At 38.7% G+C, this 121,896-nt stretch overlaps 2 protein-coding genes and 2 pseudogenes across 5 annotated transcripts; 2 read left to right on the top strand and 2 right to left on the bottom strand.

Moving 5' to 3' along the window:
* Positions 1 to 5,125: 5,125 nt before the first annotated feature.
* LOC113911084 lies at positions 5,126 to 10,881 on the top strand (annotated as a pseudogene).
* A 3,787-nt stretch (positions 10,882 to 14,668) lies between these two features.
* Positions 14,669 to 37,587, bottom strand: NUP42 (nucleoporin 42). 4 transcript variants are annotated; one of them, XM_035723226.1, is made up of 7 exons: positions 37,300 to 37,587; positions 33,912 to 34,140; positions 31,914 to 32,008; positions 26,888 to 26,964; positions 26,045 to 26,131; positions 22,963 to 23,047; positions 14,669 to 15,278 (listed from the first exon to the last, which is right to left on the bottom strand). In XM_035723226.1, the coding sequence occupies exons 3-7, from the start codon at positions 31,987 to 31,989 to the stop codon at positions 14,701 to 14,703; spliced, it is 903 nt and encodes a 300-aa protein (XP_035579119.1). In that variant the 5' UTR covers positions 31,990 to 32,008; positions 33,912 to 34,140; positions 37,300 to 37,587; the 3' UTR covers positions 14,669 to 14,700. The 4 variants fall into 4 exon arrangements, with proteins under 4 accessions (XP_035579119.1, XP_027430744.2, XP_035579118.1 ...); XM_027574943.2 differs by lacking the exon at positions 37,300 to 37,587 and adding an exon at positions 36,552 to 36,784; XM_035723225.1 differs by lacking the exon at positions 37,300 to 37,587 and adding an exon at positions 36,248 to 36,378.
* A 5,758-nt stretch (positions 37,588 to 43,345) lies between these two features.
* Positions 43,346 to 108,119, bottom strand: KLHL7 (kelch like family member 7). The gene is given in 11 exon segments (XM_035723228.1): positions 43,346 to 44,784; positions 46,493 to 46,590; positions 52,271 to 52,472; positions 55,050 to 55,290; positions 69,788 to 69,929; positions 79,405 to 79,583; positions 82,259 to 82,434; positions 87,242 to 87,366; positions 87,640 to 87,733; positions 88,634 to 88,736; positions 107,749 to 108,119. Coding segments are annotated over 11 exon segments (1,764 nt in total). The 5' UTR covers positions 107,869 to 108,119; the 3' UTR covers positions 43,346 to 44,500.
* Positions 108,120 to 117,759: 9,640 nt separating this feature from the next.
* Positions 117,760 to 118,146, top strand: LOC113911666 (annotated as a pseudogene).
* The last annotated feature ends 3,750 nt before the right edge of the window (positions 118,147 to 121,896 follow it).

The raw sequence follows: 121,896 nt of genomic DNA, 5'->3' as shown, positions 1-121,896 counted from the left end.
ATGACCACTGTCCTGTCTGAGGCTTCTAATTTCTCAGTGAAGGATGCAGAGGGTCATTTTTTGAGAGAGAAGGCGGATTAGATGGTATAGAAAAGCTTAGGTGGGGGTGCCTGGCTGGCTCAGTCAGTGGACCATGCAACTCTTGATCTCAGGGTGGTGAGTTGGAGCCTTACGTTGAGTGTAGAGATGAAGGAAGGAAGGAAGGAAGGGAGAGAGGGAGGAAGGAAGGAGGGAGGGAGGAAAGGAAAGGAAAGGAAAGGAAAGGAAAGGAAAGGAAAGAGGGAGGGAGGGAGGAAGGAGGAAGGGAGGAAAGCTTAGGTGGGAGTAGTTGCTGAGCCCCCCCGGAGGAACTACATGGCGGTGTTACTGAGATATTTGAGGTCCTGATGTCACGGCATAGCTTTCGGTAGCAGCTCCACTGCTCTGCGGATGTGCTGGTCACAGAAGACAACCTCCCAGGGTCTCAGGTTGGCAGGAAAGTGCCTGGAGGAAGGGATGCGGAGGAGTTGCAGTTATGTACCTTCGAGAGTGATCGGACTGATGCGCTGTGGAGTCTAAGCTAGAAGAAGAAACAGGTGAGGCTAGGAGGTGCCTCAGTCACTTGGGGATAGCCACCCCCCCCCATAGAGTTTCATTTTCCTTTCCCCCTTGCCCATTTCGGTCTCATATTTGGCTTGTTAGAATCTGCTTCCACCTTTAAAAACAGTGAAGTAAACCTATACATGCTGATTTGGAACGTTCTTCAAAACATTTTTTAGGTGACAAGATGAAACACAGTATGATGGCACTGATAATGGTAATAACTATTAGAATGTGTACAAAGTACGAAAATGAGAGAAACATGCACAATTATATTAAAGACAATGTGATTGGGAGGATGGAGAATAATTTTCATTTTATGAGTTTCTATGTGGTTTGAATTCTCTATCATGATCAAGCATTATTTTTGCTCACAAATGGAAGTATTGAGCATAATTTCCCTGCTAAGGATGTTACATTCATTACTGATCCACGCAGTCACTTGGTGGTGGATATTACCTATTCTACAGATAAAAGGACTGGAAAAGTTAACCTACCCAAGTTCACCCAGTTAGTAAGGATTCTTTATCTAGAGAGATAAAGAAGCTTTTCACAAACCCTATATAATAAAGTTAATGTAATCTTCCTGGACTCAGCTTATTTCTATTTAGAAGCTCACTTCTGACTGCTTTGATTATTTCTCCTTCCCATTAGGATTTCACTTCCATCTCAAAACTATTAAAATTCATTTCCTCTGGGAAATCACCACAGGCTGATGATGGCTCCTTATGATTCCCTTAACTCTACTCTAGCGTTTTGATGTCCTCATTGCAGTGCCTTGGTATACATGTTACCTCTTTTTTTTAAAGATTTTATTTATTCATTTGACAGAGAGAGACACCGCGAGAGAGGAAACACAAGCAGGGGAAGTGGGAGAGGGAGAAGCAGGCTTCTCGCTAAGCGGGGAGCCTGATGCGGGTCTCGATCCCAGATATTTGAGGTCCTGACGTCACGGCATAGCTTTTGGTAGCAGCTCCACTGCTCTGCGGATGTGCTGGTCACGGAAGACAGCCTCCCAGGGTCTCAGGTTGGCAGGAAAGTGCCTGGAGGAAGGGATGCGGAGGAGTTGCAGTTATGTACCTTCGAGAGTGATCGGACTGATGCGCTGTGGAGTCTAAGCTAGAAGAAGAAACAGGTGAGGCCAGGAGGTGCCTTGGTCACTTGGGGATAGCCACCTCCCCCCATAGAGTTTCATTTTCCTTTCCCCTTTGCCCATTTCGGTCTCATATTTGGCTTGTTAGAAGCTGCTTCTACCTTTAAAAACAGTGAAGTGACCTGAGCCGAAGGCAGATGCTTAACGACTGAGCCACCCAGGCGCCCTACATGTTACCATTTGAATTTGCACAGATGACTCCATTCTTGTTCATCTTCATCTTGATGATGAGCTCCTTGAGAGACTTGACACTTTGTTTGGAACTTTCCATAATCCTTCAGGGACATTTCCAAACCTGCTCAGTAGGTCTTAGGACTGAATCCTTAGTGTAGCATTTGCATTTGGTGGGTCCTTAATAACAGAGAGCAACAATTCCAATAAATCAGGCGATCTTTTTCTTATACAAGACTGTGTTTTCTCTAGTGAATTATGTAAATGTCCCTGAGTTGAGTAGCCTCTGGATTAATAAATAATTCCAGTAATGTCTTCTCTTGACTTTTGTTTTTTTCCTGGTGGAAAGGAGATGTGAGTCATGCAGTCCCTAGAAGTTTTCCAAGCGGAAAAAGTTGGACAACCACTATGTCGAAAGAAACATGAATGGCAGAGAACACTCTATTCCTCTGCTTCACCGAGGATTGAATACTGTTTACATTATAAATGACAAGGAAACAAGATGAGACTTCCAGCTGGTTGATGACATGAGGTTGACAAAAGAGCTTCAAGGTAACTGGTTAACATATAGAGTCTAGATTATCTTCCTTGTGTGGTTTAAGTAGAGAGACAAACTAGTGAATCAGGTATAATTTTCATTTTACTCCACAAATATTTGACTGTGTACCCTTAACATTTCATCAGCATGGCAGCAAAAATTATATTGTCTACATCCATGGTCAGTTCCCTAGTTTTCCTCTCTGTGCTTCAGTATTTGAAGACAAGCTTCACCAGAGTGGCATATTTAATCCAAAAGACTTGGATACAATTTGACAAACCAGTTGATTCATAGTATCACTTCAGAAATCTAAAAGCTACTTGATAATACACAATTTAGGGTGGGAAAGAAGGCATTTCTTTTTTTTCTAAATTAAATCTTTACAAATGTGTAAACTTATTTCAAGTATATGGAAAAATGTAGAAAATAACATAATGAATAAATATGTACTCATCATCCACTCTATTAAATGTTGCCATTGTATTCAGTTTAGATTAAATGTCACAAAGATAAAGCACCCTGTATATGCCTCCAAAGTCTCATTCCTTTTATTCCCTCCCTAAGCAAACTCTATTCTGAATTTGGTGCTTATCATTCTCATGCTGTCATTCCCTTACTATGTTTATATATTCACAAATAATATATAATATTATTTTGCATTTTGTACTTTAAATGGTATACCATATGTATCATTTTGCACCTGTACTTTTTTGGTTGTTTATACATGTAACTCAAATTGTTGTAGAGATATATCCTGTTTTACCAAATATCTGTTATCCTGTGGATGGACTTCTGGTTGTTTTCAAAGTTTTCCTACTACAAACAATACTATGTATAGATTTGCACATCTTTTCCCACATATAATTGTTTCTCATATATTCAGGTGCATTCAATCATCTGGTAAATCTTGTTAACAGGCAAACTGATTCAGTAGGTTTGGGATAGGGCCTGAGATTCTGCATTTGTCTTAAGTTCCCAGGTGGTATCGATGCTGCTGGTCCTAGGACCACACTTTGAGAAGCAATGGTCTTATGGAGGAGTGGAACTGCTAGGTTGTAAGGGATGTGCATCTTCAGCATTACTAGATATTGCCAAATTGCTCTTTCTCAAGTGCGTGCACCAATTCACACTCGTATTAACAGCTCACAGAGTCTCCATGATATTACATCTCCAACACCTGTTTTTATCAGACTTTAATTTCTGCCAAGTTGGTAGGCATGAAGTGGTATCTTGTGTATTGTCTTTCATGAATATTTTTGAAGTTGGACCACTTGAGTTTCTTTTTCTGTAATAATTCTCAACATAAACTAATATTTGGGGCAAAGAAAATGTCTTCATTCACCTGTTTCATACTTTAAAAGTATCCTTCTTACATATTCCCTCACATTTTTAAAGCCTTCAATTTTTCTTTTTTTTTTAAGTACTGGAAACAGAAGTGGAAAAGGCAGAACTGAAAGAACGGGGCTGGAAGGGGGTAAGGAGAAGCACCTACCATCACTCTGCTGGAAGAAGGTCTTAGGCTTTTTCCTACACTCTTCCTTGGTTGATTGGTAAGAGAAACAGAACTGGAGGCTTATGGAGGGAGGAAGGAGAAAGAAGTCTGTACCTTCTGAGTACTTCATTAATCTTGAATTTTAGGGGAATGAATTTAACTGAAGTAACTAATCCTGCTAAAATTAAGCCTTTGCTGTCTAAAAATGTTAAGCTCCATCCTACAAATTACATGCCCATAAGAAAAATGGGAGAGGGCGCCTGGGTGGCTCAGTCGTTAAGCGTCTGCCTTCGGCTCAGGTCATGATCCCGGGGTCCTGGGATCGAGCCCCGCATTGGGCTCCCCGCTCTGAGGGAAGCCTGCTTCTCCCTCTCCTACTCCCCCTGCTTGTGTTCCCTCTCTCGCTGTGTCTCTCTCTGTCAAATAAATGAATAAAATCTTTAAAAAAAAAATGGGAGATACATGTATTGCAAAAGTAATGCACGTGTCTTGTAGAAAAAAAGCAAGAAGAAAAAAAAAACAACAACCCATAATCTAATATCTAGTATAGCATGGTAGTTAAAGGCATGCACTTCTAAGTCCTGCGTTTGAATTCCAATTTAACCATTTGCTAGTTCGAAAATGAGGATCATGATAATAGCACCTAGATCATAGGGTTGTGAGGATTAAATTATCTAACAGATGTAAAGTACTTAAGACATTGTCTGAAACATTGCAAAAGGTCATAAAAACTAGAGCTATCAGAAGGGACATTAACAAGATGGTAGAATAGGAAGCCCTCCACCCTCCTTTCCCCCATGGAGACACAGATTTAACAGCAATGCATGGACTAATTGTCTGAAAAATCTAGAACCCAGTCAAGAGGTTCCTGCACTCCAGGTGAGCACAAAGCCAACCACATTAAAGCCTGGTAGGAAAGTTCATGGTGCTTTCTCTTGCCGGAGCCCCTCCCTCTGACCCAGGGCAGTGCTACTGGGAGGAAACACCTAACCTAACTCCCATCTTCTCCCTGGGGATGAAAGGAACAGAATGTATGTCTAACATTCTTTTAGGTAGACTGTTGAAGGGACTGGTTTACATCTTGTCTGACAACCAGGAGCCAGGTTGGGAGCTTGGCTTCTGAGAACAAAGTGACCGACATGCACCAGAGTCTGCAGTCCCGCAGATAGACACTAGGCGGCACTCCAGTACCATGGCGTACTACAGCACCAGCGAGGCCACAGTAGCGCAGGCAGATAGCGATGGGGAGTACTGAGTAGAAATAGGCAAACCTCTTCAGTTAGGTTACACACAAGCCCAAAAAGGACACACCCCCAGAAAAGGCTTGAGAAGTCTCCAGAATCTCTAGCAGCGCTGAGTTGAGAATGTCATTCCTGTACAAAGCCAGACTGCGATGTTGGGGAGGGATGGCTGATTTTTCAAATGCCAAAATCCCTACAGTAGATAACAAGACATACAAGGAAACAAGGAAATGTGGCCCTTTTAAAGGAAAAATTAAATTTCCTGAAACTGACCCTAAATAAATGGAGACTTATGAGTTACTCATCATAAATGCTCAATAAATTAAAAGAGAGCAGATAGACAACCAAACAAAATCAGGAAAATAATGCATGAATAACATGAGAATATCAATGATGAGACGGAACTGTGATGAAGAACAAAACAGAAATTCTGAAAACGAAAACAATAGTAACTGCACTGAAAAATTCACTATTCAACATCAGACTTGACGAGACGCAGAAGAAAGGATCAGTGAACTCAGAGACAGGACTTTCAAAATTACTGAGGCAGAGGAGCAAACAGAAAAAAGACTGAAGAAAGATGAAGAGAGCCTAAGCGACTGTGGGACAACATAAAGCAGAGCAACACATACATTATGGACGTCTCAGAAGAAGAAGAAAGAGAGAAAGGAGCTCAGAGCCTAATTGAGTAATAATTAATGGCCTCCAATTCCCTAAACCTGAGACTAGAAATGGACATACAAATTCATGAGATTAAAAAAACTCCAACTAAGATAAATCTAAAGAGAATTATACCAAGGCATATCATAATCAAACTGTCAAAAGTCACAAAGGGAATATTGAAAGCAGAAAGAGAAAAGTGACTTGTTATGTACAAGGGAGCTCCTACTAGATTATCAAAATTTATCAGCAGAAACACTGTGGACTAGGAGTAGGATGATATATTAAAAATACTGGAAGAAACAAGTGCCAACCAAGAATACCATATCCAGCAAAACTATCCTTCAAAAACTAAAGGAGAAATCTAGATTTTTCCAGATAAACAAAAGCTGAGAGAGTGTCTCATCACTAGACCTGCCCTATAAGAAATGCGGATGGGCTCTTTCCCTTGGAGCAGGTGGCAGACGTGGTGGCTTGTGCAGCCAAGGCCAATACTAAGTCTCAAGACCTTCAAGGTAAGGAGAAGGAACTGTTGAAAGAGCTGGAAAACTGGAAGATGAAGTTATCCCAGCTGCATGTCTCCAATGTGACAGGCAGAGTGGCATCCAAGCTGGCCAAGATCCAAGTTGTTCACAAATCCATCACCTGTGTTTTCACCACATTAACTAGATGCAGAAAGAGAATCTTGGAAAATTCTACAAGGGCAAGCAGTCCAAGAAAATGTGTGCCACATGCTGCTGGCTCAGCAAACCTGAGGAGAACCTGAAGACTAAGAAGCAGCAAAACTGTTGTGCCCACTGTAGGTGTACCTGGTCGAAGCCTGAGCACTGCAGTGTCCATCAACTGGCTGGAAATAAAAAGAAATGCTGAAGGGAGTCTTTCAAGTTGAAGTGAAAGGATAATAAACAGCAACCAAAGCCATATAAAAATATAAAACTCCTGCGGTAAAGGTAAATATATAAATGTATAATTATGTAGTGTTACAATGTAGGTGCATATATCACTTTCTAGTATAGAATTTTAAAAGCAAAAGCACAAAAAGTGGTTATATATAAATATATGCTAAGAGATGTGATATAAAGAGAGGTAATTTGCACCTCAGTAACAAAGTGGGGGGTACAGAGTTTATGTAAAGGGGCAGAGTTTTTATATGTGATTGAAGTTAAGCCGTTAACAGCTTAAGATGTATTGTTACAACTTTAACATGTTTTATGTAATTGCAATGATAACCACAAATAAACTATAGAATATATGCAAAGGGAAAATGAGAAAGGAATAAAAATATGTCACTACAAAAAGTTAAAAAATTAATGAAACATAAGATAAGGTAGTAGGAAGAAAAGAGGGACAAAAGAGCTATAAGATACACAGAAAACAATGAATGAAGTGGCAATAGTAAATCCTTACCTGTCAGCAAGTACTTCATAAGTAAATGGATTTTAAATGTACCAACTGAAAGACACAGATTGGCTGAATGGATAAAAAACAAGATCCAACTAATATACTGTCTAAAGAGATTCATTTTAGATCTAAAGACACACATAGGCTAGAAGTGAAAGCATGGAAAAAGATATTTTATGCAAACAGGAACCTGAAAAGAGGAGGGGAGGCCATATTTAGACAAAATAGACTTTAAGACAAAAACTGTCATATGAGACAAAGAAGGACATTATACAATGATAACAGGGTCAATTCACCAGGAAGATATAACAATTATAATATATATGCACCTAATATTAGGGCTCCTAAATATATGAAGCAAACATTGAGAGAAGTGAAGGGAGAAATAGACAGCAAGACAATAATCATAGGAGACTTCAATATCCTGATTTCATTTATGGCTAGAATAACCAGACAGAAGAAAATAGAGGAATTGAACAACACTATATATAGACCAATTAAACTTAACAGATATATACAGAACACTTAACCCAACAGTAGAATACATATTCTTCTGAAGTGCACATGGACATTCTCTAAGGTAGACCACAGGTTAGGTCACAGAATAAGTCTTAACAAATTTAAGAAGATTGAAATTACACAAAGTATCTTCTCTGACCACAGTGGAATAAAACTAGAAATCAGTAAAAGGAAAATCCACAAATACATGGAAATTAAACAACATGCTCTTAACCACTGGGTTAAAGAAGAAATCACAAAGGAACTTAGAAAATACCTGGAGACAAATGAAAACAAACACAATATACCAAAGCCTATGTGATGCAGCAAAAGCAATACTAAGAGGGAATTTTATAGTGGTAAGTGCTTATATTAAAGAAGATCTCGGGGTGCCTGGGTGGCTCAGTCATTAAGCGTCTGACTTCGGTTCAGGTCATGATCTCAGGATCCTGGGATTGAGCCTTGCATCGGGCTCTCTGCTCAGCGGGAAGCCTGCTTCTCCCTCTCCCACTCCCCCCCTGCTTGTGTTCCCTCTCTGTGTCTCTGTCAAATAAATAAATAAAATCTTAAAAAAAAAAAAAGAATCTCAAATCCATAATCTAACTCTACACATTGAGGAGACAAAAAAGGAACAAACTAAACCCAAATTTTAAAGGAAAGAAATAATGAAGATTAGAGCAGAGGTAAATGAATTAGAGAATAGAAAAACAATAAAAAAATCAACAAAATCAAGAGTTGGTGTTATGGACTGAATGTTTGTGTCTCCCCCTAAATTCATATATTAAAGCCCTAATCCACAATGTGATAGTATTTGGAGGTGGGGTCTTTGAGGGATAATTAGGTTTAGATGAGGTCTTGAGGGTCAGAACCTCATGTTGGGATTAATGCCCATATAACAAGAGGGAGAGAGAGAGAAATATCTGTCTTCAAGCACATGTACCAAGAGAAGGCCATGTGAGCACACAGCAAGAAGGCAGCTATCTGCAAGCCAGGCAGCGGGTTCTCACCAGCACCTGACCATGCTGGCACCCTGATCTCGGACTTTCAGCCTCCAGAACTGTGAGAAATAAATATCTGTTTTTTAAGCCACCCAGTCTATGATATTTTATGGTAGCTTGAGCAGACTAACACACTGTTTTTCAAAAAGATTGACAAAATTGACAATGCCCTAGTTAGACTAAGAAAAAGAGGCAGAAGACTCAAATAACTAAAACTAGAATCGAATCAGTGCATATCACAACTAATATCACAGAAATTAAAAGGATTATAAGAGACTACTATGAACAATTCTATAATAACAAATTGGATAACCTAGAAGAATTGGATAAATTCCCAGAAATATACAACCTAATCAAGACTGAATCATAAAGAAATAAAAAATCTGAACAGATTTATAACTGGTAAGGAGATTGAAGCAGTAATCAAACACCTTCCAACTAGGACCAGATGACTCACTGAAGGATTCCACCCAACATTTAAAGAATTAACACCAATCCTCCTCACAGTCTTCCAAAGAATTGAAGAAGGAAGACTTCCAAACTCATTCTGTGAAGCCAGCATTATCCTGATACTAAAACTAGATAAAGACACAAGAAAATAAAACCATAGAAAAATATTCCTAATGAGTAACAATGTAAAAATCCTCAACAAAATACTAGTAAACTGAATGAAACAGCACACTAAAAGGATTATACACCATGATCAAATGGGATTTACACTTAGAATGCAAGGATGGTTCAATAATTAAAAAAATCAGTAGAACACTCCACATTAACAAATATAGGAAAAAATCCACATGATTATCTCAGTTGATGCAGAAAAACACTTGACAAAATATAACACTCTTTCATGATAAAAGCACCTAACAAACTAGAAATAGAAGGAAACTACCTTAACATTAAATACATACATACATATATATATATATATATATATATATATGAAAACCCCACAGCTGACATTATACTCAACTATGAAAGACTGAAAGTTTTTATTCTAAGATCAGAAACAAGGTGAGGATGCCTTCTTTTATCACTACCATTCAACAGAGTACTAGAATTCCTAGCCAGAGCAATTAGACAAGAGAAAGAAATTAAAAAGCACCGAAATTGGAAAGGAAGCAAAATTATCTCTGATCACAGATTATATGATCTTATATGTACAAAACCTTAAAGACTCAACACACACACACACAAACACACGGTTACAATTAATAATTTTAGCAAAGTAGCAGGATACAAAGTCAACACACAAAAATCAGTTACATTTATATACACTACCAACAATTAATCCAAAAAAGAAATTAAGAAAATAATCCCATTTACTATAGCATCAAAATGGATAAAATATTTAGGAATAAACATAACCAAGGAGGTGAAAGACTTGTACATTGAAAACTCTAAAGCATTGCTAAAAGAAAAGAAAGAGGATACAAATGAATGGAGATATCCTCTGCTTATGGATTGGGAGACTTAATATTGTTAAATACGTACACTTTTCAAAACGATGTAAAGATTCAGTGCAATCCATATTAAATCCCAGTGGCATTTTTTTTCTACAGAAGTAGGAAAAAAGTCCTAAAATTTATATGGAATCTTAAAATATTCCAAGTATCCAAAACAATCTTGAAAAAGAACAAAATTGGCAGCTTCACAATTCCTGATTTCAAAACATAATACAATGAAACACTAATTAAGACAGTGTGGTACTGGTATAAAGGCAGATGTATAGACCAACAAAACAGAATAGAGCCCAGAAACAAACCCGTGCATATATACCCTAATAATTTTTGACCAAGTTGCCAAGACTAGAAAATGGGGAAAGGACAGTTTCTTCAACAAATAGTATTGGGATACCTGGATATCCAAATGCAAAAAAAAAAAAAAAAAAAAAGGAGTTGGACTATTGCCTTACACCAAATACATAAATTAAAATGGATTAAAGACCTAAATGTAAGACCTAAAGCTATACACTTCCTAGAAGAAAACAGCAAAAAAGCAAGACATTGGAGTTGGCAATGATTTCTTGAATATGATACCAAAATTACAGTGAACAGAAACAAAAATAGCCTACACCAAACCTAAAAACTTCTGTATGTCAAAGGAAACAGAGTAAAGAGGCAGTCTATGAAATAAGAGAAAATATTTGCAAATCATATATCTGATAAAGAATTAATATCCAGACTATACAGAGATTTTCTACAACTCAACAAGAAAACAAATAACTGGATTAAAAAGTAGACAAAGGGGGTGCCTGGGTGTCTCAGTCGGTTAAGTAGTTGACACTTGGTTTTGGCTCAGGTCATGATCGCAAGGTCCTGGGATAGAGCCCCGCTCTGATACAGTGCGTCAGGCTCCATGCTCAGTGGGGAGTCTGCTTGTGGATTCTCTTTCTCCCTTTGCCTCTCCCCTGGCTCGTGCTCTCTCTCTCAAATAAAAATAAATAAAAATATCTTAAAAAAAATAAATAAAAGGGGCGCCTGGGTGGCTCAGCTGTTAAGCGACTGCCTTCTGCTCAGGTCATGATCCCAGGGTCCTGGGATCGAGCCCTGCATCGGGCTCCTTGCTCCACGGGAAGCCTGCTGCTCCCTCTCCCACTCCCCCTGCTTGTGTTCCTTCTCTGTGTCTCTCTCTGTCAAATAAATAAATAAATCTTTTTAAAAAAATAAAATTTATTTATTTATTTATTTGAGAGAGACCGAGTGAGAGAGAACACAAGCCAGGGGAGAGGCAGAGGGACGGGGGCAAGCAGAGCCCCCGCTGAGCAGGGAGCCCGAAGTGGGGCTTGATCCCAGGGCCTGGGATCATGACCTGAGCCAAAGGCAGATGCTTAACTGACTGAGCCACCAAGTGCCCCTAAATAAATCTTTAAAAAAAAAAATTAAAAATAGGCAAAGGACTTTAATAGACTGTTCTCCAAGGAAAATATACAAATGGTCAACAAGCAATTGAAAAGATACTTAACATCACTGATTGTAAGAGAAATGCAAATCAAATCAATGAGATATCACCTCACACCTATTAGGATGGCTACTATCAAAACAAGGAAATGAGTGCTGGGTAAGACCCGGAGAAATTGGGAACCATGTTGATAGCAATGTAAAATGGTGCAGCTGCTATGAAAAGTAGCAGATAGGTTCAACACACTAAATGTAAGAGTTGCCACTGACTCAGCAATCCCACTTCTAGGAATATATCAAAAAGAATTCAAAGCAGGATCTCAATGAGATATTTGCACACCCATGTTCACTGCAGCATTATTTACAGTAGCTGAGAGGTGCAAACAACCCAAATTCCACCAACAGATGAACGGATAAAGAAAATGTGGTTCATACAGACAACAGAATAGTTTCAGTATAGCAAGATGAAGTAGTTCTACAGATCTGTTACACAACAATGTGAATGTTGTACACACTACTTAACACTACTAAACTATAGACTTAAAAATAATTAAGATGGTAAATTTAATGTTATGTGGGGTATTTTTTACAGTAAAAAAATTTGAGCTATTATTACCTTTTAGGCTTTCCTTTCCCTATGAATATACACTTTCCCCCCAAATTGGACCAAATTGTATGTACAATTTTATAACACGCTTTTGCCCAATGACTACAGAATAAAAGCCTTTCCAAGTTATTCCCTATTCTTTTCAGTCATTTAGAGAGGTTGTCTAGTATTCCAATATATGAATCTACCACAATTAAAGGATTTCCTGTTGCTGGACACTAGATTGAATTTTTTTTATCCCTGTGAAAAATATTGTGTAGCCAACTCATGTTATGCCTTTTAAATAGTGTTAATACCAGCTGTTTTCTCTCTCTTCTAATCAGCTCTCAGCTATTACACTCCTTCCCTTCTAATCTCTGATTAGATAACCAAGCTAGCTAAATCAGTTTACTTGTAATAAAACCTTGTTTGCAGTTCTGTCACTTGCTCCCATACTAGGTAAACAGCTGTTGCAGCAGATGCTAAAGGAGGCGGTTTTTGCTTATTTGGGGTAGACTTTCCAGTTAGACCCGCTCTCCCAGAATTGGTTCTTGCCTCACTGAATAAATCCAGATGGTGGCACACACTCTTGTGGTTGCTTTTCCCCCCTTCCACTCAGGCTACCTGGCCACCACCTCATCGGTACCTGTTTCTGATTTTCTGAAGCCCTGCTGCCCCTTAGCTAGGTCTAGGAGTTCAGGCCTTCTTGGACTCCTGATACCGGTATGCGTAAATACTGCTGGTTTCTACTTTGTGAACTCCTTTGCTTTAGTTTCTCACACTTTTAGGTAACCCATAGCACTTACTTGTGCTTTTTGACAATAGCACTACTTCACCACCTTGGATCTAAGTTCACCACGTGTGTGTGTGTGTGTGTGCACACACGTGTGCACACACACACACACATAAAATAGGCTTCAATAATTACAACAAAACTCCCAAATCGCATATTACTAAGTAGCCTAAATGCAGCTAGATAGGCTCCTGTTTCCCAACTTGCTTATAGAATCTCATGAAACACTTGGTAAAAAACACATCCCCAGGCCTAGCCTAGTGGATATATTATTCTGGATATGTAATTTAACAAACACCCCATGAAATGCTCATCATCAGGCAAATTTAGAAATCCTACATCCTTAATTTGCATCCTCAGAGCCTCTGGGACACTGGGAAGTTCAACTGGGATCCACAGGTAAGCCTGGTAGCATAGGGTTTATTCCATCATGTAGGAAAATCCTAGGAGTGAACCATAAGTTGGAATAAACACTGGAAAGTCTTTAGAGCTTGAGACCAAAGCAGGAACTTAGGATCTTTTTACTCTTTCTACACCAAGGATGGTTTCAAACATACACCCCTGGGCTACAGATTCCATCCCAAATTTGGGGTTTCCATAAATGTTAGCTGGGAGTCATATAGTTCTTTGAAAGAAGTAACATAGAATCTGGATCTTCTGAGGACTGAATTCTTTGCATAAACACTAAAATCATTTGGGGTGCATATCTTTTATTAGGTAAGGTTCTATTTTCACATTAAAAAGCTCAATCCCAGATCTATGTCAGGTAACTGTTCTGTAGTGTGAGCTATGTCATTATAGAAGCTTGAGAGAGAACAGAACTCTGACACATAAGCCTCAACTCATGACAAGTCTTTGGCTTCTTGGATCAACTATATGTAAGATATACAAGATATTACTCTATCTGAGGGCACAGGGAGATCGAAACATGTCTGAGAATTCTAACAGAAGCTCACCAGAGCTGGTGAATCCTGACCCCACCACATACAGTATTTATTCACATGAGACCACAATTTCCATTCCTCTTAAAATCTGCCAACTTGATGGGATAATATGAGGAATAAATAGAATTATACAAAAGTTAGGCCCTGATAAAAATCAGTCTAAAATTGTTGAAGGAAACTCAAATGGTGGTCCATGAGAGAGTCAAAATTGGAGGGGTCACAAAATTACGGGGGTAAAATGCCTTTTGTAGGTCTGAAAAATAAAAAGAAGAAGTTTAAGAACTGTTATTTCTCTAAGAGAATTTTCTTTAACATGAAGGATAGTCACGCTACTGATGTTTATTTGGTAAGTAAGTGAAATACTTAAGCATTTTTTTCCCCTAATGGCTTTAGAAATATTCTTCCTAAAAAAAAAAAATGTTTAAAGGTAAACCTCTAAAGGGTAAGACGGTAAAGTTATATAGATGAGAAAAGCACTTTATTCAGTGCACACTGACAGTTTTTTTCAATTCCATTCATAATTAAAGTAAAAAAAAAATCTTGTGGAGTATTTTTTATGCTTTACTTAGAAAAAAATATTGATTTTCAAGACCCCTAAAGTTATTAATGAAAGCTTATATTCCTTTTAAGTATATATGTACATATATACATACATACGTATATATTTGAACTACTCAAAGCAATTTTAGACAAATCACTCAAAACAATTTTAAGAGCTGTTCTTTTCTGTATTTAAAATTGTCCTTTCAAATATTTACAAGTTCCGCAGGTGGTGGCTTTAAAGGAATTTTTCCCAGAGTAAATTTCTTGGATTGAAATTGTTCTAGCTCTTCTGCTGTTAATTGATCCCTGGGTGTGAATAATTCATTATCTGTTGTGGTGCTGCCATTTGAGACTGGGAGAGAGGTGGATATGCTACTACTTCCAAAGGTGTCACTAGATGACTTGGAAAAAGCAGTGTGAGAATGTGAGCCTAGACTACCAAAACCAGCCATAGAAGTGCCACTTCCAAAGGCTGGGGCCCCTGGAGCTCCAAAAGAGCCTGCTGCCATGGAAGCTGGAAATCCTGAAAATCCAGGTGATCCAAAACCAGAAGCTGCAGGACTTTTAAAAGAAAATGAAGCAGCAGATGTGACTGCAGGTTTCCCAAATCCAAACGTTGGAACAGAAGTAGTGATGGCAGAACTGGCAGAGGATGCAGCTCCAAATGCTGGAGTATTCCCGAACACAGGAGGACTTCCAGAAGGGGCAGAGGCAAATCCAGAGCGTGGTTTAAAACTAAAATTCTGAGCATTAGCACTGCTGCTGTTATTCACTGGAAAACCTAAAAAAACCAGAAAAAGGAAAAAATAACCTATTATAGTCAGAAAATGTAGCCATATTAACCACTCCTCCTTTTTTTTTCTTATTTCTGCCACATCTGAATGTTGAGAAGCTTATTGGATGGAAGGAAAAGTGAAAATAAGAAGCTAGAACAAACCCACAAAACCCTGTTGTCCTATCTTTCTGCTGTACTGATCTCATTTACCATCCTCACTCATGGAGACAGCTTTGAGAAACCTCTGGGATTAGCAGATGGACTTTCACTTTCTGCCTCAACTCCAAATAAATCAGCTACATCCATTAACAAAGAAGTAACACTTTCCTTAGCTATATTCGTTTAAGCAAATGTAGAGGGGTCACTTAATTTCAGTTTCCTCTTGTATAAATGGAGTGATTCTCAAGCTCCTTCCAGCTCTCAACTAAGATGAATCTGATGAAATCCTACTCTAATAATTGACATCTCAAGTTTTTGGCTAAAATTTTTCCTGAGTTGCCATTTTTATTTTTATAATACTTTTTATGATAGCTCAAACTCCTCAGTCCTAATTTGCCTTTTTGTCTCTGAGAACCACTGGGTTACCTGTGTATCCTAACTTAAAACAATTTTTCTTTTAAACAAAAAAAAACCCCCAAAAAAAGCCAAAAAAAAAAAAAACCCAAAGCGATGCAGTATTGTCACTTGAGAATACTATACTGTTATACACAGTCAAAAGAAGGTCCTCAAGGTGCTGCTACCATAGCTATTATGTATTCCTATAAAACTTTTGAAAAACCATTCCTAAAATATACTTTGAAAGCCGGAGCCATAGGGTCTTTCAAAAAAACGTGCCCAGTCTGACCCCTATTTTACAAATGACTGATGAGCCAAATTCTTTGAACCTCCATTATAGAGGGTAGGAGAATCTGCAAGGATGATTTAAAAATCACTTAAACAGAGGGAGGAAGATGGTGGAGGAGTAGGAGACCTTAGTTTTCTCTGGTCTCTGGAATTCAGCTAGATAGCTATAAAATCATTCTGAACACCTGTGAACTCAACTGGAGATCTAAGAAAAAAATTGCTGCAATTCTACAAATAGAAAAGCGACCACTTTCTGCAAGGTAGGAGATGCAGAGAGGTGAATCCAGGCGATGTATCCAAAGATAAACCACGGCGGGGAGGGAGCCTCTGCAAGCTAGCTATAGGAAAGTGATACAGCAGTGGAGCGCAAAATGGGAACTTGTAGAAGTCTGCTCAGGTGAAGGACATCCCTGCCCGAAAGGCGCTCAGATGGTGAACTGGGCGGAATCCTAGGTGGGACAGTGTGATCTCAGGATCCCAGGGGGCAAAGGAAGACCAGGGGGGCCTGAGTGTGGCAGAGTTCCCAAGCATCAGAGCCACGAAGCTGGCTGCAAACAGTGAGCTCAGGAGTGGGCTTTCTGCTTAGTGTTCCCACAAAATGTGAACCGTGGCGTGGTCAGGCAACCATTCTCTGAGCAGGGGCCCAGCAAGTGGGAGAACTGTGGCGAGACTCCCCTTTTTCCCAAGGGAGGAGGGGTGCAGGTGCGAGCTGCAGGAGTCTGCAGGGTTTGGAGACTGAAACAGAGTTGCGTGCCTGAAATACAAACACTTGGTCACAGGCTGGGTGAGCACAGAGTGCTGACAGAGACCAGGGAGACAGCTTTTCCCTGAGGGTGCACTGAGAAGCAGGGGGTGTGAGCCTTCAGCTCCAGGGTTAGACTGGGAGACTGCCATTTTCATTCTCATCCTCTAACGCAGCATGGAAAGCCGTCAGGGAACTAAAGCCACAGAGAGCAATCTGGAGCACTTACACTTAGTACGGCCCCCTGGCAAGGGCAGTGCAATTCCATCCAGGACAAAGACACCTGAGAATCAGCACAACAGGCCCCTCCCCCAGAAGATCACCAAGAACATCTGGCTACAACCAAGTTTACTGATCACAGAGAACTGCAAAACTTCAGCGCTAGGGGAAAATAGTATATAGTATTCGTGGTATTTTATCATGATTCTTCAGTCTTTCAGTTAAAAAAAAAAATACTTTATTTGACAGAAAGAGAGAGAGAGAGGTGCACAAGCAGGGGGAGGGTCAGGCAGAGGGAGGGGCAGGCTTCCTGCAGAGCAGGGAGCCTGATGTGGGGCTTGAGCCCAGGATGCTGGGGTCATGACCTGAGCCAAAGACAGACGCTTAACTGAGCCAAACGGGGGCCCTACAGTCTTTCAATTTAACTTTTTTTCCCTTTTCCTTTTCAACCAATTTCTTATTTTATCAACTCTTCTAAGTCTTTTTTAATTTTCATTTTTACAGTTACATTCTATCCTTTCACTGCATTTAATTTTATTTTTGTACATACATAAGTTTTTCTTTCTTTACAACTTTAGGATCTAGTTTTCTAACAAACAGACCAAAATACACCCAGGAACTCTTGTACTACTCTGTTCTGTTCATTTGTCTAATTATATTCTCTCTCTCTCTTTTTAATTTTCTTTTCAGTTTCTGGCCTCTTCTGATTTGTTCACTGTATATTTCTCTGGGGCTGTTGTTGCTATTTTAGTATTTTGTTCTCTCATTCATCTATTCTTCTATGGACAGAATGACAAGACAGAAAAACTCACCTCAAAAAAGAGAACAAGAGGCAGTACTGACTGCCAGGGACCTAATCAGTATGAATATAAGTAAAATGTCGGAACTAGAGTTCAGAATAACAATTACAAAGGCACTAGTTGGGGTTGAAAAAAAGCAGATGACACTAGAAAGTTCCTTTCTGGAGAAATAAAAGAGCTAAAATCCAATCAAGTTGAAATCAAAAAGGCTATTAATGAGATGCATTAAAAAATGGAGGCTCTAACTAATAGGATAAATGAGTCAGAAGAGATAATTAGTGATACAGAAGACAAAATGACAGAGACTAAAGAAGCTGAGAAAAAGAGAGATAAACAACTACTGGATCACGAGAGGAGAAGTCGAGAGGTAAGTGATACCATAAAGCGAAACAATATTAGAATAATTGGGATCCCAGAAGAGGAAAGAGAGAGAGGGGGGCAGAAGGTATACTGGAGCAAATTATAGCGGAGAACTTCCCTAATCTGGGGAAAAAAACAGGCATTCAAGTCCAGGAGAACCCCCCTCAATATCAATAAAAATAGGTCAACACTTTGACATGTAATGGTGAAGCCTGCAAACTTCAGAGACAAACAGAAAATCCTGGAAGCAACTCAGGACAAGAAGTCCTTAACCTAAGAGGGTAGAAACATTTGAGTGGCAGCAGACCTATCCACAGAGACCTGGCAGGCCAGAAAGGAATGGCATGATATATTCAGGGTGCTAAATGAGAAAAATACACAGCCAAGAATACTTTATCCAGTAAGGCTGTCATTCAGAATAGAAGGAGAGATAAAGAGCTTCCAGGACAAACAGAAACTAAAAGAATTTGTGATCACTAAACCAGCCCTGCAAGAAATATTGAAGGGGATTCTTTAGGCGGAGAGAGCCCAAAAGTAACAAAGACCAGAAAGGAACAGAGACAATATACAGAAACAGTGACTTTATAGGTAATACAATGGCACTAAATTCATATTTTTCAATAGGTACTCTGAATGTAAATGGACTAAATGCCTCAATCAAAGGACACAGGGTATCAGATTGGTTAAAAAAGCAAGACCCATCCATATGCTGTCTGCAAGAGATTCATCTTAGACCCAAAGACACCTCCTGATTGAAAGTGAGGGGGTGGAAAACCATTTATCATGCTAATAGACATCAAAAGAAAGCTGGGGTGTCAATCCTTATATCAGATAAATTAGATTTTAAACCAAAGACTGAAATAAGAGATAAGGAAGGACACTGTATCATAATTAAAGGGACCATCCAACAAGAAGACCTAACAATTGTAACTATTTATGCCCCTAACATGGGAGCAGCTGTTTATACATAAACCAATTAATAACAAAATTAAAGAAACACATCAACAATAATACAGTAATAGTAGGGGACTTTAACACCACACTCACTGTAATACAGATCATCTGAGCAGATCAACAAGGAAATAAGTGCTTTAAGTGACACACTGGACCAGATGGACTTCACAGATATAGTCAGAACATTCCATCCCAAAGCAACAGAATACACATTCTTCTCTAGTGCACATGGAACATTCTCCAGAAAAGATCACATCCTGGCTCACAAATCAGGTCTTAACCGGTACCAAAAGATTGGGGTCATTCCCTGCATATTTTCGGATGACAATGCTTTGAAACTAGAACTCAACCACAAGAGGAAAGTCAGAAAGAACTCAAATACATAGAGGCTAAAGAGCATCCTACTAAAGAATGAATGGGTCAACTAGGAAACCAAAGAAGAATTTTAAAAAACTCATGGAAACAAATGAAAAGGAAAACACAACTGTTCAAAACCTTTGGGATGCAGCAAAGGCAGTCCTAACATGAAAGTATATAGCAATACAGGCCTTTCTCAAGAAACAAGAAAGGTCCCAAATAGAAAACTTAACCTTACATCTAAAGGAGCTGGAGAAAAAACAGCAAATAAAGCCTAAACCTAGCAGGAGAAGAGAATTAATAAAGATTAGAGCAGAAATCAATGAAATAGAAACCAAAAGAACAGATCAATGAAACTATGAGCTGGTTCTTTGAAAGAATTAATAAGATCGATAAACTCCTGGCCAGACTTACCAAAAAGAAAAGAGAAAGGACCCAAATAAATAAAATCATGAATGAAAGAGGAGAGATTACAACCAACACCAAAGAAATACAAACAATTATAAGAACATATTATGAGCAACTATATGCCAACAAATTAGGCAATCTGGAAGAAATGGATGAATTCCTAGAGACACATAAACTACCAAAACTGAAACAGGAAGAAATAGAAAACCTAAACAGATCCATAACCAGCAAGGAAATTGAAGCAGTCACCAAAAATCTCCCAACAAACAAGTCCAGGGCCAGAGGGCTTCCCAGGGGAATTCTACCAAACATTTATTTATTATTATTATTATTTTCTACCAAACATTTAAAGAAGAATGAATACCTATTTTCCGAAGCTGTTTCAAAAAACAGAAATGGAAGGAAAACTTTCAAATGCTTTCTATGAGGCCAGTAATACCCTGACCCCACCAAAAAGGAGAATTACAGACCAATATCCCCAAAGAACATGGATGTAAAAATTCTCACCAAGATACTAGCCAATAGGATCCAACAGTACATTAAAAGGATTATTTACCATGACTGAGTGGGATTTTTTCCTGGGCTGCCAGGGTGGTTCAACATCCACAAATCAATCCATGTGATACACTACATTAATAAAAGAAAGGACAAGAACCATAAGATCCTCTTAATAGATGCAGAAAAAGCATCTGACAAAGTACAGCATCCTTTCTTGATTATAACTCTTCACAGTGTAGGGATAGATGGAACATACCTCAATATCATAAAAGCCATCTATGAAAAACCCACAGTGAATAACATTCTCAAAGGGGAAAAACTGAGAGCTTTTCCCCTAAGGTCGGGAACATGACAGGGCTGTCCGCTATCACCACTATTATTCAACATAGAAGTCCTAGCTCCAGCAATCAGATAACAAAAAGAAATAAAAGGCATCCGAATAAGCAAAAAAGAAGTTAAACTCTCACTCTTTGCAGATGACGTGATACTATGTGGAAAACCCAGAAGACTCCCCCTCAAAACTTCTAGAACTCATACAGGAATTCAGCAAAGTGGCAGGATATAAAATCAGTGCACAGAAATCAGTTGTATTTTTACACACCAACAATGAGACACAAGAAAGAGAAATTAAGGAGTCAATCCCACTTACAATTGCACCAAAAACCATGAGATACCTAGGAGTAAAACTAACCAAAGAGGCAAAGGATCTGTACTCAGAAAACTATAGAATATTCATGAAAGAAATTGAGGAAGACACACAGAAACGGAAAAACGTTCCATGAGCATGAATTGGAAGAACAAATACTGTTAAAATGTCTATGCTACCTAGAGTAATCTATATATTTAATGCAATCCTTATCAAAAGACCATCAACTTTTTTCACAGCATTGGAACAAATTACTCTAAAAATTGTATGGAACCAGAAAAGACCCTGAATAGCCAAAGGAACAAAACAGACACAGATCAATGGAACAGAATAGAAAACCCAGAAATGGGCCCTCAGATCTATGGTCAACTAATCTTTGACAAAGTAGGAAAGAATATCCAATGGAAAAAAGACAGTCTCTTCAACAAATGATCTTGGAAAATTGGACAGCCACATGCAGAAGAATGAAACTGGACCATTTCCTTACACCATACACAAAAATAGACTGAAAGTGGATGAAAGACCTAAATGTGACACAGGAATCCATCAAAATCCTAGAGGAAAACACAGGCAGCAACCCCTGTGACCTTGGCCACAGAAACTTCTTGCTAGACAAGTCTCCAAAGGCAAAAGAATCAAAGGCAAAAATGAACTATTGGGACTCCATCAAGATAAAAAGATTTGCACAGCAAAGCAAACAGTCAACAAAACCAAAAGACAACTGACAGAATGGGAGAAGATACTTGCAAATGTCTTTTCAGAAAAAAGGCTAGTAGTTAAAATCTATAAAGAACTTATCAAACTCAACACCCAAAGAACAAATAATCCAATCAAGAAATGGGCAGAAGACATGAACAGACATTTCTGCAAAGAGGACATATAAATGGCTAACAGACATATGAATAAATGCTCCACATCACTTGCCATGAGGGAAATACAGATCAAAACCACATTGAGATACCACCTTACACCAGTTAGAATGGCTAAAATTAACAAGACAGAAAATGACAAACGTTGGCAAGGATGTGGAGAAAGGGGAACCCTCTTACACTGTTGGTGGGAATGCAAACTGATGCAGCCACTCTGGACAACAGTATGGAGGTTCCTCAAAAGTTAAAAAGAGAGCTATCTTATGACCCAGCAACTACACAACTAGGTATTTATCCAAAGGATACAAACACAGGGATTCGAAGGGGCACATGCGCTCCAATGTTTATAGCAGCAATGTCCACAATGGCCAAACTATGAACGAGCCCAGATGTCCACTGACAGACGAATGGATAAAGAAGATGTGGTATGTGTGTGTATATTATTACTCAGCCGTCAAAAAAAAAAAAAAAAGAAATCTTGCCATTTGCAACGACATGGATGGAATTAGAAGGTATTATGCTAAGTGAACTAAGTCAATCAAAAGAAAGTCAATCAGAGAAAGACAATTATCATATGATGTCACTCATATGTGGAATTTAAGAAACAAAACAGAGGAGCATAGTGGAAGGGAGGGAAAAATAAAACAATGACATCAGAGGGAGACAAACCATAAGAGAATCTTAATCACAGGAAACAAACTGAGGGTTGCTGGAGGGGAGGGGGTGGAGGGGATGGGGTAACTGGGTGATGGGCACTAAGGAGGGCATGTGATATAATGAGCACTGGGTGTTGTATGCAACTGATGAATCACTGAACTCTACCTCTGAAACTAATAATACACTATATGTTAAATAAATGAATCTAAATTTTAAAAAATAAAAATATTAAAAAAAATAAAATGCCACTTAACACACCTTCAAACTTTATGATCTAAAACCTCTAAAATCCTATGTTTCTAAAATTGACGAAGTCTTGCATTACTTTATCATTTACCTGGTGATCCAAATGTTACTGCTTGTGTACTGCCAAATCCAAATGCAGGTGCTGCTTGATTTACTCCATCCTTTACATCTGAGAGCTTTAAAAAAAAAAAAGTAGGCAAATAATAATTGATGAATAATTCTCAATTACCTTTTCTATACATTTTATAGCCAAATTCAATTTTAAAAACGTACACTTAGGGGCGCCTGGGTGGCTCAGTCAGTTAAGCGGCTGCCTTCGGCTCAGGTCATGATCCCAGAGTCCTGACTGAGCCCCACATCAGGCTCCCTGCTCAGTGGGGAGCATGTTTCTCCCTCTGCTGCTCCCCTAGTTGTGCTCTCTCTCTTTCTGACAAATAAATAAATAAAATCTTAAAAACCAAAAAAACCAAAAAAACCCCCGCACACTTAAAAATATGTTTAACATAGAAAAATGCCCATAATATGAATATGCACAGAAAAAGATGGACCAATCTCAACGAGGTAAGAGCAACTGGCTGATGAATTATGGGTGATTTTAATTTTATTTATGCTTCTAAAATAGTTTCTAAATTTCTTCAATGAATATATATTAAAATGAAAAAAAATTTTAATAATACATTTCAGCGTCTCTAGGTTGATTATCAAGAAACCTAGATTTCGGGGCGCCTGGGTGGCTCAGTTGTTAAGCGTCTGCCTTTAGCTCAGGTCATGATCCCAGGGTCCTGGGATCGAGCCCCGCATCAGGCTTCCTGCTCTGTGGGAAGCCTGTTTCTCCTTCTCCCACTCCCCCTGCTCGTGTTCCTGCTCTCGCTCTCTCTCTGTCAAAAACAACAACAACAACAACCAAACTAAAAAAACCCCCTAGATTTCATGTAAAAGCCTTTAGAGGCTACCCAATCTGCTTACTTTAATACTTGAACTGAAGTTGATTCACAATCACATTAAAAGCTTACTATTAAAATCTAGTATTTCCTATTCCCTGAGAATACTTTCTGTTCTTGCTATGTTCTACTCTAGAAATGTCTTTCATCTCTGCATAGTGAAATCTTAATCTCCTTTTCTTTTTTTTTTAAGCTTTTATTTATTTATTTGAGAGAGAAAGCATGAGCAGGGGGTGAGGGGCAGAGGGAGATGCAGACACCCCGCTGAGCAGGTAGCCCGATGTGGGGCTCAATCCCAGGACCCTGAGATCATGACCTGAGCCAAAGGCAGACGCCCAACTGACTGAGCCACCCAGGTGCCCCTTTAATCTCCCTTTTGAGGAACCTTCCCTTACTCCATACCTCCAAGAACCTTTTCCTAATCAACTCAAACAGATATGATTTCTCTCATTTGGAAGCCTCAATAGCATTTTTCAAAAATCAGTTTCATTGCGGTATAGTTTGTATGCAATAAAATGCATCCATCATACATACATATGGATTTCAATGAGTTTTGATAAACTTAATAGCCACCACCACAATCAAGATTTAAAACATTTCCATCACCCCTAAAAGATCCTTTGTGTTCCTTCTCAGTCAAGCCTCTCCCAAACCCAAGGTACAGTGAGCCACTCATCTCCTTCCTATCACTATAGATGAGGTTTATTTTTTTTCCAATGATTTTTATTTTTTATTTTGTTTTTTTTTTTTGAAGATTTTTTATTTATTTATTTGACAGAGAGAGACACAGCGAGAGAGGAAACACAAGCAGGGGGAGTGGGAGAGGGAGAAGCAGGCTTCCCGTGGAGCAGGGAGTCCAATGCAGGGCTCAATCCCAGGACCTTGGGATCATGACTCGAGCCAAAGGCAGACCCCAACGACTGAGCCACCCAGGCACCCCCAAAGATTTTTAAAAATTTATTTATTTGAGAGAGAGAGTGAGTGAGCAGGAGGGAGAGGGAGAGAGAATATGAAGCAGACTGCACTGAGCACAGAGCACAATGCAGGGCTCAACCTCCACCCTGAGATCATGACCTGAGCTGAAATCAAGAGTCAGACGCCTAACTGACTGAGCCACCGAGGCACCCTGATGAAGTTTGTTTTCTTCAGTTTTTATATAAATGAAATCACATAATATGTACTTTTTTTTTTGATGTTGCTCTAGCTTCTCTCCCTCAGTGTAATATTCATTAACAGGTAAATAGATAAACATATACATATGCTGGATTAAAAGAACAAAGAATGAACTACTTGGCATAAAGAATGAACTACTGATACACGCTAAGCCCCTTGTGGGTGGAGTGTCCAAGACCCTCACCTATGGAGGGGCCCCTAGGCGGCTAGCAAAGAGCAAGGAAGTTCTAACTCCAAGGGAAGTTCTGCAGTTCTTTGGACTCAGTTATCCCTTCTGCATTAGCAGTGGTGATGGTGGGCCACCTCTCACACAGGAAGAATACTTCCAAGAAGTCCTACTAAAATTAAATGGCATCATAACAACTAAACAGTGAAGAAATGAGCTTACCCAAGAGTCTAACTGTTTAGGAGGTACATATTTAAGAAAGGGGTGGGGTGCTGGAATGGTCACATAGTCATTTACTAAGTTAGGCAATCACAACTCTTACATCCTTTTCAGGAAGTAGAAACATCACCTGAGAAACTATAAATATCTTATTTCAAAATAAGGTTCTTAAGTTTTTATGGGAATAAAACATCATAACTTTATTGACAGAGATAATGAATATGCTACAGTCAGGACCATGTATCTGTGGAGACAAATGGGTATATATCTACTAAACGCATTTCTGTATAAGTCAGGGGACATATGGTGAGTGTTTTTCAGTCACAAAAGTATACGTTAGTCTAAATGTATATTCAGATCATTTTTCAGAGCAATTTCTTTGTAAATGCTGATAACCTTATATATTTGAATTTATGTAATATTTTCAAAACTAGACCACTGAAGTAAAAAACTTTACCCTAAAAACAGTTTTAGGAAAGCAAAGTTATCTGTGCTTTTCTGACTAAGCAACAGAGAGAAAGCAATTCCAGGACTTTAAAAGATGATACAGTCTTGAGAATGTGTGTATCATAGTTCCTGACAGGATTTTAGCTTTGCTTTCCAAATCCAAAGTGAAATTCTCTGCAAATAAGCAACAGATAAGATACTTCCACAGAAAACTCTCCAATACTCACCAAGGCTATGTTAGTTGATGTATTTAGACTCTTCAGTTCATTTATTCTGTTTCTCCATTGATTTATTAACTGTTGAAGGGAATTTAGCTGAAAAGAGAAGACAGAAAAAAGTGAGTCAACTTTGAGGGTTTAAGTTTGTTTCTCCAACAACTTCATGTGGTTTATTTGCCAAAATCACAAAAAGTTGATAAGACATTTTTATGGCCCATAACTTGTACAATTTGCCCAAGATGTTCCAGCTGTAGCTCCCTCCCTGTTCTCCAACTCCTGGTGTCAGCTGGTTCAGAATCTCAAGTATGTGGCAGCAGAGAGAGAGTTATATCGGGATGGGAGGCAAACAGGTGTACTGGTTGAAATGTCTGATCATGACTGTAGACAACACAAAAATACAGTTTATGTCATTTCCTTTAGGCACCAAACTTAATGAAGCCCAGCTTTTTTATTTTTTGACATCTGATACGTGAGAATGTTAATATGTATAAACAGACTGTGTCTTTTTTCACTTTGTTTTTCTAGTATTCATCATGGTGTTTGCACCTAAGAGACGTTCCGTAAATGTCAAATGATGAAAGGGTCTGAATTTTTCGGACTGATCGCTGGATAATTTGTAATAAAAATAGTGACACTCTTAGTTACATAGTGAAAATATATTATTACCATTTTAGAAAACCAACCAATTTCAAAGAAAGTAATTTAGAAAATAAAAATAACAATAGCCTTGTCTTGAGAAAAATTATAGACCTCATCCACTTTGCCAACATACAAGCAAGCCACTACAAACAGAGAAGACAGTAATTAACAGCTAAGCTGGTATCAAGGTAGATGAATAGGAAACAAACTTACATAACTCTGTAAGTTATTGCTGGTTAAGAAGTTATGGTATTCAAGCCTCAACTCCTCTGGTGAAATGTCTGTAAAACCTGAAGTGAGGAATCAATTGGAATCTTTAAAATAAATACCAATACTTTTAATAGTATAGTAAAGCTAGAAGTGCTAGACAAGAAAATATGCTGATGTTGATAAGAAAATTTTCATAATCATAAGGAAAAATTTCAAAGCCTATAATCTAATGTTGAACAAAGTATAAAGTTAGAATAAAGTATAATTGGATATGTGATTTTCAAAGGGGGAAATTTTCTAAAGATGAATGGAAGGGATAACAAAGAAAAGAAAGGGTTGACCACATATACATTCAAATTTCTGTCTAAAAAATATTCAGTATGCCAGAAACTATAATAGGCAAAATTAAAAGGCAAACAGTAAACTGAGAAAACCATGACTGCAACATATATGATAGGAGAAGAGCTAATATCAATGTATAAATGGTACTTACAAATCATTAAGAAAAATAAGCTAATATGGGCAAAGATAATAAACACCCAATGCTTTACTTAATGGCAAAAATTAAAAATGGACGTTATTTATTGTTATTAAGGGTGTGGTAAAATGGATATTCTCCTAAATTGCCTTTAACGGAATTAAAAAGGTATTTTTCTGGGAGGAAAACTGTCAATAAGCATTAAATGCCTTAAATATGTTCACACCTTCTGTCCTTAATAGAATTTCTAGGATTTAACCTCAGGCATTAATTAGACATATAAAAAAAGAGTTTTATGTATGAAGATGATCATTCTAGTATTTTTAGTAGAGACAAACTGAAAACAACAAAGTAGAATATAAAACTAGATTATGATTCTAATTTCATATATTTATATGAATGCAGGAAATATGGTTGTGTGTGTGTATTTGGAAAGACCCTAAAATGTTATAGTTGTTATCTCTATGAGATCAGGTGATCTTTATTTTATTTACATATTTCCATGTTTTTCAAGTTTTCTATGGCAACAGCCATAAATTTATAATTAGGAAAACTTTATAAGAAAGTTCAGAATGTTCAGGATATTTTCTACAGAGAATTACTTGTAACCCAGATATCATTAACTCCATGGACCCCTACACCCCAGAATAAATAAAAGACTAAATATTCAAATTAGAACCTTGGATTCTTCTAACAACTTATCTTTATACCATCTTTATTAACTGTTCAGGTCAAAAAACCTAGGAATCCCTTTGCCTTTCTCTTTCCTCACATCTAATTAATCAGCATCCTGCCAGTTCTAACTCCAAACAGATTTAACCAATTCTGTCTCCACTGCTAGTAACTATAACCCAGTCAGTCACGAGCATTTGTCCCCTAACTCGTCTCCTTGCCTCTATTTTGCTTCCCACCCCCTACCATTCCCTACACACCATTTCTTTTCATACAACAGTCCAAGTGAGTTTTTTCTAATCAGATCATGTCCTTCTCCTGCTTAAAGCTCCACATGGTTACCTAGTACAATTAGGCCCAACATGACCTGGCTCCTGGCTGACTCCATGGCCTTATGTCCTGTGACTCTTTCCCTTGTTCACTCTCCTCCAGTGGTTCAGGCCTCACTAGTCCTCAAACTTGCCAACCTTGTTCCTATAAGGGCCTATGCACTAGTTACTCCTATTGCCAGGACTGTTTTCCCCAAATATTCCCACAAGTGACACCTTCTTTTCACTTAGGACTCAGCTTCAATACTGTCTCCTAAGAATGGATAACCACTCTAGCTAAAGGAAACTGTCCCTCTAGTTACTTTCTCCTCCTTCCAGCTGTTCCTCCTCTGAACCACAGGACATGGAAAATTATGTGAGTGACTATTTTCTTAATTCTCTCAGGGGTGGTACAAAAGTAGTATCATTTTAGATATATAGGAAAAGTTAATTCATTATAATTGATGTCTAAGGACAGCAGTTGGGTGCCTGGGCACCTCAGGAGGTTAAGTGTCTGCCTTCGGCTCAGGTCATGATCCCAGGCTCCTGGGATCGAGTCCCACATCGGGCTCCCTGCTGCTTCTCCTTCTACCTCTCCCTGCTGCTCTTGATCTGTCTCTCCCTCTCACACTCTCTCTCAAATAAATAAAAAAAATATATATAAAGACAGCAGTTCTCCAACTTTTTAGTCTCAAGACCCAAATATGTTCTTAAAAATCATTAAACAATCCCAAAAAGCTTTTGCTTACATAGGTTATATTTATCAATATTTACCATATTTAAAATGAAAAATAAGAAATATAGACCATTATTTGTTAATTCACATAAAAATAAGAAACCAGGGGTGCCTTGGTGGTACAGTCGGTTTTGAGCGTCCAACTCTTCATTTCGGCTCAGGTTGTGATCTCAGGGCTGTGGGATCGAGCCGTGTCAGGCTCCATGCTTAGCTTGGAGTCTACTTGAGATTCTCTCTCTCTCTCCCTCTTCCTCTGCCCCTCCCCCTGCATGCACTCTCTAATAAATAAATAAATCTTAAAAAAAAGGAACCAATTACATATCAACATAAATGAAGACTATTTTTCAAAGCAAAAAGTAAAAATTTAGTGAGATGAGCAGCATTGTCTTATGTTTGTAAATTTTTTTTATATACCTTAATTTAAAAATATTTTATTGCTAAAAAATGTTAACCCTCTTCTGAACTTTCAGTGAGTCATCAGTTTTTTGCTGATGGAGGGTCTGTTTGTAAGTTTTTTTAATGTTTGACTTTAATAAAAGACTGCAGGATTATTATATCTGCTTCTACATTCAATCTGTTGCAATATATTGCCTGAAGTATATGAAGAAAGTCTGTTCTAACACAGATAAGTATTTGGAAATGGAGGACTTAAATAGCTTTTTCACGTAATTGTGGATTTTCTTCTTTGACCCTACATCAAAACTTGATAGGTTGTAGTTTCTTAAAGGTTAGCTATAATGCAAACTCAAACCATATTAATTAACCTTTTGTACTATTATATTAAATCCAGTGGTTTATCTTGCACTTAGGATGGATTTTTCAGCCATGCATAATTTTTACTTGAAAGCTTGAATTTTGTCACTGGCAATAAACAGTCAGTTGTTTTCTTTGAAGTGACAGGCTCACTTCATTAGTTTTTTTAGGAAATGTTGCCAAATACCTAAGTCTAGATAACCACAGTGATCAGTCATTCTTTCAAGTAAAAATTGTCTGTGAGAAAAGTGGATAGTTCAGTTTACAACTCAAATGATAACCAGTGCCTTTCCTCCAGATAACCATCAGATGTGAGTATGTGGCAGAAGCACTTTATGTGCACTTCCCATTTTGTCACACAGATCAAAAAGGTGTGCCCTCAAGGGTCAAGATTAATAAAATCAGTATTTTTACCTCTTTATCAAAAATTTTAAGTGAAAAATGGCATTAAAAAAATTTTTTTTATTGGGGTGCCTGGCTGGCTCGGTCAGAAGAGGATGTGACTCTTGATTCCGGGTTGTGAATTTGAGCCCCACACTGGTTATAGAGATTACTTAAATAAATAAAACGTAAAAAAAAATTTTTTTTGTATTGACTACTATAGTCTGCTAGTACAGTAGGTTGCCTCTGCCTTGACTCATACTAAGATACAAGGAGTTTTACTCATCAATGTTTTTGCAACAACACTGCAAATGTCAACAGAGTGAAAATGGCAATTAATGTCTTAGTACTATTATGAAAATTGAGTTTTGAGCCTTTGAAAGGGTCTCAGGAATAGGACTGCCAGATTTAGCAAATTAATAATACACGATGCCCAGTTAAATTTGAATTTCAGATATATAACACTTTAGTATAAGTATGTCCGAAATATTACATGGAATATTCAGATACTAAAAATATTATTTCTAAGGGGAGCCTGAGTGGTTCAGTTGGTTAAGCGTCTGACTCTTGGTTTCAGCTCAGGTTTTGATCTCACGGGTTGTGGGATAGAGCCTTGTGTTCGGCTCCCCGCTCAGCAGGGAGTCTGCTCCCCCCTCTTTCTCTCCCTCTGCCCCTCCCCTGGCTTGTGCACTCTGTATCTCTCTCCCTCTGGAATAAATAAAAAAAATCTTAATTAAAAAAAACCCCACTAGTGAAATTATCTTATTTATTTGTATTACTTACTGTCTCCCTCAAGAACATAAGCTCTGTTAAGGGAGGGACCTTGTCTGTCTTGCTCATCACTATATCCTTAGAGCTTAGAATAGGGCCTGGCACAAAAGAAATTCTGTAAGTATTTTCTTGAATGATTGAGTGAATAAATAACTAAGGACTGGTGTGACACCAATGCTCACAGGGAATGAGCAGGTAGAGCTGAGACAGAGCAGGGATCCCAGAGTTCTGAGGGATTGCAAGGGTTCTCATCTGCTAGGTACTTGCTGTTTACTCAATAGGGCAGAGGCCCAGGACCATCCAAAGTGGGATTAGAAAATGTGGTGCTCTAGGTTTCAGCTCAGAAAGGGCTTAGGGACTATGGACCAAAGAAAACAGAAGGGAAAAGGGTGTTCTAAAAAAATGCTATCCCTGTAGCCCAGCTAAAGCTCTTTACCTTCACACATTATCTCCAGGATAGGTCTCAACATGCTTTATGAAAAATAACTATCTTTAGAAGAAAATACAGGGAAGAAAGGGAGAATAGAATCAGGCAGCCAAGGCCTTAATTGCAAGTAGGATGTGTGAATCTTCTATTCACTGCAGGCAGCTAAGAGGTTCTGAAGTTGTACCTGTAGGCAACCAAGAAAGCAGAGACTCTTTGAGGGCTTACAGAATTGGAATTGTGGTGGGTGCTGATTTCAGTATTTTCTCATGAGAACTACGTATCTTAAAAGAACTGTATCTTCTAAAAAAAAAAAAAAAAAGAACTGTATCTTCTCATCTTTATCTCTGAATTACGAAGTTCTGCCAGAATACTGGGATACTTCAAACAATGTCCAAACTTTCCTAGCTGTAGCTAAGTATGTGGTTAGTTTACTTGGCATGATCTTGGTTTTAGAAAATAAGAGTTGTAAAACATATTTTAAAAACATACAATTTCTCAATTACCTGAAATATTAGGTTTCTTTTTCATTGGCGAATAAACAGAAAACATCCACTGCCCTGATGATTCCCAAATTTCCATATCTTTTATAATTCCTTCCCTGGGGGGAAAAAAAGAGCAAAGGATCTTTTTCAATTGCTTATTAAAATTTATTGTTTATAATTTTCAATGATTGAAATTTTAAATTGTAGTAAATATGTAATTTTAGATTTTTTTTTAAAGGTTTTATTTAGTTTAGAGAGCGAGTACACGTGCCAAGGGGGATGCAGAGGGAGAGGGAGAGGGAGAAGCAGACTCCTTGCTGAGGGTGGAGCCCGACCTGGGGCTCAATCTCAGGACCCTGAGATCACGACCTGAACTGAAATCAAGAGTTGGATGCTTAACGGACTGAGCCACAGGCGCCCCTAGATTTTTTCCATTGTATTTTCTGAAGACTATTCTTTTTTTTTTTAAGACTTTATTTATTTGACAGAGAGATAAAGAGAGAGCACAAGTAGGCAGAGAGGCAGGCAGAGGGAGAGGGAGAAGCAGGTTCTCTGCTGAGCAGGGAGCCCGATGCGGGGCTTGATCCCAGGATCCCGGGATCATGACCGGAGCCGAAGGCAGCCACTTAACCAACTGAGCCACCCAGGCGCCCCTGAAGACTATTCTTTAAAGCAGAATTCATGAACTAAGAACTATATTTCATGATTTTAACTATTATAGTATCAAAGAAGTTCATAGTTTTGGTTTTCCAGTAAACTGAACCATTAGTCAACAGATTTGGTAAGTGAAACTATTAAACTATACATATATTTTTTTAAAGGTTTTATTATTTATTTGAGAGAGAGAGATAGAGTGAGAAACAGCATGAGAGGGTCAGAGGGAGAAGTGGCTCGAGCCTGATGTGGGACTCGATCCCAGGACTCTGGGATCATGACCTGAGCCAAAGGCAATCGCTTAACCAACTGAGCCACCCAGGCGCCCTATACATATTTTAAAGAACTAAAATAAAATATACAATACTAACTTTAATCTTTCTTTGTTCATTATCATAAACATCAATGATCATTTAACTGGAAAAAGACAGAAAGCACCATGTAATATAGAACCATAAAATTTTTAAAGTGGGTAGGACTTTAGAGATCATTTTGTCTAATTCTCATGTTTGCAAAAGGGGACAACAGACCCATGCCCATATAGTTAATTTACTGGCAAAGCGGTGGATAGATTCGACTCTAAATTCAATGTTTCCCTCCCCCATCCAGAATGCTACGATTAATAAAATGATAGCTACCACAGAGACACTGTATTAAATTCAGGATTTTTACAACATCAAATATAGGAACGAGGGCTTTATTTGCTCCTTTACCTTTAAAAAAAAAAAAACTGTATATGATACATGGCTCAAAATGTTTTCCACTCATTCTAATTTATTATGGGAAATAAAAGACTAACGACTATATTTAAGTTCTGTCCTGGGACCTGAGGCAACAGTTACAGAAAGCCAGGGACTATTTTGGCACCAGTCACACATTCTACCATGATCAGAAAATAATAAGGAATCTTCTCCACAGTAGTAAAGGACATCAAATGAAACCAGTTTCAATGGAGTAGCTGAAGTAAAAGTTTTAGGAAGAAATATACCAGCTGCTGTAAGTGACCACCAAGAGTACAAACAGCTTTAAATTACCTCATACTTTGTAAAGAACTAATATTATACAACAAACTTAAGCAGAACTACCTTAGAAAGATAGTCACAATATAGTGTTATCAATAGAAAAATGGAAAAAGCATAATTAGCCCTGAGAAGTTACTGTGCTGGTATGGAAAGGTGAAATAAAGTATACTCTGACATATGCAAAACAGTGGTTATCTCTGAGTGATAGGATCATGGGTGCATTTTCTTTTTGCTTATTCTGATTTTTTAATAATGTATCACTTCTTTTTTAAAGAAAATATTGTAGGTACTTTTGAAAAAAATGAGCAAATGGGTAGTAATTTCTCTGAAGGCTTCCACTTACAGAAGCTTCTTATCATCTTTCTGCGCATCAGAGCTGGGTGAAGCAAATGGATTCTGGGACAATCCAAACCCTCTGTTCCTGCTAGTTGAAGCTCCAGAATCGAAGGAACTGAAAGAAGGCTTTTCTTGATCTCTGCTGCCCCCCCATGGTGTTGATTTGGAGAAGCTGGATGGCTGGATAACGCTGGAATATCTTTGGCTGGTGGTATTCCATCCACGTCTGTTACTACCTGAAAATAAACAATAAAACAATTTTATTGGCAATTCCTCTTTTAAATCTCTAAAAATTTCATTATATTATCTTACTATGTGCAGACATTATGTAAAGATTCAACAAGCACCACATTTCCACTCATTTTAAATCATAAAACTCTTCGTTTTTCACTTATTTTTAGTTACTTGTAACCAACAAATCATGTAATGGTCTAATGGCATTTTTTGTTTAACAAGATTGAGAGGACTGCAAATCCATAGAAAAATAATGATATATTAGTAAGTTCAGCTGATATAACCTTATTAAGTAAACAGTCCCTTGACAGATTTAGGATGTATCCTAAATCATAAGCTCCTTCAGGATAAAAAGCTGCCTTTATCATTCTTTGCTCTCCTACTGGGCCCTATATAGCAGTAATGTCTGAAGAATGGACAATGTATTAAAAAGTTTGTTGAATATAAAATATTAGATTCTACCCTCTGTCCTTGAATAGATGCCTAAATCTATTTGACTCAGTCTTACCTCTGGGAAAACAAGACCTACCCACCTATCTTTCACAGGGAGGTTATAATTTACATTTGAATAAAATGTATTCAGTTCTATTATCAGCAGATTCTAATATTTCATAATTATCACAATAAGCCAACAGGACTCTCTTCCCTGTATCTGTATTTTAAAAAAATCTTGGGGTGCCTGGGTGGCTCAGTTGGTTAAGCGTCTGCCTTTGGCTCAGGTCATGACCCCAGGGTCCTGGGATCAAGCCCTGCATCAAGCCCGCATCAGGTTCCCTGCTAAGCAGGGAGGCTGCTTCTCCCTCTTCCTCTGCCTGCTGCTCCCCCTGCTTGTGCTGTCAAATAAATAAATAAGTAAAATCTTAAGTAAAAAAATAAATAAAAAATCTTATCACTTAAACTACCTCATTTACTCATCACTTCCTAGTTGGGGCCAAGATAATTTGCCTTGTTTCTGACTGAATTAAGAGATATGCCATGAAATATATTAAAAACTGGAATGATGGGAGATCTACTCCTTCATGAAAATTCATCTCCCAACTCTAAAACTACTTAATAAAACCAAAGAGGAAAGGGAACAGATTGCTGGGCCAGATCCCTCATTTAAGGGTTAGTGGTCTTTTATTTTTCTGAAGTTCCAAATCCTTTGGGGGATGACACAACCGAAGAAGTTCATTCTTTCTTTTCTATATAGCTTTTGGCCTTCACTTATTAATTATAGAAGCATTTGTTTCTGGGAGATAAATACTGTTTACTTGCTGAGTTTTATTTATGTTTTCTTCATCCATAGACCCATTCAATATTTATTTTCTAATTACTACGTCTATAGTGAGTCTCCACAGAATGTCAAATATTAAGTAACTTCTTCCAGGAAATACACTCACAAATATCAGACCCCGAATCCTAATTTTTGGTTTGGAATATTTCACAGGACTAATTCTGGGTGATGCAAAAGGACTGTCTTCAAGAAGAGGGATCAGACGTGAAACCACTATGCATCACAGACTAAGGGTCAGATGAACAGTCCTAAAAGAGGGAAGGGAAGGGAAAAAAAGGAAAGGGAGGGGGTCAGCATCTTGTGATACTTTTAAGGACTAAGTTTCAATCCTAATAAAGACCTAACTATTCATCTGACCTTAAAAACCTTGTGTTGGGTTTCATTTCTGATCCCGCCTCTCCTTGAACACAGTCCTTTCACATCATCTGCAATTGGCTTAAATATTCCAAAAACTTTGACAATGACTTAGACCCAGGAAGTAGGTCAACGCGGTCCTCCACACCCCCTTCCCTCACAGCTTAGAGTTCTTTACTGGGCAACCAACCCTTCCAGTTTTACCACCAATGTTATGAGCATGTACATTCGCCTAAGGTAGAGCTTTGCAGCTATTAGATTTTCCAAAGGCGTTTGCTACTTCCCCAACGTTAAGCATCCAGGCTTTGATCCCAGCTGCTAGCCCTTCTCTCGAAAGAAGTTTAGTAACAATTATATTTAGGGTAGCAAGGGAAAAAAACAGTACGCTTAAGGGTAGTAAAGCAAGGAGGCGTCTGGGTCGAGCTACACCAATTCTCCGGACCATTACCACCCACAGACAAGGTAGTTTTGACACGTACTTCCGACCTAAAAACTCATTGTTTCGCACTAGTACCAAAGGCCAAGTCCCTGCCTTCATCCCCTTAACCACAATCAGCCGAATGCCTACACAGCGGATAGCAGCATTGTAGAGAACCTGTGCCGGGCCCGGTGGGCGGGGCCGAAAAAAAGGACGACGCGAGCACGTCAGCGTCACCTGACTGGTGCGCCGCCGCGCTGCGCCGAGCGGCAGGCCCCAGGCCGGACGCCCGTTCTCAGCCCGACGGCCCTAGCGCGAGGCCTTCCCCTGCTCTACCAGCGGCGGAGGATGGAGGAGAACGTCACCTGAGGGCTGTTGCTGCCGTCCTCCGCCCGCACCCCCGGCGCCGGGATGTTCGTTCCAGCACCGGTCTCCAAAGCGGCACCGGCCTTGAAGGAAGAACTGACAAATGGTCATTGCGACGCCGTCGCCCACGGAACGGTCTTCAGTCAGCACCCTCAGCGGACGGAGAGCCCAAAGCAACCGAAGGTCCCTCCCTGCTACCGTGACGTCATCTTCTCGCGCCCCTCCCCCCCGTGTCCAGCCCTGGGATGAGAGGCGTAGATTTTACCCAATAGGATTTGAGAAGAGCGGGGCGGGCCCCCCCCCCCCCCACTGAGTTGGGCTTGGGAAAGCGGAATGCTCGAATGGTAAACGTGGAGGAAGAGGTGCGTTTGCGCGTTGGGCAGGGCCTCGGACTTCAAGGAAAGCTTGAGGGTCCGGAATGAGAGGAAAGCAGGTTAAGGAAATTTAGATTTTCAGCAAGGCCCTGGAGGGGAGGAATAGTTGTGGTTTGAGAGACCGAGTTGTATTATTCATTTGTACTGTTGAGAAAGTAAAAATCCGCGCAGCCATTCATCAGGTGGATAACAGATAAAGCCAGTTATAAGGTAAACAGGAAACAGTGTTTCCTTCAGGGACAGCCTGCAACTGAAAAGTATCATAACCCCATCTTTGGATAAACACTACATTCTTACACTCTGAGAAAGCTAGTTCTTTAAAGTCCCCGTACACGCCGCTGTTTGAAATTGTATCAATAAGAATGAAACATACCACTCTTGCCTGGAGGAACTAAGACACTTTGACACAGAGAAGCAGTATCGATTTCTTCCCAGGTACAGAGCTTTCGATAAGACGTTCCTGAAAAAAAACATTCCGTATCTTTCTTAATTTTGTAGTTTCCAAGGAAACACGATCCTACATCCACTTCTCAGTCCAGAGCCGATGTTGGTGCCCTTACACACAGCTCTGCTTTGCTTTGAGCTTATAAAATTTTACCTAAAATCTACTTAGCTCACAAATCTTACAGTTGTCTTTTCCTTTGGTGAGGCACCCTACTGTTCCTCTGGTTCGCGGTCTCCTTGGTTGCCAGGAGGCAGTAAGTATGACTGGGATTACAGGTTTGTCCCTGGTGGCTGAAGATGATTGGCCATTGTTCTTGCTCACATCTTTGGATTTTGAGTACAGTGGAATCTACAGGAGCACTGGGAATAACTGCTACAACGTAGTTTAAAGTTTTTATTTTAAGTAATCTCTACCCCCAAGTTTATTTAAACCTAGTTTATATATATAAATACTAAGTGGGGCCCCTGGCTGGCTCTCGCAGTAGATCCTGCAACGCTTGATCTCGGGGTCATGAGTTCAAGTCCCACGTTGGGTGTAGAGCTTACTTTAAAAAAAAAATCAATTTACTTATTTAGAAACGTATTGAAGATTTACAAATTCAGAATAAGAGACTGTATTGCAGACCTGATACCCCATCACCCAAATACTTTATTTCCTACAAATAAAGACATTCTCCTACATAACCACAGTACAGTCACCAAAATCAGGACGTTTATCTAATCCTTAGATTCTGTTCATGTTTTGCCAAATGTCCCAGTGTCTTTAAAAGAAAAAGATCCAGTTTAGAGTTATTGTTGCCTTATTCATATTTCTTTTTTTCTTTATTTAGCCTTACTCTTACTTCTTTAGTCTCCTTCATCCTGGAACATTTCCTCAGTCTTTCCTTGACTTTCAAGACATTAACATTATTAAAGAGCACAGCTATTTTGTAGAAACGCCTCAGTGCAGATTTATCTGATGTTTTCTTGTGATTGGATTCAGATTAAGCATCTTTGGCAGGATTATCGCGGAAGTGATGCCATGGTTTTCACATTGCACCTCTCAGGTTGTGTACAATTTCAACTTGTCCCATTACCTGAGGTGTTCACTTTGATCACCTGGTTAAGGTGGTGTCTGCTGAGCTACTACAATGACTCTTTTCGCCTTTGTTATTAATAAGAATATTGCGAGGAGATACTTTGAAAGTATAAAAATGCCATTCCTCCCCAAGTTTTTTGGTTCTTTCATTTATTTATTCCTATCAGTATGGCCTCCCAATTTTCCATTTTTATTCAGTGGGTTATAATCTATTACTGTCATTATTTTGAGGTTCAAATCATCCTCAATTTGACCAGTGAGAGACCTGTGATTGCCTTTGTTTTTTAACATATCCCATTAATTCTTTGAACACTTCTTTACTCCTTGGCCCAAAAGATGCTCCAGGCTCAATCTTATACTTTCCCTGATCTAGTCCTAGAATCAACCATTTCTTCCAGGAGTCCTGGGTCTTTAATGGTACTTAGAGGCCAAGATCTGAGCTTTGAATTTTCTCATTGTGTTGTTAGGTCTTTGCTCCCAAGCCCTTTCATGAGCATTGCTAGGAAATATATACTATAGACATACATTTACATCAATACATATTTCTGTATATGTATTAGAAACTATGAGTTTACACTGATAACCTCCAGTTCGATCCCAAGACCACAGAATTTATTTTCCTCTTGTATTTCTAACTTCCTCCTTTGATAGTGAGAAGCTGGGTTCCCAGTATTCATACTTATTTTGAGCAATTCCCTTGTATTAGCCAGTTTCTCATTGTGGCCACTGACTTCTCGTCTATGCAAAGACCAACATGTGTAAGGACTCTGCTGGGATCAAAGATCTAAAATAATGCCAGTGGTGGCTGAAGCTTAAATAAGAGTGGGCATGGTGCTGTGTGAAAGTGGAGAGGTAGGCAAGGCCAGATCCCCCAGTTGAGATCATCTAGGTGGAGTGCTCATGAGACAATGGGAGACTAGGGCTGAGGAATGCAGAATTCAGTAGTGATCAGTTAGGGCAGGGGTAGGTGGAAATCAGGAGTGGGGTCACAGGAAGGAAACTTCTAATTTCAAAATGGCACAGTAAAAATAGTTCTGCCCCCCTTTCCTCTTGAAAATCATCTTAAAGAGAAAACAAGTAAAAACATCATCTTCGATTATACTAGGAGATAACCATAATCTCAAACCACAATTTGTGAGGACTGAATGCACATGGAGGAATAGTAAATTACTTAGAAGAGAGGAGGAAGGTCCCATTCCTGAAAGGTGCACCCTGATGTCCCTAGAGAAGTCTGAGAAAGCCTCAGAAATTAAGAGCCACCAGTTACCATAGAAGGGTAGACTGAAAATCTCTATGTGGTTCAGTTAGAATCTAGCTCCATAAATCCACCCAGTTAGGCAGCTATCCCCACCTGATGGGAGATAGGTTTTTTTCCTTGGAAAAAAAAAGGGTGGGGTGGGGTGGGGACAAGAGAGGCTTCGAGTCCAGGACATCAAGTACAGAGGGGAAGTTATGGTACTGACAATGCAAGCTACGTTTATTGAATGGTGAAGTACTGTCCTCTTTGCCTAAAGTCTAGAAATTCTGCAGCCAGCCTTAGAGTCCCCTTTTTTCCAACTTGCCCTATGCACCCAAGGTGTAGGGGTTTGGAAGATTAGTTTTTTGAGAATCAAACATCCCTGAAAAGTATCTATAGATCTGATGGATTCCCAACAAAAATAGGTGGCCATTCACTCATCATATGATGAAGCTCACTGATAATTAGGCCCACCTTTGGACACACAAATTATCAACTTATACAGTGTCTCATTTTAAATATAAATGTGCAATAAAAACTTAAATATATATTGATAAAAAAATAAATGTAAATGTGCAGCCAGGGACCAGAAAAGAGCAAACAGAAAAAATAAACAGACACACACTAAGTGTATAGAAAATGTTAAAGAAACTAAAGTATCTCCAGAGAGGATAACATGAAACAATAACAATGCTATATGAAATAATTATTTTTAAAAAAAATTCTTAGAAATTAAACATGGGTAGTGGAAACAAATTCAATGGATGGTTGGAAGATAAAATCAGAGAATCCCCTGCAAGAATTGAACAAACCAGATCCTGAACCCGTATTATAGCTGTTATTAAGGGTCAGATGAACAGTCCTAAAGAGGGAAGGGAAGGAAAGGAAACGGAGGGGGTCAGCATCTTGTGATACTTTTAAGGACTAAGTTTCAATCCTAATAAAGACCAGAGGCTTAAAGCTCTGGAAAGGAAAATCTTTCTAGTTAGTAACATTTCAGTTTCCCAGCACAAACTTTTAAATTTTTATTTCTCCCAAAGTAGTTTGAATAGCCTTGCGAAGGAGGAAGTTAGGAAGATGAAAGTAAATTCAAGCTTTTAGAAGTCTTTTGAGGCAAATATAAGAGGAATATTTAAAGGATTTAGCACACGTTGAAGGATGCAACCTGAAAACGTCTCTTCATATTACCAACTTTTTGGGACTTAGTTTGGTGCCATGTCGGAGTGGATTGAATTTTCTGCCATTGTTGGGGTATATTATTTTTTTTTAAAGATTTTATTTATTTATTCATGAGAGACAGAGAGAGGGAGAGAGAAGCAGAGGGAGAAGCAGGCTCCCCGCTGAGCAGGGAGCCTGATGCCGGACTCGATCCCAGGCCTGGGATCATGACCTGAGCCAAAGGCAGACGCTTAACCATCTGAGCCACCCAGGTGCCCCTGTTGGGGTATGTTAAAGGTGTCACCCTTAAAAAGCAAAATTTCTGGGGCACCTGGGTGGCTCATTCGGTTAAGTGTCCAACTCTTGATTTTGGCTCAGGTCATCATCTCAGGTTGTGGGATCGAGCCCCAAGTTGGGTTCTGAGCTGGGCATGGAGACTGCTTAAGATTCTCTCCCCCTCTCTCTGCCCCTCCCCTTCTCTCCCTTTTTTTTTTTAAAAGGCAGCATTTCCTTCAAATACTCCTTTATCCTGGTCTAGGCAGCAAATCTCAATTTTTAGCTGTTAATAGTCTATAAGGCAAAAGGAATATAGACTGCTTGGTTAATAATTGTTTATTACATGGTTCATTTTTGTGATTCAAAATTTCCTATAAGATTGTATGTCAGGTTTTTGAAACCTCGGTCACAATTTTAATTAAGTACTGTTTTTTATAGCAACATTTTTTTTCCAAGCCATTAAACTTTCAGGTTCAAGTTGTGATTTTTAAAGTATAAACACTGCTGTGTCATCAAAATAGTGTCAATGCAAAGGATGGAACATTAACATATCCCATGTTAGAAGAAAACAGAGCCCTTTATATGAAGGACAGGAATTTTGTGGGGGAAAAAAAGGAATAGAAAAAATACTTTCCGGGGTGTCCGACTTTTGGTTTTGGCTTGGGTCAGGATCTCGGAGTCTGGGGATAGAGCCCTGCCTCTAGCTCCATGCTTGACAGAGGGTCTGCTCGAGGAGTCTCTCCTTCTGCCCCTCCCCCTGTCAAGTAAATAAATCTTAAAAAAAATACTTGCCAATATATTGTGCCATTATCCTGGCATTGACAATTTCATAGAATATTTCCAAGGCAGAAAATAGGTACTAATGAGTAATTACTGAGATTACTAACACCATCTCCCCTAAAAAAACCCCAAACCCAGGTTTAATCTACATCAAACCTGTCTACATACTTATAACAGTGTGTTTTATCTAGTCAGTTGATACAGCCTAAAGAAAAGGCTAATCCATTTAAAATATTTCAAATAGTGCTGCACATTCCATATGGGAAAGTATTAATATAAGTAAATTGTAATATGACAAATGGATGTTCTTTTCTCCAAAAAAACTGGACATTTTTTTTCCAGTGGAGTACAGAATTGAAAACTCAACATAAAAATGTTCAAGACAGGCAAATCTAGAGACAGAAAGATTTAATGGTCGTCTAGGTCTAGGGTATCTGGGGGATGTAATTGGGTTGGATAATGTCCCCCCAAAATTCATGTCCACTTGGAATTTCAGTATGTGCCCTTATCTGGAAACAGGTTCTTTGCAGATGTCCTTAGTTAAGATAAGGTCATGCTAGATTGGGAGGAGGGTTGGCCAAATCCAATGACTGCTGTCCTTGTCACACCATATGAAGACACAAGGGACGCACAGGAAAGAACATGTGAAGCCAGAGGCAGAGAGTGAAGTGGCACAGTTATGAGTCAATGAAGGCCAAGGACTGCCAGCAGCCACCGGAAGCTAGGGGGGAGGTGGGCAATTTTTGCCTTAGAACTCCAGAAGAAGGCAGCCCTGCCAACACCCTGATTTAGGACTTCTGGCTTCCTGAGCTGTGAAAGAGTAAGTTTCTGTTGTTTTAAGTCACCAACTTTGTGGTAATTCATTACAGGAGCCAAAGGAAACTAATGTGGGGGAAAATGGGGGAGTGACGGCTAATGAACATGGGCTTTTTCTGTGGTAATAGGAATGTTCCAAAATTGTGATGATGATTGCACAACTCTGTGAATATGTTAAAGACCACTGAATGATACACTTTAAATGGGTGAATTGTGTAATGTGACTTATATTTCAGTAAAGCTGTTACATGCATAAAAAGTCCTAAAAAAAATATATTTTTTAAAAAGATTTATTTTCTAGAGAGCACACGTGCACGAGCACAGGGGAAAGGGGCAGAGGGAAAAGGAAAGAGTCTTAAGCAGCAGAGGAGCCCCACACGGGGCTTATCTCATAACCCTGAGATCACGACCTGAGCCGAAACCAAGAGTCGGATGCTTAACCTGATTGCGCAATGCAGGCGCCCCTATCATTATGCTTTTTATAATCTCTTTCATTTAAACATTTTTAGGATTTAAGATCATAACCCCCATATAAATAAAGCAATGAAAATTAGAAACACAGCTTCACAAATTTTAAAAACCACTGTCTAATACATTTAAAATGAAGGATGAATAAAACTTAGCAGTCTATTTTAAGTTAAAAAATATTTAATATTATTGGATAAAAACACCGATGGTGACAGCTTTACATGGCTCATTCCATACATTCCATAATGTAAAAGGGCAAAACATTACTAGGAAAGAAATGAGTAGTTGGGTTTGTAGAAGATTTATTGACCAGATAAAAGCAATTAATACGAGATGACAACATTTAACTCAAATTATTACAAAACTTTTAGGGAGATAATTGGGTCAAATCTCTCTGATGTGTCCTGCTAAGGAAAAGAAATGTATCTTTTTAATCCATAAGAAGTTCAAAGTCAACATTGATATTGTGTAACTATCAGTGCTATTCTAGTAACCTAGAAATTTGCTATAAATAGCTTTATCTTTTGTTAATCATTCTTACTATGATTTTATTTTATTTAACAGTGAGGACTGAAGAGGCATAATCATTTTTTAACCACTGGGTAAAAGAGTACTATAAATTAAAGAGGGTGCTAAGCTTGACATTTTGTGTTTAAAAGATGGAATATATTTAATTGGATTGAATATATTTCATGAGGGCTTGGGTACATTTTTAAGCCCAAAATGTGTTTATGAAGTTCTGTGAGAGAATACATGTATGCCTTGACTCACTCTGGCTTGCTTTTAAAATGAAATCAATTTGGCACTATATGGAACAAATGAAGACAAGCAAAATTAGGTGAGACTAAGATGCTTCATCAGAGTTGCCTGTCTTGACTTACAATTCTTACTATTTCTTAGTTCTTGACCGAACAGAAACAAATAGACCTAACTACAGAGCACTTCTATGATGTATGAAAATAGAATCTAGAGCTAAGATGAGACCGCTTCACTGATGAGCCAATCCCCCACTCTGCCATAATTATAGTTACAAATGTGAAATTCATTCAGGAATTCATATTTTCACCAAATGCTTATGATTTTTCAAGTTTTCTTGCTAGATATGTTGTAGTTAAGTGGCCAGCTAATATATGGTCTTTGAATTAAATAAGGAAATTCATATAAAAGAAACACCTATTTTATAGCGATCTTACTTTACTTGAAATTTCCTTTAAAAAAACAAAACACCAAACTAAAACTTTGTAACCAAACTCTTGGAACAAAGCACTGGTGGCCATATTTTTGAGTCTCCGATAAATCTTGAAGTCCATTCATTTTTCATGTTTCAAGTGTTTCTTCATTTGCTCCACAAGTATCAACAACACAAATTAAACAACTTGTTACTGGAAAAGCTCGGACTTTGGAGTTGGCGACCCATTTGTCTGTCTCAGTATTATATTCAAGGATGTGTCCTAATCGACCCACACCTTGAAAACCAGCCAAGACATAAACTATAGAGCCAACTGCTGCACACTTCACTGTTACACCTTTCCATGGCATTGGTGAGACCATCTTCCATTCGTTTAATTTAATATCATAATATTCCACGTTGTCCAGACCACCTTCAAAAGAATAAAATAACATGAACAACTACAATTAACAATTCTAAGATCTCTTAATGTAATAATTCTTTGCATCTTCCCATCATTTTATTATGAACATTTTCCAAATATGCAAAACAGTTAAGAATCTTACAATGAATGCCCATATATCTACCATCTATTCTTTTTTTTTTTTAAAGATTTTATTTATTTGAGAGAGAAAGAGAGAGCAGGAGAGGGGGGAGGGCCAGAGGGAGAAGCAGACTCCCCGCCAAGCGGGGAGCCCAATGCGGGACTCGATACCAGGACTCTGGGATCACGACCTGAGCTGAAGGCAGTCGCTTAACCAACTGAGCCACCCAGGCGCCCTCTACCATCTATTCTTATTTTTACTTTAACACAATAAAAATTTAACTTAATTGTTACTTGAATCCTGAAATATGTATATTTATTTTTACAAAATTATAAATGTTCTATCTGTTCTGGGAAAGCAAAAAAGTCAGTGGATTTTCCTTCTGATTAACTTTGACTATAATTATTCAAAAGTCTTCTATCTTTCTGCCATTTATCTTTTAGCAGTTTATGGAAAACAGCAATGGCAAGAGACAGGAGAAGGGAAGAAGGTATTTCTTTGTTATACTTAAGTAATGCTTAAAGGTACTGACTAAAATGAAGTTCGTGGACTATAGATTCAGTCCAGATTCTCCATTATTTAAAGAAATAATTTCAGATTTTTTTGATATTGTTTTGGAAGTTTTAATTAATGAAATAAGACATAATACATAAACATCAAGAATACATATTCTGTATTCAAAGATGGTAATAGCTATATGAACATCTAGAAAATCCTAGAGAATTGTTCAAAAACTACTGGAATTAACAAAAGAATTTGTAATTTGACCATGTAGACAATAATCATGGAGAAATCAATAGCATTTCTATATACCTTCTAGCAGATATGAAAAGGGAATGCTTTCATACTTTGTGAAAGTATAAAATGCCAAGAAATCGATTTTATTGAGATTTTTTTTTTAAAAGACTTGCCCAGAGCTCAAAGGTGAGTTGATTAACTAGTGAGAAAGACTGTGTTCCAGTTAAGAATAGTAAGTTACTTAGAGATGTGAATTTTTTACAGAATTTTTCAGATTTTTTTACTACAAATTATTTAAGGAAATAAAAAGTGAAATTTACATAAACTATAGTTTATGTAAAATAGTAATTTAAAATAGTAATTTAAAAATATTAATATTTAAAAATTTAAAAATTTAAATTTAAAATTAGTAATTTTAAATAGTTTAAAAATTTAAAAATAGTAATATTGACATTTTTAATGCAATATTTAAAAATGTTAAGGAAACTTTGCCATTCAGGGCCTGTATACAAGTCTTAAAAGTTGTATTTAAAAGTTTGTAAAAATTCAAATGTTTCTGTCACTTAATAGTTAACTAATGTGACACTATTACCCAGAGGGTGTTTGGAAATGTGTGAAGCTGAGACTGTCACAATGACTGATGGCCATTATAGGGATGTTAAATGTACTACAATGTTTCTTAAAATATATTAGTTCTCAGAAACTATAAAAATAAGTATAATAATATATATGATAAATGCTTGTATTTATTTTTTTAAATGCTTGTATTGAGATTTTAAGAAATGTTTCAAAAATTTATGAGAAGGAGGTATCAGCAAACTCACTGGGAAAGCTGAACAGTGAATTAATGTCACATACCCAAGCCATTCTGACCACCTACAGCAAATATCTTGTCTTTTACAAATACCAGTCCATGATTCTTCCTGGCCTCAATCATTGGACACAGCTCAGTCCATCTGAAAAATAAGAAAGCTTTTAGAGTACTTGTTCACAGGAAGTAAAGTACTCATACTACTTTAAAAGAAAGGTCTGTTATCCTAGTTAAGTGCTCATTTAGTACTCACATATGTTCACACCCACACACAAACACACACCTGAAAAGACTAGAAAACAAAAGTTTAATGTGGTTTTGGGTAATTCATTTACAGGTGGGGTAAACGGGGATTTTATTCCTTTCAACTCTGACAGAGTATGAGAAAGAGAGAACATCTGGAGACTAACACATCTTTGGAAGAAATCCATTTCCTAATTCACAGTAACTTGTTAAAATGGTAACAAAAAAGAAAGGGAGGATACTTAAGAAAATATAAAATACTATTATTGTCACATATGGTTTTTTAAAGAATTTTTTAAAAAAAGATTTTATTTGAGAGAGAGAATGAGAGAGAGAGAGAGAGCATGAGGAGGAGGGTCAGAAGGAAAAGCAGACTCCCTGCTGAGCAGGAATGCGGGCCTCGATTCGGGACTCCAGGATCATGACCTGAGCCGAAGGCAGTCACTTAACCAACTGAGCCACCCAGGCACCTGTCATATATGGTTTTAATTAATATTTATGTAGGAGTCAAACACAAATTTAACACTGGGCTCTAGCAATCAGCAAATTAGTAGTATCTGTTACTTTTCATATGTCCACCTTCAAATGTACATTTAGAACTTTAGGCAGCACTAGTAACAGAAGTACTGTCATTCTGTCAAATTTAATAACTTATTAGCATGTTGTTTTGTTCATGGCCACTACTATAAATAATGAGATTGAGGAGCGCCTGGGTGGCTCAGTTGGTTAAGCATCTGCCTTCGGCTCAGATCATGATCCCAGGGTCCTAGGATCAAGTCCCACATTGGGCTCCCTGCTCAGCAGGGGGGTCTGCTTCTCCCTCTCCCTCTGCTGCTCTCCCTGCTTGTGCTCTCTCTTTCTGTCAAATAACTAAATAAATAAAATCTTAAAAAAAATAACAGGAGGGGTGCCTGGGTGGCTCAGTTGGTTGGGCAACTGCCTTTGGCTCAGGTCATGATCCTGGAGTCCCAGGATTCAGTCCCGCATCGGGCTCCCCGCTCAGCGTGGAGTCTGCTTCTCCCTCTGACCCTCCCCCCCTCATGCTCTCTCTCTCTCAAATAAATAAAATCTTTAAAAAAAAAAAAAGACAGAACGTAAATGTGGACACAAGTGTTGAAGAACACTAATTCATAGGTAGCAGCCTCATATACACAGACAAGTGTTATTTTTTTCTGTGAGACTCAATCCCTTCTTTCGCATACAATCCCACACATACGATTGACGTTTGTGATTGTGAAGGTGGTACTGGCACACAGGCTTGTGTCTTAATAGCTAACATAAACCAAAAGCGTCCAAGCAACAAGAAAAGGGTAACCTGACATAAGCGTAACTCTTTAATATAGTTATTTATATCTCTTCTTTCAAATAATTTACTAAATTTAACTTTTCAAAATATAATTAGGACATGATTAACTCTGAAATATTAACTGTTTTGTTGCCTTATATTCATAAAATTGTTTTGTTTTAAAAATCGTTTGGCAGTTGCCACATTCATTTTCAGAGCACTCTGTAAGGTGAGGTGGGCAACATTGTTCCTTCCCCCCCCGCCCCCGGGGTAAACACACATGCTCTTCCAGGTGAAAAGAGCAGCATTCAGCTCAGAGGTGGGAGCTAGTACTGGCCCTCCACTCCATCTCCATGCAGTGAGCTGCAGACAGTGGCTGTCAAAGTGTATTAAACATAGTATCTGACTTGGAAAAATTCAAAATATATACCCCTTTCTTCTCCACACATGTCCATGATATAAAGTAAGAGCATATTTTTATGTAGGGTGGTCCTTGACTTACAATGGTTCAACTTAGAATTTTCTCACTTTATGATAATGCAAAAGTGAAACACATACAGTAGAAACTGTACTTCACATTTTGAATTTTGATCTTTCCCTGGGCTCGCTAGATGATATTCTCTCATGATGCTGGACAGCAGCAGTGAGCTGCAGTTCCCCGTCAGTCGGGATCACGAGGGTGAAGAACCGATACACTTACAACCGTTCCGTACCCATACAGCCGTTCTGTTTTTCACCTGCAGTACAGTAGTCAATACATTACATGAGGTATTCAATACTTTATTACAAAACAGTTTCTGTGTTAGATGATTTTGCCCAACTGTAGGCTAATGTGAGTGTTCTGAGCATGTTTAAGGTAGGTTAGGCTAAGCTATGATGTTCAGTACATTAGGTGTATTAAGTGCCATTTTCAAGGTAACAGTATTTTCAACTTACAGTGGGTTTATCAGGATGTAACCCCATTGTAAGTGGAGGAAGATCTGTGTAGCTAAGTCTCCTGAAGGTTTAGAGTTAGGAAGTTCCACAAAATATACTTTCTTCTTCCTGTAACTTCACATGCAGAGTATGTAATAGGTGCTTGCTCTCCCCAACCTGGACTTTAGTGTTTAGAAGCTTTTCTTAAAATTCTGACTGCAGAAATTGTGTCATGTCATTTCCATAAGGCTTCAATTCTTAGCTTCCAATTAAACCAGTGTAGTTACAAAACACTTAAGAAAACGGTAAAAATTGGAAAGAATTCTTATAAAAAGTAACTTAGATGGATAGATCACATTAAAAAAGGAAATCACTGTAGCACATAACTTTTCATTTTGAGATCTGGAAAATTATAGTCACACTAGCTTTTCACTTAGGAAAATCTAAGGGCATTGAAGAGAATATAGAATATTCAAGTTTCATGCATAAGCTCAATATGTACAAAAGAAATGCTAACTTGTGTGAGTTTTGAGATATTCCCCAAACTAAATATATCCACCTAGTTTTAAAAAATATTGAGTTTGCAGAATTCCTTTATACCTTTTCCCTGCTACTATGAATAGAATATATTGATTTACACTCATAGTGCCTGAATAAAGATCTCAAAATTTAGAATCCTGGACTTTATCTAGTATGGGTTCTACTTTAGGAGATTTTTTTAGAAATGAAAAAATAATTAGGAAGCAAGATAATGAGACCAAAGTTTTCCAATTAGTATGCTGTAATACTTTTTGAGCATAACGTGTCTGGGAGGTAAAGTGGAGACTGATATAGGAAGGAAGAGAGTTGGTATACACCCCCCTCTTATAGTTTGGGACAAGATGGGGCAGATAGCTCAAGTGATAGAATGAGATAAGGGGTATCCCCAGAGTGCCCAGGCAAGTACAAAGATACATTTTGAAAAATACTGAGAATTAGTAAATTTGATGATCTCAAAGAGATTTTCTAGTCTCAACAGTTTTTTTAATTTAATTTTTTTATTTTTTTAAAAGATTTTATTTATTTATTTGAGAGAGACAGACAGCGAGAGAGGGAACACAAGCAGGGGGAGTGGGAGAGGGAGAAGCAGGCTTCCCGCCGAGCAGGGAGCCCGATGTGGGGCTCCATCCCAGGACCCTGAGATCATGACCTGAGCCGAAGGCAGTCTCTTAACCAACTGAGCCACCCAGGTGCCCCTCAACAGTTTTTTCAAAAAAAAGATTTATGTATTTTAGAGGAGAGAGGGAGAGAGAGAACAAGGGGAGGGGCAGGGGGAGAATCTCCAGCAGACCACCTGCTGAGCGTGAAGCCCAATGTGAAGCTGGATCTCATGACCCTGAGATTATGACCTGAGCCGAAATCAAGAGTTGGAGGCTTATCCCACTGAGCCACCCAGGCGTCTCTGGTCTCCACACTTTAGCAAAAGGTAAGTCTCAAGATAAGTTGTTTTCAATTCTATTTCTTTTTTTTTTTTTTTTTAAAGATTTTATTTATTTGAGAGAGAGAGAAAAAGCGAGAGAAGGAACACAGGCAGGGGGAATGGGAGAGGGAGAAGCAGGCTTCCTGCTGAGCAGGGAGCCCGATGCAGGGCTTGATCCCAGGACCCCGAGATCATGACCTGAGCCGAAGGCAGACGCTTAACGACTGAGCCACCCAGGCGCCCCTTCAATTCTATTTCTAACACTGGTAACCAGTTGAAAAAAGAAATGAGAAAAGAACAATCGTAACTACAGTTTTATTTAGGAGAGGAGTTCTTTATATTTTAAATCCTTTAAAAATAGGTGGGAAGCATAAATAAATAATTGCACATGGTTAATCATATTTTATAATTCTTACTTTTCATTAAAAAAAAAATAGCTGGAGTGGAAGACTTCTATGTTTTGTAATCTGGCAATATTTCCTAAATATCAAACTCGAGCATAAGACTTGGTGCAGCTTTTTGGCATAACATTTAAGTTGAACATATTTACCCAATAATTTGTACTGGTCAAGGAAGAACAATCCTTTCAAATCAATAAATAAGTTTTCTTATCAAATCTCTTTAGATGTTCTGAGTATCAACAAAAGGTCTGACGGGGATATTAAAGTCACTGTACTTATCACCCCCCACCCCTTCAGTAATTGGCACATTACCTTTGGCTACATTGAACAGGTTCCATCACTAATTACAAGGTCAGAAAAACTGGCTATTTATTTCTTTAGGATTTTGCCTTTTATTTTTTATTTTTATTTTTTTTTAAGATTTTATTTATTTGAGAGGGAGAGAAAGCACATAAGAGGGGGGAGGGTCAGAGGGAGAAGCAGACTCCCTGCTGAGCAGGGAGCCCGATGCGGGGCTCAATCCAGGGACTCCAGGATCATGACCCGAGCCGAAGGCAGTCGCCAAACCAACTGAGCCACCCAGGCGCCCCAGGATTTTGCCTTTTAAAAAGCATTTACTTCCCAGATTTAAGAATAATCGTAATGAATAAATATGTATCGAAACATACTTTAGTAAGCATGAACTCAGAATTAAGACATTATACCTAGGGGTATGATTTATTAATGACACAAATCAATATATAATGTTTCCAATTAAAGGCAAATTTACGGGGCACCTGGGTGGCTCAGTCAGTTAAGCGTCTGCCTTTGGCTCAGGTCATGATCCCAGGGTCCTGGGATCGAGCCCTGCATCAGGCTCCCTGCTCAGTGGGGAGCCTGCTTCTCCCTCCCTCTCTGTCTCTCCCCTGGCTTGTGCTTGCTCTCTCTCTCAAATAAATAAATAAAATCTTAAAAAAAAAAGGCAAAGTCACTACTGACTGTAAATTTCCTCCTTCTCCCCTACATTTCCTGACCTCAAACAAAAATATTTTTTGAATTTGATGAATTAGTCAGACTTGTCTCATTCCTAGGCATTTATTGCACAAACAGGAACAGAAAGAGAGGGGCTCCCACAGGGTAAATAAGGTCAAGTCATTTCTTAAAGCACAGAGGAAGGGTCCGGGACATAAACATATCCCGAACCTAGCTCATTCAAAAGAGTACACATTCTTAATACCAGAACTAAATTCTTCTGTTGGGTTCCTTCTACTTTTTGCCATCTTCTTCCTCTGAGCTTACAGAATATAATTAACTGTGAAATAAGACTTTTTTTTGTTTTTTTTGTTTTTATACACAGTGTAGTTTTTAATGAGTTATGCATAAGGTTATTCCCATACACTTCTACACATAAGTTTACAAACACATATCTAAATAAAGAAAGAAGTTACTTGAAAGACAAATTATACACAGCATAATTTCACTGAGTTAAGAACAGGTCTATTCCCAGATGATTTTAAAATAAGACTTTTAAATGGATACATACGTTTCTGTGGCAGGATCATAAACCTCACAGGAATTCAGCACTCGCCCAGAAACGTTGTTCCCTAAACTTCCACCACAAACATAGATCAGGCCATTGGCTTCCACCATGCCGTGGCTGCATCGCTGAGTCAGCATGCTGGGCTTCGTGTGCCAGCTTTCAGTTCTCGTGTCGTAGCACTCAAATAAATACAAAGCTGAGTTCCCTGTAAAAGAAAAGGGCTCCATCATGCTTCACTTAGTATATGTGTGAGCTGACGGTAGAGCTGGGTCATTAGTTACTGGAGGGAAGAATTTAAAGTTATAGTCTTTTTTGTTTTTAATATTTTATTTATTTGACAGAGACAAGAGACACAGTGAGAGAGGAACACAAGCAGGGGGAGTGGGAGAGGGAGAAGCAGGCTTCCCGCTGAGCAGGGAGCCTGATATGGGGCTGGATCCCAGGACTCTGGGATCATGACCTGAGCCGAAGGCAGACGCCTAGTGACTGAGCCACCCAGGTGCCCCCAAAGTTGTAGTCTTTTCTAAACTTAACAGTAACAGCAAAATGGAGGAATAGCTTAAGAAAAAGCTAACCCTGTTTGTATGAACCTTAGAAAAATATTTTTAAAAAGGATCTGCTGGAGAGACTTATTTATTGGTAACTGGAAATTGGTTTGATTTCAGAAGAAAAATTAAATAACATTACATATGTCTTCATGCCCAGTTATGCATGATGGGAATTATTCAAACTTTAAATGCTTACAGAGGAGAAAAGCATAACTATTTATAGATGGTAAATCCATACCTTAAACTCCAAAAACTACTATCTGATAATATTCTAAAGTTTATCATTTAACATTCTATAGTAGTCACTGTACCATTAACAAAACTATTTTTCCTGACTACTCTCAGTGGCTGTGTGAGTAAGCCCTGAAGTCATGCTGGCCCATTTTTGACTATACTCTCAAGGTATCACTGTATGTCTCTGGTGTGCTTTGATTACACTTTTTTCCCCCAAAGATTTTATTTATTTATTTGGGAGAGAGAGAGAGTGCACACAAGCACAAGTGGGGGTAGCTGCAGAGGGAGAGGGGAGAAGCAGGCTCCCTGCTGAGCAGGGAGCCCTACGTGGGGCTCGAGCCCAGGACCCCGGGATCATGACCTGAGCTGAAAGCAGATGCTTAACTGACTGAGCCACCCAGGTGCCCCTTGATTACACATTTTAACAGCAAAACATATACATCCTGTCTCATTATAGGGGCTCAATAAAGAGTTTTAGAAACGATACTAATAAAGCAACAAGTGCTTTTTTCCTTCTTGAGAAAAAACTTAAAATTTAACCAAATCGTATCTCATCTCCCACTCCTGGAGTTCTTGCTAGTACTTAAAAACAACACCACCCCTAAAATTCTCAGTCACAGTCAAGGTCTACAGAAAGCAAAGTTCAGGGAGTAACAAATGGAAGAAGCAATGGTCCCAATTAACAATAACTTCTTTTTAACTTTTAAAAATATTTTCAATTAGATTCAGTTGGTTGATATGGCAGACATGAGAAACTAAGGTAAAAAACTGACTTAGTAATTGCTGAAGATACAAAGTTACCTACTCTACTTTCTACAAAAAAGTGTTTCTATAGAACAGTTACTTTCTATTATCTTTAGGATTTATTGTATTTGAAATATGCTGTATTAGACATTCTCTAAAAAATGCTTTTGAAGGGGGGGAAGGTCACTTCTTAAGACACATTTTAAAAAATCTTTTCTAATATTCATTTGATATTTTGTGGAAGAGTAAAAACTTAAAACAGATAAATATGATGACCAAAAGTAAAACATTCTTTGGCCTAATATAAAAATCTCAAAGAAAATAAGGAATTAATTAACATTTGAATTCCACACCTTAGGTTTACTTGGTCTTCCTAGTTTTCTTTATAAGCCCATTATTTAGCTAAAGAAATTATTTGAAAAGGTTAAAGCTATTATTAATCTGGTCTGTACCTAGAATATCCATTAGAAAACTTATTCATTTAGAAAAAGACCACCACTGGACCCTAACAAATTACCCATTGACGAGAAAGATTTTTTACACCCAAAGCCATACCCTGTTCTGCTCAATGAGCATAAAACACCACTACCAGCCATTATATTACATAGTTAAAGAATAAAAGCAAATGAGAAAGATCATTCTTACTTTTGTCAGATACAAAGAAAGAAAAGGTAATAAGGTATTTAAAAGTGTGAATGTAATAAAGAGATTTTAAAGGGTCTATGAGTGAGCCAAACTCTAAAATCTTTAAAGCAAATAATATTATGTATGTAAAACTAATCTAGGGGCGCTGGGTGAGTCAGTCAGTTAAGCGTCTGCCTTCAGCTCAGGTCGTGATCCCAGGGTCCTGGGATCTAGCCACACATCGGGTTCCCGGCTCTGCGGGGAGTTTCCTTCTCTCTCTCTCTCTGCCCCTCCCCTTTCCTTTCCCCCCCTCCCCCGCTTTTTCCTCTCTCTCACAAATAAATACAAATAAAATCTTAAAAAAAATAAAACTAATCTAGATAGAACTAAAATCCAGATGGTGTGAGGAAAAAATGGGACAATTAACATAATTGAGGAAGCTGAAGTTCTTGTAAAAGGATTTTTTTAAGAAAAGTAAGGTAAACCTTCAGGGAAATGGGCTCTAAATGTGACAGATATGTATTTAAATTATCTCAAAAAGACAACACCAACTGTTTATGTAAATATGAAAGCCAAGAAACATTTTTGGTAAAAACACCTTCCCCAAAGAAAAATACTGAGTCAGTCCTTACCAACTTCGGAACCTCCAGATGTGTAAATTTTGCCTTCTGCAGCACAAGCAGCAAGGCTGTCTCGAGGCGTTGGAGGGCCCAGTTTGGAATACCAGCTATCCTTCACGACATTATAGCAATCCATTCGTTTTATGGGGAAAAGCTGAGAGCCACCCAAAATGTATACTACATTGTCCCAAAACACACATGCTGCATCTCTTCGTTTTTCAAAGGGGCAGCGGATGTCTGTCCAGCTATAATCCTATAAAAGGAAATGATAGGAAGCGGTCAGTAATGTAAAAATACAATTGATACAGATGAAGCAAAGATATAGTTGAGAAAATACAAAGTATAAGAGTATGTTAATTTGCTGGAGTACATATAACAATGTTTGGCTTGAGACAGGATCTAATTTAATCTTGTGTGATTTTTCAGAATGTTGGTTAGCTGGGGCAGAGGGCAAGAGGAAGATGGTGACTGCTTTGGGTGTTTTCTGGCTCCAGATTAAACTCTAATATATTTGGATGTGTCACTACCACCAGTCTTCTATTCCTTCTGTTATTAAGGATGATAATACAAGAAAATTCTAAAATAAGTAGTTTTATTATTTAGAAAAAAAACTTCTTTCAAACGTAAATAGGGACACCTGGGTAGCTCAGCTGGTTGAGTGCCTGACTCTTGATTTTGGCTCAGGTCATGATCTTGGGGTCGTGGGATGGAGCCCCATGTGGGGCTCTGTGCTCAGCGGGGAGTCTGCTTAAGATTCTCTCTCTCTCTGCCCCTCCCCCTGCTCACATACACTCTCTCAAATAAATAAATAAATCTTTAAAAACAACAACAACAGGGGCGCCTGGGTGGCTCAGTCGGTTGAGTGTCTGCCTTCGGCTCAGGTCATGATCCCAGGGTCCTGGGACTGAGCCCTGCATCGGGCTCCCTGCTCAGCGGGGAGTCTGCTTCTTCCTCTGCCTCTGCCCCTTCCCCCTGCTTGTGCTCTCTCTCTGTCTCGTTCTCAAATAAATAAAAAAAAATTTAAAAAAAGAAAACAAGAAGAACAACAACAAAAAACCCAAATGCAAACATACCCATCCCTTCCCTGCCAGATATATAGAGTGGTTTAAAGAATCATTGGAGGGGCTCCTGGGTGGCTCAGTTGGTTAGGCATGGACTCTTGATTTCAGCTCAGGTCATGATCTTGGGTTGTGGGATCTGGCCTCAAGTATAGCTCCACAGTCAGTGAGGAGATTGCTTGAGATTCTCTCCCTCTGCCCCTCCCCCAGCTCACACACATACATACTCTCTCTCAATCAATAAATATCTAAAAAAAAAAAAAATCACTGGATAATATAAAGCTTAAACTGCTGTTATCCTACTGATGTCTAAAGCTAGAAGATATTTTGTAGACTTCTGTGATAATAAATTTTTACAAAATATTCAGTTGAGCCAGTTTATTCAGCTGGACTCTTAAGGCTGTGATATTTACTATGAAATACTTGAGTAATCTATTTTGACTAGTCTGCAAACTCACTTTTCTCTTCCCGATGATTAGAAATGAGCATGTATCTGTACTTCATAACAAGGGCTGTTCACAGGTTCATTTAGTTTCCTTACTGTGTCTGGCACATCCAAGGATATATTCTTTTGAATGATCTTTTAGACATGCTACTCTTCAAATTAAAAATAACTGCCCATGTAGGAGCTGGGATTAAAAACACAAACAAAATACATTTTATTTTAGCTAAATGAACATTTAGGCACTAGGGTATGAAGTTCCAATAAAAAGGGGAAATAATTCCCAAGAGTTTGGTAACAGAATAGTTCTAATTTTCTAGTACTACTCAAGAGTTTGAGTAAGGAATAAATGAGTACTCATATGTACCTGTCATATAGGGCTTAGGCTTCAGATTTAATAATTAAAAATAAACTGCTCTCTTGGAACTATAAGCCCAAAGGAGAAATGATTAGCCAGTGTGTGTGTGTGTGTGTGTGTGTGTGTGTGTGTGTGTGTGTGTGTGTGTGTGTGTGTACACATGTGGGACAAGAAAGGCACATGCTTCTATCTACTTATAATATGGGCTCTGATTTCCTTAAATATCCTCAAGTTTTTTTTGAATATCCTTAAGTTTTTTTTTTTTTTATTAAAATATTTTATTTTATTTATTTGACAGAGATACAGTGAAAGAGGGAACACAAGCAGGGGGAGTGGGAGAGGGAGAAGCAGGCTTCCTGCCCGGCAGGGAGCCTGACGTGGGGCTCGATCCCAGGACCCTGGGATCATGACCTAAGCCGAAGGCAGGCGCTTAACCACTGAGCCACCCCGGTGCCCCTATCCTCAAGTTTTTTAAATCTTTTTCAACTCTCCAAATACCGTCATTGGTTAAAGTACTAGACACTAAATGTTAGACACTAAGTTTGATCAATACTGACTATATTTAATATTCTGCCTAATAGTTTATCTTCTAGGCAGATGAAATGACCTTTGCAAGAATTTTACCTAGAATGCAAGTACGATTTCATTTCAGCTAAAATTTAATGTTTTACATTTGAGCTCATTAAATATACCCGTCAGGTGTTAAATGCACCTGTGTTTGAAAACACCTGGCTTTGGCTGTATCCATGTACGGAGGGAAGCTTTTTTCCCGTGTGTGTGTATGGGTAGATCTCACTGGAAAGTCTAATTTTCCCAATCTATACCTCATCCAAAACAGAATACTAAGAAGGTGATTTGATGTTTGCCCTTTAATAACTGTTATACTGCCTAGGAGATAACATGTGTAGTTGAGGAAACGAGCAGAGAAGGTAAAAATATAGGTGAGAAGTCAGACTTATAAGCTCCATAGATATGAATGCCAGGTCTTATCTTAGTGATGGGACTACTCCCAACGTGGGGCCTGCAGGCAGAGGAAGGGTTGCTTAAGGCTCCCTGAGGTCCTGGGCTACAGGTCAAGCTAGAGGGACATGCAGCTTTTCTGTCAGCAATAAGATAGATACATAGCAGCAGAGTTACAGTGTATGTGTGTGGGCAGAGAATTGTTACTCTAAAAACATAATTTAATTCAGTTAAGTTTTATTGAGTATCTATTTCATGCAAGGTTCTGTGCTTGGCTGAGGAGAAGATAGGAAAATGGGAAAATTGGATTCCAGCCTGGAAAAGACAAAGGTAGAAGTTTTGACAGATCACCCATCTATGCATCCACACACATACATATTCATGTATAAAGTCCTGTCTTCCCTTGTCCTAGTTAGCCTTTCTTGTCTCTGCTGTGATACACCACATTCTAGACTTTTTTCAAGCTCAAGGTCGAGGGCTCCTTTCCTTTTTGTAGGCTTCCCTGACTGCCTTGTTCTGAATCCCCACCACACTAAAGTCTGGGCTTGATGACTGAGTGTTCCATTACATCTTGTCCTGGGTGATTTTCCACCTGTAGTGCGATGCTACAGGACAGTGAATGCTTCTTGAGGTGAGGGGCTGTAATAGCTTCTCTAAATCCAGCTGCTATTTTCCTTGAGAGTAAGGACTGATTTTATACGAACCTGCATTCTGAAAAACACATGAATCTTCAAATAATAGAGATAACACAGATGTAGATTTTAATAATCAAGACAACCAAAATCCAAAATAAAAGAAATACTATTTATTTGTAAGACCTGAGAATTTTATTTTGGATCATTCTGAGAGGAAACCAAGCAAAAACAGGGAAAACAGGTCTTAGAAAAAAAGGAAAGCAAAATTAACAAAAATATAAAACCTTAAGATTTCTTGCAGAAACTTCAAGGAGTCAATCTAATCTGAGTTTAAGATGACCAAATTATAAGCACTTTCTGTTAAGCCATTTATCTAATTTTAGTTTTTTTTTTTTTAAAGATTGTATTTATTTGAAAGAAAGAGAGCAAGTGAGCATGAGCGGGGGAGGGGCAGAGGCAGAGAGAAAAGCAGACTTCTCCCTGATCAAGGAGCTCAATGTGGGGCTTGATCCCAGGAACCTGGGATCATGACCTGAGCTGAAGGCAGAAGCTTAACTGACTGAGCCACCCAGGCACCCCTTATTTTAGTTTCTAAGAACTGTTTAAAAAATAATCACAGAACTATGGCAACAATCTATATAGAAAGCAGGTTTATGCCAGATGCAAGAACATCCCTAGAAGTAGTTTCATGAAAAATGCATAAAAACACTTCTGGCTTCATTCATTTCACAAGATCACAAAGAATGCAGCTCTAGGGAGCTGGGAAAGGTGGGCACTGAGCTAGGCTGTAGAGAAGCTATGGGTCGCACGGAGTCACTTCACCTTTCAGGGATGTTAGCTCCCTTTCCCATGAAACAAAAAGACTGAACTAGATGATCTTAGAGCCCTCCCCCACTTTCAGCCCTAAAATCCAATGATCTTAGGGTCCAAATGATTTAGAAAAGCATCGCTGAACAAAGAGCTACTAGTTAATTTATTCATTATCGAGCACTTCCCTTTCCAGGAACTATGCTGAAATATCTTAAAACATTACTTTAATTTCCTCAATAATCCTATGAGGTAAGAACCTTATCTAACAGATAACAAAATCTTAGAGAGTTAAGTACCATGTCAAACGTTATAGAGTTAGAAAGTGGTAACCCCAAGATTTAAGTTCAAATTTGTCAGACTCCAAAACTGCACTCTTAACTCCTACACAGCCCTGCTTCTCTAAAAATCTTATTACAGGGCCTCCTAGAAAGAACACTGGATTGGGAATGGAGTAATCTGGGTTCTTCCCGTTCCTGTTGTATTTCTAGCTAAGTCACTCCAGGTATCTGACTTGACATCAAAGGACCTGAACCAACCTCATCTACAAATCATACAAATCAGGAAGTTGGAAGGATGGCTGTGAAGTCCTCCTGCACAGCCTCCATATCTTATCACTTAGAAAAGCAATGCTTAAGCACTAAAACCACAGCTTCTCTGAAAACGGGGATTTCCCCCGTCTTTGTATGGTATTTGGCCCAAGGCTTAGCACACTGAAGGGAATATTTCTATTGAGTGTTAGGCCACAGTTGTGGAAAAGTGTGTCTCATCCAGCTAAGCCAACTTCATTTTATACTTTCTAAAGGTCAAAGACTACAGATCCTGCACATGGCTCCTAGCACTGCAGTGCTGCCTTTACATTACACTGACTCCAGGATGCATCTTGTCACTCTGGCCCCTGGTCCTTTGGTGGCTGCACTATTGAGGGACAGGAAACCTGTGACAACCAACAAACAGTACCTGATGTTAGAAACCAGGCTTTTCTTTACTTTTTTGGTAAATCAAAATAGTTTCCATCTTTATCATTTGCTAGAGCAATTCTTCTCCCAGGAATTTACCCTACAGAAAAAACTGGGACAGTGTACAAAGTTGGCATATACAAGATGTTTCACTGCAGGGTTATTTTACAGGGAAAAATAGGAAAAAGGCCAAATGTGCATGAAGAAGATAAGCATTAAACAAATTATGGTATATCCTTAGATTTAGATAAATTATGCTATATCCTTATGATGAATACTCTGTAGCCCTTCAAAAGGATGATATTTTCACTGACATGAAAATACCTCCACAGTATAAGTGCTGAAAGAGTAAAAACAGTTTCTGCAAGACAGCACATATAGTATGATCTCATATATGTAAAATGAGAAGACTGGAACGATGTTCCCTAGCTACTGATGACTGTCTTTTGATACTGGGAGTGCCTGGGCTTTCTCTTTTATATCTTGCTAAATTTGAATTTTCCACAGTGAGCATGTGTTTATTCTTTTTTTTTTTTTTAAAGATTTTATTTATTTATTTGAGAGAGAGAGTGAGCGAGAGAAAGAGCACAAGCCCCGAGGGAGAGGCAGAGGCAGAGGGAAAAGCAGACTCCCTGCTGAGCAGGGAGTCCGATGCAGGGTTCAATCCCAGGACCCAGGGGTCATGACCTGAGCCAAAGGCAGACACTTAACCAACTGTGCCACCCAGGCGCCCCTGTTTTGTTTTGTTTTGTTTTAACAGAAAAAGTAAATACAACAACCAGGCAAATGTTACCAAAAATATGGTACAAGGAAAACAACTTCTCAGAGCAAATGCTTATAACAGTGCTAAATGTTTTAACAAAAAAGTGAAAGTAAAACTAATGTAAGGTTTTAAGAACTGAAAAACTTAACAGCTACTATACTATGAGGCTGCATTTCAACTACAGGACAGATCAAAAACAGTCTTTGCCTTCTGTCCAAACAGCACAGTTACTAGGGTACTCTGGTTTTCAGAAGTAAACACCTTGATCATGCCAAGTAATTTCACAGATTGTACCCATTTTGAAATACACTCATTTTCAACAAGGTCACACAAATATTTCTGGATACATATTAAACTCTCAAAGTCCAGAAAGGGGTTTAATAATCAGCCATTAGGAGAAACCACTCTTGTAATCTAAGTTCTTCAAGAAATACAGCATTGTAGTTTGAAAAATGGCTTCCACTGTGGGTGCTGGGTGGGGTGGGAGGGGCATGACTGTGTTGTTGTAAACTGCTAGATAAAATGAGGAACAGCAAACCTGTTAAGTGGTCATTTCTCAGCTGTTAATGATTGTTAAACATTAGCAAGGAGTCTGAAGTAAGGCCAGAGACCAGTTTAAAGGGAATTACTGATTCAGAACAACTGCTGTTTTTATAAAGTCACAAAATGTTCTTCCTTTCCACTCTCAGATGAAAACTGTACCACCAAAACCCAAAAACTCAAACCTAAACTACTTAGAAATTTAAATATGAAATGAAATGCAATCCAAAAGTGAAACCTGAGAAAGATATTATGCTCAATAATACGGCTTGTCCTTTAAGTAGAAAATAAATGAAATAGGAGGGAAATATCCCTGTGCTGGCACTCTGCGAGTTATCTCAACAGATTTGCCTTTAGATGAACCCTGATATGTTATTTTAAATCTTGGCCACAGGAAGGCATATTACCCTTTAAATGATTATCTCAAATCTCAAAATGCAGTTAACATACTCATTTAATAAACCTGTCTTCACCAATGGGACAAACATCTGCTCTGTCTCAGATGTGCAGAGTACAAGAGATAATGCCAAGGGGCACGAGTTAGGGAAGGTGAAGAGACAAAATGAAGAAATGAGATGGTAGGCCTTTTTACATTTAAATATGGAAAGTGAGGAATCCGAAAGATGGCAGGGAGAAACTGAGCCCATGAAGATCAAAGAAAAGATGGAGTCAAATGAACATAACTGAAATTCACACAAATCCTGAGATTTCAACTTTTTGTTAACAGACCAGAAAACTGAAGTTTAGAAAGACTAGCTGATTTGCCTAAGCTCATATACCTAAACCTGAAATGCTCTTTCTATATAAAAGAGCTGCTTTCCTTTACCAAAAAAAAAGGCAAAAAAAAAAAAAGGCTCACCAAAAAAAAAAAAAAGACCAATGGCCTAGTCCTTCAGTTTTTCCACCTAATTTCTTTTTTTAAAGCACAAAGTTGTTAGATTCCATTCAGTTAAGTAATGCTTTGGAAGCCTGTATGAAAAATTTTAATAACCATACTTATCAAGCCAAAAAGATGCATTCATACTTAGGACAATATATTCTTGTCTTTTCTCTTTCTTTCTGTCCAAACTCTACCAATAAGTTTCCCTCAAGAAAATCTCCATGAAGCTTCCATGGACAAATCCAATTCAGGGGGAGCTCTTCAAATCAATAAGGCTGTTACTGCCTGTCCCATATTGGGTCTTTTTTTCTTTCTTTCTTTCTTTTTTTTTTTTTAAGTAGCCTCCACCCTGGGCAAGGAGCCCAACATGGGGCTTGAACTCAACCTGAGATCAAGACCTGAGCTGAGATCAACAGTTGGACACTTAACCAACTGAGCCACCCAGGCGCCCCCCCATATTGGGACTTTTAAATGGTTATGTTCAGTGGCTACCTCACTGACCTCAACCTCTAACTGCTTTATGCTTCTGTACATATTCCGTACAATGTGCTCTGTTGTTTCTAACAGCTGAGGGTAATTATCTCTATACCGGATCATCAATATTCAAAGAAAATAATCACACCAAATCTATTTGGACATGTTTTAATACTCCTAGATCTGACTGTGCCTCTGGGTCATCATATGAACAATTACCAAGGTAGCCAACAGAAATTTTTTAAGTGACATGGTATAGTAAATAGTGATAATTTATCTCCTTCTCTGTTGGTTACCCTCAGCCTGACCCTTACCCCTGTAGCCCTGTATTCATATGCCCACTACTCTCCAGCCAATCCTAGGATGGCTGGAGTCCTTTAAAATACCACCACACATAGATATCATCTTTAGTTTCCTCATTCCTTCCCACTTACAGCCCTCACTCAAACACCTACAGCTGTTTCTGCTCTCTCCCAGGTTTTTTAGGGGCTGATCTGTTAATTTATGATAATTAAAGAGAATGAGTCTGACATCATCACTTCCGTGGTTAGTCATATTTTCCTGGGGTTTCTTGCAGATGCAGTGACAAAAGGAACCAGATTCCTGAAGGGGGAAGTTCGTGGGACGCAACGGGCTGTCAGTTTCATTTTAGAACAAAACTACAAAACTGTGTGGTGCTTGAAAAGAGAAGAACAGAGGCTCTCAATATCTTGGAAGACATTCTAGGGAGGCAGAGCACTCTGCTGAGAATTTACTTCAGAATGTGTTCCAGTCTCTTCCACATAAACGTGAGGGACCACTTGTCTAACCAAACTGCCTGCAAACAATCAAGCTTGAGGAACACTTACTGTGCACAAGCTGCAGAGGACACTGTTACCACTGGGTGCCTATTGTAACAACAACTAAGGAAGCTTAAGGGATACCCATGATGTCCCACACTTGCATTCCAACAATGTCAGCCCCTGGGCACGCAGCTATAGGACCAATCCACTTGGGATGACTGCTGCCCATGTTGGATATTTTGTTCCTCTAGGTGCTCCTGATCATTTTAGCAGTGCTCTCCCTTTTACCTCGGTGTACTGCTTCTACAGCCCTCTTTTGCTGGTAGCAAACACTACTGATAGACTCTTATAAAAGCCTTGTTAGTTTTTTAATTTAAGGTTTACACTTCTTTATGCACACATCTTTCACAATCATATGCAATGTACAACTGCCCACTTCCACCCTGATCACAGAGTGGGACCATCTCCTCAGGAGAGGGCTGTTTTTAAGAGGTAAGGTGGCCATGATACTGTGAGAAAAAGCACGGCAATACCTATATTAAACAATATTTCCAACAGGAAAGTGTGTTCTAGGTTGAAGGTAATTTCATTTTTTTTGATTTAGGGCCCACCTATATTTAAATCCAGTCCTATAAGGCCAACTGACAAAATTGCTTATGAAATGTTATATAAACTTATACTGCTTTATTCATCTTTTGAACTTGAGTGTCCACACTGGGCCAGACACTAAGCTCAGTGATGGGTCTACTTAAAGAGTTCTGAGTAAGAAATGTACTCAGGGTAAACCTTCTGAACCTGATGGTTCCATGTGATACAGCACCATATGGTTTTCTGCCTTTGTAATTTATAGGCTCTGGCCCTTACTTACCCTACTGGTCTTAGTCCTTATTTGTTTTTGGCAGGGAATATGCAGAATCCCTTTTTCTCTAGGGCACAGTCTCCTATTTCTCCACCATATTAAAGTGGTGAGCCACTTTACAAAGTTCTAAGCCCTTCAGAGTTCATCGTTTTACCGGTAGGAAGAGTCCAAATAAAAACTGGTCCGTTAGGTCAACTTTTATTTAGGCATCAATATCATAAGACATTCTCATTCTACAATTAGAGAATACCAATACTAAGAGAATAGAGAACTGGTTACATATAAACAACTTTCAGTAATCACTAAGGACTTGAAAACTTTAAAAACAGGTACAGGTGGGGAAAGGGAGGCTCAACAAGCTTTATAAAAGGACCATAACAAGAATTATATAATTTCAATTTGATACAGCAACCCAAGACTTTTTTCTATTAATACTCAGGAAAGAAAATTAAGATTTTCTTTATCATTTTTCAGTCAGCAATTAATACAAATATTTGCCTCCTCTCACCAGTGACATCCAAGGAAAAATCTAAAGACAATAGTTTTTAGGGATACTGTCTTAATTCTGGATAATTTGATTATGTAATACTGCTTCGACTGACCCCTTTGAAGGAGATCAATTCTGAAAATGATAAATTTTTGGCTAGTACAGGACATACAAATGGGTCCCACTTAATGAAGGTGAATTCTTGAATTTCTGAATTCTAAGTTCAAGAATTTTAAAGTAATTCCTGTATAGTACTTTCCATTAAGCAATCTATTTGAATCGAATAATGAAATAATGTTCACTTAGGCAGATTCGAGATTAATAATAATGAAATCAGCCTTCCCAATTATTTTATTAGAATAATGATTAATCAACTTATATTAAAATATTATATACAAAAAATAGTAATGGGTGAAAGTTCCTCAAGATAAAGTTTTATAGTAAAAAGAAGGGAGGGCCTGGTACTTCTAACAGACACATTTAATAAACACTGAAGTGGGATTCTAATGGTGTTAGCTTCAGGGAATAAGAGATAACTGATAGAATGAGGATATTTTTATTGGTAGTTATTTTCTCATTTATTTGAATTTTTCCATTGAAAGTCTAAAAATTTGTGGTTGACTATACAAAAGAGCAGTAAGATGTATGGGCCATTGATAAGAGCAAATAGGAATTCTGAAGTTACAGTCTCATTTCCAGGCTTGTGGAGAATATGTTTCTTTTCAACTGTCCAATAAAAAAAAAATCAAGGAAAATGTCAGGACTACAGACCAAAATAAAGTGCTAAGAGTCATTCCACGTTTGCCATATACTACAAACAATGCTTACTGTCTCCTAAATGAAATCAGGATTCTCCTATCCCTCTGTACATCAAAATAGCCACCTCCTTTATTTTAATATAAAATATTTTCTACCAAAATGTAGTTTAATTGCCTTTTTAAAAAACTGAAGTATAGTTGACACACAATGTGACACTAGTTTCAGGTGTACAACATTCGACAAGTCTGTATGTTATGCTCTCCTCGTTAAGTGTAGCTAGGTTTTTTGCTTTTAACTGTAAACCAATACCATAGTTAGGCTTTGGAAAACAAGAGGGGATTATGATCAACACCTGAAAGCTGCAATTCATAGAATTATAAAGTCCTATGATTTCAATTTTTGCTTGGAAAAAACACCTTATTTATAAATTTCCTGCTCTTGAATCAAAAGGATCCTGAAAAATCAAAAAGCACTGAAATTAAACAGGCACTGGTATGTCAAGAGTCTTAACCTTACCTGATGTGAAACAGATGGGTAGGTGTATCAATCTCTTAAGCACAATGCCATTGTACTGCACAGGCCAGGAAGCCTTGTGTTACCTGCCAGACACCCAGTCGTTACTGAGAAAGGAAGCCAGATGTCTTTGTAAGAAAATCAGCTTATATTCTGGAGACCGAGGAATGGGCCAGACACAGATGGATGAGCTGAGAGCAGCCCAGTAGGGACAGTCCAAATATGAAGGTGTTTAACCAATCCAATTCTGATCCTCCATACTTGGAGAGGTCTTTTTGCTATCTGACAGCATATCTCTTCTATGAATCATGGTGTTAAGTATTACAGTAAGCAGAAGAAGCCTTCTTTGGTAAGACCTCCTTCTCTACCAAAATAGAGAAGGAACTGCTGCTTTGTAGGAACTGCCAAGACCAGTGCCTCTAATTGTTGCAGCAGTGCCAGGTGTGGTCTTCTTCCTGGACCAGACTGAAACAACTACTAAAACTTGGCATATAGCTAACACTTTGGTTAATGTATATTTCTGTTACTGTCTACTCAGACAGTTAGATGGGATTTCTTTTCAGCTGGCAGGGAAAACAAAAATTTCATCGTCTGACCCCAAGGATCTTCTGACTCTCTGTATGCTGTAATCTAAGCTGCAGGAGCCTTGGTCTATCTCACTTTACCAAAGGTAGCCATATACTGTCTTGTATATTGATGCCCATAATACTGATCAGGTCTGGAGAACAGGACATGGTAAGACAAGTGCTTGACAGAAGTTTATCCTAGAATACAGTGGTGGTCACTACAAAGTTCCCAGATGTCTACAGGTCTAGAGCAGGGGTTGGCAAACTATGGCCTACACACCAACTCTTAGCCCACTGCCTGTTTTTGTAAATAATGTTTTATTGGAACACAGCCATGCCCATTTGTTCATGTATGAAAAAAAATGGAAAATATTTATTTTCTGGTCTTTCACAGAAAAAAAGTTTGTCAAGTTCCGACCTACAGTAGGCTGGTATAGCTCCTTGGAAACAAAGGATATACCTTGCTGCCCCAAGTATCTCCCACATATTACAGATGGCATATCCTGTAATTGAGTGTCCCATTTAAATACTTTAACTGGGTAAACCAAAAATCCCCTCCAGTTGCAAGTAAAAGCTAGAGCAGGAGACAGCTTTCTAAATGGGACAGGCTACAGTAAAATGGCTTGGCTGCTTACATTACTTGTGATCCTGGGGCAGCAGGATACTGACCAGGATGCTGCTTATAGGGGCGCCTGGTGGCTCAGTTGTTAAGCATCTGCCTTCGGCTCAGGTAATGATCCCAGGGTCCTGGGATTGAGCCCCGCATCGGGCTCCCTGCTCAGCGGGAAGCCTGCTTCTCCCTCTCCCACTCCCCCTGTTTGTGTTCCCTCTCTCGCTGTCTCTCTGTCAGATAAATAAATAAAATCTTTAAAAAAAAAAAAAGGATGCTGCTCATAGCTTGGATCATGTTCCAGTATGACCACAGAGCTTCTGGCGCTAGGTCAACCTCCTTTAAGCAGGTATCATTTTTTTTTAGGAAATAGCTCCTGGCTGGCCACTAGGTCTTGACAGACAGCAAATGTCTGACATCAAGGAAACCAGGTAACCATACCATTAACACATTTTGAATAGTTTTACCTAATCTACCAAATCACAAATAGCATGCCTTCGACCAATAATTTGGTATTTAAACATAGCCCTGGGCTTACAGAGGTTTCAAAGGCAGAGAATACCCAAATGAGCTAATTACAACCCTTTCCGAGGAGGCCTTCTCTGTCAACCAGGGTTATGTCTCCATAGAGGTAGTCCCTATAAATCAGCTGATAAATTTGAGAGACCTGAGCTTGGTTCATTTATGACAGTACTAGCCAACAGCAGACTGCTAAAGCGTTATAGTCCCTTCAGAAATGGTACCTGAAGGATAATTCAGAAGAAACCTTCTGATCTGGCAGAACCCTAGCAGTTCCTTTTATTTTCCATTATGCCCTTCAGGAGTGAAAGGCTCAGTAAGGTCAGTTTTTATCAATTCTTGACAGTGGCTAATGGTTTTACCTAGATGGATGTAGACCTGAAATAAGTAACAATGTAAAATTATTGACAAAAGATTTGAGGAAGGATAAGTAGATGACCCTTTAGAAAGGACACAAATTTGCATCCCATATGAATTCTTCCAGAGTACCCACAACTTCAGCAAAGTCTCTTAATAATTTTAATCACATGGATAGGACTGCAATCTCTATCTTCCCTCTCCAATCTGAGGCTTGCTCAGTGGGTTTATGAGTGATCACAGGGGCAGTGATAGAAGCTGCATAAGCCAGCAGCTTTGGAAGCTAATGCACCTCCACTCCCTAAGGTCAAGCGGCTATCCACTACTGGACAGCACCCATTTTGTCAGGAATATGGGACCAATCCTAAGCCCTTGATTTGTTACCAAACCTTGGGGAACCAGTTAGTTACCTAATGCCAGGCTAATTACACTGGGACCCCCTCCACTGTTAAAGGGACAATGCCCTGCTCTCATTGGAATTGATACTGATTCTGAATTTGCATTGATCTTCACTATGTTTTGCACTCTGACAACATCACTGTATGCGTTTTTACAAATGCTTTGTTCATCACCTCTACAGTACTACATAAAGCACCTCCAAAGAAATGAGTATCAGATTAAGTATCCTGAAGTCAAGAGATGCTTCAGCTATCTATCATCAACCAAAAATGGGCCAACAAAATGATAAAACAGACCATTATATGCTTAGGTTTATACCAGTTATAGGTGATATCTTTTAGTGACTGTGCTCAGCCCCAGAAATACATACAGAACTAGCAAAATACGGTATTATCTCTTACATAGCCAAAACACACAGGTCTAACAAACAAGGAGTAGAAATGTGACTGTGTTCTCTCAAGGTTTTAAACTAATAAATTAAGAAAAATTGTGTTTCTAGACCTAGGACTCAGGCTTTGCTGGCCCAAATGGCATAACATATACCAGAAAACACATTAAAATTGGCGATCATTTCTAGATGGTTGAGTTAAAGGTAACTTTATCTTTTTTCTTTGTTATTTTCTTGGTTTTCCAAATTTCTAGAATTACATATGTATTATTTTATCATTAAAACATAACTACTAAAAAAACCCAAAAAACCACATACAGCTCCAGAATATTTTCACTGAAGATACACATAAGGAAAGCAAGGAGTTGCTAACAAAATGAGATGATAGGAAAACTAGTTTTCCATTTTCTCTGATAGCGATTACTATGCAGTGCTCCAGAGCAATTATGGAAACATTTAAAATCTGACTAAGCCTCAATTTCCTTATTTGTTAAACAAAGAGAACTGTGTATCTCAAAAGATACATGAAAAGAACAAATAAACTGCAGCTTCTCTAAAGGCATGACCTATTATACTAATGGCAGGTGAGTGTATATGTGCTCAAGGCTTTGAAAAGCAAAAACAAAATTAGTTACCTTTGGGTTAAAATATCTACAAGACTGTGGCTGGGAGCCTCCGAATAGGGCTATGCGATAGTCATGTTTCTTTCTTCTGGGCCTTGTGCCTTCTACCAATTCCTCTCGATCCTCTGGAGACAACAGATGATACCTCATTCACCTGTAGAAAAACACATGGCAAACTGTTCAAGAACTTCAGGCACTTTAATGCTTTGAAATGAAATAACCAAATATCATAGTGCTTTTTTATTTCTGTAACTTTTTCTACTATCCCTCTATAGCATTTAAGCAAAGAGTGAGGGGGGGAAGTGGCAGGAAAATGTGTAAGGATCTGAGTCCCAACCAATTTGTTATTCTTAGCAATCACTTTTATGCTAAGAATGCCCCATCCACTTATTACATACCAGTGAATTATCTGGCTCTTCAAGCAATGGCTGCCAAAATAATCATGACTGAAATTCAGATCTCCTAACCTAGCAGTTCTCAATCTTACCTGCACATGAAAATTACTTAGGAAATCTCTGAAACTACTACAGACCTATCAAATAAAAAATTTTGTTGGTATGGTCCAGGCACTAGTACTGACACTTAAAATGTGGTTCAAAGGCCAGCAGCTTCAGCATCTGGGAGTTTGTTAGAACTACTGAACCTCAGAATCTACTTAGTGAATCAGAATCTACATATTTAACAAAATCCCAAGGTAATTTAGATGCACACAAAACTTTGAGAAGTAGATGCCTTAGATGATTTTTTTAAAAGATTTATTTATTTGAGAGAGAGAGGGGGATCAAGTGGAGGAGTTAAGTGACCAACTCCTGGTTCTGGCTTAGGTCTTGATCTCAGGGTTATGAGATCAAGCCCAGCATCCGACTCCATGCTCAACACGGAGTCTGCTGGAGATTCTTTCTTCTTTCTCCCTCTGACCCTCAAGCTTGTGCTCTCTCTCCCTCTAAAATAATTAATAAATCTTAAAAAAAAAAAAAAGGCTCCAAATGGGGACGCTAAGGCAAAAAACACAGAAGCCATGAAAAAAAATTCAGACTTTAACTACATAAAATTTTAAGTTAAATTGCTGCATGGCAGAAAAAAAAAAAGACAATGACAAACTAGGAAAATATTTATTAATCATATAACAGACCAGTTGGAAAGATCCCAATTAACAAGATTAAATCCAGTTACGAGTAGAAAATTCCATTAAGTAACTGAACACAGTTCACAGAAAAAGAACTACAAACAACCTTAACATATGAAAAGATGCTCAAGTGTTCTAGAGAAATACAAATTAAATCATACTTTTTCACTTATCAGATTGGCCATGATCAAACTGTCTGGAACATAGGGTATAAGATAGGTGTGGGGAAACACACGCTGATTCCTACACATTGCTGGGGGGGATGTGGACAGGTACAAACTATATGGAGAGCAATATACTATGATCTCCCCAAAATTACAAATGCACACACTCTTTAGTCAGTAATTCTTCTAGGAGTTTATCACGTAAAGTTCAGTCAGAGAAGTGGTTAAAAATTACTGTATATTCATACAACGGAATATTATACGTGGCTTTTAAGAAAAGTGAAAAAGGGTAGTATATAGCCATGGAATGCTCTCCAAAAACTAATGTTGGATGAAAAGAAGCAGTATGTAGCCGAATACACAGTATAACACTTGTGTTTTAAAACTATATTTTATATAGTTATATACACAATTTATACAAGTATATGTAAGTAAAGGCGTATGCAGACTATCTATGGAAGGATATACAAGATAGTAATAGTACCTCCAGCATGAGGGGATGAGGGGGGTAGGGAGCAGGGGTATTGGAGAGATTTTCTTTTCACTATATACCCCTTTTATATCTTTGAACTATATATGATGTGTAGTATTACTGATCCCAAAATAAAATAATGTCAACAATTCTTAACACATGCAAAACACCCTGTTCATGAGGCTATGGTGGCCCTTTATAAAAGAGAGACAGGTTGGAGAAGTTTGTGAGCAAATGAAAATCAGTATCAGTATTTAGCACTTCCTTTGTTTTGAAGTTGGGTAAAAGCACTTCGTATTAGACCAGCAGGCAACCTTTGCAGCTAAGGCTCTGGTCCATGATCTAGCTCAGGGGTCAGACTTTTTCTGGAAAGGGCCAGATAGTAAATATTTTAGGTTTTGCAGGGCCACATTCGGTTTCTGTCACATACTCTCCATTTGTTTTTATAATCCTTTATAAATGCAAAGACCACTTTTAATTCAGGGCTAGCTACAGCCTGTGGCATGTCGTTTGCTGACCTCCCCTTCAGCCCTCCCACTCCAGGTCTAAGACAGCAGTTCTTAAAAGTGTGCTTTCCTGACCACCACCAGCGGCGACGGCACCTGAAAACTTGTTAAAAATCCAGATTACTGTACACTACCCCAGACTTCGGAATCAGAAATGCTAGGGTTTGAGAGCTACTGCTCTTAGGAGGGCTCCACACAGGCCACAAGTGCATTGTGGATACTCCCAACCAGAGAAGACAGATAGCAAAGAAGGAGAGAGACAGGAGGGGAACTGTTTCCAGGCAGCTCACTGGGTAAAAGTGGTGGACTGTGGCCAATGGTGTTGACCCCTGAAGGAAGCATAAGCTGGGGCTTCACTCACAGGCTTTTTCTCTCCAAGGACAGGGTTGGGACAAACATTCTGACATCTTTCCCTGAGGAGCTCTTTGCTTCTTAGGCTTAATTGCTTTAGGAGTTATTCCTTTGAGAGTCAGGCATTGTCATTTGCAAATTTTGAGTAAGAAGTTGGTCTGGCCCTTTGTGGTGGCTTTGACTGTGTTTTTCATTTTTATTTTATAATTCATTTTCTTTTAGTTATAAATTCTTTTACTCTACTTTTCTACTGTCTTTCTGTTTTGCTTCCACTCTCAAAAGACAGCTCTAACGCAGATGGTAGGAAGGTTAACTAACTGATGACCTTAAGAAGGGAAGCTGGAGGTCTTCTTTCCCCCATTTAGCTCTGCCCGGGTCCCAAAGTTGGGAAGATTCTCAGCTGCTGTGCCAGTCAAGGAATTTTAGAATAACCTTCTGTCTTTATTTAAAAAGAGAAAAGGGGAAAAAAATGTAATAAACAACAGAGTTTCCTGCTCAAGAACCTTGATTGGCTTTCTGGAATCCTTGTACTTGGTTGGATTTCTGGAACAATCCTGCTATCCTGTTTCTAAATCAATTCACAATTCACATAAGAACTAAATACTGCACTTGACTGAGATTGGATAGTTGTCTTTCTTCAGCTTTACAGTATGAAGAAACAGGTGCAGCTCTTTGTCAATGAAACCAAAAATACAACACACGGTGTGGGAATGGAGGCATGACAAAAAACCTCATATTAACATGTGTGAAATCCAAAAGGTGAAAGCCCTAATCTAAATGCATCTTTTTGGTCCCAATTTTCATTCATCTCTCTGAACTTCAGAGACTAGGGGCCACCCATGCTCCACTTCTTAAAACTCTCCTTGTACCTTGGTTTTCAAGACACTGGACTTCAGTTCAAGCAGTTTAGTACATCTTCTTTCCTGGTTCTTTTCCTCCTAGCACTGCTTAAATGTAGGTATTCACAAAAATATGTCCTTGACTTATACCCTCTTCTCTTTTTCCCTTGACATTTTAACTGGATTAAAATATTCCTAGTCTTTTAAAAAAATTTTTAACAGAAAGATATTATACCATATACTGTTTTATGCTTTTGCCAATTATGAAAAATTTGTAAATTATTCATTTAAAATATTTTTAGTAAATACAAAGCATTCCATTGTATGAATATATCATGATATTTTTCCAATTTAAGGGACAATATTGGGTCAACATACCTAAAAGCATGACAATATTATTAAGTAGTAGGTGTTTAATGAAAATTTTACTTAACTTCCAAATTAAGAGGCAAGTGATACTATTTAATAACTAGGACATTCGAACTTAAGGCCACTCTTGGGAAAGATGTCTTAGGCAGGAGGGGAAAATGCTCACTCCTTCAATTATTCCTTAACTTTGTGACTGAAACCAGCTATACCTTAAATGAAATGTCCAGATGAGGTACCAAAAACAACTTAATGGTTCAAAGTAGGTTCCATCTACCTTCTATGAAAGGCTTTCTTGCTCATCACATTAACTGAAATTAACTGCTGGTCCCATTTGTAGATACTGTCTATGTGGTTTTTTGGTTTAAGATGAATGGGAATTCAAAAGCCCAGGGGAGTTAGCAGGAGTATACTTAACTCAGCACATTACAGTCAGTACACTGCATATTTCATACCTTTTTAAAGAATAAGCTAACTTCTATTTACAGCAGTATGACAGTTCAGACTTTCACAAATACTTCCTGTACAAAAAAACTATAATGCTGGAAAGAATGAACATTAAAACATCGTTTTAGGGGTGCCTGGGTGGCACAGTTGCTTAAGTATCCAACTCTTGGTTTTGGCTCAGTCGTGAGAACTAACCCCACATCAGGCTCTGTGTTCAGTGCACAGTCTGCTGGAGATTCTCTCTCCCTCTCTATGCCCCTCCTGCTTGTACTCTCTTGTGCTCTCAGTTGTGGTCTCAGTCATGAGAACGACCCCCACATCAGGCTCTGTGTTCAGTGCAGAGTCTGCTGAAGATTCTCTCTCCCTCTCTATGCCCCTCCTGCTTGTGCTCTCTTGTGCTCCCAGTCGTGAGAACGAACCCATCAGGCTCTGTGTTCAGTGAAGAGTCTGCTGGAGATTTTCTCTCCCTCTCTTTGCCCCTCCTGCTTGTGCTCTCTCTCTCTAAAATAAATAAATAGGGGCACCTGGGTGGCTCAGTTGGTTAAGTGTCTGCTTTTGGCTCAGGTCATGAGGTCCTGGGATCGAGTCCCGCTTCGAGCTCCCTGCTCAGTGGGGAGCACTTAAATAACTAAATAAAATCTTAAAAAAAAAATAAAGTGTCCTAAGATCCTTATTTTCTTCTGGAGGAGGGTAGAAATATTAATGTCTAAGGTACATATACTAAAATAGAAAGGATAACACAGAGTATAAAAGTTCTCAAACAGTAGAAAGAAAAAATGTAGGGGGAAAAAACCTCAACCCAAAAGGAGAGAAGAGAGACGCATAGAAAAGTGATGAACAAAAAGTGCAAAATAAGGTATCAGAAATAATTCAAATAAGTAGTACTTACAATAAGTTAAATGAAATATAATTTACCTGCTAAAAGATAATCAGAAAGAGTTTAAAAAAGAAAATTAAGCTATATGCTGTTTTGAAAAAGATCTAACTAAAACATAAGGACACAAAATGTTTGAAAAGACACAAAAGGATAAAGATAAGCCAGGAAAACACTAACCAGATAAAAATGCAGGTTAGTTATATAAATATCTAATAAAACAGAAAGGCAACAATCATTATTAGGGAAAAAGTAGATCACTACATGATGATAAAAGATTCCATTCACTAGGAAGATAACCATTTCTTTCTTTTTTAAAAGATTTTATTTATTTATTTGACAGAGAGAGACACAGCAAGAGAGGGAACACAAGCAGGGGCAGTGGGAGAGGGAGAAGCAGGCTCCCCGCTGAGCAGGGAGCCTGACACGGGGCTCAATCCCAGGACCCTGGGATCATGACCTGAGCCAAAGGCAGACGCCTAATGACTGAGCCACCCAGGAGCTCCTGAAGATAACATTTCTAAACTCATATTGATAAGCCCTCAAAATATATAAAAGAAAAATTAATAGAAATCTACTATAGTGGGTGAATATAACACAACTTTGTCAGTAAGTGATAAATTAGACCAAAAAAATTAGGTCATAAAAGACACAAATGACAATTTTACAAAAATTGACAACTTTAAATAAATATTGAAGAACTAGTCTCTGATCACGATGTTCCTGGACCACACTGCAGTTAAGTTAAAAATCTATAACCAAAGGTGAATTTAAAAATTTTACTTCTACTAAACTTATTGGTCACAAGAGAAAACATAATGGAAATTACAAAGTATTTTTAAAAAGCAAGTTGAAGAATACATACAGTGTGCCATTTATGTAGAGTTTAGAAATATGCAAAACAATACTAGATGTTGCTTACATATATGGTAACTGTTTAAAGAACTGAATGGTAATCAAACACCATATTCAGGGCTGTTTCCTCTCAGGTGGAAGAATGGGAGCTGTCACTGGGGAGGAGTACACTGGATGCTTCAGCTGTACTGATTTCTCAAGGTGCTACATAAGTTCAGCAATATCTGCATTATTTTTACACCTTTCTGTACAGCTTAAATATGCATACCAAATTTTAGAATAACAACACTATAGCAATAATAATTAACTTTTATAAGTGTTTATTCAAGTTTAAGATTTAGGCAAAGTACATTCTTAATTACAGACACCTCCTACCCACTCAACTCATATCCACCTATGTACCACACACATACAACTAACCAGTCAAAACCCATGTCCACACCACTAGGACTAAAGGTATTCCCATTACAGTAAGGAAAAGACAAGGCTGCCATTACTCACCATTATTAGTTAATTGAACACTGTCATGAAAAAGCCATTTAATGTAATAAGGCAATGTAATAAAATAATAGAGGGGAAAAGCTAAAATTATCATTATTAGCAGATAAAGGATTAAAGCCCCAGAAAAGAGAAATCAACTGAAAAAGTTTTAAAAGGGATCAGTAATGATAAATACAAAGAAAAAGATACAATTCATAATAGCAACAACAAAGATATCTAAAAAAAAATGTTTAAGTGTAGAAGTTATAAAAAGAAAATTATAAATTCTCCAGGATATAGAATTTAAATGAGGGACAACAATTAAAAGGTACTAGAATGAAATGGAAGAGACAGTGATTTTTGTGTATGTATAGATAAGTGGGAATTTATGATGTTTCAAATCAGTGGGAAAAGATGAACTATTCAATAATGATATTGGGCCATCTTGCCACTTTTACAGGAAAAAAACCCCTAGATTCTTATTTATTCAAATAAATTTCAGTTGGGTATAAGGTTTAAAATTAAAAAAAAAAAGAAGAAGAAATCTATTAAGTGCATGAGAAGAATTTATAAAATTAAAAAAAAATCATCTTGGAATAAGGAAGATATTTCCAACTACACCTTAGAGCCAGATTCAGATTTAACAATATATAAGAACTTGAGATTGAATGTGCCATTTTAAGACCTTTTTTCCCCCTCTTCTCTTAAAAGCCATCCCAGACAACAAGGGAGCAAGAAACAAACACAAACTCTACCTTTGATAATAGAAGATATGTAACCCTAAAACTCAGTTAATGAAGATAGGTAGCAGATAGAATGCTAACCCAAAATGGATGTGGAAGAAGAGGCCAATGAGAAGCAAGCCAAATTATCCTGCAGAACACTGGAAAGAGTCATAACTGGAGATAGGAAATATCCCAGAAAGTGGGGTGGGGATGAAAATGAGAACTCTAAAATCCTGAACCAACAACATTTGAACTGCCAGGTCTCCTACACAGTCAGGTAACATGCCATACCTTCTCCACTGTAGGATATATGAGGACTGGTCTTTGGAGATATTCTAGTCTCAAGGAATAACACAAAGAAGGATATGAGCCTGAAGACAAGGATTAAATGAAAGTTTCCATATCAAAATATTCACTACCCAGGTTTCAAATGTCTGTACCCAGCTATCAGAAAATATCTACAGATACTGACATTTGAGGGCTCCTCAATTAAAAAACTGTGTTACACTGATTACCCTACAGTTCAGCCCAAGAGGTGAGAAGCCCAGTCACATATACAGCCTTATCTACTGGTTTTATAATAACTTAGTCTTATAAATATGACTCACAGATGACACCAAACATTTAAGAAAAGCTTCCGACAGCAACAAAAAGAGAAAAACAAAATTCAAAGGTAATATAGACAATACAGACAAGAAAGCATGAAAGGCACTACAGTGCTACTTCAGAATAAGATATTATAGCCATGAAATAAGAAATTAGAGAATAAATAAAAGCTCACAGAAATTAAAAAGAGCTGAAATAAAAGTGTTGATAGAAAAATTAAGACTATCTCCCAGAAGATAGAACAAAGAGGGAAAAATGGATAACAAGAGAGACAAGAAAGGATTAGAGACTCAACTGCTGAAGAATCACACTACCAATAATAAAGAACGAAGAAATCCGTTGAAAGATAGAAAATGCCCAACATAACTTCAAAAAAAGAGAAAGAGGCACACCAAGTTACATTATTGTGAACTTCCTGAACATCAGGGATATGAAAAAAGATTTATTTATTTTTTTAAAGATTTATTTATTTGAGGGTGCCTGGGTGGCTCAGTTGGTTAAGCGACTGCCTTAGGCTCAGGTCATGATCCTGGAGTCCCGCAATGGAGTCCTGCATTGAGCTCCCTGCTCAGCAGGGAGTCTGCTTCTCCCTCTGACCCTCCCCTGTTTTGTGCTCTCTCTCTCTCATTCTCTCTCAAATAAATATTTATTTAAGATTTTATTTATTTATTTGAGAGAGAGAGAGAGCGCGCACGCGCACATGCACACCCAAGTGGGGTAGGGGCAGAGGGAGATGATCTTCAAGCGGGCTCCCGGCTGAGTGCAGAGCCTGGGGCCAGGCTTGATCTCAGATCAGAACCTGAGATCATGACCTGAGCTGAAATCAAGAGTCAGACGCTTACCTGAGCCAAAACCAAGAGTCAGACACTTAACCGACTGAGCCACCTAGGAGCACCCCCTCCCCCACAAAAAGATTTTAAATGCTTACAAAGAGGAATAAAAAATAAAAGGATCAGACTGACATCAGATTTCTCAAAAATAACACCAGAAGCTAGTTAATAATGGAGCAATGACTTCAAAATTCTAACTGAAAATGATTTTCAACATAATTCTATACCCCGTTTAAGAATCCTTCAATGTTTTATGGTAAAATAAAGATATGAGATTCATCAAGTCTCCAAATATTTACTATCATATACACTTTCTCAGGAACCTTTCAGGGAATACATTCCATTCAATAGAGAGAATTATGAAAAGTGAAGACCTGGGTTCCAGGAGACAGTGGGTCTAACTTAGGAGAGGAGTGAAAGGACATCCCAGGATGGCAGAGAAGGGAAGTCCAAGACAAGTGTGCCTTAGGGTTAGAGTGCAAACAGTCCATATTGGAATATGTAGAAGGAAGGCTCTATGAAGGATGTTTCCAGGAAATAAAAGCAAAGCAACCGATTGTCTAACTGTACAATTTTATTAAGGAGCATTTTACAGAGGGGTTGGGACGTAGTCTGCAAATCAAGAAAAACTAAGTAAATGAAAAAATATGGCAGCTATTAGTTCCAGGCCAAAAATAAAGATCACAGTACACAATTTGGTTGAATAAAATAAAAAAGGAAACACCAGAAACGAAGTGTAAGAAAGCTATCATACACAAAAGAAGACAAGGTATAAGTAATCTTTACCTTCTACCACACGTGTCCCTATAAATAAGGGCTGGGGCTAAGTCTTCTCCAAGTAGACAGCTGACAACCCCAGTGGATTAATTATCTAAAAGAGCTAAGTCTTGAATGTTTCTCTCTGGTGCGGAGTCTGATCCGTTCTAAAGGGTTTAAGCTTAAGAGAAACTGGCTACAGGATCAGGTTATAAATGGACAGTAAGGCAACTTACTTATCACCATCTTAAGGCATTCAGGATTGTCTTGAATAAGTGGTTCAGCTTGTACTGTTTTACTTAAGAAATTCTTTGATATAAGAGGAAACCTGACTTTAGCAAGGATATCAACCATATATGGCTGGCGATTAGGTTCATCGTATTTCAACCATCTGACAGCAGCATCATAAACCTAAGGGGGGAAAACAGCATAGTAAAGTTCTTAGAAGGCAGCAACATTTCCAATTACCTATTTACTCTCATACTGAAGGTTGGGGGAGGATCTCATGAAGACACAACCACTTATTCCCAATATTTTATTCAGATATTGTCTTTCATTCCCAAACACTTGCCAGTACTTCACAACAGTTTACCCACTGCTCTAATGATTCTTGTAGAGAAATATTTTTTAGAACTAATTAGTACTATATAATGTAATCACAGGGAGGATATGAATTTATGATTTTTTAAAACAAAATATAACTTCTTTTCAGGAGGAGCTATGATGATGTATACTTCTACTGAAAGAAATCTACTGGTCAATGATAGTTTTAATACATGTTCACTCGGTACCAGGAAAATAGGCTAATTTCCTCAGGGGGCTTCCATCCCAAGAGATATGAAGGTCATCTATGATTTTATTTCAATACGATATTCCTGAATTATGAAATGATAGACTTACCTGTTTTCCAGAAACTTTACGATATAAAAATTCTATATTTAAAAAAATACATTAAAGGATATTTATATAAGAATTGTTTTCAAAGTAGTACTGTAGCACTCATTTATCTTTACCAAACAAATCTAACTGTATCAACACAATTTGATTTATAAATTATTAGTTTTTTTTTTTTTTTTAAGTAGGCTCCATGCCCAGGGGCACCTGAGTAGCACCGTCAGTTAAGCATATGACTCTTGGTTGTGAGATAAAGCCCTGAGTTGGCTCTGCGTTTTGTGCAGAGTCTGCTTGAGATTCTCTCCCTCTGCCCTTCCTGCTTGTACTCTCTCAAATAAATAAATCTTTTTTTAAAAAAAATAAATAAATAAAGTAGGCTCCATGCCCAACGTGAGGCTTGAGCTCAGAGCCCTGAGATCCAGAGTCCTATGAGCCAGCCAGGTGCCCCACAAATCATGAGTTTAGACACACTGAAAACATACCTATTATTTCATAAACATACACATCTACCACATACATGTTTGAGCTACTTAAAATGGTTAATTTGGGGTTGATGTTAATATGGCCTAAGTTTTGATCTCCTAAGTTCTGAATTAATTTTTTATGGGAACTGGCCTATTTTTTTAAAAATAAACTTTTAATTTTGGAAAATATTAGATTTATAGAAAAGTTGCAAAGATAGTGCATACTATCATATACCCTGCACCCAGTTGTTAAAATGTTACATTAGCATGATACTCTTATCACAACTGAGTCAATTATTAACTAAAGTCCATACTTCCAAAAGTTTAGTTTGTCTAATTTTTTCCTCTGTCCCATAATCCCATAAAAAATACCACATCACATTTACCCATTATGTCACCTTAGGATCTTCTAGACTATGACAGTTTCCCAGACTTTTCTTGTTTCTGATCACTTTGACAGTTTTGAGTGCTGGTCAGGTATTTTGTAAAATGTCCTTCAATTTGGGTTTCTGATGTTTTTCTCATGATTAGACCAGGATTACAGTTTTTTAGGAGGAAGACCACAGAGCTGCCATGCCATTCTCTTTACATTATATTAAGGGTGCATGATATCAATATGACTTATCACTCAAAATATTAACCTATAAGTAGTGCTCATCAGGTTTGATGATCTGTAGATACTGTTTGCCAGGTTTTCTTCAGACTAAAGTTACTTTTAAATTCCCTTTCCATAATGCATATAAATCAGTTAATTTTGGTCATAGAACTGAGGATTTTGTTTTGTTTTGTTTTTTGTTTTTACCTAGTCAGGTCTTCCAGGTCCAACTTGTCAGCTTGCAGACTAATATAACTCATGACCTTGGGCCATTAAGAAGACCAGACAAAAAATGGCTCAGTGCAAATCTTTTATCTTTAGAACAAAAGTAACTCAAAGCATATGATTTTACAGTATCTCTATTAGTTTTCTATTGCTGATGTAACCAATTATCACAAATCTATGGCTTCAAATACAGAGAAAGGTGTGGGACTGAAAAGAGGGATTAACTGAATGTCTGCATATCAAAGTGTTACTGTTAGGCCATCTAGCTCCCAAATGCCTGCACCCAGCTTACACCTCTGACAGTTTATTTGACAGTTCTGGAGGTTGAGTCCAAAATGGGTCACACTGGGTTAAAATCAATGTGTCAGCAGGGCTGCCTGAAGGCTCTAGAGAAAGCATTTCCTTGCCTTTTGCAGAATCTAACAGCTGCCTGCATTCCTTGGCTTGTGGCCTCTTCCTCCATCTTCAAAGCCAGCAATCACTGGCCAAGTCTTTCTCACACTGCCACCCTCTTCCACATTTAAGGACCCTCGTGATTACATTGGGCCCACCTGAGGTTAAAGACCTCAAAGATCTTTAACTTAACCACATCTGCAAAGTCCCACTTGCCATGTAAGGTAACATACTCATTAGTTGTGGGGATTAGGATGTGGACATCTTTGGAGGGGAAGCATTGTTCTTCCTACCATGGTATCCAATAGCTTTATTTCTACCAAATGGCCTATCTCTCAAATAGAAAGCCCTTATAAGCACCCAAGATTTACTTTTCCTATGAAACAGATTTTGGAATACTCTGTTTAATATAAAGAACAGATTCTCTACTAATATGATTCTTTTCCTTGTCATGTGTCCAAACATGAAACATAAGAAATCAAAAAGGATAAAACGTGAGAAGACAATTTAGTCACCTGATCCTCTGCTCTCACAGTCAGTGTGTCCTGGTTGAGGAGATGTGTAACTCGCTTGACATCAAGTTGCAGAAATTCATCAGTTTTGTAAACTTCAGTAAAATGCTGATGAATGAAGTCATCTGCAGTTGCTTTCAATTCAGGACAATCCAGACACTCTGCTAGCACACTTATACCTAAATACAGAAGAAAACAAATGAATAGAAAATCACTTCAAAAAACCCCAAACATACACTGAAGACAAAGTATGACTCCAGAAATATGAGGCTGAATGAATTTCATAAATTTGGATCCTTTTCTGTTCTACTGATTTGTTTATTCTTATGCCAATACTATACTGACTTAAGTATGGCTGATTTTGATACTTTGTAGGAAAAGCCCCTTCAATGCTTTTTCACATTTTTCTTGGCTAGTGTTAAACACTTTCTCTTGCAAATAAATTTTAAAATAAGCCTACAACATTCTGCTGTAAAAAATCCTGATATGATTTTAAGTTCTACAGCAGTTTTAGGTTCAAAGCAAAATTTAATAGGAAGTAGAGTTCCCACATACTCTTGTTCCACACATGAACAACTTCCTCCATTACCAACACCTCACACCAGGGTGGCAAAGTATTATTATTTTTTTTGTTAAAGCATTATTTTTAAAAATACATTCATTGATGGATTCAATTTGCCTAATGGGGGTGGGGGAGGGGGGCTTGATCCCAGGACCCTGAGACCATGACCTGAGGCGAAACCAAGAGCTGGATGCGCAACTGGAGCCACCCAGGTGCTCCTCAACTTTCCTTCTTGATTAGACTTGTTAACTATTTTATACCATTCTTTGAAATAATTAGCTTTTCTTTCTCTGGCCAATCTATAGTCTATTAGTGTTATTTTTCTATTTATTAATTTTACTTTAAAAAGGTATTTTCTTCTACTTTCATTAGGTGTCAAAAAATTTTTTTTCCTACCTCGAGTACAATACTCAGTCAAGATAAAAATAAATGTATTTATTTGGAAATATTTAAGACTACAAATTTTCTTTAAATACTTCAGTCACATTCCAAAGGTCTTGATTTATTCTGTCCTTATTGTCATATATTTCTATATAGCCTGTGAGTTCATTTTTAATACCTCTTTAAAAATACCTTTTTAAATAATTCTTCAGTTAAGTATCTAAGTGTTCAGAATGGAGCGGGAGAAAATAGCTCTCCTTTTGAGGTTAGTTCACAGCTTTATTGCGCTGTAATCAGCAGATATAGCCTGTGTCTCTTCTCTTTTAGGTGCTCCAGATTTTCTGTGGCTGCTGATCAGTATTTGTAAACACTCCAAGGGTTCCCGAAAACTATTTGTGTTCTGATTATTGGGTAAAAGATTGTGATATCTAAACAACTTTGTGTTGTTTAAATCCTTACACTTTTCCTAAGCTTTATTTTTGAGATTTTTGAGATTTCTAGGCAATTCTTTGGTGTGTTTAATTTTTAAGTAAACTCCACATCACACGTGGGGCTTGAATTTACAACCCTGAGATCAAGACGCACAGGTTCCCCCAACTGAGCCGGCCAGGCGTCCCTGTAGGCAGTTCTAGGAGTAGCTCAAAAGCATTCAATAAATTCCTTTTCTGTTTAAGCCAGCAAGTCAGTTTATTTTGCTTGTAACAAAGGAAGTTGACCAGCACATCCCTATCTTGAGATCTTTACCTCTTACTTTGCTGTAGTACTTCCCCTAATACTTTTCTCAGAAGGCTATAGGTGGATTATACATTGTGTCTTTGCAATGTCTCCAGTGAATGATGTTTTAAAATGTAATTCTTTTTTTTCTCCCTCCCCCATTTGCATATCTTATGCTACTACCTTCTAACTTACTGTTGCAGATAAATTAACATCACTCTGATTCTTTCTTTTCTAAGTAAACTTTTATATTAGTTATCTATTTTTTTTTAGATTTTATTTATTTATTTGAGAGAGAGTGACAGCGAGAGAGATCACAGAGGGAGAAAGAGGGAGAAGCAGACTTCCAGCTGAGCAGGGAGCCCAACGCAGGGCTTGATCCCAAGACCCTGAGATCATGACCTGAGCCGAAGGTAGACGCTTAACTGACTGAGCCACCCAGGTGCCCCAGTTATCTAATGATGCAGGAAAAACAACCCCAGAACTTACTGGCTCAACATAACAAAAATATATTATTTCTTGCAATTCTGTGAGTCAAGTGGGTGGTTCTTTTGAACTGGGCTGGTTTAGCTAATCTCTGTAGTTAGCTGGTTGCTCAGCTGGGGACTGGATGGTCTAGATTGGCCTCATTTACTTATCTAGTAATAAGTAAGCTGGATGGTACAGACATCAGCTAGTACAGCTCATCTGTGCCCCAAATGGTCTCTAATCTTTTCATGATGGCAGAAGAGTCCCCAGCAGCAAAGAAGGGCAAGCCCCAATGCACAATCATTTTTTAAGCCTTTGCTCATGTCACATTTGCCAATGTCCCATGGGTTAAAGCATGGTACATGGCCAAGTCTAGACTACACAGGGAAAAAAGACTCTCTACCTCTTGATGGAAAGCTACAAAGTCACATATATAAAGACTTATGCATATAGGGATGGAAAGAATTTGTGGCCAATTTCTGACTAACCTACCATACTCTTTCTAAAAGCTTATAAATTCTTTTTATATTGATTTTTAAAAAATATATGGTAAAACACATGCAACATAAAACTTACCATTAGTGACATTTAGTTTATTCACCATGTTGTGCCACCGTCACCACTATCTAGTGCCAGAGCATTTTTATCACCCCAAACAGAAGTTCTTTCTTGATTTTGGAAGCAAAAAATATCACTAGGATATATCTAGGAGAGGAATATCTTTTTTTTTTTAAGATTTTATTTATTTGACAGAGAGAGACACACAGCGAAATAGGGAACACAAGCAGGGGGAGTGGGAGAGGGAGAGAAGCAGGCTTCCCGCGGAGCAGGGAGCCTGATGTGGGGCTCGATCCCAGGACCCTGGGATCATGACCTGAGCCGAAGGCAGATGCTTAATGACTGAGCCACGTGGGCGCCCCTAGGAGAGGAATATCTTACTTCATCAGGTCTGGTACTTAGTATAACTTAGTGTAAAAGGTAAAGTTTTTTTAGGCTCAAATAAGTTTTCTTTTACTACTTCTTTGATACTGCTTTTCCTCCACCTGTTCCTTCTGGACTTCCTACTTCATATCAGTGTCCCTTTATCTTCCTTCCATGTCTTTTATGTTTTCACTAATGATTTCCATTTCTTTGCATTTCTGTTTTGTTATCATGAGGCAGTTTTCTGTTTGATCTTCTTTAGTTTGATTTTTAAGAATATCCATTCTATTTTTCAATTCAATTGAATTTCATGGAAAATCACAGCTTCCCCCATCCCTTCATATGCATCCTTTCTATTTTAAGTTCTCTACTTCTTACATTAAATTTGTCTATAGGAAACATTCATTTTGGCTGTTTAGCTTGATATTCTGTCCTCCAAACTACTGGGGGGACTACTTTAATCTAATACTACCTTAATCTAGTACAATCTTTGCCCAATTCCATCAGGTGCCATGAGTTCCTTTAGTATTCATGGAAATCAGCTTGTTGGGGTCTTCTGGGCAGCAGAGAACTGACAAGTGGTAAAAACAAAGACAGAGTTCTCTGATCAGCTCACAGGGAGAGCCACACTCAGGGCTAAATAGAAAGCAGGCTGAAGTAGTTCCCTTGGGTACTGACAGTATACTTGGCTCAACCGGCTAGGCCACTATATTTGCCCCAGGGTTAGCCAGAGAATCAGTCTCCCTTCTAGGCTGCTATGCTGTCCTTCCTCTCAGCTTTGAAAACAATGAGGACAGAAGGCACCCAGAAGTAAAACTCCTAAATGGTCTCCTCAGAAGCCAAAAGCCTAAGATGTGGTTAGCACAAACTTGCTCCAGGTTCCACAGTATGCTTTGTACCACCATATCCACTCCCTACTCTGGCTGGTTTTCTTTTAGATGAATCACCTGGTTGGAAATTTAGAGCAACAGGGTGTTAGGGAAAAATACTTATGTCATCATCTTCCAAAAACTTCTCTGAATTCCCTTTTTACAATAAATTGTGTGAGAATATTTATGTAAGGAGAAATAAGTAAAATCTCAGGAACATTAATCTTATTGATGAATGGAGCCCCAAACTATAGCCCAGAGAAACAGACTCATTCCAGAATGTCTTTGTTGTACAGGTGAGATTAGAGACTGGTCTTTTTAAAGAATGTATTTATTTATTTATTTATTTGAGAGAAAGAGAATTGCATGAGTGCGGAGAGGAACAGAGGGAGAGGGACAAGCAGACTCTGTGCTGAGTGTGGAGCCCAACATGGGGCTCCATCTCAAGACCCCGAGATCATGACCTGAGCTGAAATGAAGTTGGATGCTTAACTGACTGAGCCACCCAGACGCCCCCTACAGCAGTTCCTTAATTAGTATCTTAATTTATAGTCTAGGATTTTTAAGTCTTGTAGTATACAATAGCTAGCACATCTGACAATGTGGAGAGGCAACATGGTGTAGTAGTTAAGAACAAGATTATTTTAATTTCAACCTCAGCACCTCCATATACTAGCTATAAGACCTCAAGCAATATATACAACCTGTTTTTTCTCATTCAAGACAGACTTCAGCAATCTTAAGTGCTTCAAAGGTGAACATTCATACTTATGATATCATATATCACACCACCACCACATGCAATCCTTACTCTCCATTCCAGATTCATAAAAACTCATTATTAAAGCTATTTTATATTTTAGAAAATGTTAATACAGTATTTAATGGGCTTCTTGCTGCGCAGGTTAATAGGCACCTCCCTAAGTGTCTCTTAAAATGCATTTTAAGTGTATTTTCTAGTGGACGTCTTTAAAATTAAATGAGGATACTTATAACCATACTTTTTAAAATTAAAATACACATTAAAATTTATTTTTGTTTTTATTTTAAGTTAGGAATCTGATTTCTTACCAAGACAATTTGAAGCATCAACTTGTTCTTTCAAAAAATCAACACACATTTTCTTCACAGGTTCAATCTGGTACTGGTTTGCTGCATCTAACAAAGACTGAACGTTGTTGCTATTCACAGAAATTCTGCAAAGAAGTTAAAGTGAATATTAATTTCCTACAATTTTTTATTATTTAAGTAATGCTATTGTAAAATGTATCCTACTAGCCCCTGAAATTAAACAGATAATTAAACTTTTCAGTCCTTGCATCAGTATGGCGTAGATTCCTCAAACTTCCCCATCCTTGTAGTTTTTCACGTTGAAGAATGTGGAGGACATCAATTTGTCACTACAATACTCTGCCATGGTAGATCCCAACCTTACTTCTCTACAACAGAAATGATCCTTCTTAACTTACCTAGCAGTATAAGCAAATTCCACAAGTTGTTCAATAATGTCAGGTTCAGCATCTTTGAGTTCAACTTCAAAGGACTTTGATTCGAGCATGTTAGCTAAAATGAAGAGAAGAAATATAAATGGCATGAGTACTATTTGGTAATAGTATCATTCATTCCAGGCCACATTAAATATGGAAATGAATAATAGGACAGAGATCTCTCTGGAAAAAAGATACCCAGAAAGCCCAACATTCCTATAATAAATGCAAATTAATTCTCCATACTTGAGATGTGTCTTAAATTAAAATAAGCTAAGAAATTAGTGAATTAGTGTATTTCTTAAAAAAAAAGGCCAAGTAAACATATACATAAAAATAGATTTAGTACTTCCCCAAGTTCTAAAATAAGTTAGTAGCACTCTTCTAAATTGCTATGAGCAAAACTACATCTGATGTAGCTGGCAAACATCTACAAGAATAATGACAATTATATATATAGTAAGCTATAGCTAGCAAAGTTCTCATTCTTTACCAAAAACCTCATAGGTAGCCAGAGCACCAAAGAGAAAGCTTGAGGCAGATATATTACATAACCTGATCAAGCTCATAAGACAGTACTAAGCAAAGGAACCAGGATTTGGACCCAGTTCTCAACTCTAAATCTAGAGTTTTTTCTAGTATGATATGCTGTATTTCATATTTCATTTTTATTTAGTTTAACTTGCTAGATAAATTATCCTAACATTTATTTTCTTCTTTGCCTTTCCATCTAAGGTTAAGAAGAAAACTGGGCATTCAAGTAGAAACTGTATCTTCATCCATGAAAGTCTTGGGCCTGTAGGGCTAATGAAAGGACATTTTTCTTTTGCTCAATCCTCATCATAACCACCCTTCAATCTCTTCATTGTTTTATGGCCTTAATTTCTTAAGTGCTTTAAAAACTAGGAAGATATTTTCATTTAGACTCTACCTCATTCTCATGAAAAAATATTATGTTTTACTTTAAGATACTTACTTGTGAACATTAAGTTAAAAAAATGACTGGCTGCTGCAAGGACAACTCGATGAGCAGGTATCTTTCTTTCCTGGACCATAAGGATCACATCACACAATGTTTTCTAGTCAAGAGAGAAATAAATGAAATTAAAAGAGGCTCTCTGGGCCTGGCTTAGCAAACATACAAAACCGGTGCTTGACAAATGCTTTATCTCTATTTTCTATTTAAATCCAGTCTTTGTCCAGCACAGAATTTGTTCATCAGACACATTTAGAAAGGACTTACAGAGCTGCTATCATGATTTGCTGTATCAAAATGTGGCACTGAGCTTCCCAGCAGTAAAAACAGGGGAAAAAAGAAAAGATCTTTATAATCAGAAAAGTAGTCTACTAAGCCTTTAGGGAAACCAATTTTTTTTCTGACACAAATTCTAAGGTATTTCTTATGGTGAGATTTTATGAGAACATTAAATGAAATAAGAGCAATGTCCTTGATGGTTTTTCAAACATAGCAATCTGGGTTTTTAAAAAATTATCTATTCTTGATAAGTTCCAAAGTGCACACTGTATTTCCCAAGAAAGTAGCTTACACAGATCTAACTTGAAACAAAAACAATTCAGAATACAGAGTGGACAAACCAAATGACCATTCCACACTCTTTCCTTAGTAACACTTCTCTCAAATGTACGTCTGACAGGAGCTGGATAGCAACCACTTTTAAATTGTGATTTCTGACCAAGGCCAAAATGGTGTCACTCTAGGTTGCTGAAAGAAGGCAGAGTTAAATACTTACAATGCTGACGAAATGAAATATTAATGAAAAAACTCAAAGTTTACTGGAACCCTTAAAGATGAATTTCAAGGAGAAAGAATACCGTTTTTGTCAAACAAAATTTCAATTTCTTAATGAAGTTAAAGATATAATGTACAGGTTAGTCTCAGAGAAAATCTGGAGCTTGTGATATGTCAGACACTCTTTTAGCACTGGGAATATGAGGCAAATAATACTTTCAGGGTAAAAAAAAATCTATCACAAATCTAAATAGTGGCTTAGTAGCTCAGAGGATATGGCATTTTGTAAATTTTAAGTATTTACTAAAACTATTAATACAGGGGACCTGGGTGGCTCAGTCAGTTAAGCATCTGCCTTCGGCTCAGGTCATGATCTCAGGGTCCTGGGATTGAGTCCCCTGTTGGGCTCTCTGCTCAGCAGGGAGTCTGCTTCTCCCTCTCCCCCTCCCTCCTGCTTGTGCTCTCACTCACTCTCTCAAATAAATAAAGTCCTTAAAAAAATAAAACTAATACAATTTCGGATAAGTAAGTCACTATATTCTACTTTATTACTCCATGAATAAAAATCCAAGTGAGATGGTACTGCTCAGTACAAGAAAGGAAATGGGCTTTATTTCTATTTTATAGTGGGCTAAAAGATGAACAAAATTTCATTTTTACAGCTATGTGAAGATTTTTTTGTAAGGCCTATGGACTACTGCTTAGATATCACATGCAGATTACTTATAATTAAAGCCATTGTTATCCCATTAGTGTCTTGAATTTTTAAATTTTTATTTCCTTTGATTTGGTGGGGGAGGTACAGAGTAGGCATAGTTCTTAGGTGATTTTGCCACATACCATACCAAAAATACCAGGCAGCAAAACCAGGTCAACTATTTGGTTACCACCAAACCAAGCTGATCTAGCTGCTCAAGAGAAGAAAGAAAAAGGAGGAAAGGAAGGGAGGAAGAAAAAGAATTCGGACAGAACAAACAAGTCAGATAAGGGAGGGGGTTTTTGGCTGCTGACAGGAAGTTCCAGAGGATGTACAACTATACTGAAATGCAGTGAAAAACCTTTCCAAAATATATACTCAGCAATAGGGATTTTTAGTGCCATGAATTTATAGGCACTTTAGGAAGTTAAAGAAATCAGAGAGATCTCTGCACAGCAATTTAGTCGTCTCTAAGAATAATCTCCAGCTGGATATTAATGTTACGGAAGGAATGGGAGGAACCTTTTGTATCCAAATGGTACGTCTATCTGACTGTACTACAATAGATTAACAGGTTTCAACAGGAGATGGGACTGACTTAGGCTCTGCTCAGGAAGAGTGTATCCGCAGATAGAAAATGGGAAGAGACAGAGATCTGGGTTACACTGGAGAATATGAAAGGTAACAAGTCCCATGTGAATTGAAGAGAAACTTAAACAAAACTACCTTCTGAACAATACATGTTCACTGGATAAAACAAGAAAAAAAAAAACCCTGGCAATTTCTGTTTATATCCCCCCATATTTGTTATATCTTTATATTTATTATTTTCAGCTTTTGAATTTTTAGTCTCTTAGATATTGCATAGATTTGTGTGACTTAATCTGAAAATCTCACCATCTAAAATTACTTTTAGTAGGATTTAGATCCTTCATATTTATTACTGATAACTTATGTTTCCTCTTACATAGGCCATCTTCTTTTACACAATTTATTATGCTTCCTTGCTGTCTTTTTTCTTTAACTACCAGGTGGTATTTTAGTCACATTTTCTTTGCACTTTTGAACTTTTTTCTTCTTTTAGTAGGGACTTACTTATAGATCTGTCAAATATTTGCAAAGTGAATTCAGCAGGGTTATTAGTCAAATATTGTTCTAGGAATGCAAGGAGGCTTCAAGAACAATAATTCTTTAATATAATCAGCATATTCACAGGTTAAAAAAAGAGAAAAACTTCAACAGATGGCAAAATTAAAAATTCATTTCCTTTTATACTCTTTAATAAAGAAAATGATGTATCTGTATGTTGAAGGTGTTTTGACTCAAAAGCAAACATCACATTTAATAGTGACACAAAAGAAGCATTCTCATTTAAGTTTGAAAAGAGACACAGATGCTGTCACTACTATTATTCAATTATTGAATAATCTGAAATCTGAAAATTTTAGCCAAATTGAAAATTGCCTCTGCCTCGGCCCCTTTGGCCAATTTACCAGTCTCTAAGTTTAGCAAGCATCTTTAGCCCTCGTGATTAACTAAACCTTTCTTTGTATGGGAACCAAACTCTCTCGCACAACCTCCCCCCGCCCAGGGCACCAATACACAACTTTCAAGCAAGGCTATAATGTCTGTAGCTGGTACCATTGAGTCTGCACGCAATCAAGAAGTGTTATAGATCACTGTGCTCCCCTTTACTGATTAACTGCCCTGAAGTTCCTTTAAAAATCTTTGGGCCAGGCAAAAACCTCAGAGTTGGTTTTTAAACAAAAGTCTGCCTTCTTCCCAGGTGGCCTGCCTCCTGAATAAAGCTCATATTCCTTTCCAATCAAAATATGTCTCTTAAGTACTGGCTTTTTGAGCAATGAGCAGCTAGCTGACTTGGGTTTTTAGGTAACAAAATCAGTAAAAAAATAAAGATAAATAAACTTAACACTTACAAAACTAAATAGTAAGATGGCTAGACAGAAATAAGATAAATATGAAAAAGCAATTAACTAATCTATATGTGAGCAGTAAGCCACAAAGAAACACAAATGAGGAAAAAACAAAAAAACAACCTGGCATAGCAGCAACAAAATAATTAAATGTTGAGAAATAAACTTAAGAAATGTGAGGGATCTACATTAAATAGGAATTTAATACAGATAAAGATACTATTTCAAAAATGTGGTAAGAAGCTGGAGCACCCACAATGTGTAGGGCAGTGATACTATTTCCTGTGATACTGTAACAGGATACATGTATACATCTGTCAACATCCACAGAATGTACAACACAGAGACTAAACCCTAATGTAAACTATGGTTAATAACAATGTAACAATATTGGCTCATCAATTTTAACAAATGTATCCTACTTGTGTTAGCAAAATGTTAATAGTAGGGGAAACTGGGAGGGAGAGAGGGAAAATGGAAACTCTGTACTTTCTGTTCAATTTTTTGGTAAACCTAAAACTACTCTAAAAAGCAAAGTCTGTTAATTTTAAAAATGTGATGAGAGAATGGATAATTGGAAAAATGGTATTAGTATAACTGTTACCCACTGAGGGGAAACATTAGATTTCTCTCTCATACTGTAGTGTCTCTTCTCTGGGGCAAGTTAAGTACTGGGAAGGAAGGTTCAGTCCTTTTCTCCCCTGTTGCTTGTGGAAGAGGTTCTATAGGATGAGCAAGAATAAAGTAGAGGTCACTGACCCCACATTGCCAGGCCTTCTGGTTCACTTTCTTCTAAGTCTGCTCCAAAGTGGAACATAACTCATCTTAAATATTTGGAACCAGGAGTGGAGGAGGGCTGCTGAAATCCGTATGCAGAGACATTCAATGCACTGCAGACAGAGAGAAACTTAGGTGATGCTTTAGTGCCTATAATTATTAGGGACTTCTGCAGGAACAGTCCTTTGGTTAGGAAAGATTTCACTTCAAAACAGGCAAGCATTTCAGGCAAGTGTTGGTAGAATGACCTTCTGCTCTCTCTACATGTTTGCCAGGTAGGACTGCAAAAGGCAGTAGGCTCCATGTAAGCTCCACAGCACTGTGTGAGGCTCTAACTTTTAACAATATGTGCTGGCATTCATAAGAGGCATGCAATCAGCTAATTCTATCCCCAAATTCTATCCTTCATCATATCCCAAGAAGAGGACTGAGGAATGACTAACCTTCGGATTTATGTAGCTTGTCAACAAGGTTCTGCAATCAGTCCCGCCCAGCGTGATTTCAAGGCGGCCCTGGGTATAAATCCCTGAGTAGACTGTAGATTCAACTATAGTTGGGTGGTGGATTTAAATCACTGAAAAGATAAAGGGAAATGGAGCCCTTATTATATGGGGGTAAATCATCTTCTTGGATTGAGATACTAGAAAAGCCTCAACAAAGCCATAATAAACTCAAAAGCTAAGAGAAAAATTAAGAAGGCCTTAGGAATCTTATTTGCTCAGAAAAGCAAGAAAAATAGCACTGGATTTAAACACACATAATTACAATAAGGCAAGTGGGAAAGTAAAACAAAGTTAGACACCCAGATTAATAGAGGAAAAGCAGACTTCTTCCTTAAGGGAAACATGACAAGTTAGGTCAAACAGCTTTAAAAGGCAGAGGAAATACAGTTTGATATAACTGCTCTTTAAAAGATGAGGCTAGGAAAAAAAAAGTTACTTTTGCTGTTATTTATTCAAGTAAGGTGATATAAGCCAAAGAGATATACGCAGGAAGAAAAGTAAAATTCAGCAGTAGTCTAAAACAGTTCTCAGAAAAAGCGTGGATCAAAGAAATTTTTGTTAAGAGCGCTCTTAAAGCTAAAGGTAAGAAGTCAAACACATAATTAGGGGACTACCCTTAAAGACTGAGACAGTTTTAACAGGTAATTACATTAAATTCAGATTTGTAAAGTTTTGGAAAAGGAAGATCAGCAATAAAGTAGTTCATCCATTATGTAATTTGCAATGTGATATGGGTGGAAAGACAGGAATGCTACATACTATAGTAGAACACATCTGGGAAGTCTGTGGAAAAAAGACTCCAAGGGAGAGTACTAGGTCACATTAAAGGGAAGCCAAATAACCCAGACATAATCCAAGCCTAAATCAGATGCTGAACCTGTCCATAGTTGTAATTACTTTACTGAGGGTGAAGATTGGCAGCAGCTGAACCAATCCTGAACACACTGACCTTTTTTTTTTTTTTAAGATTTTATTTATTTGACAGACACAGTGAGAAAGGGGACACAAGCAGGGGGAGTGGGAGAGAGAGAAGCGGGCTCCCTGCTCGGGGGGGCTCGATCCCAGGACCCTGGGACCATGACCCAAACTGAAGGCAGACGCTTAACGACTGAGCCACCCAGGCGCCCCCACATGGACCTCTTGATTTCCACTGTGACGGTGTCTATAAGAAAGGCACTAAAGGAAGAAGAAGCAAAACAAACATTTCGGCCCAAAATCAAAAGGAAAGGAAAAGTAAGGAAGGTATTCTTATGTAAACAGTGTTAGCTCTATACTATGTAGAAAGGAAAGGGTTCAACTTGAACAGGTTAATAACTCCGTTGGGGATGCCTGAAAGGAACAAATAGACAATAGAGTCATAGCCTATTTTGACACATACAGGTAACAAAAAGGAATGTCTGTTACCGCTGAGTTTCCAAAGCCTGGAAGACTCAAATAATGAGGAATGGCAAGGTTTGAGGAGCACACTGTAAAGGCCACGTTGGTCCCTATGCGACCACAGGCTTTAGAGGAATCAAAAGTCATTCTCCAGCTGAGATAAATGGAAAGGAAAAAAGACCCCTCCAAGAGATAGGATTAGTAGTAGAAACAAGGAATTTCACAGCAGGATAGGATCATAACGGGGACACGGGGACAGAACAACCAGTTGGATCAGAACTGTAGAGAATGCAAGGCCACAAACTGCTCTGCATGACTGCCTGCTACAAATGTGGATCATTCTTCTCTCAAAAGAAAATATTTCGTCACTACATAGAGTTCAACTGCCAACAACGTAAGGTTCAAAAGAGAAATAAAAATTAAGATTTAAATGTGCAGGACAGACAACAGGGGAAAAAGGGAGACTCCAGAAGACCTGGCAGTTGGGTAAATCCCCCTGGCAAATTTTTCCAAGAACAAGGTATTCTATGTCAAGTGAAGCATTATTACACATAGATGAAATTCCTTCCCTATACGGTAAAGTGTCCTATTAGCCTCTTGATAAGTGATTCCTCTCACCTGAGTTTAGAGTCTGCAAATTACAGCCAGCCAACAGACTGGCAACCTGTGCAAGCAAAAAACCCAGACATCCTTATGTTTTCTTTGAAGATTCTCTGTTCCCTAGAAACCGAAGTTTCTGTTGTTTTTTTAGTCTGGGAACAATAATGTGGGTAAGGACTTTATAGTAAGGTGTCAACATCTGCACTATTAATTGCAGAGATGGGAGATTTGCTTGTATCTTTTCAGGTTTGTGGGGGCGGACATGATGCTGTGCTAAGGTTTCTAGGGCCCTGCAACATTCTGAAAACACATGGCACCAACTACCTTGAAATTGGAGAAATTCACCTTTGGAGTTGCTAAACTATCTTAATATATTCCAATGGAAGATAGCCCAGGCTGCAGCTGCTGAAGAAAGCGTCCCAGAATCTACCCAAACACTTAAGCAAGTGCTTTCTGGCTGAGACTGAGCAGTGTAAGAAATCAGAGAGAGCACATATTTGGAACGGACTTTAGTTTTAACTCACAGGAATATCACAGATGTGGGAATTTAACAATGAGGGGGCCATAAGAGTCAAATCTGGGGGATTTTACGTTGCTAGTACGGAATTAGATGAAGTGTTTTAAGCTGTCATTTGGTTGTTCACTGCAGATAATCTGGAGAGCTATGAATGAAATCTTGGCCGAGAAAAATTTGAGATGGGAAATAGAAGTGAATTTCCAGTCTGGAGTTAATAGATTACCCATTTAAAAGCTTTCTGGAGTAAAAAATTTAAATAACCTTTCTAAGTGGGTCTACAGAGGATACACAGAAGAACAGTTACTGTAGAGAATGCCTTTAAGATAGAACAAAATGCTCCCTGTGCAGGTAAAACAACAACAACAAAAACCAAACAGAAAACCTTAAAAAAAAAAACTTGGAAATAAATTCTTATTTACTCGGTTCAGTTACCTTCTGTTGGGAGTTGGGATGGGGCTTTGGTTCCTGGTCTACTATTCAGCCCTCTGAGATTCTCATCAGGGAGTTTACATAAAGATTAATAGCCAAGTGAGACATAATAAAACACACTACTGGGGCGCCTGAGTGGCTCCGTTGGTTAAGCATCTGCCTTCGGCTCAGGTCATGATCCCGGGGGCTCAGCATTGGGCTCCCTCCTCAGGGGGGAGCCTGCTTCTCCCTCAGCCCCTTCCCTGGGCTCATGTGTGTGCACTCTCTCTCAAATAAAATCTTTAAAAAATTATATATATTAAAAAAACACACTGTTGATAAATGTGTGAGTACCTGGTAATCCCCATCTACTCTCACCCGTATACCCCAATAATCTAAATTTTGGAATTTGCATATTCATATGTCCTGTAGTGGGGAATAAAAGACAGTGGGGCCCAAATCCAGCTTAAGAGTCCACCATAAGTGGGGGTCCACTTATGAGTCCACCATAAGACATACCTTACCTATTCTCCTTAGCTGATGGAGATCTTAAGTAGATGTGAATCTCAAAAGAATAATCACACCATTAATAAAACAGCAAAGTCTTAACTTCTAGCTTCATTAGATTACAACTTCTCTCTCATTGGGCAAAACTTGTAGGACAGAGAGATGAGCTCAATATACCTCATTTCCTTTCCTTTGGGTGAGGTGAAGGTCAGCCCTGTTTTCCCAGCCCCAGCCCCTTTGCCCTCTGTTCCCCACACCACATACAGAGACAAACACACACATATATATAAATGTGTGGGGGTGTGTGTGTGTGTATTCATTCTCCTTTCAGGGAAAAGCCTTATAACAGTGGTTTTCAAACTTTTTAAGCAGCAGAATCCATTTTCTTTTCTTTCTTTTTTTTTTTTTTAAAAGATTTTGTTTACTTATTTGACAGAGAGAGACACAGCGAGAGAGAGAACACAAGCAGGGGGAGTGGGAGAGGGAGAAGCAGGCTTCCCGCTGAGCAGGGAGCCTGATGCGGGGCTCGATCCCAGGACCCTGGGATCATGACCTGAGTCAAAGGCAGACGCTTAATGACTGAGCCACCCAGGTGCCCTGACAAAATGGTGTCTATACAGTCAGACTTAGCCTGGCAACCAAGGGATGGAAGAAGCTCCCCTCACTGTTCACTCACAAATATTTTGCTTCTGATCTCAGCAATTAGTCTTTCTGCTAGTTTAAAAATATGAGGATCCAAAAGAAGAATGCTTCAACCAAGTGACAGAAAAATGTTTTTACAGAATTAGAAGTTAAGACTACAACCTGGGAATTCTGGCATCCTCCTGGCACTGGGTAAAAAGAACAAAAGTTATTACATTTGGTTAGGTGCCTGAACCTGGCCATGAAGGAAAAAAAAAAAAAAGATTTCTGTTCTCTATGGGACAGAAGACAGCTGGAGCTCAGGGGATCCCCTTGGGTACCTTCTTGTCGTTGGGAGAGAAGAGTCCTCTATGGTTCTCTTGAATTCCTACATATCCTCCTGGACATGCCAAGAAGGCAAGACCCTGACACTTTTTACCTGGGGCACCATTTCTCAGGGTTATGTTGGCAGCAAGGAACCATAAGGGATGTGATAGTCTTCCGCATAAGAATAAGGAATAGGCTTGCTTACTGTTTGCTATAATATGGCAGATTCCTTAAGCTCAGTGTTCATTCTGTAGCTACAACACAAACCCACTGTGTGTATAACATCCATTTGGGCCCCAGTGGGTCACCCTCATACTACTTGTGGGGCGAGGGGAACTGACACATACATGTGGATGCCCATGATGCTGTGCTGTGTGTAATCAAGTCTGTTGTCTCTAACCTAGGAGTCTCATGTCTTCTGCCAGCATCCATTAAACAGCAACAGGCTAACTAATCAGCTTATAAATACCATAAAATCAAATCCCAGGCCCTTTGCTTGTACTGCTAAATCTAGTAATAAATGTTAATAAAAGACTAAAGTGACCCTGTACAGGCAAGACCAAAGGTTCAAGGCACCTAGGAATAAAGGATTAGGTCACCCCATCAGATAAAGAACCTTGAGGAATTGGCTAAAGACAAAAATAGGAATAGGCAGTGAAGAAATCATGAATAAAAAAAATTAATAAATCATAAGCAATGAATGTGGCTTCTATTTTTATTTTCATCCTTGCTCTTATATTTACATAAGTTTTAACTATGAAACTTTTCCCTCCATAATCATATAAAGAATCATATAAAGAATTTCCCTCCATAATCATATAAGACTTAGGCCTTAGAATCTTGAAATGATGAAACTTGATGATTTTAATGGATTCTGGCAATCTAGCATTCAGTTTCCTGCCTATTAGAACCCCAAGCTACCATTTCTGGAAAAATTCCTCATTATGAACTACGTTGTGAGAGGGCAATTCTCAGAGCTTGTCTCTCATTATGGAAGATAAAAGTCAGTTATTTCTTCTGTTCACTCAGCAGAGCCCAAATCTGGCAAACAATCTAAGGCCAGCCAATTATATACCTACTTTCGGGATTTTGAATTTTAAGCAAATAATAGAAAGAGGGAGGAAGAACTGTCTTTGCGGCAGCGGCAGCAGCAGCAGCAGCGGCAAGCAGTCAAGACTGCCCCTGCCCTGTAATTGACTCCAGAGTCTCTGAAGCCTAGCTAACACAGAATGCCAGGGTTTCTGTTTGTCTGCCATGCCTGCTCATCTTCCAGCCTGTGGTCAACATGGTAAGTTCCTGATGTTCTTGCAATAAATTATTTTGACTTAAGAGAGAACATATTTTGGTTGCCTGGTAACCAATAATTCCAGGAGATACACTGTGATAACAGCAATACCAATAATATTTGACAATGCTGAATAACTTATCAAGACTTTTTAGGGGCGCCTGGGTGGCTCAGTCGGTTAAGCATCTGCCTTCAGCTCGTCATGATCCCAGAGTCCTGGGATCGAGCATTGGGGTCCCTGTCCAGCGGGGAGTCTGCTTTTCCCTCTTCCCCTCACCCCGCTCTTGTGCTCTCTCAAATAAATAAAATCTTTAAAAAAAAGAGTTTTTACATTCTCTCACTATCCCCAACATCAGTAAGGTAGGTCAATATTATGATCACTATTGTGCAGATACAAACATAAAAGGCTAAAGAAGTTGTGACTTGCCCAATGTCACCCAATTAGTAAGAAGACAGAGCTAGGATTCAAACCCAGATCTGTTGATTCCAAAATCCATCTTATTTCCAGTATAGTGTACTATTTCCCACAGCAATGAGTGACTAAAGGCAACACTACTAAAAGAAGTTTTATAGAAGATACAAAGCCACTTTATTTTTTTAAAATTTTATTTATTTATTTGAGAGAGAGAGAGAGAGAGAGAGAGCACAAGCAGGGAGAAGGGTTAGAGGGAGAGGGAGAAGCAGGCTTCCCGCTGAGCAGTGAGCCCAAATGCGGGGCTCGATCCCAGCACCCTGGGATTATGACCTAAGCTGCAGGCAGATGCTTAACTGACTGAGCCACTCAGGTGCCCCACAAGCTACTTTAGAATAATTTTTCATGATGAAAGCTTACAGTATAATATTAAATTGTGATTCAATGTAAGTGCAATTCAAAGAGAAGTTCTAAAAAAGAACTCATTTAATCCTGGCATACCATTTTCCAGTAGGCTAACCTGATATTTATAGAATTTATGATATTTAGCATAGATGGCATTAAGAATGTCTCTCTTAAATATTAATCAACCACATTTTTGACAGTTTAACAGAACGTAACTAAATTACATGCTGTATTATTACATACTAAAATATTTAATATGCTGGCTATTTCAATGATACGAATTTTTGTAGATGTTCACTGGAATAGCTACCTGACTTATAATTCTCCCCTCTCAGGAAATGGCCTCAGTACATAAAAGGAGCCTTTCAAGATATGTTTGTGCTACACGACCTTGTTCTCCTTAGCAAAGATAATTGATTCAAAGGGTTAACACTCAGCCCAATCTAGGTCTATCAGATCCTCTCTATCCAGGATTTGAAACTCTGAAAGGGAAACAGTTAGTGGTAGTCACAGCTGAAGTCCAATGAAGGCAGTGTCCCAGACAAAGGCTAGAGGCCTTTGGGGTTGGCATGAAGAGTTCTTGCATCTCCCAAATCTTGACTGTCTTTCTTCTCTTCAGAAGGAATTTTAATACAATCATGGCTCCCTTAAGATACCCTTCTGCATTCATTCAATACACATGGGGTAAGTGTCATGACGGTAGTATGCACTTTATACTACTGGAGTTTATTTTTTTAAATGTGGAGATAAATATATGTTTAGTTTTTATTTAAATTCCAGTTAACGTGCCATGGAATATTAGTTTCAAGTGTACCATGATTCAACTCTTCCATACATCACCTGGTGCTCATCACAAGTGCCCTCCTTAATCCCCTTCACCTATTTAACCCATTTCCCCCCCACCTCCCTTCTGGTAACCATCAGTTTGTTCTCTATTATTAAGAGTCTATTTCTTGGTTTGCCCCCTCTTTTTCCCCTCTGCTCATTTATCTTGTTTAAATTCCATGAACGAGTGAAATCAAATGATATTTGTCTTTCTCTGACTTACTTATTTTGCTTAACATAATACTCTCTAGCTCCATCCATGTTGTTGCAAATGGCAAGATTTCACTCTTTTTTTATGACTGGGTAATATTCCATGTGTGTGTGTGTGTACACAACTTCTTTATCCATTCATCAGTCAATGAGCACTTGGGTTGTTTCCATAGTTTGGCTACTGTAGATAATGATGCTATAAACATTGGGGTGCATGTATCCCTTTGAATTAGTATTTTTGTATTCTTTGATTATATACTACTGGAGTTTTTTTTTTTTTTTTTTTTTTAAAGATTTTATTTATTTATTTGAGAGAGAGAGAGAATGAGAGAGAAAGCACATGAGAGGGGGGAGGGTCAGAGGGAGAAGCAGACTCCCTGCTGAGCAGGGAGCCCGATGTGGGACTCGATCCCGGGACTCCAGGATCATGACCTGAGCCGAAGGCAGTTGCTTAACCAACTGAGCCACCCAGGCGCCCTATACTACTGGAGTTTAAAGAACATTAATCCCATCCTGAAAAGCCTGGGCCATACAGAAGGCAGGTCCCTCTCCATCTACTCACCACTTTGTCCCTCCTTTGTCCTCTAAAATCTGCCTCCTCCCCCACCACTCCATTAAAACTTAACTTGCTAAAACCACCAATTTTCAAATCCAGGGACACTTTATCTTTTTAGCCTCCCTACTACATTTGATACTCCTGACTGTCTTTTCTTTGTAACTTGTATCTTGGTTTGAATGACATTATTCCCTGCTGTCTTTCTTCCTTCCATACCTTAATCTCCAATGCACTTTTATTCCTATCCTTCAAAATGGTTGGTGCTCCCCCAGAGTTTTATCTTCTGTCCACTTTCCTTCTTACTCTGCCCTCAACCTCTAGGTGTTATCAACCATACGTATGACATCAACTATTTACATAACAAATATTTGAGCACCTATGTTGATGTTGGCAATAAAGCACTGAATAAGACAGTGTCCCTGCCCTCATGAAGCTTAGAGCCTAGCAGCAAAGACATACATTAAAATAAGATGTCGTTCTTGCCTTTATATAGATGATCAGTGCATGAACACAAGGAATGGAGTATATATAATAGAGGCTCTTGACATAAAGTAGGGCATTCAGGGAGGAAGTGGCAAGCGTGAGTAGAAGAGAAAGAGAATTAACAGGCACTGCTACAACATTTCAGGCTCTGAAGGAAGACAGGTGCCTGGAGTGAAATGGCTAAGAGAAAAGTGGTATGATATCTGACTGAAATAGGTTGGGATTACATCAGACAGGGCTGTGAAGGTCTGGTTAAAGAATAAATATTCATTACAAATCCATGATAATTAACCTCAAAAATACTGCCAGCCATCATACCAATTCTACTCTTCACAAAAATTACTTTCCTCAACCTCTAGCTTCATCTTCCTCCTTCATTTTAGTGGATGATCTCATCTCCTACTTTTCAGAGAGAACAAAGGCCTCTGGACAGAAACTCCTTTATTCTCCTGATTCCAAACACACCTATATACTAACCTCTCTTCCTTCCCACGCTTATGGAAGAGAAACTGTCCTCCCCCCAAGAGAGATTAATTACCTTTACTTTAGATCTCATCTCAGGAATCATCTATCAATTATCCATTCTGTCTCATATACATTCAAGCTCTACACCTCAAATGAATTCTTTTTTTTTTATTTTTAAAAGGTAATGGTTTTAATTGAATTAATGAGATGAAAAGAGAGTGAAGCCCTGTTTGCTATAAAATTTTTTAATTTAAATTCAATTGAATTAACATATACTGTATTATCAGTTTCAGAGTCAGAATTTAGTGATTTTTAAGCACACTTATATCTCTCCAATTTAAACAAATAAAACCAAACGAACTTCATTTGACTCCCCTACTTCCTTCAGCACCAAATTTCTCCAATAAAGCTGTTTCAATTGTCTCATATCTTACTCAAGATAATCTGACTTCCATCTGTCTCCCTATCAAAACAACACTCACTACAGTCAATAACTCTCCTGTGTTGCTATATCCTGATTTCTCATAGGCTTCAAAATTTGCCATGCTCCTTCTGAAACAATTTCTTCTCAGATTCTGAAAACTCTCATTTTCCTCTTACTCTTCTGGCCATTTTTTGGGAGGGTGGGGGGCCTCCTTATAGGCTCATTCCTTATCCTTTATCCTAGACTCGCCATGGTTTCAACAAAGAAGTTATCTTCCATCTGCAAATAATCACAAAGTAACACTTAAATTTTTTTAAAGATTTTATTTGTAAGACAGAGAGAGAGTGCATACGCGCGCACACACACAAGTGGGGGGGAGGGGCAAAGGGAGAGGGAAACAGACTCCCCAATGAGCAGGGAGCCTTACATGGGGCTCTAAACCAGAACCCCAGGATCATGACCTGAGCCTAAGGCAGATGCTTAACAGACTGAGCCACCCAGATGCCCTTTTCTTTTTTTTTTTTTAAAGATTTATTTATTTTAGAGTGAGAAAGCAGGAGGAGGGGCAGAGGGAGAGGGAGAGAGAGAATCTTAAGCAGACTCCCCACTGAGCTCTAGCCCGACAAGGGACTTGATCTCAGGACTGTGAGATCATGACCTGAGTCAAAATCCAGAGTCACATGCTTAACCAACTGAGCCACGCAGGTGCCCCTAAGATAAATTTTTTTTAAAACAGATTTTATTTATTAATTTGAGAGAGAGAGACAGAGAGAGCACATGAGCAGGGGGGAGAGGAAGAGGGAGAAAGAGAAGCAGACTCCCCGCTGAGCTGGGAGCCCGATGTGGGGTTTGATCCCAGGACCTGGAGATCATGACCTGAGCCAAAGGCAGACGCTTAACCATATGAGCCACCCAGGCGCGCCCCCCCCAATTTTTTTAAGTAAACTCTACCATCAAGTGGGGCTCAAACTCAACCCTGAGACCAAGAGTTGCACATGGTATGACTGAGCCAGCCAGGTGCCCCACAAATTTAAACTTTTAACCTGTAACTCTCCAGACCTGTCAATTCATCATAAGTACCTTAATGTCTCATGGGCACTGTAAACTGAACATATCTAAAATACAAACTATAATCCTTTCCTCAAAGCCTTGATCCTTTTCCAGTATTCCCTAGTGTCACCATCTACCTAGTTATGCATTCTAGAACCCTAGAGGTTATAACCGAAAACTTGTATTGAATCCCTCAGCATCCAGTCAACCACCACTATCATAATAGCAACAAAAATAGCCAACATTTATTGTGAACTTATCAGATCCTGTTTAAAGTTATCTTAATTTGGTTATCTAATTTAGTCATCACACCCACCTGTGGAAGTTATCACCAAGTCCTGTCAATTTTACCTCCTAAATTTCTTGACTATGTCACCTTCAAGGGACCATCTCACTGAGTTAGTGAACAACTTCCTGTTTGGTTTGCCAACAACCCCTCTGAGAACTCCCTCATTTGCCACAGATCAGGAACCATCTTTTTCAAAAGAAAAACAAATACCTGCAGATCCCTCCTCTCTCTCTTTCCCTTTTTCTCTTGCACAACACACATCTGAAGGGGTTTTAGAATAAAGGCAAATCCTCCTAACTTGACTTAGGAGACAGTGCATGGGCAGGTCTCTAGCTACTTCTCCAGTGTCATCTTATACCATCCTCCCCCTTATGTTCTGTGCTTCAGTCACACCGGCCTTTAATCAGCCTCTTGAACTTGCCATTCTATGGTAAGTAGGTAGGTATTATTAAACAACGTAAATCAACTGCAGGGTGTAATAAGGAAGGTCTCAAAACATATCCCTCAAATGTTAAGGGTCTCCTAGACTTCATTAACACAAGAGCAAAAGCAACTAGATATGAGCAGTAGTGACTATGACCTAGCCCTGCTTTGTAGAGCTCCTCTGTAGTGTATCAAGTAATAAAATTAATCTAAACAAAAAGTTAGGAAAATAAAAAGGTGCTCAACCTAATTAAATAAGATGCTACTATACACCCACTAGAATGGCTAATGTTATAAAGACTGACAATACCAAGTGTTGATAAGGAGGTAGAGTAAAAACCTAATACATGGCTGGCATGAGCGTAAGCTGGCACAACCTTGGAAACTGTAGGACAGTACCTATTAAAGCTGAGTGTAGCATAATCTATGACTCCACAACTCCACTCTTAGATATTTCCCAACAGAAATGCATACATGTGCACATCTAAAGACATGTACAAAATATACAAAAATGTTCAAAGTAGTACTATTCTTCATAGTGCTAAACTAGAAATAATTCAAATGTCCATAATGATAGAATGGATAAACTGTGGTATATTTCCACAATGGAATACTAAATACAATGAGGATGTACTAGAGCTACACAGAACAACATAATAAATCTCACAAAAATAATGTTAAGCTTTTGGAAACCAAGACTCAGGAGTATATACTGTATGATTCCATTTATATACATTTTAAAACAGGAGAAAACAAATCTATGGTGATAGAAGTTAAAACAGTGGTTACCTTTGGGGGGTGGCTAGTGATTGAGAAGAGTGTAAAGGGGGACCTCTAGTGTACTCTTCATGTTCTATTTCTTGTCAGCAGTGGTATGTTTATTTTGTAATAATTCATTGAGCTGCATGTTTATGATTTGTATCCTTTTAGTGAATCCTATACTTCATTGGAAAGTTGACTTTAAAAACAAAAGGCTAGAAATGACTGCAAGGATGATGAAGGAAATGGCTCCATAAGAAGCTGAGGCTGCTGGCTCTGAAGAACCCCCACTGGCCACTATGTATAGAGTTGGCTGCTAAGTTAGCGAGAGATGAAATGACCTAAATCATATTTATCTAAGATCACAAAACTAATGGTAGAGCAGGAACTGGAATTCAGACATTCTAATTTCACCGCGTTCTCAACTTCCTGTAAGAATGTTTCCGGGTGTGTACAGAGGGGTCCTTGTCATCCAGGCACTCATTATTCTGATCCCCAAAGTAATGAGGTCATATGGGGAAGCAAAAATAGTCACAACATAATATTCACTAAAGAACAAGAACACTTATAAAATTGGTTCTCACTCAAACACTCTCTTGCTGGCTCAGACGGGTTTCTATTTCTGCTAATTCCCATCAACTGCCCTTGTCAGTCATTCCTGGTGAGTCTCTCTTGTGTTATGATGTTATTCAGAACAATAGGAGTACAACGTAAATCAACTGCAGAGTGAAACTGCACATCTTGCAAAAGATGCAGGATTCCATGAAGTCGGTAAAAGTTCTATTGGAGAATACCCGAATAACATGTAAAGCCATTGACAAAGAGAGAATCTAACAGATTAAGGTCAGTTAACCACTGTGGAAGAGATCCCTGGTTGTTCCACCCAGCATCTATTTTCCCCTTCCTACTAAGTAACAGTAACAGAATCCTGATTGTTCAGTAACTTTATTTCTAGCTTAACAGTAAATAAACATATGTTAGTATAGTCTAAACCTAAGTCTAAGAACGGGATATGAATCAATTTTTAAACCCAATGAGCTAAACGTACAGTTTCAGAAAAATCCCCTCTTCCTCAAGTAAACAACTGATGCTGCAAGCCAGCTGCACCCTATCTACATAAGGAATGAGGCAATGCTTCACCATGCTGGTGTCCATAGACAAAACCACATATCTAGGGGGAGTGAGAGGGCTGTTGGAAACAAATTCGAGCACTGGTGAAGGCTGTTCACCCTTTATAAGCAGACACTTGTTAAATGCACCAGTTATATGAAGTCACTGGTGTTGTAAATATAAAAAGCTTTACATGAAAGGAACTTGAATGTATACATGGAAATAGATACATGAAAGTAAGTTACACATAATACTGAATTCAGACGTTCACAGCTACTTCAGCACAAAAGCCCCAGGAAAGATTTAAAGGCATTCGGACAGGTATCTACTGCATTCATGCACCACGCCAGGAGCTGATGAACAAAGACAAGATCCCGGCAGTCAGAGTTTGCTTAAAAGAAACTAGTATCTTCATACAAATCTTAAATTCCTGTACTGTTTTCCATATTCTCATTAGAACCACTAGATAAGCAAACGAGGTTTTGCTATTATTCACACTCACATCCTGCTTTTGTCTTCTTTAAAAACAGAACCAGGGTTACAAAACAGAAACGTTCCCGCATCTCCTTAGATGCGTATTTTTTAGAATAAAGCTTATGGAATAAAAAAAGTAACCAAGTGACTTTCCTATGCTCTTTGGTAGAAGATGTTATGGAATTAAAAAAACAAAACAAAAAACCTCTCTAGTCTACATTCTCCGTGTTAAAATCCATTCTTTTCATAACCCACCTTTCGCCGACGTGAAGACTTTCATTAATGCGCCACACATCAAAGACAACAAAGAGCTCCTCTTCATAAGAGGCGCACAGGGGCCTTAAAAGACTGAGCGGTATTTATCGGTGACTCTTTCTGCTCTAAATTAACACGTACAGGAGGATTTGTCTTCAACTAGCTCCACCCGGCTAACACAGAGGAGGGGCGGGGATCGTTATTTAAGAGTAGCTGATTTCAGGCCAGCACTGCTTTTCCCTTCTGTGAGGGCTTCGGGTTGGGCTGTGCCAATGGGCTTCTTCGCACAAGATCTCACGACACCTTAAAGCGGCTCGCCAATGGAGGGATCCTCGCCTCACAAAGAGATAACTAGGGCAGAGCTGTTATACAACCGATACGCGACGCCGAATGCCAGCCCGGCGAGTCCCCCAGGAGTGTGACTTGGGAGCCACAGCATCCGCAGACGAGGAGACGCTGCTGCTCGAGAACGGTTTAACGCGACCCTCTACTAAACAGCAGCTTGACTAGCGTGCGAAAATGGGAGGAAGGGCGAGGACCGAGGAAGAGAGCCGCGAACCACCGGGCGCGGTTTCGGCCCAGGGAGCCAGGGGCGCGAGTCCCGGACCCCCTCCCCCCTGGCGTCCGTCACTCCCACAAAGGCGGTACCTGTTTCCGCATGTTATTCATGACGCCCATGAAGCCCGCCAACAATTTAGCTTCTTCTCGAGCAGCAAGTTTCTTCTCGGTCTTCTTCTTGCTGCTCTTCTCCACCCCGGAGGCTGCCATCCTCCGTCAGCTCGGTTCACGCCCGGGGCTGGCCGGGCCGAGCGAGGGGTTGCACGCTCCGGGCACTCTGGGGCTTCTGTTTACCAAACAGCGCGGCCGGGACTGCGGCTGCAGCGCCTTGCTGCCGGCGCGGCCACTGCGGAAGGACAAGGCCTGGCGGCCCCCTCAGAAACTCACCGGGAGGCGACGTCGCGGGCTCGGCGGCGTCCCGACAGAACCGGAGCCGGGCCGAGGAGTCTGCGCACTTCGCTCGCGGGGGCGGGCGCGCTCTGAAGGGAGCAGGGGGGCGAGGCCTGCGCGTCACAGTGGCGCGCCGCTCCCAGCGACGCGCTGCGGGCCGGTTGCCTTTGTCGGCGCTGGCCGCCGGCGGAATTTTCACTTCCAGCCGCTCCAAGGCGTGCGTGCCCTTCCTTGTCCCTGAGTCAGGTTTTACAAATTTAGGTTATGGGACGAGATTTTCTTTTTTTGGATAGGTAGGCGGTATCTCCTGTTGGTGTAAGCACCGTAGGAACCGAGTTGGTGTTTTCGTCCCTGCAGCATCACAGACTGGCAAATTGTAGACGCTCAATATATATTTATTAAACGATGAAAGATTATCACGGACTGCAAGTGAAAGGCATCGTGCACGGAACACAAGAGTTATTTGCTTGGGATTCATAAAGCAAAAACACACGATCCCGTTGGTGTCTCCTGGATGGGGAATGCCTGCTTACTTAGGCTGGTTTACGTAGTGTTTGAAACCAGATCAGGTATCAGCTCCAGAAATCCTCAGTCCAGTTAGTCTTCCCCAAGTATTCTACCGTGACACGAAACTCAGTCACGGCACTCAGGAAGAGGCTTTTTTTTTTTTTTTTTTACTATAATAATCTGTTCTTTCGAGTGTATGCTAATAATACAGGATTATTTGAAATGGTACATTATTTTACATTCTGAAAATTTTCTACATATCCTTTTAATTTTCTACCTAGGTGTATATAGGCATATACGGAGACATAGTTCATAGAAAATAACACTATCGAAGCATGCTTTCTCTTGAGGACAAACAATATACAATAACTCAAATGAAAGAGCAGGTGGCATATAAGCCTCCATTTTTATGAAAGAGTAGGGCATTCATGCCTATGTGCACTCTTTCTTCTGTTAATCTAGAGGTTCTCGGATCTTCTATTTCAATAATTTGAGGTTCTAGAGTGGACCCTGGCAAGAGAAACCATTTGTTCCTCATGAAATGAGAAACAAGGAAAATTTTGTTTACTTTATTAAATGACCCAGAACACTGAAGAATAGGAGTGTATTTAAGCATTTCTTTTCATTGGGCTGCCTGGGTGGCTCAGTTGTTAAGCGTCTGCCTTCGCCTCAGGTCATGATCCCAGGACCCTGGAATCAAGCCTTGCGTTGGGCTCCCTGGTCCACCGGAAGCCTGCTTCTCCCTCTCCCACGCCCTCTGCTTGTGTTCCTGCTCTCGCTATCTCTCTCTGTCAAATAAATAAATAAAATCTTTTAAAAAGGAAACCAAACATTTCTTTTCATTGAAAGGAAGTGGAAACCCGTCTTTTAACTCTAAGGCCTTGGGAGACACTAAGGATGCAGGATTCAAAGGCAAAAGTGCAGGTGATGAGATGGGATACTATTCTGTAACAAAGCAAAAGAAACAAGGAACAGCAATCATCCTACTTGATATTGAAACAGTTATTTCACATATTGCAGAATATACCTGATTTTATTGTGCTTCACTGCGCTTTGCCTTGTTGCTTTTTTTTTTTTTTTTTTTACAATTTAAAGGTTTGTGGCAACACTATGCTAAGCAAGTCTATCAACACAATTTTTCCAACAGCATTTACTCACTTTGTGTCTGTCACATTTTGGAATTCTAGCAGTATATCATATTTTTTATTATATTTGTTATGGTGCTCTTGATCAGTCAGTGATCTTTGATGTTACCAAAGCAATTGTTTTGGGGTGCCACAAACTGCCCCTATGTAAGATGGTGAACTTAATATATGTGTGTTCTGACTGTTCCACTAACCAGCTGTTTCCCTGTCTCTCTCTCCTCAGACCTCCATATTCCCTGAGACACATCAGTATGGGAATTAGGTCAATTAATAACCCTATGATGATCTTTAAGTGTTCAAGCAGAAGGAAGGCTTGCAGATCTGTGTCACTTTAAGTCAAAAGCCAGAAATGATTAAGCTTAGTGAGGAAGACATGTTGAAAGTAGAGGAAGACATGAGATAGGCTCAAAGCTAGGTACCAAACTGTGGGCCAACTTGTGAATGCAAAGGAAAAGTTCTTGAGGGAAATTAAAAGTGTTACTCCAGTGAACACACAAATGATAAGAAAGTGAAACAGCCTTACTGCTTATATGGAGAAAGTTCTAGTGGTCTAGATAGAAGATCAAACAAGTCACTGCATTGCCTTAAGCCAAAGCCTAATCCAGAGCAAGGTCCTAACTTTCTTCAATTCTGTGAAGGCTGAAAGAGGTGAGGGAGCTACAGAAAATTTAAGCTAGCAGAGGTTGGTTCATGAGATTTAAGGAAAGAAGTCATCTCTATAATGTAAAAGTGCAAGGTGAAGCAGTGATGATGTAGAAGCTGTAGTAAATTATTTAGAAGATCTAGCTAAGATTATTAATGAGGGTGGCTACACCAAACAACAGATTTTCAATATAGGTGAAACAGTCTTCTATTGAAAGAAGATGCCATTTGGGACTTTCATAGCTAGAGAAGAAAAATCAATGCCTGGTTTTAAAGTGTCAAAGACAGGGTTATTCTCTTGTTAGGGGCTAATGAAGCTGGTGACTTTAAGTTGAAACCAATGCTCATTTACCATTCCAAAACTCCTAGGGCCCTTAAGAATTATGCTAGATTTACTCTGTCTGTGCACTATACATGCAACAACAAAGCCTGGGTGATGGCACATCTGTTTACAACATGGTTTACTTAATATTTTAGTCCCACTGTCGAGATCTGCTTGGAAAAAAAGGATTCCTTTCAAAATATGATTGCTCACTGACAATACTCCTGGTCACTTGAGAGCTCTAACGGAGATGTGAAACAACATTAATGTTGTTTTCATGCCTGCTAACACAACATTCATTCTGCAGCCCATGGATCAAAGAGTAATTTTGACTTTCAGGTCTTATTATTTAAGAAATACTTTTCATAAGGCTGTAGCTGCCATACATAGTGATTCCTCTGATGAATCTAAGCACAGTAAATTGAAAATCTTCTGGAAAGGGTTCACCATTTTAGATGTCATTAAGAACATTTGTAACTCATGGAAGAGGCCAAAATGTTAACATTAATGGGAATTTGGAAGAAATTGATTCTAATCCTCATGGATGACCTGGAGGGGTTCAAGACTTCAGTGAAGGACAGAACGGTTGATGTGGTGGAAACAGCAAGAGAACTAGAATCAGAGGTAGATCCTGGGGGTGCATGGGTGCCTGTCAGTTAACTGTCCAGCTCTTGGTTTCGATTCAGGTTGTGATCTCATGGGTTGTGAGTTCAAGCCCCGTGTCGGGCTCCCTGCTTAGTGGGGAGTCTGCTTGAAGATTCTCTCCCTCTGCCCCTCCCCTGTGCTCTTCCTCTCTCTAAAATAAATAAATAAATCTTAAAAAAATAAATAAAATAAGTAAATCTTAAAAAAAAGTGGAGGCTGAAGATGTGATTGAATTGCTGCAATCTCATGATAAAACTTTAATGGATAAGGAATTGTTTTTCATGGATGAGCAAAGGAAGTGGTTTCTTGAGATGGAATCTACTGGTGAAGATATTGTGTAGATTGTTTAAATGACAACAAAGGATTTGTAATATTACATAAACTTAGTTGACAAAGCAGCAGCAGGGTTTGAGAGGATTGACTCCAGTTTTGAAAGAAATTCTACTATGAGTAAAATGCTATCAAAGATCATCACATGGTACAGAGAAATTAGCTGTGAAAGGAAGAGTCTATTGAGGCAGTGAACTTCACTGTTGTCTTATTTTAAGAAATTGCACAGCCACCCCAGCCTTCAGCAACCACCATCCTGACCAGTCAGCAACCATCAACATTGAGGCAAAACCCTCCACCAGCAAAAAGATTACAGCTCACTGAAAGTTCGGATGATTATTAGCAATTTTTAGCAATAGTTTTTTTAAAATTAGGATATGTACCTTGTTTTTTAATACATAATGCTATTGCACACTTAATAGACTTCAGTATAATGCACAGAGGTTAAGCATGAAACTTTGCCTGATGCCAGTCAAGCACCCCAACTCTTTAGGTTGTTCAACTTTGGGCAAATGGCTCAACTTCTCTCATGCCTCAGTCTCTTTATTTATAAGAATAGAACCTGCCACATGTAACTGATATAAGGATTACAAAAATGCTTAGATTGGTGCCACCCTGAGACAAACAATATTACTTCACTGAGTTAATAATTTCACTACTATTATTTAATCCAGAATTCCCCAAAATGTGTTCCTCAGAATTCTAGGGCTATGAACCACTGAAATAGGATCCCCACCTCCCCTACCTTCCCCTGAAATAGGATCCCTGTGATTACAACTTTGGGAAATAAGATATAGGTTCTTAGAGAAAAATCCACAATATATTTGCGTATGAAGTGTTTGGCGAGGGCTGCTGTACCTATTGCTTGAATCTACCAACTTTGCCGTAGTATACTGCCTTTTGAGGTATCAGGTTAGCCCATTCCTATTTTTCATGGATTATTCAATCCTTTATCCACGTATAGTATGGGGCCTAAAGAGGCTCTTGTTCTGTGGGACTTTACTTATACTTGGTACAGCTTATTGGATCACAGTTGAACACCCGAATCAAAGAAAGCCAGTTAATAAAGTGGAGGGAAGAGCAATTAGCTTCTCTCTGGTAAATGGACAGATAGATGTTAGTGAGCCGGTACTTAGCAATTCTACAGGGAATACATGACAAACTATAGAAATGATCCCTGAAAGTATAGTCTTTCTACAGGGAATATGTAGAAGGGGCTCCAGGCAGCCATCTCTGGGCCATGTGCGTAGATAAGCAGAGAAAGGCAGTCTGCAGGAACTGCATAGAGAGAAAAACAAACAAACAACTAAGCAAAACAGAACCAGAAATCCAAAGAGAAGTCAAAGGAGAGACCAGGTGGTGTGTGTGTGTGTGTGTGTGTGTGTGTGTGTGTGTGTGTGTGTGTGTATGTGTGTAAGAGAGAGAGATAGAGACAGAGATAGAGATAGAGATATATAGAGATAGAAAGAGATACAGTGAGGTTAACTGAGCTTAAAATTCAGGATCTCTAACTTTTAACAGGCCCCTATCAAGTTTGGGGTCCTAGCAATGTGTTCATATGGTCATTTGGTTTTGTAAAGTTTCTAAAAGATATTCTAACCATAATAGGTTGAATCTGTTGTCTCATTCTACTCTGATTTTGCCTTATCATATTTATTTTACTATAAAGTGGTATTGGAGTGGATGAGGACTTCTTGGGAACTAAGAACAAATTGAGTTGGGGATACATTTTGTTGGGGGTTAGTAGCATATACTTTTGTGGATCATAGTTACCTCTACATAATTAGGTTATTTTTAGCCCTTCTGATGTATGTGCGACTTCCAGTAATGGTCCCTGTGTCCATTGTGCCAATGCAAAGATGTAGGGCCAGGGATCTTATCACAATATATCCTACAGTGCCCCACACTGAAAGTGTGTAAGGAGTGGAGGAGAAAGAAGTTTGAAATCTATAAAGCCAGTAGCTGATCTGTGCAGAATTCTTTCACATCTTCAGATGTGTAAATTGTAAGCAAAGGATTTAGTACTCATTGAATTCTAGTCAAAAATGGTATAAATATACTTGTCATGCATATATTTTGTAATACGGCATGTAAGTTACAAGTGTGACCTCAGCTTGCAAAATGGCAGAGTAAGGACCTCTGAAAATCCATTCCCCCATAAAAGTGACAAGAACACTGGGAAATTGTCGAAATCAGCTTTTTCAGATTGCTGAAAATTAGCTTAAGGCTTGCAATAATCCAAGGAGTATTTTTCTGCACCTTGTTTCCTTTCTTCAATATTATGTTTATGAAGCTCATCTATGTTAATATTTAGAGCTTTAAGTATCATTTTTTTACTACAATGTAATTTTTTACTGTATCAATATCCATCCTTTATCCATTTTCCTATTAGGGGACATTTAGGTTGTTTAGACTTTTTTCTATCACCTAAACATAGCTACTCATATATAAATATATATCTCCTTGTGTATATGTGTGACATTCTAAGTAAGGTCCAGGCGTGGAATTGCTTAGAGAGGAAATATGCATTGTCAACTTTACCAGGTTTTATCAAATTGCTCTCCAGAGTGGTTGTACCAAATTATATTCTTGCCAGCAATGGATAAGTGCTCAATAAACTCAGAGCCCCAATTTTTGTTTACACAACTCATAATCATAAATGGTAAGGAACTGGGGGACTTAAATGGTAAGGAACTGGGGGACTTACACAACTCATAATCATAAATGGTAAGGAACTGGGGGACTTAAGACAATTAGTCTTAATTACTGAAGTCATTTTTCCTTCAATAAAGTCAACAAAAATTAACATTTAATGAGAACTTACTATATGGTAATCACTGTTACATATTTTCTCTATATCACTCCCTTCATCTTCATGGCCTGGTGAGCTAGGCACTGATAATTCAGACTTCACAAAAATTAAGAACTTCTCTTCAAAAGTCATTGTTAAGAGAACGAAAAGACAAGCTACAGCCTGGGAGAAAATATTTGCAAATCACATATCTGATGAATGACTCATTTCCAGAATATGTAAAGAACCCTCAAAATTCAATAGGAAGAAAGGAAACAATTTTGGGGGGAAAAACAACCAAGCAAAATATTTGAACAGATATTTCACCAAAAAATATATTTATAGATAGGAAACAAGCATTATTAACTATCAGGAAAATACAAATTAAAACCAAATAAGATACCACTTCACACCCAAAAGAATGTCTAAAGTTAAAAAGACTGACCACATCAACTGTGTGAGGATACGGAAAAAACTGATGCTCTCATACATGGCCAGTGGGAACATAAAATGTATAACTACTTTGGAACACAGTTTGGCAGTTTCTTAAAAGTAAGCATATGCTCACTAGATAAATCAGTCATTCAACTTATAGGTATTTACATCCAAAGGAGTGAAAGTATATGTCCAGCTAATATTTGTAAAAAATGTTTATAGAAGACTTATTTGTAATAGCGTGAATCTGGAAACAACTCTATGTTCAACAGGTGAAAATATTAAAAGAAAGTGATATATCCATACAGTGGAATACTGTGCATCAATAAAAAGGAATGAACTCTGCAAAAAATGGATGAATATTAAAATATTTTTTTGCTGAGTAGAAGGCAGGCAAAAAATAGTACATATTGTATGAATCCATTTATATAATTCTAGACGATGCAAACTAATCTGTATTGATAGAAAGCAGATCAGTGGTTGCCTGGGCTATGGGTTGGGAACAGGGAGAGACAAAAGGGAAGGATTACAAAGGGGCATGAAGAAAAATTTGGGGGAGCTCTAATGGTGATGTCAGCAAGATAGCTGAATAAGATCTCCCTTTCTCGTATTCCCTCCCTCCTCAACAACGACCATTTGATATCCATCCATGAGCAAAAGTGCCTTTGTGGAAACTACAGGATTCAGTTAGGAGATTGTGAAACTCCTGTGCAGTCCAAGAATTAGGAGAGCTGTTTGGGAGGACAGGCCTGTACACAGGCAGCTGACCTACCTAATGTAGTTCCAGCCCTAGACCCAAAAGAGCTTCATACTCCTAAGACTTAGCTACAACCTTGTTTGGCTTTGGTTCTGTTACCAGCACCATACACCACAGGTCTGGGAGGGCACTTGCCTACTTGTGGGTCGAGTAATAGATATACGGACCTCAGTCTAGGCTGTGGACCCTGAAGTAGCCCTTGAACTGGCTTCTGTCTCTCTTAGCCACAGTCCAGGAGATCCTGGAGAACATTGATTTAGGCAATCACCCACAGATGAGAGAGCCTTTGTGGAAGTCCAAGGGTCCAGCAGATAAGATCCAGCGCACCATTGGAGCCCAAACATACAGAATTCAAGACTGAATGCACGGGTGAGAGTAAGAGGAATGGTTTGACTCTACCTGCATCAACTGTCCCACAAGCAGCACAGCTCAGTACTAAGAGAGCCCTTCTCAGCTCATGATTTCTCCCATAGGACAAAGTAAAAGCATGTGAATGAACACCTGACTTTCCTACCTGTTCAGGATGTTGCCCAAAAGGCCCATTTCTCTCTAATCACAATCCGGAGTACTGAGTCATGAGCTGCATGATGGGGGTGGGGTGGGAGAGATGAGGGGATAGAGGTGGTGCGTAGCTGGGAGAATAGGAGCCAGGACTCAGAATGACTGTGAGTAAGGGGCACAGATCCTCTAACCCTGACCTGGACTCCACTGGGAGGCTTGCCCATGAGCCACTGGGGATTCCTTGCATGCAGATCCCCCTCAGTTGGCCCACAGGTACCCCCAGCACTCTATGTGCCTCGCCTACACACACTCCCACCTCATGGCCAGCTCCCTGTGTACACTCCCAATGACAGGGAGAGGGAGCTTTTGCAGACAGCTAGTGAGCACATGCAGAAAGCCCAAATCTGTAAGCCTGGGAGAGACCACAGACTTGAGAATTTAGTACCTCCTTTGGGAAAGCAAAAGGGAAGCTATGGCACCTGACCTGGTGCTTTGCAGGACCCAGACAAGGCATACGAGTTTAAGAATTCTGCCACAAGAGGGAGCAAAAGGCATGAGGCAGGCATATTCACAGAAGGTCTGAGAAAGCTTCAGAAGCCCTAGCAGGACTGATGGAGGTATCGCTCTTCCAGTCAGTCAGGAAAAGACTGGAGAAGGTGACTGCTACACAAATGTAAAGATAGCAACGTGAGACTTCAAGAAACATGAAAAATCAAGGAAACATGACATGACCAAAGGATCACAATTTCTTTTTATTTTTAATTTTTTAAAGATTACTTATTTATTTGAGAGAGAGAGAGAGTGAGCCAGGGGAGAGGCAGAGGGAGAGAATCCTAAGCAGACTCCAAGCTGAGCATGGATCTTGATGCAGGGCTTGATCTCACAACCCCGAGACCATGACCCGAGCCAAAATCAAGAGTTGGACACTCAACTGAATGAGCCACCCAGGCACCACCCCCACCTTTTTTAAAAGTAGGCTCCATGCCCAGCATGGAGCCCAATGCAGGGCTTGAGCCCACGGCCCTGAGATCAAGGCCTGGCAAACATCTGGTCTGACTCAACTCAAGCCCAAGGCAGCCTCTGACTGGCCTTCTAACACTGCAGGCACCAGACTCTGCCCACAACAGGCAGAGAGCAACTGCAGGCTGGACTGAAGGCAAACACAGCTCCGCCACAACGGCAGGATACCCCTGTAGCAACACACATAGGAGACACCCCTGAAGACCATTTTCTGGTGAAAAGGAGACATTGCACTGTGGGGCACTATAGGACCTCTTCTTCATAAAGCCACTACCTTCAAGTGTGGGAGGCATAGCTGACTTTCCTAACACTTAGAAACAGACACAGCAATAGATAAAATGAGGAGACAGAGGAATATGTCCTAAATGAAAGAGCAGAACAAAATCATAGCAAGAGACCTAAACAGAATGGAGATAAGGAATATGTCTGATAGCATAAAGTAATGCTCATAAAGATACTCACTAAAATTGAGAAAGGAGTGCAGGACCTCCACGAGACCCTCCACAAAAAGATAGGAGATCTAAAAAAGAACCAATTAGAGATCATGAACTCACTAAATGAAATTAAAAATAGACTGCCTGGAATAAATAACAAAAAAGAGGAAGAAGCGGACAACATGGCAGCTTCCATGCTGGGCTCTCTGCTGTGGACTGTCTGGCAGGTGGTTCCTTTATCACCTTCAGGCCAAGTTCAAGGTTCTTAGGTAGACTGGAAAATCTTGCCTGATGTGAAGAGACGAAAAATGGCCTACGAATATGCATATGAGAGGCTACAGATCAGTTTACTCAGGAAGAATACCATTTTGCCAAAAGATCTTCAGGAAGAGGCTGATGGAGAAATTGCTGCCCTTCCCTGGGGTACCTGTCCTGTTAGAATCTGAAATTGGTGCGTTATGACATCCTGTCCATGTGGTGTAAAGCGGCACTGGAGGCTTAGTTGTATTGTCTTCCATCACTTAGCAGACCATGGGCAGCTGTCAGGGGTCCAGCGAGCAATATGGTGACCCACTCTGGAACCTACTGAGCAGGAAAACCAGTTCTGGCAAGAAGAGACTTCTCTAATAGACGAAAACCTAGTTTTATAGGCGTCAGTATGGGAGTCTAGTCTACCTGATGCTGCCTGTAGTTAAATTATTTTTTAATTTTAAAATAAGAAATTTAGAAGTTTCATTCTGTCAGTGAATTCTGGCTATCTGTGAATTATCTCTTCTCTTGGACTTAAAAATGAACTATACTGGGGCACCTGGGTGGCTCAGTCATTAAGCGTCTGCCTTCCACTCAGGTCATGATCCCAGGTCCGGGGATCAAGCCCTGCATTGGGCTCCCTGCTCCGCGGGAAGCCTGCTTCTCCCTCTCACACTCCCCCTGCTGTGTTCCCTCTCTTGCTGTGTGTCTCCCTGTCAAATAAATAAATAAAATCTTAAAAAAAAAAAGAACCATACTGTTTCCATACATAGTACAAGGAGTAGAGTAATAAAAAATATGTGAAAATTAAAAAAAAAAAGAGGAAGCAGAAGAACGTATCAGTAACCTGGAGGACAGAATAATGGAAAGTAATCAAGCTGAGCAGATGAGAGGGGGGAAGAAATACACAAAATAAGAATCGCCCCAGGGAACTCAGTGACATTGCCAAGCATAACAGTTTCATGATAGGGATCCCAGGAGAAGAAAGAGAAAAAGGGGCAGAAGATTTATTTGAAGAAATAATAGCTGAAAACTTCCTGAATCTGGGGAAGGAAAGAGAAATTCAGATCCGGGAGGCACAGAGAGCCTGCCAACCCAAGGAGGTCTGCACCAAGACACAGAGTAAATAAGATGGCTAAAAGTAGTGATAAAGAGAGAGTTTTAAAAGCAGCAAGAAAAAGGAAAGCAATTATATACAAGGGAAAGCCCCTAAAGCTATCAATGGATTTTTCAGCAGAAACTTTGTAGGCCAAAAGAAAGTGGTATGTTCAAAGTACTAAAAGGGAAAAAAATCTGCAGCCGAGAATACTCTATCCAGCAAGGCTTTCATTCAGAATAGAAGGAGAGATAGTTTCCCAGAAAAACAAAAGTTAAAGTTATTAATGACCAGGAGCAAAACCAAACATGTCCCCATCACACACAATTCCATCAGCCTGTGGGACTCAAATCCACAGTCCAGGCCCCCTCCTGCCCAAGTCAGCATGCACTGCCTGCCACCTGCTCAATGCCAAGTCAACATGTCTTCACCTCAGATCGACAAGGACTAAAACTGACACTCGTCCCCTCAAATTCTAACCCCTGCGCTCAAGTTTATTCACAAAAGTGGGCATAATTTTAACAGCAGAATGAAACAACCCAAATAGTGACACTAATTCTGTGGAACCTATACTGGATAAAAGAAGTGTGCTAGGCTGAGAACATCTCAACAAGCACATCAAAGAACAATACAAACAGCACGATTCTCGTTACTAAAAGAAACAAACCTGGAAAAATAAAACAAGATGAAATCAGAGAGGGAAAAAAACCATAAGAGATTCTTAATCATAGGAAACAAACTGAGGGTTGTTGGAGGGCCGTGGGGTAGGTGGATGGGATAACTGGATGATGGTCATTAAGGAGGGCACTAGAAGTACTGAGCACTGGGTGTTACATTGCAACTGATGAATCACTGAACTCTACCTCTGAAACTAATAATACACTAGATGTTAATAATTGAATTTAAATTAAAACCGCCCCCCCCCCAAAAAAACCCAGCAGAATGGATCAAGCAGAAGAAAGAATCTATGAAGTGGAAGACATTTGAAATTATCCAGTCCGAGGAGAACAAAGAGAAAAGAATGAAAAAGATTGAAGAAAGCCTACACAAACTGTAAGATACCATCAAAAGAAGTGGCCTGCGAGTTACTGAAGTCACAGAAGGAGAAGAGAAGGAGAAGAGAGGGAGAGAAGGGGGCAGAAGTCTTATTTAAAGAAATGATGGCCAAGAACTTCTTAAATCTGGGGTGAGATTTGGCCATCCAAGTTCATGAAGCTTATAGGTCTCCCTAAGAATTGAATTAAAGATCTCCAAGACACAGTGTAATAAACCTGTCAAAAACTGAAGACAAAGAAAATAGCTTAAAAGTGGTAGGAAAAAAAGAAGCTTGTCTCTTACAAGGGAACCCCCATAAGTCGATCAGACGATTTCTCAACAGAAATCTTAACAAGTGGGATGATATATTCAAAGAGCTGAAAGAAAAAACAACTGCCATCCAAGAATATTTTATCCAGCAAAGTCATCCTTTAGAAATGAAGGAGATAAAGACTTTCCCAGACAAACAAAAACAGGGAGTTCACCATTACTAGACCTGCCTTGCAAGAAATGCTGCAAGGAATTTTTTCAAGATGCGATGAAAGGATGCTATTTGGTAACATATGAAAATATACAACACACAGGTAAAGTTAAGTATGTAGTCAAATTTCAGAATATTCTAATAGGATAATATAGTGATGTGTTTACCACTTAACCTTAGTAAAAAGGTAAAGGATAAAAGTATTAAAAATAACTATAGCTACAATATTTTGTTAGTGAATAAACAATATAAAAGGGGGAAATATGTGACATCAAAAACATAAAAGGGTAAAGGGGAGAGTTTTGGTATGCAATTAGAATTAAGTTGTTATCAATATAAAGTATACTATAAATATACTGTAAGATGTTTTATATAGACTCATGGTAACCACAGTGCAGAAACCTACAGTAGATACACAAAAGACAGAGAGGGAGTCAAAGCATACCACTATGGACAGTTATTAAGTCACAAAGGAAGAAAGTGAGAGAAGAAGAAAAGAACAAGAGAACTACAGGGGCACTTGGGAGGCTTGGTTGGTTGTGCGTCCAACTTTTGATTTTGGCTCGGGTTGTGATCATGGAATCATGGGATTGAGTCCCACATCGGGCTCCGAGCTCTACTTGGGATTCTCTCTCCCTCTCCCTCTGCCCCTCCCCTGCTCTCTCTCTCAAGTGAATAAATAAATCTTAAAAAAAAAAGATTAAGAGAACTATAAAACAGCCAGACAAAATGAGTAAAATGCCATTAGTAAGTCTTCTGTATCAATAATTAATCTAAATTTAAGTAGACTAAATTATCTAATCAAAAGGCATAGAGTGGCTGAATGGATAAAAAAGCAAGACCCAACAATACACTACCTACAGGAGGCTCACTTCATCTTTAAGGACACACATAAGCTCAAAGGAAAGGGTTACAAAAAAAAAAATATTCTGTGCAGGTGGAAGCCAAAAGAATGCAGGGATAGCTGTACTTACATCAGACAAAATAGATTTTAACTCAAAAGCTATGACAAGGGACAAAGAAGGTCACTATATAATGATAAAGGAGAAAATTAATCCAGAGGATATAATGATTGTAAATACACATGCACTTAACATTAGAGCACCTAATATATTAAGCAAATACTAACAGATCTGAAGGGAAAAATAGACAATACAATGATAGTAAGGGACTTCAGTACCCTACTTTCAACAATAGCTAGACCATCAAAAAAGAAAATGTTGGACTTAAACTATACTTTAGACCAAATAGACAAATAGACCTAACAACATATACAGCATACACAGAACATTCCATCCAGCAACAGCAGAATACACTTTCTTTTCAAGCACACACAGAATGTTCTCCAAGATAGATCATATGGTAGGTCACAAAACAAGTCTTAGCAAATTTAAGAAGATTGAAATCATGCCAAGTATCTTTTTTGACCAAAGTGATATGAAACTAGAAATAAATAAC

The sequence above is a fragment of the Zalophus californianus genome, chromosome 12, assembly GCF_009762305.2.
Source record: "Zalophus californianus isolate mZalCal1 chromosome 12, mZalCal1.pri.v2, whole genome shotgun sequence".
Lineage (NCBI taxonomy): Eukaryota > Metazoa > Chordata > Mammalia > Carnivora > Otariidae > Zalophus > Zalophus californianus.
The sequence above is the reverse complement of the archived record's forward strand: the minus strand, read 5'-3'. Positions and strand labels throughout refer to the sequence as shown.

Bases quoted from the DNA above. Each gene is read 5' to 3' on its own strand.
- NUP42 (XM_027574943.2), bottom strand. From the start codon at position 36,663: ATGACCATTTGTCAGTTCTTCCTTCAAGGCCGGTGCCGCTTTGGAGAC. The intron at 34,141-36,551 runs GTGACGTTCTCC...GTTTATTTTCAG, and splicing joins ACGGCAGCAACAGCCCTCAG to GTAGTAACAGACGTGGATGG. The intron at 26,132-26,887 runs GTAAGTTTGTTT...TTCTCTTTTCAG, and splicing joins GCAATAACTTACAGAGTTAT to CTAAATTCCCTTCAACAGTT.